Source organism: Thalia democratica, chromosome 2, assembly GCF_965202585.1.
Source record: "Thalia democratica chromosome 2, ktThaDemo2.hap1.1, whole genome shotgun sequence".
Classification (NCBI taxonomy): domain Eukaryota; kingdom Metazoa; phylum Chordata; class Thaliacea; order Salpida; family Salpidae; genus Thalia; species Thalia democratica.
Genome location: NC_139166.1, coordinates 55827205 through 55971383, shown reverse-complemented (window position 1 = coordinate 55971383; position 144179 = coordinate 55827205). Strand labels below are relative to the sequence as shown.

Genomic DNA, 144179 nt, shown 5'->3' with positions numbered 1-144179 from the left:
TTCGATTAGTTCTTAAGTGTTTGAAAATATAATTAAACTACAATTTATTAAAAGTAAAGTTTTTCTCAAAAAGCGATATGAAATATTTTTTTCCAATTTTGCTGTGTATATAAGTAAGGTTTGTTATTAATAAACTATTTTCAGTATAGTTTGTATCAAGTTTTACTCTTAGCTGTGTTTACATTTTTCAATAAAATTCTATGATATATTTTCTTTTCAAAGTTACTAGTCTATTTGAGCTACATTGTAAAAGGTATAATTGATAAAACCTAAAAAAAAATTCAACTATTTGAAAACATTTTTTGTATCTTACACTTTCGTTAATTTTCAGTTATATTCTATATAAGTACGTATAAGACTTTATTTGTTAAAGTAATACTAAAAGTTTTCTTCATTTGAAGTTACAGATTTTACAATCGTAGTACATTTGTTATTATAAAAGATCTTAGTATAAAATACAGTTCATATGAAATTTAATAACCTTTTAGTTTTAAAATATATGCACTAAATGTTGATATAAACTTAAAAAACTAACTTATTTATGACCTATGAGATAGTTATTCTTTTGTTTCAAAGGTTTTGTTCATTATTTTTTCGAAAGTTAATTTAACGTTTAATATTCATTTTTTAGATCAATCATGACATACACTTTGTGAAAATTTGCAGGAAATTGTCGGAATTTAAATTGTCAGAACTTGAATAGTTCGAGTTTAAATTGTCGAAGTTTGAATTAACTTATGTATTTATTTTATTTGTGCTATTTTTTTAATTTTCAAATAAAATTAAACAAAATTTTATACAAAGTTAACCAATTATGACATTTATCAAAATTTTAATACTGGAAAACTAGTTTTTTTTTATGGTTCAGACAGATAAAGCAGTTTTTTAAGCTTGATACACATATTTAAAAGCTCTTCACTATAAATTAAGTTAAAATTTTATTTTACATATTTAAATTAAGATGTTTTCAAAAACATAACAAATAAGATTTATATTCAAAAGCATTGATGATAGTATCTAACTTGTCTGCCTATATTAAACATTTTATTTAGTATTGTCATTGAAATTAAACACTTAATGTTTTTGTTCTCTTTAGGATTTATTTACGTCAAACAAAGCTCACGATTAAAACTCATAAACTAAGTTATGATTCTTTAGTTTGTTTATGATTCTGTTAGGAGTAGCTTGCTTTAGTTGTTAATTATTTTCCTTCTATAAATCTTAATTTCAAAACATATTTATTGTTATTCAAAATTTTTTTAAGGTTTATTTTTTAAACTTGTGGTTTTTATTACGATTGTAAAGAATAAAATGCTTTGTATTTGAAATAGATTTATGTGTTATTCTTTTCATTCATAACCAAGTTGAAGTGTGTTAATCCGTTAACACATAGAAACATATGTTGGTACAATAAAGGAAGATTACTGTACAATTTGTTTTTATTTTATATTGCGGTGAACTTGTTTCACTAGGATCTTTTGTTAACAAACACTTTATTTTCTATTTTGAATAGTTATTTGAAATCTATATATTTTCACTAAAGGTTTTAAGTCTAAAATCATGTTAAACCGAATTTAGAATTTTGTAGTAATTTTTCACAATTAAATGTTATTTTTAGTAGTTTACTAATAATAAGTATGTAAGTTTTGAATATATGGTATACTTCATGTTATTGATCGTAGAAATGTTTTGATATTTTTAAAATAAATTGAAATAGCAGTTTTTAACTAGTCAAAATTAACAGGTTTACATATAAATACAATAACTATTGATTTTAAACTGCTAAGATGTTAAATGATGTGTTACCTTTAAGCAGATGTGCAGTAGACCTAAAACATGTATATATTATATATGCTGAAGCTTTATAAAAACTTGTTTTAAAGATAAATGTTGTTAAAGGTCAAATTAATTATGGCAACCACCAAGTATCAAATATAAAACGATTTCAAAACTATTTCACGGACTCATTTTCTTAAATAATAAAACGTTTTTCGTCAATATCTTCTAATCCATCTTCTGCTTCACGTTATTCTTCTTCACTACTAGATGTAGGTAAATCAAGTAAACTTGATAATCCAGTTACTGAAATAGATTCTGAAGAAGTTTCGACTGGATTAGATGCTGTATTGAATGGCGTGTATCTCACATTCGCTATCACAACGGAGTCAGTGACACTTTCCGTATCAGATTCATCAAAAGTAGCTTGGGGTTGATCTTCTTCTAAGTTTAAACTTGCTAAATATCTATAACACATAGGATCATCGAACACCTTGATAATGTCTCCAAGACCATCGTTTATTATCTCGGCATCATGATTGGATGAAATTTAAAAAAGGTTGTGCAGAATTTCAGAAAATAATTTCGTTCTTTCATTAACAAACACCTCGTTATTAGTTATCAAGTTGTTATGTGCTTCCATACTAGTTTGGTTGCTAAAAGTAAGTATACTTTATTACTTGTAAAAATAGTGAACAAATTTAGTTATACAAAAGGTTTGTGGAAAAAAAAATCAATTCTAGACTTGCTTTCTAGACTTTTCAACAGCCATAAAGTTTTTGGTAAAACAATAAGGGTACAATGTAAGAATAATAAATATTCAATTATATATTTTTAAACTCTTTCCACGACTATATCAGTATAACCCAGTTTATAATAAGTATATTTAAGTATAATTTTGTGTTCCTTATATGTATTTTTTTTATTTTTCCAAAAAATTTGAAATCAATTCTACAAGTACGCAAGTAGTGTTTATAATCGTTCAGAAAGTTATCTAAGCACTTCATTGTTCATAATACGATTTTATGTTGTTACAAACTTTTTTAGTACTTAATAGTAGGTATAGTTTCTTACTTAAAATGAAGCTATTATAATATTTAAACTGAATTTAGATTAATTAGCAAAACGTTTACAAAAATCAATAAACTTACGCTGATCATTATTAATTTACATAGCCGGCACGTTTTTGGTCTTTCAGTTATTTACTTTAATTATACTCAAAAGGATTCATTAAAGAAACGAAATTTTATCAAAATAGATTTAAATAAGAATTGCATATGTTAATCATTTTTGTCTACTTCAAGCAAACATATAAACTAGTTATAATTATTTCAAAGTTTAAAACTAAAGATATCTTTAATTTATATTTTTAGCTTTTTTAAACTCGGTACTACTTTCGATATCAGTTAGCAAAATTGTAGCAATTGTAGAGTTACATCAAACAAACATTTAAACAAAATATAAGAATAATTGTCACTATATACTTTTCACAAATATAACTTAGTGTTGTACGAAATATACATGTGTTAAAGCTAACTGATATCTAGATACCAAAGTAAATAAGGTATTATTTTCTTAATCTGCGTATGTTTATAAAAACACTTATATTTTTGTTTACAGCACCGTTTTAGACTAAAAAAACTTTAAGGGATAATAAGAATTTATAAAAAAATTTAAACATGTTTTTTTAAAGTACTAAACAATTTATTAGTCTTTACTTAACAATTTAGTGTGTTTCCATACATAATCATTTAAGGTTCTTTGTAGACAAAAAAATGTTAGCCAAAAGTATGTACAATTTTAATAGGCCCTCCATATGTAACTAAATGTCATTTAATTTTTGAAAGTTAATAAAAGTGACTAAAACTATTAGCAATAAATTATTCAAATACCACTAAAACTAAAACTGCGGCCCTCAAAGGTTTTAAAACTTGAAATTTTGGCCCACGAGAACCAACTGCCTGCCGCTCCCTAATCTCATTAAAAGCAAATAACGTTAGAAATTTAATTCATTTTTTATAAGAGCTATTCAATTTGTTTATTGTACGACAAAAAAGTGCTCAATATGTTTAGTCTAAGGATCTGGTGTACAAAAATTGTATTTATAATTGTTTCAAGTATGTGGTGTATGACTCGATAACCGAAAGGTTTTTTGAAAACTAGGTCCTTAGTGCAGAGGTGCCAGAATGCTAGATTTGCTATGCCAAACGTTTGTTTGATTTAACAAAACGTTTGTTTGATTGGAACCTAGCAACTGTGCTTTACGGATATACTTAGAGTCTGGTCCAGGACATCAAAAGATATGTTGTGATAAATATGTTGAAGTTTCTATTATGTAATAAAAATTAAAAATATCAAAAAAAAACTTTAGAACACAGTTTTTCACAGTTATGTTTAACAACTGTTTTTTTTTAGACTTTAAAATCTTTGAAAGATACGCTTGCTCAATTTTAGTACACATTTTATTTTCCAAGATTTTCAACAAGGAAATATGGCCTCCTTCACCGTCGGGTCTTAATCCTATAGAGTTTTCGGTATTGTCTATGTTTAAATCTCTTCTGTTGCTAATCAAAGTATTGACGCTTTGTAAACTGAAAAGTTACAGAGTGCACCGCATACATCCCTTGTTAGTTTCAGAGAAGAAATCAAACTCCAAACCGGTAAGACGATAAGAAGAGACATGACATTAAAAAAACATTAAGTTCATTAATTATAGTTTTCAATAATTTTCATTTTATAAATAATAAATGTGGGCTTAAAAGTAGATTACTTTCGTATGTAGTTTATCGAAAATAATTTAAATCTTAGCTGTAGCTTTTAATTATATACCTTATAAAGCACTATTATTATATACTAGTTACATGTTCGTTTTAATAAATTTCTAAACAAAATTTTTTTTATAAAAACAAGCTGTTGTCATCTTTGAGTTTCATGGTTTCGTTGATTAGAGAAAAATTTTAGGTGTGCAAAAATTTTAAATATAACTTTAGTTTGAATACGAAAACGTAGGTGTAATTTAAAATAGTTTATTAAAGCCTGTAAAAATGATGGTCTTAGAATAAAAAATTTACTAGATAAAAAAAATTATTTTCTTTTTTTATTAAAATGCACAACTTGTATACTATTTTTGTATTTCCGCTAAAAAAATGTTAAAACTTTAATTTTATATATACTAAATTATAAAAATTGTTATACATATACTAAGCTAAAATTGTAAAAGAATGACTTAACTTTTTAATACAGAAAATTACAACGAAAAGAACTTAAAACTGAAGTATATTGTCTTGATTTTCATAAATTAAACTAGAAAGCGTTAAAAATATTCTGTTTACGTAAACGACAAAAATATCTAATTTTAGTATAGTTGTAAGAGCTTACACTAAAAATTCTACAGTGCAAATTATTTTAAATTGTGAAACAATTTAATACATCTTATATAATTAAAATAAACAATTCCACTTATGCAGATTGATAATAAAAAAAGTAAACACGGAAAATTATTTGAAGTTATTATAAGATAAAATTGAAGTTACAAATACAATCAAAATAAATTTATATAAACACCATATAAAATATCAATATTAACAAAAATTTTGTTAAGACTAGTCTGTTTTTGAAATAAATTCTCATTAAAAAAAATCTGAAAATATACAAATTCTTAATTATTAAGTTACAAATGATCGCAATAGAAATGATCGGATTAAAAGTTATAGGGAAAGAAATATAGGAAACTAATTAATAGTATATAGGAAATTAATTTTTCGTAAATTGCTTAAAGGATATACAACTCCATTTTTATTGTTGGAGTTTATTGTGCGAAGATGGACTCGGGCATTAAAACCTGAGCCGCTTAAATAATACACACGAAAAAAGAAACAGACAAATTACATTCAATGAAATTAAAAAAAAAATATATAACATAGTAAACAAAATTGCAAACAAATAGTCCTGTATGATCAAATATAACTAAGTATGCACAAAAAACAAAATAAATTTCCATATATAAACTTATGCATTGACTATAAAAAGATTACACATTAAAAAATATTATATATAACAATTTATAATCTGTAGGAGGAAGGCGTAGGGAAGGAAAAATTTATTTTAGTGATACTAATACTTTAAAATAAGTAAATAAAAATTACAACAAACCGTCATTATAATAAAATTTTAATCGATAGTCACTGTATTTACTGGTGTTTCAATTATTTAAATTTTTACTTGTAATTTTACTTTACACATATACCTTAGAAAAAAACAAAAGTATTGATTTAACAGTTTTATTTTCGACATAAACACAAATAAAACTTTAATACACTGTTTCAAATTTAATTAAATGTTTATGTATTTGATTAGTAAATAAGATATGTTTGTACAAATTTTTATTTAGTATTGCAGATAAACTTTTAAATTCTGATTAAATGTAAACGGTTTTCTGTTAAAAGTGTCGTGCATTACAATTTGGTATTTATTCTTTTCTATGTTTGAAAAATATTATTTGAACAATAAGGCTCGATTTCTAGTAGATTAAATTCGACAGCTGTTTACAAGGGTCGCATTTTATTAAAAAAAAATCTGTTCATATATAATATGCATTAAAATTACTTTAATAATACAATTAACCCTGTTTTTCTGAATTTTAATTTAAAATGTAGGCCAAAGTTTTCCGATCGCTTTGCTACATATGTTTTAAAATGTATTAACTGTTCTATGTCAATTTTTAATGTTTTTCTAATTGTGTAGACAAAAAATAAGTAGTTTTATATACATAACAAATTTTCACACGTACATATGAGTTCAATAGGCCACCCTGCAAAAAATTGTTTGGTAAGCTAAACAAAAAAACTCTTGAAACATTTTACTTAATAGTATTCAAAAACACGTTGTAGTTTTGGTAAATTTAACAAAGCATGCTTAAAATGAATCATTCTTTTTTATTAATCTACCGCCTAAAGGTTTGTTTTAACAAACAATTTTCTAGTGATTAGACGGGCCGTAATGCGTGTGTCAGGTCGTATATACAAGACGTAGAAGTCTGGCAAAGCATTTTTGAATAATAATATCATTTGCAACCATGTAGATGTTAGAAATAAACTTTAATTAAATTGTTGAACTTTTAATCTAACAAGTACATAGAATAAAACTTACAACTTTAATTAAGATTTAGGCTGTAAAAATTTAAGGTAAAAAGCTTATCCCTTTGTTTAGAGGCGGGCAACATACTGCCCGCGGGCCGGACTCGGTCTGCCAATGTTCACAAAACTAAGTGGAATACGGCCCGTTAATACAAGTTTTGAAACTTACACTAGATGTTCCTGGATTTGAAATGACAAAAAAAAGGTCTTAGGTACAACTTTCGGGAGATACTAAATAAAGTTAAAAAAATAATTGTATTTGCATTTCGCAGAATGAAATCAATAACAGTAGATTTGAAATGCTCTGGCTCGCCAAATACTTAATATTTTCAAATGTGGTCCGCCTACTAAAAGTGTTGCTTATATCTAGTTTACTTTAAAATAAAATACTATTTCAATACTGTATCGTTATTTAACAATAGAAAAAAATTATAAGTTAGGATTCAAAATAACTTGTAAAAGCTTAAAGTCTTACTGCCCTTTATAGTCTTAAGATACATGCAAAAAATTTAACTATCTATCTTTGCTAAAAAATGCACACTAAAATATATAATTTATAACTAAACTAAACAAACCAAACACATAAAGATGATAAAATTATTCTGAACTCAAAAAGTTTTAAGCAGAATATATAAACTAAAGAAGAAGTTTCTTACGAGTAAGAGTTTCTAAATTTAGTAGACAAAGATAGAAACAAAAACGATTAAGTAATTGAAAACAACATAAGTTACTGGTTTTAGTACTTTCAAATTAAAAAACACTTATAAATCTACATAAAATAACATTTTGACAAAACAAAAGGTGATAAACATTTAAAATTTTTGGCAAGATTACTGTTTTATCATTTAAAGTTAACCTTCAAAACTTTACGTATAACTTATTGATTGAAGGGTGACTTTTATATTATTTTATTTAAGAAATAACTTTTTTTTGTTAAATTTCATAACAATTAAAATCATAAAAATATTACAAAAATTTTGTTTATTATTGCACTATATTAAACATTTTCAGTTTTAGTAAACATTAAAACTGTCTTATACATTAAATTCAAAAGTAAAATATCTAAAATTAAGAAAAAACGTAAAAATCCGTATAAATTTTAACTTTATTACTTTACAAGCTTACAATAAATTTACAGCAAAATGAAAAATAATAATTTTTTTTTAATTGATCAAGTATTTTAAGAAAACTCGGGATCTCTATTCAGAATTTAAAAACTTTAAAGGAAAGTCTGAAATTTATTATCCAAGCTACTTAAGTATTTTAGTTTGATGTAAAAGAGAAAATTCATAAATATTTTAAAACTTGCGGTTTCAAGAACACTCTGGATCCCTAAATGCGTCGCCTCTGAACTCGTGACCCATCACCTGAAGAAGAAAAAGTACTGAAAAAACATGTTTATCATTATTAATATATTTCTAATTACCTGAAGAAGAAAAAATATTGAAAGAAAAACTTGCCTATCATTACCATTATATTTCTAGTTACCTGAAGAAGAAAAAATATTGAAAAAACTTGCTTATCATTACCAATATATTAATAACTACCTGAAGAAGAGCTTTTGCCGAAGTATCTCTCGTTTGTGAGTCCTCATCTTCCTGTATCAATTTGTTACTTTTGTTTGTTTTTTTGCGTTAACAATTAGATTGCAACTAGCTTATTGTTATAAAAGTTTTAATTATTTTTTAGTTCAAATACTAATAAATACAAACAGGTGGTTTTGCAGCGACTGTTTTTTATAGTCAAACACTTTAAATAGAATAAACTCTTTCATACATACATATATATTACATACTTTTTAAAACTAATCCTTTTGAAAACATGCTAACAAATTATCAATGTTCTTACAATATCTTAATTACGTTATAATATATACAGGGAATTTTTATACTTATACTACCAAAAAACTTTAACCTTACAACAACATATATTCATACTCTTTAGCTAACAATAACTGAACTTTTATAATTGAAAGTCATAACATTAAAAGTATCAAACAAACCTCGTCATCGGAATTTTTAGGGGCTTCCCCGACTCCCCAAACTTCCACCCGGTCCAACTTGAACTCATGGTTGCCATAAGAGAGTTGGGGCGAGCCGAAAGTGGTGTTTTTGGGTTTGGCCCAGCTGTGGCCCTGACCAAAGTTGTCGGACAAAAACAATCCGAAGTAGCCGTGTTGGCCACCCATGCCCTGATTTTTTTTTTGTAAATTGAGTTAAAAAAAACTGAGTTGAAAGTTACAAACTCTTACTGAGTCGTAGATATTGTTTTGTTGAAATTAAATTCCAATGTAAAATAAAATGAAAAAAAAAATTTAAAGATTTAAAATTACTTTTCATAATTTTAAAATAATACATGACAACTTAGTTTTTTTTTAACATGGTGATCTTTAAAAATCGTATAACTTTGTTTTTTTTTACACACAATTCAATAGTTAAATGCAAAGACGCACAGCAACGAAAATGTTTCCATGAAACACATTTAAGAAAAAAAAAAGAAAAATATATTGCACTTTTCTACTAACGAATCCGTTGGGCATGGTGGACTGGTTTATGTTCATGTATACAAAATGATCGTTGTAACTTTTGGCGTGCCAACAATCCATATTCGGTTTCAGCGTGAACAAAAATGAATTACCGTCTCCTGTTTAATATGACTGCAGTTGAAAAACAACCCGGAAGACAAAAACAGAAAAACGTTGATGCGTATAATTTATCAAGGTATTATTACTCAAGTTTATGTACACACAGGGTTGGCACTCGTTTTTTCAAAAATTTTTCCAGGTTTTCCAAATTTCTTCCAGGTTTTCAAAAGCACACATTTTTGGGTCTATTTATAGTTTAAAGTTAAGTTTTAAATAAGAAACTGTGTTTAATATTATAAAAACATTGAAAAGATATTGTAAAGTTACTTTAAATTTGTTTTTAATAGAAGAAATGTTTAATGATGAAAAATTTTATTTAATCATATGATATACTTTTGAAGTCAAATCGAAATTTTACTACTGACCATGTGAAAATTTTTAAAATTCCAGGTATTTTTTTTTTGTCTAAATTGTCAAATTCCAGTTTTTTCTAGGTTTCCAGGTAAAGTGGCAACCCTGGTACACATGTTAATTTCTTGCCAAAACAAATTTCTCTGACAAAGACTTAGGGAGTGTTTTAAATAATATATAAATTATCAAGTGTAGTAAAACACAAACCTTGCCAGATGGACTTGAACTGAAGGTTGGTGGACGCGTACCCGCCAAAAACATGACCATTTCTGTCCCTGACGACCACCAATAACGGCCCCTGGTCCACCATGGAAGTTGACATCTTCGTGAAGCTCTCACCATGCAGGTGACTTGAGAACAAGAGGCGCCAGGTGGGGTGGTCGTTACCTTCCATGTTGTACGCAAGGAAGGCCAGGTCGACTTGCGAGATAAGTGGAGCGAAGTTTGTGGGTTGGGATGTTTGGAGGTCGGTTTGCGGCAGAAGGTTGCTGATTATTTCCTAACGTATTTTATAAGGGATGAATTATATTTAACTGAAGTTAATAATAAAAATTCACTGATATGTTTGACAATAAATACTGAGGAAGACGCATAGACAATTTATTGATATTTATTTTAAGTGAAAAATAACTAATTTCCTCAAACTTAGTTGAAGTATTTAATATCTAAAAAACAGTTAAAACTAGGATTTCTAAGTAAAGTAAAATTGAAACAGATGCAATAAAGGAACCTATTTTTTCTATAACTTCATAAAACAAAAAAAACTCTTAACCCAACAAAATCTTGTTATTTTTATTATTGTAATATTCTTACTTGTTTCTCGATTTTTATCAAACTATAAGTGTTACAAAAAATATAAAATTAAAAACTTTTACAGTTAAAACTAAAAACGAAATGTGTTCATGTTTAAAAATAAAACCTTGTCTTTGTGAAAGAAAAGCATAGAAATGGATAAATGCACAACATGATAAAAGTATGGGAATTTTGTCAATAAATCGTCAATATCACACACAGATATACTGTCATTGGGAAGTTTGTTTAACTTTTCTTTGAAATATGTTGTGTTTTCGCTTTGTAAGATTGTATTTAAATCGTGTACACTCAATGCAGTCACCAAACCTTCTAAAAACTAAAAATTATCATTTACAATGAAACGAATTTAATTATTTGTAACAAGATGGAAACTACTTGTACAAAATATATGCAAGAAAAAAAAATTAAATAACTTAAAACTGACTTTATATTAATTTTATTTACAAACCTTCTTGAGATATATAAAGTTTTAAAATGGTAAAAGCAATTACTGTATTTAAATTACGTATAAAATAAAATACTTAACATATAAAACTTTACAGCCTGTCTTTTTGTATACTAATATAAGAACAAATTAAATAAATTCATACTATACTTAAACATACTTCTTTATCTCCAAAAAAATATAAGAAATAAGTATGTAAATAAAATATATAAACATATATATATTTAGATCAATAACAACAAAAAAACAAGGTATGAAATTTTAGATATAGAAGGTTTCTGTTTACAATTTTATAAAAAAAGTAAAATTTATATTCAGTTTTAACTATGGTTTTGAACTTACTGTTTCTATGTTATTCTTAAAGGGTTCTTGGTCACAATGTGAAAAAATATTAATGATAAATTTTGCACATCCATTTATACTGTCACACTTAGAAATTATTTCACTTATTGTTTTAATTATACATACACCATATGAAAGTTTGCAGTTTGAACTACTTTTTTCTTCGGCAAGTTTCAGTATGTAATGATAAAACAGTTCAGCACATTCTGGACCAAGACATTTGAAATGTTGCTGCAAAAATAGATTAATTCTTAAATGAAAGTTTTTTTTATTTAAAAGTAATATTATTTTAACTATCAGTAACATAAATAACTTTTTTATAGGTAAAATTTTTGATAACTTCTTATCGGTATCCACATCACAATTTAGATATTTAATTTAAGTTTTCCAGACTTTTTATTTTTTAATCATCATTTAATGTGCATTAAACTCACACAAAATCCTTAAGATCTTAAGTTCTAGCAAATAAACTTAAACATGTTTATGATTTTATACTTAAGTGTATTGTAATATAAAATTGCAGTATTCAACATTACTAGCTAATTTATGGATTTTTAAAGCTGTACATCCAAATAATTACTTTTTTAACATATTTCCACTGTTTTGATTTATAATGCAACTACAATAAAGCATGGTACGAGCATAAAGTTGATTTTATAGGCAAATTTATAAATTTTTCAAAAAACATAAAACTTTAATGTCTATTATTTTCCTTATCTTAAAAGCTATCTAAAAAATTTTTCTTTATCTTAGAGAACGCACCTTTGTCTTTAATTTAAGAAAAAAAAAAATTTGGTTTGGGGTTTGAATTATTTCATGGGGTCCCTCCAAAAATAAAGGGTTTTTTTTTTGTTTTTTCTATTAAAATTGCTTTATAACCAAAAATTTTTTTTTTTTTTTTTTTTGATTTCCCTTAGTTTGCATGTTATTTAAACTCTAATAGTTATTTTATAAATAATGTTAATATCTTTTACGATTTGGCCCCAAAACAAAATGATGTATATTACACTGTCATTTGCCTTGGCCATTTCCTAGATAAAAAATTGATAAAAGGAAAAAACAATTAATAAGAATGTGAATTATAACAAATGTAATTAAATTGTTATAGTTTAACTAAATTTGTTGTAATTTAGATTCTTATTAATTGTTTTTTTCCTTTTATCAATTTTTTATCTAGGAAATGGCCAAGGCAAATGATAGTGTAATATACATCATTTTGTTTTGGGGTCAAATCGTAAAAGATATTAACATTATTTATAAAATAACTATTTAAGAGTTTAAATAACATGCAAACTAAGGGAAATCAAAAAAAAAAAAAAAAAATATTTTTGGTTATAAAGCAATTTTAATAGAAAAAACAAAAAAAAAACCTTTATTTTTGGAGGGACCCCATGAAATAATTCAAACCCCAAACCAATTTTTTTTTTCTTAAATTAAAGACAAAGGTGCGTTCTCTAAGATAAAAAAAAAATTTTTTAGATAGCTTTTAAGATAAGGAAAATAATAGACATTAAAGTTTTATGTTTTTTGAAAAATTTATAAATTTGTCTATAAAATTAACTTTATGCTCGTAAGCATGGTTGCTAATTTTTAAAGAAAAATATTAAAATGGATATTCTAAAATAAGCCATTGGGAAAACTGTTAATAATAAGACCATGTCATTATAACTGCTTTAACATCTCTATTAACTTACTTTTTAAAATATTAACAGTTTTTAATTAAACCTATATACATTTCTGATTATCTTATGTGTATTACATTAAACCTTGTATTTTTAATCTTGTTTGAAAGAAAAAGATATCCAACCTAGTTATAATAACTATAGCAGTCAATGTAAAATTTTAATTCTATAATAACACTAACTTTTAATTTTGTTGTTAGTGTATCTTTTGTTAAATCATTTGACTCATCAACAAACAATATATTTTTCAAAGCGTTTTCTTTCTTTATGGGTAAATGTGTTACATTTTCGTCATTTACAGCAGTAGATTCAGACTGACCCATTCTACAAACTGAAACTGTGATAAAATATTACTTTTGTTTATTAGTCATGTAATTTCATTATCGGATTAGACCAAGTTGTAAAACTTAAACTTAATTTTTAAACATATATTAACTATAGAAATCTAATACTATATTTAGTAACTTAAATTAGTGCAATAAAAATCATGGCTTTCCCTAGCCCCTTATAGTTTAAATAAGCCTATAAAAATAATTTACCAAATCTATATCTAGTTTGTAGTTAAGAAATAAAAGACGTAGTTATGGCAGTAACTGATAAACAATGATTAATTTAATTTTTCAAAATTATTTTTTACAAAATGGTCAACCAATAAACTTTTATAAGGAGCCATTGGAATAACGTATTTTTTATGTGAAAATTGAACTTAAGTAAAATACTTACTTTAACTACATTAAATTATATGATATTTTAAAGTATATTAAAGACTAATAAAAATGATAAATTTAATTTTTCAAAATTATTTTTTACAAAATGGTCAACCAATAAACTTTTATAAGGAGCCATTGGAATAACGTATTTTTTATGTGAAAACTGAACTCAAGTATAATACTTACTTTAACTAAATTTAATTATATGATATTTTAAAGTATAATAAAGTTTTAAAGAAAACACTATAAAGAAAGGCTTCACTTAAAACATTTTATTCAATATAATCCAGTAATTTTTATAAAACAGTAATTTTTATGAAAAACTTTTTGAGAATTCAACATTAGCAAAACTATTTTAATTTTATAAAAAACTAAAAAAGTTTACTTTTATTCTTTGAAATATAACTTTGATTTATAGCTGATAAAATCAATAAGTAATTTTCTTATTTTCTACACTATAACATAGGTCATAGTTGAAAATTTATTTATATAATATTTTATGGCTTAATATAAAATACTCAGCAACATTTTTAACTTTTTCAAAGTTGTTTTCATCTAACCTTTTTTAATATTTTTCTTGAATAAGTTGTTGTCAGTTTTCTTTGAAAAAGTTTTATAGATAACAACTAGGAAATTTACAATAATCTAGAAAGTTTATTAAAACTAAAGTGCGTGAAATTACAACTAATAGTAAAACACAAGCATTGGAAAAATTTATAACTTTTTTTGTTAAAAACAATATGTCAAACAAAATATTTTAATTTTTTCTTAAATTACTTAGTATAACTTTAAAACTATTAAAAACGATTGAAAGCTAAAAGCATTATTTTCTAATCACAATATTTTCTACTAAAATTCCTTATACACTCAATCAAAATTCCAGTCTAAACACTGATGGTCCTGAACACGTTGAAACCATCCCCTGCTGTGCTAACCATCATCCCCTTGTACTCTGGATGCCAGTGAATCTCCTTGATCTGCTCTTGACCCTGGTGGACAAACAGCAACTGAGGCGGAACGTCAACATTCTCATCATCCTTTCCTCCTGACTCGTCCCTCTCAACACCCAGATCCCATATTGTGATCTGGTCGTCCTCCCCGGAGGCGGCAAAGACCCCGTCATCGTGAGGGCTCCACTCTATTGAAGTGATGGCCTTGGTGTGGTACTTGAAGGAGGCTATAGGTTCAGGGCTCTTGTTAACTTTTCTCAAGTCCCACACTTTGACAATACCGTCATCTCCGCCACTGAGAAGGTAGTACTCCTTTGTTTTGTGCCAGCTCATGACGTTGACGTCCGAGCTGTGAGCATCTGTTATCTTTATCTGCTCAGACTTGCGCACTTTCCTCGACCAGAACCTGATGGACTTGTCAACTGAGCAGGAGGCAAAAGACTTTTCATTGGAAGGGTGCCACAGGACCTCTTCCACAGAAGCCTTGTGCCCTTTGAAAGGTGTCTGGTCAACAACCCAGGAGCTTTCCTTGGGCTCCAACAGGAATATGTTGTTTTTGAAATCACCAGTCAGTAATGAACCAGTGCCCTTTGGCGACCAGTCCATGGCAAAACCCTCGGTCATGTACCCGTCAAACCTGAAGAGTGCAGGAGCCGTCTTCATCTTCTTGTCCTTGTTGTAGGACTTTATGGCTGAGGTGTGCTCCAACGCCTTGCACTGGTTCTTCATGTCCCAGATGTTGACGCAGCCCATTTCGGACCAGGTGGCCACCAGCTTCCTGCCGTTGCACTTTGTGTACCTCAGCCTGTTGATGCCTCCCTCGTGCTTCCTCATGGCCGTCTGCAACACCGGCATTTTCTCCTCGTCCTCCTCGTCTGAGCTCTCATCATCTTCGCTGTCAGCATCCTTCTCGTTCAAGTTGCTCAGTTTCATGGTGACTATGTGGGTGTTGCCAGTTTTGTCCACCTGGGTACCTCCAACAGCGTAAACACTGGCAGGGTAGCTGTCACTGCTGCCGCTTGGGATGATGTCAAAACTGAGGCAGGGGGAAGCCACCCCAAAGTGGTGGTATACCCTGTACACAGATTTGTCACACACTAACTGTTCTCCCTTCTCAAGCGGCTCCTCGTTCTGTGGCAGGTAGACTTTGGTTTCAACCTTTTCCTCGTCTTCATCACCTGCTTCGTAGATTTCCTCCTCTGACAAGTCTTCGTATTCTTCCTCACTGGCACTGTGCTCTTCTTTGTCAGACATTTTTATAAATATTATATTAACTAAAAAAGTTTTGAGTACAAGTTTTATACTCAAAAAAATGACAGATACTTTCTTGCATTTTTGTTGGAGTTTAGTAGAAAAATATTTCAGTATACACTTATTTACTACTGCTGCATATAAACTTAAGAGAATAAAAATGATAATATTATAACAGTTTCAAAATTGAAAAACAAATGTTTTTATGACCATGTAATAACTGTAGTAGAACAATTTTTGATACAGTTTTTTGTAGAGAATTTACTGCAAAAAAAGTAAAAGCTTTCTGCTTTATAATTAAATACATTCAAATTGTTGTCTACGCATGTGGTACCTGTATATAGTAGATTACTAGCAAATATTTGAGCACGCTAGATGTTTGATAAATTTTCATTATCAAAGCTACTTTTAATACTATAAAAACTTTTTAACTACCACATGTTTTGAATTGTTTAAAAGTTTTAAAAAATTCTAGTTCCAAATAAATTACTTTATTTACAAGACAAGGTACACCTTGATACAAAAACTTATTTAGCAAAAATAAAACCTAAAAAAAAGGTGCTTAAATGATACTTCAGGTTATAAAAATTAATATTCTTTTAAATAATATATAATAAAGAAATATAAATAAATTAATAAAATTTGGTTTAACAAATGTGCAGAACCAAATTTTGATAGTCATGATTGGTATATCGGCTTGATGTTTGTTAAAGAAGAAAAATGAGTCTTAAATTTTTTATTGGTTTTGTATTTTTCAAGTACGTTTTTTTCTGAAATTTGTTGAAATTAAACTATGTTTTTATTTTTGTTTTAAACAAAATGAACTTTTTGTGTTTTTTTTTTCTTTATCTCTTCACTATGTGTTTTTCAGTTTAAGTGGCCTAGGTGTTGAGGCCTGAGTCCATCATACTGACAATAAACTTACAATGACAATAAAAAAACAAGAGCATCTTGATAAACTACTTATTTTAAGCTGGATTTTTGCTAACAATGGTTGCTAATTTGCAAAGAAAAAAATGCTAAAAATTTTAATCTTACAAGTAGAAAAAAGTTTACATTTATACAATCAAATTTTACAAATAGATGAAAAAAATATGATGCTTGTAATGTACACTCTTTGCTTACATACAGTTGGTGCTTTAACATAAACTTTTATTTTAAGTTGATGAAACAAGCATTATTTATGAACACGTATTTAAAAGTTTTCCAAATGTTTAATAAGTCTCAAAACTTAAACCAAACTTTTGTTAGAGCCCTTCAAGTTCTGGGCATATAGAGATTTTTGGTCAGTACTTAGAACTTGTTATGACTGACATTAGCAATAATAGGTTTTGCCATGGTTGTCAAAGTTTTTTTATTGAAATATTTTCCAGTTTTCCTAAATTTCTTTTAGGTTTTTGAAGTACAAGTTCTTTTTGCCAATTTAAATATGAAATTAATATAATGCTAAAAAAAAATTATAAATAGAATAGAAATATCGAAAATATACTGTGACGTCTGAAATAATAAATAAAACTATAATTGATACAACAAAATTATTGTATAATGATAGATTTATTTAACTGATCAAAATTTTATCATTTTACACTTTTTTTCCAGGGTTTTCCAGTTTTTTTTGTCTAAATTGTCAAATTCCAGGTTTTTTTTGGTAAAACTAACCGCAAAAATTCTTAACACATTTTATTTCACTGAAACAATGTTTCATCTTGATTATGTCTTCCTGATGAGTCTTAGCAACAACAAAATCAACTGCAGAATGTTGCAATGGGCTGTGTAGTTCAATTAGTACATAAACAAACAACAAATATAAAGTAATAATTGTGTATGAAATTTACAGTCATTAAAGCAACCTTTTTATTTATGATTTTTTTATTTTAAGAAAGATTAGAATATCCTATTGAAAGTCTGATAAACACTTTTAAAGTTTGAGAACTATTTATACGGTTCCAATTTCACATCTTTCTTATTGTTTAAAGAAAATCTACAAGCATTTTATACTTCAAGAGCTATATATATATATATATATAGATAATATAATTAAACTTATCAAATGAACTGAATATTAAAAATCTTAGATGATTTGCAAATCTCACATGCAATAGCTGAAATTAAAATCAATTTAATAAATTAAAAATTATACATCAATTAAAACATTCAAGCCATTTTACAAGGTTTCCATATACTAAACTTTTCTTATATACTTTCTGTAGTAAAAACAAAATTATTGTACAAGTAGTTTTTTACACTACCTAGTTTATTTTTACATACGAAAAAGGAATGTCTTAAAATACAAATTTCAAAGAGCTTCTGAACAGCTTCTAAATATATCTAGTACAATACTAAGAGATAAAACAATTTACTTATTAATACAGAATACTAATTTCTTTACATTTACTTTAAATACATAAGTTGACAATGTAGTGTACATCTTAAAACAAAATTAGAGAGTGTATTTTCATAAATACAAACATTTTAATTAAAACTTCCACTAGAAAAATATCTTGAATACTTATTTTGTTCTGTAGTTTACACAAATAAAAATCATAAACACGCAATAAATTTTATTTTTAATGTACTCTACATAGTCCTTTATACAAAACAGTCAAAAAAGCATTTACTCAAGCTAATACTGTAAAAAAAAAATTCTTTATAAAGAAACAAAAAACCCAGCAATTTTCCTGGGTTTTTAACTTTCTAGAACACAATTCTACACCTATAGCAACCAAAGATCTTCTTTACAGTCTCATTTAAAATTCAAGCTGTCCAAGTTTTGTTCATCAATTTGTTGACTTTGAGCAGCTGACTCCAGCATAAACTCAAAACTATCAAGCCTTGGATCAACTTTTGGTTCAACATAATTTTTCGCTGATCTGTCATCATACTTAGTGATGCATTCAAAAACCTTATCAACTTTTTCTTTCCTGTCAAACCCAACTTTGATCGTGTGCGGTTTGGAGTCAAAAAAATCACAAGCTCTGGTTCCAATGACATCATCCTCATCGTCACTCTCATAGCTTTGCTGATTTTGAAACTTTGTTTGATTGTAGCTCAGCATAATGCACCCATTCTGGTCATTGCAAGCTTTGTAATATGACTGTATGTGCTTGTAGTGAAGTTGCAGGCCAAGAAAGTGCTGATTGACCCACACTAGTTTCTCTCTGCAAATGTAGACACAACCGGTTCCTTGAAGCTTTTCATCTATCAGCAAGTTGCATGGATGCTCACAAGTGTCAACCTCATTTGGGCTGGGATGCCTGACATTTTTCAACATAATTCTGGTAAAATTAAAAACTTGAGTCTTAAAACAAAAACTAGAATCAACTGCAAAGTAATATCTTGTAAAGTAATTATTAAATATCTCAGCAACATTTCAATATGAAGATCTGTTAGTTCTGAAATTAAACTAAAAACTTTCATTAAATACATTCAAAAAATCTAATAAAAAGACTATGAAGAAATAAAATTTGTATAACTAAACTGTTAAATTTACATTTAAGTTTCTGAGCTTGTTATTTTATATATAAAACTATTGCACATACCAATTACAAGGTTGCCAAAGCTTTTTTGTAAACTTCTTCCAGGGTTTCTGAATTTATTTCACGCTTTTAAAGAACAAGGTTTTTAGTCAATTTGTAGTATAAAATTAAACTTAAGTTATAAAAACTGTCTATTATTGTATAAAAGCATAGAAAAGATACTGTAAAGCTACTTTAAATGTGTTTTTATTGAAAAAAAAAAAACAATTATATGATAGACTTTTTGTATCTAATCAAAATTTTGTTACTTAACATGTAAAAAATGTATAAAATTTTAAGTATTTTCTGTTTTTTTTTGCCTAAATTGTCAAACTTCAGGTTTTTCCAGAATTCCAGTTTTTTTTTGCAACCTTGTAATTAGTTAAACTTAAATTTAACAAATTAATATTAAATGATAGGTGTATTATTTTTTCAATAAAACTTTACTTGCTTAAATTTAGAACCAATGAATTAATCAAAGCAATTATTTTCATCCAAATTTGCTGCGATTATAAAAACAAATATTCTATATGGTTTTCAAATATCTTAAATAAAATAATTAAGTTAGTTGTTTAGCATCAAGACTAAAGAAAAGTTAAAACATCTTAATTTCAGTAAAGTGTTGCTTATTTTTAAGAAGCTGTAACAGTTATTAATACTATGTGTTATAAAGTAAACAAAAGATTAAGGGCATAGGGGGGGGGGGGGGGGGTAAACATGTTAAAAATCCAAAATATTTTTTGAGATATAGCCGGTCAAAGTTGGAGCCAACAATAGGTTCCTTATGGGAGGCGCAAACTAAAACGGCAAAAATAGACTATTTTACTAAAAATCTATCTTTTCCTACCTCCTTGAGATAACTACCTCAAACTTTTAGGAAATGTTCCTTGATATATTTAGAAAATTCTGTTGGAAGGATTTTTGAAAAAAATTTAAAATAAAAAAATTATATAAAAAATAAACAAAAAAAACAGTTTTTTTTTTGTTTTTTTGTTATAAAATTTTTATTTTTTAATTTTTTAAAATTCTGTTTTGACAGAATTTTCTCAATACTGCAAGGAACATTTCCTGAAAATTTGAGGTACTTGTCTCAAAAAACGTAGGAGGAGATAGATTTTTAGTGATTTCTAGTTATTTGCCGTTTTAGTTTGCGCCTCCCATAAGGATCCTGTTGTTGGCTCCGACTTTGACTGGCTATATCTCAAAAAATATTTTGAAATTTTTAAATCTGTAAAAAGCATCTTGTAGCTTAGTAAAAACTATATAAAATAAGATCAAAAACCAAAAAACGTGTTTACCCCCCTATGCCCTTAACTATTTTTTGTCTGTCTATTAACTTGTAACTTAGTTCTGCAATACAAACATTAAAAAGCTTACTAAGATAAAAAATATCAAATACTTAACTTTTTACTAACTGTAAGTTTATATAAAACAAAAATCAAAAAATTTAAAAGTTAGTTTTACACATGGTTTCTACTAAAATTTCAATAAAAAAGGTTTGAATTCAAAAATCCTTTTTTTCTTTTTTTAATAACTTTTTTTCACTAGAACAGTGGTTATCGAAGTGAGCACAAAATATTTTTTGGGGTACACAAAATTTGTTTAAGGGTGCATGAAAAATCATTCTAAAATTAAAAACTTACACTAGAAATTTTGAAGTTCTTGAATTGCAAAATAAAAGTTTAAAAGGTTTTTAAGGCTAATTTTGAAACTTTCACTAGATATTCTTGATATAAAGGACATTGGGGTGCAAAGATTTTTCATTTTGCAATTTGGGGTGTACAGATTTTTATTAGGTGGAAAACCACTGCACTAGAAGGCCCTGATTTTTTTAGAAAGCATGTATTTTATGAATTTATTATCATTATCATTTTTAAGACTTAAGGCTACAGGAAAAGTAAAAGATTTTTTGTTTCACTTTTTACAACTATGCTTCCAGTTGCTTTATGCTGCTTTTTAAATTCAAATGAACTTGCGAAAAAGGCAATTCAAGTTTTAGAGTTTTGTAGGTTCCTAATGAAAGGTGCAATCTAAAACAATAAAAAAGACTGTTCACAATAGACCTATCTCATCCTACACTTTTTGAGAACATTTTAAAAGTTGTTAAAAATATTAATGAAAAATTTTATTTATTAATAATTTAGTAATAGTAAAACTTTTATCTTATTTCTATTTTTCAATACATCTATCTAAATGTTGCATTAGACATTTATTACAAATTTGTGGTCTAACTAAATCTCTATCTCAAAAAATGAAGGAAAAAAAGGTTTTTAGTGATTTTTTAAATTTCTGAGAAAATGACCTAGTAGAACTTGCGTCTATACGTTTGTATTGGAAACTTTTTATAAAAACTACAATATCTCAAAAGTTATATAAATTTTTATAATTCTATAAAAACTGCCTTATAGTTTGTAATTTAACCTTTCATATAAGATCAAATGTTATTTTTAGTAAAAAAATATTTTGAATCCCCCCTATGCCCTTAACATGGTAAAATTGCTAAAAATTCCAGTTTTTTTTCAAAATTTCTCAAATTCCAGATATTTTCAGGTTTCAAGGTTTTTTGGCAACCCTTTAGTACTTAAAATGAGTTTCATAAAAATAAAACTTAAAATAATTTGTAGTTCTTTATGGTAAATAACAGCTATTTCTTATGTAATATAAATTTTGTTAATTGAAAATAAAAACCTTGTACCAGGTTTGTTTTCACTTTATTTTTCAAGTTCCAAGTTTTCAGTTAAATGGCTTATTAAAATAAAAAACATCATTGTTAAGAAAAATGGAACATCTGATAATCATATAAAATAACTTGATAATTAAGAAAATATGCAAATATATTTTTAGTATTTAAAAAAAAAAAAACTTTCGCAAAATAAATTAAAATTTGCTTGAATTTTCATTCATTATAAAAACTTCAAACTTTGTAGAGTGGATTAAAAAGTTTTCATCAGTTGAAAACATACCATTTCAAAACACAAATCAGAAGTATGCTTAAATACAACCAAAAACACTAACAAAAAAAATTATATTAGAAAATTTAGAACTATTCTGTAAAAATCTTATGTTAATTCATAGATAAATATATTTTTGAGAAAATTTTCAAAAGTAAAAAAAGCACTGGTTTAGATGTTTGATTTTAAACTAAAGTATAGACGCTAACTATTTCTAAACTAATTACTTAAATCATAGATATATTAAGTTCAACTTATGATGATGCTATTATTGACCTCTAGACCCAAATATCTATTTTAATCCTAATTCTAATACAGACACCCTTAACTTTTTTTTAATCAAAAAATGTGTTTAAAGAAATATAAATGTATTAAAAAATCACTTTGTACAAAACAAAATACTTTTTGAGTACCAAACACAATAAGTTAAAACCTGTTGTTTATATGTTAGTACAGAAACCAATTGCTTTAAAGAAAATATCTTTAATTTTATAGCTTTACTGGGTTAACTATTTTGAGGCAAAAATCCACCCTGAGTGACTAAAAACTAGCCTAAGATTATAAGAAAATAAAAAAACTACTTAAACGAAATAAAAACATTTAAAATACTTTAAACAAAAGTTAAATATTTATGAAAATATAAAAAAATACTTTTTAAGATACAACTTTTATAAAAAAATTAAGACAAAATACTTGTCAAAGGTTTAGTTAAAAAAGATAAAAAAAGTGAACGCTCACAACTAAGGTCAATGTATTGGTGTGGAGAAAGACCTTTCGGTCATTGAGCTGGTAAAATATCCAAGGTAGCCTGAGTCTGCAACAAAATTCAAAAATGCCAGTATTAGTCTGATTTATTTTCAAGTTTAAACCAGATGCTTATTTTACAAATAAAACATTTTCTGATTTTAACTTTTTAAATATTTAGTATTCACACTTTTACAAAGCATGATTTTAATTCTATTTGCCAGGTTCAGCAGTTGCCTATAATCTAGCTAATAGGAGGCTTGAAATAGAGCCATATTGTACTCAACCAAAAATCACCTAGTATAATTAACAAATTTACACTATCTTATCACGGACAAAAACTTAGTTTAGTTAGGACTAGATAAATTCTTAGATACATTTCTTAAAAATTAAAAAAAAAATCGAAAGTAGTAAAAACTTACTAAAACATCTGAACTCAACTATAAAACTAGATAATTTCAAAATAACTATTAGTCCAACTGCCTTTTACTAATTTTACTGAACTCAATCTAAATAATAATAAAAAAAAACTGATACTAGTTAGCACAAAGTAAGTGTAATTGAAATAAAAGGAGTAAAAAATACTTTTACTGTAGATACATATTTCTTGAAGTTTAATAAACCAGTGTATTAAATAAATAATAAAAAATATTTTTATTTAACTTCGTAAAGGCTTTATAGTTTTTTTTACAACTTCAATTCCTAAACAAGATATAAAACTTTATTTAAATAGTGTAGTACGACCATATAATTAAAAGGTTTTTCGTACACTACGCTTATGAACCAGTTTTTTTTTGAGCGCTATTTTGTTAAAAAAATTAAATTAGTAATCAATATGTTGGTTTTTTAAATCTCAAGACTAAGTGTTGGTAACATTTTATTTAGATAATTTATTCCAATTCTGTAAATTAAAAATTTTTTTTTTTGAAAGTAATATAAAACTTAAATACTATATAAGATAACAAAAAGAATAAAATAAAATTTGTTTTCTAAATTCCTAATAATTTTCATCACATCGAATCTAAATATATTTTCGGAAATAATTTATAAATCTAATCTAGTGGGGAAACTTAAGATTTTTTTTTGACTTAAAAACTTTAACTCATAGCAATTTCTTTATTATTTGTTTCTTTAAGTATATTTAATACAGAATTTTGAAGCTTAGTGTTAATGCTAAATTATTAAATGTTTTTCTTTAATTAGGGTTTATTAATTTGGTACTAGAACCCATAGAAAAAAAATTCTTGTCTTAATTCAAAGTAACATGATTCAAAAAATAAACACAATTTTACATTTTTATATGATATTTAGTGAATAAACTTAACCGCTCTTAACTGGTCTTAACTTAGACATAACTTTAATTTTTTCATTCAATCCAGCGATTTTTTTATAAGTTCTTAAAAAAATAAGTAACAACGTTTTTTAAAGATTTTTTAAAGATTTTCAAAAATTTATAAAACCGAGACTCGACAAAAACTTCTGAATTTTAAATTAAAATACATTATATACGACCTTCTGGAAATAACACTCTTTTTTAAGAAGTTGTAAATAAATGTAAGTAAATAATCAGCAAGGAGTTATAGCTCATTGCAATCTTGTATATTTCAAACTGACAAATCATAATTAGTAGCTGTTACTTTGTTTGCTTTGAATGCAGAGTATTGCTCGTTCATGCATATAAATTATCCACCAAAGTTTGAATATTCTAGTTTTTATTTAAAGGATTTAGATTGGTTAAATGTGCTAAGAAGGAATAACATATAAGTAGACCTAAAATAGTAATATTTTGTCATGTTATTATAATCTTACACCAGATAATTAAAAAAAAAATTGCCTTGTACTAGCTGATTAAATGATGCAAAATAAGTTTTATCAACAAAATAAAGTGGTTTCAAAATATTAGAAAAATCTCCAACAACAAACGTATTAACTGTATATATATATATTATTATGTTCATTAAAAGCAAATTAAAATTTTAAATATTCAAAGCAAAAAATTATAGTATAACTTACTAATTTAATACTATTGACACCTTCTAGTCCATAATGCTTAGATAGAAATTTTCAAGGATAGTTCTGTTTTTAAAGTTTAAACCTTATGTTTAACTAAGTTAATGCATCTACAGAGTTCCCACTTTACTTGATAACTTTTTTCCTTTTTAGAAAAAAATGCTTAATTTCTTTGGTGTTTTTCCTAGAGCTGGACCAGTTTTCAAAGTAGATACATTTTTAAGAACTACTTACGTAGTAAAAATAAGGTTCTTTAAAAGCATTAAACCTTTAAAAGCATTCAAAAGCATAACTTTTGTCCTAATAATTGACCAGTTTTAATTCTGATCTACCTGCATTAAGATTGAAAGATTTTAAAGCAATTTTGTTCATTGTGGTTTTATTCATAGTAAATACTGCAAACTACTATAATATTCATAAAGTTTGTGATTAAACTAAAGTTAGACAAAGAAAGTTTAAGAATGATAGCTGAAAAACTGTAAAAGATAGATTTTAACAAAACAGTCTTTTTTTTTTGCCTTTATAACTTTTCCATTCCACTAAGTACTGGTTAAATCTTTAACTTTGTACCTTTATATCACAAAGACCACAAAGACTAATTTGAATGTAAAAAAACAGTGAAAAGCAACTATAAGCTGAGTGTTTTTTAGATTAAGATCATATACAAAAAAATATTAGATATTTATTGCAAAAAAAAAAAAAAAGATTTTGTTTTGTCTTAAATTCAAAAATGAATCTGATTCAAGCAGGGTCTCAACTAAGATTTAGCTGAATTCTAATCCAGTTAGTTTAAAAGTTTAACAGTCATTTTTTGGTAGAAACAAACTCTACACATAAAAATATTGAATATGTAGATAGCAAAAGCCCTTTGTAAAGACACAAGTAAATTATCATGCATAAAAAGGGATCCATAATCCACTTTAGGACGTTTAATTGAAAAGCGTCAGTAAACCGTTTATCAATATCACATTTAAGCTGTTCCAGATGAGATATAAATACTTCTACTTCACCTTAACTTATTTGAAGTTTTAAGTTTTTCAAAATTGCAAAGTGTGAAAACTGATTATTTTTGAATTTTTTTCCATTCAGTTCAAGTTGGTTTCTGAAACTGGTTATCTTACTTTTACAAGATTTAATTTTTTACCTTGTAAAGTTTTGTTCAGATTGTTTATCTTACCATATAAGTCTGACATGTAAGCAATGTCTATTTTTCTTTTAACAAGATTGTATGCCAATACCTTATCCTTTTCAGAAAAAAAATCAAAAACTGAATTAAAAACAGCCAAAAACCTTCTTAACAGTTTTCTTTTGATAACCATCTCACTTCTGTATACATTATCAGCTTATCAAAAACCTCATAATTGTCATTGCACAGCTGTTTAAACAGACAACTTTGTAAAGCATGCTTTTTATTTTGATGACAGCTTTTATCATCTTAAAGTTTAATAAGTCATTTAAACAGACGCTCAAACTTTTTGCAACTAAATGTTTGCAATGTATATCTCAATGAATAGTAAGTATAACAAGGTTTAACTCGTTGTAATGTGTGATTAATTCACGATACTTTCCTATCATAGACGAAAACCATTTTTTCCAATTGTTATAAGATGTTTTGGAGGTATTTTACTTACTTAAAAATATTTTTTAATTATTAAATCACAAACCTTCCTGTGCTATGCGTTTTCATTAGTTGGGAGAACGCTAGTTTTTTGTATGTTGTATCATCAACTATTAAACGCACGCAAACAAGAAAAAAACAATTATTTTCCTGTAAAGTGGACTTGTCAAACTGCATCAAAAAAAATTATTGCATATTTTTGAACTAACTTTTGTTCAACACATTCTGACATTTCATTTATATATCTTTTCACAGTGTTGTTGCTTAAAGGAATAGAACGTAAAACATTACTGGTGTTTTTATAATGAATGAATTTTTCTAAAACTGTTTTTAAGACAGAAATAAACGTTTTTTTTCCTTATGGTGTGAGGTAGTCCTTGTTTAGCTACTATGAGAGACAGATAATAAGAAGCTAATTGTCCATCTTTAATACTTTGTGTAGATTTCTTGAACATGTTTGTGATTTTACACTGTTTTGTTTTCTCATCTCAACGTTTTCTGAAAAACTCCACTTTCTTACCTACATCTTTGGAATGAAATCTATACTTTACGTAAACAAAATGGACTTGTTTTGTTAAAGTTTTACCTCAGGGTCAAATATTTAATGGTAAGTTAAAATTGGTAAAATAACAAGATAAAATGTAGAAATTTAATGACTGCCCATAATTATAAAATCGCCCTCCATTTGCCCCCTTACTAGTTATCGCCCCCCCCCTTTCCCCCCTTTCCCCCCTTTACTAAAATTCTGCCCACTTTGGGAAACCCTGTGCTAGACTTTTAAATAATCTAGTTGGTCTATAATTAAACTAATAAAATTATTAAATTTTTTTATTAGTTTTTGAGATAAAGACATTTTTGTAAAAAGTTTCCAATACAAGCGTATGGACTGCAAATTTTTTATCGTCAATTTTTTATGAAGTTGTATATTTCACTAAAAATCTATTTCCTCCTTCATTTTGAGCTAGGGAGCTCAAATTTTCAGGAAACATTTGTTTTATAATTTAAGGGCATAGGAGTAAATCACTTTTTTCACAATTTGATCTTATTTTTTAGAGTTTTAATAAGCTACAAGATACTTTTTAAAGATTAGATAAATTCAAAATAATTGTTATATATAGCAGTTCAAAGTTGGAGGCAGCAATAGGTTCCTTATTGCAGGTGCAACCTAAAACTGCAATAATCTAAAAATCCATCTTCTCCTACGATTTTTGAGATAAATACCTCATATTTTCAGGAAATGTTCCTTGCAATAAATAGAAAAATTCTGTCTAAAGCAGTTTTAAAAAAGTTTAAAAATAAAAATTTATAAAAAAAATAAACAAAAAAAAATTGTTTTTTTTTTCATTTTTTGTCATCAAATATTTTTTTTTTTAATTTTGTTCAGTCAGAATTTTATAAATATTGCAAGGAACTTTTCCTGAAAGTTTTATGCAGTTATCTCAAAAAACAAAAGAGGAGATAGATGTTAAGTGATTTCTAGTTATTCACAGTTTTAGTTTGCACCTCCCATAAGAAACCTGTTGTAGTCTGTGAATTTGACCTGCTGTATCTCAAAAAGTATATTAAATTTTTGAAATATGTAAAAAGCAACGTGTAGCTTAGTTGAAACTTAATTAAAAAAGACTAAAACCATTTAAAAGGTGATCTACCCCACCCAATGTCAAAAAAAAGACTTTTTATGTTTGGTTTTTCAAAATATTGAAAAATAGAATTTTTAGATTAAAAAAAACAAAATAAACAGGTGGTTTTTTTAAAATGAAATTGTTATTATTCAAAATAAAAAAAACTGTGCAATAAATAAATTAAATACTAGTAAGGGACTTACTGTAAAAATTTTAAGTATATTGTTTAAAAATTAAGGAGGAAATAAATTTTAAGTGAAATAGTTTTATTTGTGTTGTTAGTTTGCACCTTCCATTAGGAACCTATTGAGGTCACCGACTTTGATCACTTATATCTTGTAATTTACTTTGAAGTTGTTAAGGGGTTGAATCTGTCTGACACCTCAGATTAAATTCTACAAAATAAGATCAACTTGTAAAAATCAAGGTGGACCCCCTATACACCAGGTCCTTTAATACTTTTACCTAAAAATATCAAACAATTTTATTATAGTTCATGAAAATTAATGTTAAAATATACACATTAACACACTAAGTATATGCACTGTATTTGTTACTATTATATAATCAGCTAACATAAAATAATAGTATATTAAATTATAATAAAGAAATGAGCTAAATAATTTAATTAATTTTTATATTAAAATCCATTTCTTTCATGAAAATAATATGGAGTAAAAAACTGGCATTTATAAACACACTTTTAGAAATTAAGTTTGAACTTTAGAAAGTTTAGCAAACAAGTTTAAAACAGTAACAAAACATTTAATGGTTGGTATAATTAAAAATATAAGTTTTATTAAAATCTGGTTTGTTTGAACTAGACATTTTAATTGAAAGATGCAGGTTGAAATAAATTTGGTTCCAATGAAGAATACTTTTGTTGATGTCAATTTCTTCTGTTCACAAATGTGTGTGAACCCAATTGGAACGAGTAGTTTAACTACAATCTTTTTTCAAATTGAATGACTCTGAATTTATTTTAAATTATGAACAAAACTTGTCAATGCTTTCAGCTTTGAATTTTTATTGAGTGTTTTGTCAAAATCATTTCAATCAGTTCTAACTACAAAGCATCAAGTGGATGGCCCAATATCAAGTTGAGCACTTGGTTTTTTGAACTCATTAAAAAGTGTAAATATAAATTTGGTGTACTTTTTTGTTGACATTACTGTTTGTGCTATAGTTGTAGGTGTTGCAACATGTGTGAAGTTGTTTTAATTTAGATGGCTAGAAAACTGTCTCAGCATTGTTCTAAATGCCTTTACTTCAGAGTACATTTCATGAGCAAAATAATATTTTCTAAAAATCTTAAAATGGGCCATCTATTAGCTAAATTAAGTTATCTTTATCGTTCTCAAAAAGTAAAACATGAATGAAATACACAACAATAAGACATAAGCAGATACAACATATTGATAAATGAAATTCATTCTGATTCACATTTATTTTTCTCCTATAGTTTCAAAAAGTTCTGCTACTAATCTCTTCTTTAGTCTTTTGTTGATAGAAGAACAATATTAACCTAAAAACAAAAAAGATTGTTTTTAGCGGTTTTTCTTGCCCATTATGTTTCCAAAGTCAATCATAATACCACTAGTCATGGTACAGATGTTCCATCTTCCTAATTGGTCTCTTTTTCGGTTTTTGTTTGTCAGATTTCAATATTACGTTTTGCTATTACAGCTTTTTCTATGCACCCATGTGGATGGTAAATTGTGGGGAACAACACCTTATTAGCTGAAGCTTAGCTCAAAACAGATGGCAATTGGACTTTCCTTCAACAAGAACCTAATACACCCATCTTTTTAAAGTGGTCACTGTTGAGTTCTACTTTCTTTGCAAAAGTGACCTCTCCAAACACAAAACAATTAAGTTGATATTCCACTTGTTGTTATGAAGCAGTGTCTCATTCTCCACAAATAAAAATGACTTACTGGAACAGCTGAGGTTCATGTCATTGTTGCAGGAGCTGCAGGAATAACACTTAATATAGTGTCAAACTTCCGATGCAGGTCCAACTACAGCTTTTTGATCAGAGTTTTACAAAAGGCTTGAAGTACATGCCTAATAAGTTCTCTATACCCAGTGTTCAATACTTTTTCTTGTCTGATTTTTTTTCATGGTTTACCTTCAAAGCCTTAGCTTAACAAAAAGTATCCTCAAGTCACTGTAAATTGACACAGGTTTTACAAAGTTTGTTTTTTAGGGCAGTGTTGCTAAATCAGCTTTTCTCTAGTACAGGATTTCCATAAACTTAAGATAACTCAAGCTAATTTGAGATTTTTGAAAAAGACTGCCCAACTTGGGCTAGTTTAAACTTTAAAAATAAACTCAGACTAGTTAGATAATTTTTCCTAAATCTTAGACTAGTTTATGTTGATTTTAAATCTTTTATTTTGTTAAAAACATTATTTTAATGAGTTCCTTTTTTAAATTTTGTCATAAACTCAGTTCAATTCAGAGTAAATTATGCAGTAAAAGAGTGAAACCCTCTAATAGTTGGTACTTATTTAATTTATCTCTTCAAACTAATTACCATAATGCAAAACCTAAAAGTAATTTGGTATGTTGAGTTGCAATAAATTTTTGTCATTTAAAAATAATTGCCAAGCTTGTTGTTTTTGATCATATTTTTTTCCGGATTCAACTAGACTACAGCAGAAATAACTAGTAAGAACCGTTGCAATTTTCTAGAAACATTGTTTTTTTTTTGTGATTTAGACCTTTTTATCAATGAAATTAAATACTATTACTGCATGTTTCATGTATAAACCCTGACTGCATAAAAACTCCTTTGTATATTATTGTTTAAGGCCATGGGGGGGGGGGGGGGGGGTAGGCCATGTTTTTTACAAGTTGATCTTATTTTATAGAGTTTTTACTAAGTTTCAAGTTGCTTTTTACCGTTTTTAAAAATTCGAATTAGTTTTTGAGATATGACCGGCCAAAGTCGGGCCGCCAGGTTCCTTATGGGGAAGGAAAAACTAAAACGGCGAAAAAAGACTAATGCATTCAAAATCTATCTCCTCCTTCATTTTTTAAGCAGTCTTCTTCAAACTTTCATAGTCTATCCTTTATACAACAACAAAAAAACGTTATTTGTGACTTTAAAAAATTTCAAGTAAAAATACCTTTTTTTTGAAAAAAAAAAAATTTTCCATAAAAAATCACTTTTTTTTTTTTTTTTGTCATAAAATTTTTATTTTTAAAATTATTAAAATTCACAAATAACGTTTCTTTCTCATAATGTAAGGAACATTTCCTGAAAATTTGAAGAAGATTGCTTGAAAAATGAAGGAGAAGATAGATTTTAAAGCCCGTTTTTAAAAACTCGAGAAAAACGGCTTTAAAGTTACCCTTTATATAACCGGTCATAAAAAAAAAAGTTACTTAATATTTTTAAAATCTAAAAAAAGCATCTGAAAGATTATGAAATTTACTATAATATAAGTCTATATGTTATTTTTGGTCAAAAAATGGCTTCTACCCCCCCTATGGCCTTAATATATGCATTGTATAGTTATTTATTTTCTTCTACAACTAACCTCTACTACTTTGTCACTTTGTCTCTTTAGCAAACCAACATTGTTTTCTGTTATAGTGTACAACTATCCTTGATAACAAATCAAAAAAAAGTATAAGTTACTCATTGATATTCCTAAACTTATCATAAAATGAGTTAATTAATCCTTATTGAAAATTCCATATCATTATAGACTTTAACTGGGGACTTACCATGTTAACTATTAATGAAAAGTAAAGTAGGGGAAATTGAAATAAATTGCATTTAACTATTTATTGGCAAATAGAAAATTTAAATAGTTGTAATATAGAAAATAAAACCTCACTGTTTGTGCAAAACCAAGTTTTTTGTCTTATCCATTATCTATGAATTCTAGTGACAAGTTTTTACCTTAAATTTTGTTTGTCTATTAATCTATTATTGTGTACTTATTGCTAATATAGAACATTATGCTTTAAAATATCTTAACAAAAAGTAGAGAGTATTCTGTTTTCATTACAAATATTGTAAACATATTTTGAACAATTATTGATTTTTACAGAATGTAGATGTAAAAATTTGTTATTTCAACACTGCTGTAAACAACTATAGTACTAGTCAAGACTGCAGTCATGAAAAAAAAAGTTAAACTGTTAGGTGTATTAAGGGCATAGGGGGGAGGGGGGGGGGGGTAAACACCCTTTTTTGGTTTTTGATCTTATTTTATATAGTTTTTACTAAGCTACAAGATGCTTTTTACAGATTTAAAATGTTCATAATAATTTTGAGATATAGCCGGTCAAAGTCGGAGCCAACAATAGGTTCCTTATGGGAGGCGCAAACTAAAACGACAAATAACTAGAAATACCTAAAATATATCTCCTCTTACATTTTTTGAGATAACTACCTCAAATTTTCAGGAAATGTTCCTTGCAGTATTTAAAAAATTCTGTCTGAACAAAATTTTAAAAAATAAAAAAATTAAAATTTTATATAAAAAATAAACAAAAAAAAAACTATATTTTTTGTTTATTTTTTATATAAAATTTTAATTTTTTTTTTTAATTCCTTCCAACAGAATTTTCTAAATATATCAGCGAACATTTCCTGAAGTTTGAGGTAATTATCTCAAAAAACGTAGGAAAAGATAGATTTTTAGTGAAATAGTCTATTTTTGCCTTTAGTTTGCGCCTCCCATAAGGATCCTATTGGTTGGCTCCGACTTTGACCTGTTTTATCTAAAAAATTATTTTGAATTTTTTAAATCTGTAAAAAGCATCTTGTAGCTTAGTAAAAACTATATAAAATAAGATCAAAAACCAAAAAAGGGTGTTTACCCCCCCTCCCTATGCCCTTAAATTTAAAGAATGGTTATTTCAAAGTTATAAGGCACTTTTGTACTGTTTTTATAACTATTTTATTGTGGTCAGTCTTATATGTAATTTTACATATTTTTTTAAAATCATTATTCTATTTAAATTAAAACATATAATTAGAAAAACTGTATAAATGATATAAGATACATTAACAAGTAATAAGTATTACCAATGAAATATTTTTGTTATGATTTTTTTTACTGAACTGAAATATTTATTTTTTTTAATTTTAGGTTTTGTAGAACTGCTGTAGATTTTATTTTTATTTGTGTTACTATCTCTTAACACTTGCTGTCAAAGTGATTCGTATTTCTTTTAAGAAATTTTTTTTTAATGCTAAAATAGTTTTTGCAGTTTTTATAGTACTTCTTTATTTGTTTTTGACAAGTTGATGTAAATATTTTCACATGTATATACTTAAACTTACAGCAGTAGCATTTAAAATAAAACTTGTATAAAGAAACTATATTACGTTTATATAATATAAAATAGTTCAATATTAAGATTAAAGAAATCATTTTCGAAGAAAAATAGAATAATTTTGTTGATAAACTATCATATGATTAAAAATATTTTTTATACTTGCTCTTGCTCAGATACTTAATTTTTTCTATGCATGTTCTAAAAACTTACTGATATATCTTGAAAAAGAATTTCTCTGACTGTACTTCATAATAGTTGTGTTTGTTTTAATGTTTTTACAATTATATAATATTTCAAGCAACAGTGTAATTTTATTTTTTTTTAGTTTAAATATTTAACAAAGCATTTATGCTATGTGTTCAAATCACTAAAAAAAACAATTAGTATTACCACAAATTAGAATTGACACAATTTATCTTTGCTAAATAAGAAGAATTAAAAGTTTTGTACTATAAGTTATATTCAAAAGCAATGTTAAACTATATCAGAGGTTCTTGTGATAAAGTTTTAGCTCAGAATTTAATGACAAAGTAATAAAATAATTGGAATGCTTGCAAAGGTGCTTCTATATTGTATTAAGCAAAAAAGTTTAACCTAGCTTAATGTATTTTTGGTGAATTGTTTTAATATGTAACATAACCATTCAGCATTGCCACACACTCGGGATATTTTGAAATTTTTGAAAATCTTAGGCTGACTCAGGATAGTTTTGTTTTTTATAAAGTACTCAATGTAATTTAATTTTCTTTAACTCAAAAGATATATTTTTCTAGATCTTGATAAGATTTAGTTGGCCCAGTTTTAATATTTTGTTATTACAAATTACCAGTTTTGTTAATAAAACTTGTTTTTTATTGATTTTAAAATGCTTATTTGCTTTTTTAGCCTTGTGACTAGCTCTTCACTACTCAATATAACATTTTAATTTTTTTTACTATGAAATTAGTATTTGTCATGATTTTAATTTATGTTAAACAGAAGTAGCTTAGATATAAAAAAAATTACTATGCATTATATTTTTTTTTAACTTTCTAATTTTAGCTGTTTTTGAAGTTTGGTTAGAACATTTTTTAGAAGAAAAATGAACATGATGTATGATAGTTTGCGCTAAAGGCAAAACAATTTTTTTTCTAATTTAAAAAAATCAAAATGACTTCTGATACTGTCTATCAAGACAGTTTTTGGTCACTCAGGGCTATTTTTTATAAAAGAGTGACAATCTTGACATTTACAAAGTTTTAAAAGCTGTGCAGAAAGATTAAAATTATTCAATTTTGTATGTAGGTTTATTATTTTTTTTGTCGAAATTTGATTTGTATAGACATAAACATACCAATATATGATAATAAATGACTTTTATGAAAAAATCTTAATAGAAAAGTTAAAAGTTTTCAAAAAAATCATTTTCTTTCGTTTTACCATTGCTATTCTTACAGTTTTCTTTTTTTTAGAAGTATGAGTTTCATCATTACTTATGACATATAAAGTTATAAAAGAAAAATATTTAATAGAGACTATATTGGTATTGAAACTGTTGACTATTAAGTTTAATTTCAAAAGAATTTCAGAAACTAATTACTGAGTCTTTCTAATTTAAATTACTCAAGACTGATTTTTTTTAATGCTCAGTCTGAAAATCATGTACTAGTCGAATTGAAAACTTCAAATCATAAACAATTTAAAAAAAGCTACAGTATAAATTGTTACTAGTAAATAATTAAGTTGTTTTTATATTTGCCTTTAGTTATTTAATGTTTTATAGTTTATATCAGAGTTTCCCAAACTTTTTTTCATAAGGCCCCCTTTAGAGAAATTAAAAAAGCTATAACCCCTCCAACAAGATTTCCTCAAAAAATTACCATTAAAAGTGCATAAAAACTTCTTTTTTTGCTCTTCATTATCAACTCTAGATTATCTAGTGTAAGTTTCAATTTATGACTTCGTGGACCCAAAGGGGGCCACTTGGCCTAGTTTGAGAAACCCTGGTTTATGTTATTAAAAAATCTCAATTTTTAGTTGGAAACATTATATGTGATGATGTGTATAGTTATCTTTGTTTAAGAATTAATTGAATAAATACTTTAAATTGCTACGTCATGATTTGTTTTTCTCTGTTTTCAATGTGCTTGCAAAAATGTGTTTTAGTTCTCAAAGTTTAGTTTGCTTAAGTTAATTGATAATGAGAGTTATACTCATGAAAGCGTTTTAAACTTTTGATGTGTTATAAGATTTGTGAATTTTTCTCGAAGAATCATTCGATTATTTATCCATTTGATGCCAGTGAAAAAATATCACTAAACAACTTTTACTGAGTATTTGACAGATTTAGAAGTTATATTTTATATATAAAGCTTGTCTCAATGATGTCTTGTAAATTTAAGTAATATACAACTCAATCAATTTTGATTGTTTTAAAAAGAAACTGTAAGCAATTTATGGAAAAATTATTATAACACTTAATATTTAGTATATAACAATCAATTTTTTTTTAATTAACTCTTTTCATTATACAGTATAAAGCAGTGGTCGGCACGCTACTTCAAATCCGTGAACCCTAAATCACAAAATTAAAATTCTGTGCACCCCTATTTGCATTCTTTAGCGCCGCTAGTGTTTAAGAATATGTAAACACTTGTAATCGTTTTTTTTTTACTAATAATTCGGTAATACCTAGTTAATTTTTACACGCTAACTTTTAATTTACCAGTTTACCCTATCCATTTCTAGGCTAAGGAATTTTTACATAATGTAACATAATAGAACTAGGAGAGTACAAAAATGGTCTTTTTATTAACAACAAAATGGTCAATTAGATATCAAGGTTGTCTTAAATGTAGAAAGATAAAAAGAAAAACTTCAATTTAGTTTCGAAGCAAAAAAAAAATTATGTACCCCAAAATAAGTTTCATGCACCCCAAAAGTCTCGTGCACCCTAAAAGAAATTTCATGTACACTAGTGTGCACCAGTTTACAGCGTGCCGACCACTGGTATAAAGTATCATAGTTAAACATATTGTTTTAAAAAGTAACTACTGTTTTATTTAAATTGTAATTTATATTATTTAAATTGAATCTAAAGATTATTTGACACTTTAAATTTTATTCTTAGATAAACATTTAAAATAACATTTACTCGGTTGTCTCATTGATCGAAACTAATTAAGTCTGTTAACCTTTTGATACTTTCAAAATAGTGTATTGATTAGTGAGCTAAGTATAAATGTATATGTATTGTCTATATATATACAAAATTTTGATAAAAATATTTTCAAGTTTTATTTAGTTTACTATTATTTGCTTTTAATTTCAAACAATTAAGCAGATTGCTTGGTATAGTTATATTTTTCTAAAGATATCCGCTTTAAAGGTTGTTTAGTAAAGTTTTCAAGTTCTATTTTTTCTCTTTTTTAAACGTATGCAGAAGTTTGTTTGAGTACAATTAGCTTATTGAAGCCCCAAGTTATTGCAACTTATGTTTTTAAACATAATTTCAAGCGACTCCTGTTCAAATTATTAAAACATTTAATCATCCTTGATCTTAACAGGTAATTTCAAACCGTCTTTGCTTAAAAAACTCAAACGTAAATGGAAAGCGAGAATGGCAATGAAATTACCAACAAAAGCACAGCAAATACTAACACTTCTACAACGACCGCACCCTTAAATTCCACCGCCATCTCCGTTTCTCAGCAGCCTTTCAACTCCACCGCTCAGTCCAGCAACTGCAGGACTCCCAACTCAAAATTCTCTATCCTCACTTCAACATACCACGAAACGCCCGAGAACGCCATTAAGAACCCGTTTGACGGCGACCCAAAAACCTTCATCAACAGGCTGAAAAGCTCCTGGTTAAGCCCCGGCGTTTTTGAAAACATCCCCGAAAGCGATAACGAGGATTCGGGGGATTTCGAGTGGGGAATCGAGCACATCGCCCTGATCAACCCGGTCGACATTGACGACTCTGCTGTATTGAACCAGCAGTCCGGGCTTAAGCTGTCCGAGGCGGAAGAGACCGCGGCCCAGAACTCCATCCAAAAATTCTTTGAAACTTGCGTGCTGCCCAGTCCCAGCCCCTTGAAGGGCAACAGAAAAATGATGGCCATTTTCAGCCCGTCCGTTTCTGCAGCAAAGTTCAAAAACAAAAAGAATGTTGAAAAAACGCTGAAAACGTCAAAGACCATCGGCAACATTAAAGTTATGCCCGTGCAGAAGCTGGGCACCGTAAAGAAGCCGGTTAACAGAAAGAGCGTTGCAAGCCAAACCGACCTCCGCTTCCCGTTAGATTTGGACGTGGAGAGAATTTTCGCCGAGTACATGACCAACAGCTCCGCCCAAGAGTCGCAGAACATGAGCTTGGGCGGAACGAGCAGCGCCAACACGTCGCTCAGAAGACGCCTCTTCCAAGATGACCAAGACGTCAACTCGTCGCAGGGATCACTCGACAGTGACGTAACAAACCGGATGGACAGTGACGTCGCATACCAAGTGCTCAACGTCACCACGCCTTCCAAGTACGGCGAGTCGCCGATTTTCCTGAAGAGCTCCGGAGAGAGGGACCATTTGGGGACGCCGATAAAGTTTTCCACGGAGGACGTCAACGAAGACTCTTCCCCGCTGAACACGCCTCCCAACCGTTCAAAGTCCAACTTCAAGTTGAAGTTCGAGTTGTCGTCGCCGGGACTCTCGCCCATCGGCAAACCGAAATGAGTAAAAATATTTTTAGGTTATTATTGCATAAACGTCTGAGTTGTTTCTCTGTTTGAATGTTTGTTTACGTTGTTAGAAAACTGAGTTTTTAATGAGTCATTGATTTATTCTTAAATTTGAAGTATATATTTTTTTTAAATAAATTATATTTAATTGAATATTTTATAAATATTTTGTTCAATGTTTACAGGTATTTGGTTTCGGTCTTAAAATGTTTATTACTATTTTCTTAGCTTATAAAACAATTTTAATTACATGTCTCTAAATAAATTTTAAAATAAATACTTATTGATTTCGAAATAAATGAAAAATAAGCTGACTTTTTTTTATGAAGTTTGAGAATGAAGTATGTGGCTTTTTTAATGTTTTTATTATTTTTATATTAAGATGTACTAGTATAGTATAAGCGATGTTTATTAAGTTTTATTTACACAATTATGTTTTCAAAACTTTTTTTAATAGGTTGTTTTTAAAAAACATAGTATACATCATCTACATTCCTTATAGAAAATTTTGTTATTAATTGATATTTTGTGTTACATAAGAAATAAACTGTTTACTTGGTTTAATATGTTTGTATAAGATTGCTTGTAATATAATCGATTGATTATGGTTTATAAGTGAGATATCTGTTATTTTAAATAGAAGAATTTTTTGGCTAGGTTCACTGAAAAGTGTTTGCTAAAATTTTGACGATCAAGTTAATTAAAGTAAATACTTTTAAAATTATTATAAATTTAACTTACTTGATATATTTTTGATTAAATTAATTGGATCATCAGACTACAAACTTTCAATAGACTGATACCCGGACTTCATTTTTATTGAAACTCGTCAGTTCTCAACCAATAACCTGCAGTTTATTCAATCTACAAACGGTTTTCATGTTTGGTCGATGATCGAATCGGTATGATAAAACATTTATAATAACTTAAGGTTTTCTCGCAACACTAAAGTCCAGGTTTTGGCTCTGAAGACGTTCGCCAATGTTTGCTTTAATTTACTTCCGGAATAGTAAATATTATAGTTAATTTTTTGTTTAAAATTACAGTTTATTAATCCTTTTGATTTAAGTAAAATAATATAAAGTTATGCATTTTTTAGGAACTGTAATGTAAGTGATTAATGGTTGTAATCATATTAAAAGTTTATTTTAACTAATGGTTTTAAATACAATATTCTAAGCAAATAAGTTCGTTAATCGAAACTATATATATAAATATAAAAAACTAAACAATATAAAAAAGACAACTTACTAAGTACTTTTTTAGAACTTACAACGTTTCTTTAGACTGATTGTTACAGATTTATATTTTGAGAGTTAAATAAATAATTACTAGAGAGCTACACACTTAAGGAGCATATATAAAAACAATTAAAACAAAAGTTTTATTGAGTTATATGCTTTACAAATGTTTCTCGCTTACGCAATGGTCACAAGCAATTACCAAGCTAAAAGTATATATAGTGTTTATCCATTCTTACTTATTAGTTTATTTCCTGTATGCGTTATTTTCAACTTAGATATAATATTTTTTTCTAGTAACTTTAAATTAACTTTATAATAAGTTTCGTTAGTGATCATAACTACATAAAGCTGGCAATATGAAATAACCCAAAGTAATATTTATTCGAATTATAACTACAAATAAAGCACAGTGTAAGCCTTTATTGTCATAAAGAAACTAAACTTACAAAATTAATTTATCTTTTGAAAAAACTTTATTTAAAACTAATTAAATGTTTGTATTTTAGTTTATTGGATTGAAACATTTATCTAAAAGTAATAAGTACTTAATTCTGTTTAGCATTGGTAAAATTTAAACTATGGTAAAAACATACAGTGATTAAAAAACCGTTGCTTCATTTAAAATCAAACGATAACATATCTTTACAAAGTGATTAATCTTTTTTTTACATAATATATTGAACTACTGTATTCTAAAAAAATTAACTTTACTATTTATTAAAAAAAAACTTTTGTTATGTTGCAAAAAGATAACTAAGTAATTTTTTTTGTTGAGTTGCAGCGTATTTTTGGTTACTATCAAACTAAAAGACTAAAGCTTTTAATTTGTAAATCAGAATGTTTTTATTAATAAATTGAAATTATTACCAGTTTGAAAACTTTCTTTGTTCTTGCAATCAACAACGTATCTTAAAAACAACGTTTCCTTAGTAATTGAAAACGGAAATATCCCGCAGACAAGCATGACTGTGGAGGCAGATCTTCAGTGATCTCGCCCAACTACGTACAAAGAAGATGTACTGAACGAAGTGACGTTTTGGTGTGCCAGTGGATCGGCACGGGGAAACGGGCGGAGGTGGGAACCGTCGGAGGAGGATCACTTATGAGTTGGAATTTGGCGAAATTTTAATGTGGGTTTAAAAGCAGCTGCGACTTAAACTAAAATGAAAAGCTATTATTTTGAAATTTTTGTAATAAACAGATAAGTAAAAAACAAAAGAATGTATTCATTATTTAATTTGCTAATGAATGATCCTTTAACTATATTTTAATGAACAGTGCTATTAACAGTGTAGTATTTAGCAACATGTTGGTTTTAAATTTTGTAGGCATGTCAAACTACAACTTGCAAAAAAAAAACTCTAGTGAACAGACTATTTCAAAGTATACTTTAAACAGTTAAGTCATACTTACTTTTTTGATCATCTATTATTAATTTAAAAACAACAAATAAAGCGGGTAATGTTTTTAACTTGCAAGATTAATCAGAGTTTTTCTCCATTTAAATTTGTCTTTCCTAAAAATCAAACTATCAATTTAGGTTTAGAAACTTTAAAAAGTTTTCAACTTCTTGGACAAACTAATCAAAAATTGTGAATACGAAAAAAAAAATTTTTACTTAAATTAAATAAAAATGATAGTTTATTGTTCATATAATATAATATCGTTTGAGACTACAAAAATTTCTGGAAAAGTCTCAACATTTACTTAATTATACTTGTTGTGACTACTTTTAATATAAAAATAGTAAGTCTAGTGTTGTTATTTTTCCCATTAAATATTCGTGAAGATCTAAATGTGGAAAACTAAAAAATTTGCAATCGATAACTTTTTAAATTATTTATTTATCACAAAAAATGAGCTACTCAATTTAAGTGTGTAATATTAAAGCCGCAACATTGGGTTTTGTTTTCTCGTAGTAGCTGTACAGAGAATTTGTTAGTTAAAAGAAAGTTACATTAACACAGTTAAACTTTAAAATGTTTTTAATAAGTATCATAAAAAGTATGTATAAGGTTTGATTTGCTTTTATATAGCTTGAGTAAAAGTTTATTAACAAAAAAAAAAATCAAATTTGGTATGAACAATCTTGTATGTGTTAAAAAGTTGTTTTAGTTTCAAGTTTTTACCTCTACTTGTAGTAAATAACTTTATAATAGCGCAAAAGCTTTCTACCTTGTTTAATTAAAATATGTAGTTTTCGTCTGCACTGTTTATATTGGTGCTGACTTTGCTGTCTTTTATTGCAATATAGTATGTAGTCATCTAAAATCATCTTAAAAATTTTACCTAAATGTTATTAAAAACATTTTTACATAAAATTCTAACACTTACATATTGGTTCTTATACAAAATTTGCTTGTCACGTTTAGATGTACAACATATAGTACATTTTTTTAAATTAAAAATATTCACTTACTCAAAGCAATATGACCTACTTCACTGTTAAACGTCAATTTAATTACGCTTTCAATATTTGGTTTCTTTTATTCGTCAATGTAAAGTATTTGTTTAAAAATTAGTAGACTTGAGTCGTTCATGCTTGACAGAAATATTCTTTCGTTTGCCAACAAACTGTAGTTTTCATAATATTTCACTGCGAATTTCCAAGGGAAACACAAGTTTTGTATTCAAAAAACGCAGATTCCAGTAGCTCATTCATTGCCTGCTTTGCTTTTTTGTTAATATTAGCAAGTTATAGTGGTTTGAACCTGAAAGCTGTAGGAACTTCTGTGTCGAAGTCTGTGTTTTCGAAGGCATTTGTAATAAATAAGTTAATGTTATTACAAATTATCAACTTTAAAATTATCGAGACAAAAGTTATAATACACGTTTTCAAGTTCGTTGTGAATGATGTTTAAATTTTCTAATACTTTCATTGACGAAATAAAATTACTTGTACTTTCAGCCTTGCTACGTTTTTTAATTATAGTTTTCTTTTTTATTATGATGATGTAAAGTTAAAAATTACAAGACTACGATTAATAGATAAGAATATTGAAATAAACAGTTTTACTTAGTATGACCTTATGCTACTAGCAGGCATAAAACCATTTTTTAAACTTGTTTTTCTATAGTAAACCTTAAAATGGAGTTATTATTATTCAAAAACGTTCGAAATTTATTTTAAGAATGCTTGATAAGTTTACAAAAAGACACAAGACTATTTTTGAAAACAACCCAGTTTTCAACATAAGATGATAACTGCTTTTCAGCTATCATGTAATATCTACTATAACTTTAACATTTTACAAACAACAAAAACATCGGCGAAAGTCTGCAGAGCAGAAGCCTGGACTCTCGCATGCCGTGAGACAAAGCTCAAGTTTAAAAAAAGGGTTGATCATACCAATTCGATCATCAGACCACAAGCCAATGGTTTCTTCATGCTTGCATGTATAAATCGTTTGTAGATTGACGACTTCAAGTTCTTCGGTTTAGGCTGACTGATGAGTCCTAATCAGGACGAAACCGGTCTCAGTCTACCGAGGGCTTATGGTCTGATGATCAAATTGATATAATCAATCCTTTTGTTAAACTTAAATATTTTATGCATAAATGAATTTGTGACATTCGATTTTAAAAATTTATCAAACAATAATATAGTTTATTGTAAAATAATTTACAATCACAAATTATCTATAACATTTTAAGTCATATAGTAAGACTAGAACTGAGTCTTTTTCTAAATTAAATTTTAAACTGATAAAAAATCTAAAAGTTCTGTACTTCAATTCTGTTGTAGTGAAACCTCTGTGTCTTATTTCCTATAACACTTTTATTGATAGTATTATTATTATTAATGTGCACTGATGGCCTTCTAGTTACTGGCTTAGTATCATAGTTGTATCAAGGTTAAGGATGGCACATAGGTTGGATCAATTTTATTTACAGTCGTTTGACTAAAATAGCCTCAATTTAAGACAATGCATTGTAAAGCAGCAATAGTTTAAAAAGCGATTGTATTTGCTACGATTTTTTACACTACTACAACCATGCATCTAGTCTTCACTAAAAAGTTTAAGCTTAAGAATCCTTTGATTTTTGTCAACTTTATTACAACGGCTCTGCTTTAAAAACAAACTTATATTTAGCCACAAAATTACAGACAAATGCTGCTTCGGTTTCGATTAATTTCATAACTGAAAAAAGCCTATTCATAGTTTAAAACAGTATTTATTTGAACTTTAAAACACAGTTCAGCAGCGTCGCAATTAGCTATTGTTTTTGCATGAGTAGCTGTGATAAATGTTAAAATGTCTTTATATGAGATCATCACGCAAATTAAGTTTTAGAACCGATTGATTTAAGATAGTTATGTTTAAAACTGATCTGGTTTGAATAGAAAATTAACAACATGATATATTTATTTGAATTTTAAGTAAATATTTTATAAACTAATATTAGTTTACAGAAACTTTAAATGTGGAAATTCCGCCGCAAAGTATTTAGTACTTTAAGCACTGTTGTTTTTTATCTACATTTTATGTAAGTCTGAGTTATCTTTTTATTCTAAAAATTTAAACACAATTGTTGTATCTGTTATTCATTAAGATGACTACAAAGTAGTTAAGTACATATCCGAAAGTCTAGGAGATTTAATTGAAAAATAATAAAAAGCAAAGTTTTTAATTTTGCTCTTTAACGCATATGAGATAATTTTTTGAAACTTAGAACAAGTTACAGAAATAAATAAAGTATTTTAATTTTTATATCATAAATAAAACATTTCTAACTTCAATGCAGGAGTTACTCAGTTACAAAAGTAAACATTACAGGTCATAAACGTATATAATTTGAGTATTAAGCTGTTTTCACTCTCACCTATAAACTTTAAATTACTTTCACAACACCTTTGCTGACAGTCACAGCAAAAGACGTCATTTTAAATATTCTACTTAAGATCAAAGCACAATTCAGGTTTTCTCAAGGAATATAAAATGTATGCTGCAGGTTAATTACTCAAAATTACATAAACAGCACTTGTAACAGATGAAAGTGATAAAATAATCCATAATTCCAAAACTCAGTAAACAAATATTACTCCCTCGAGAAATGATTTTACTTAAGCTAAGGTTTTTCTTAAATTTTATTACCGTACATTTAAGATTAAAATATTTCTTTTTTTGTAACTACCTTAAATAGCAACTATTGAAGAACTTAAAATAATTAGCAGTTGGTAGTAACAAAGTTTTCAGTTTAAACCAGTCTTCTGGCTACAATAATTTAGAATCCAATTTTTCTGTAATTTTAAAAGTTGTTTGTTGATATGGATTATGGGAATCTAATAGAAATTTGCAAAGGTATAAACAGACAATATACTAATATTTAGTGTATTATATTTAATGTATAATATTTCACAGCATTTTGGCTGTGTAATGGGATTTTTCAACCGTTTTTACCTCAAGGAGCAGATACGAATTGTACAAATACGTTTCAATATCCTAAAAAATGGTTTAAATGATTTTTTACCTACAAATACTTTTCACTCACTTACACCAGCAGATATAGTCTATCCCTACTTATTTACCAACTTCCTAACTTTTATCTATTAATTTCATTCATATGATTTCTTTCGGGTTGTCGCTATATGCTTGTTCATACACTTTTATGTTTGACAAACAAAGAACATAAATTTATAAAAACTTTATTTGTACAAAATATACTACGACATTTCACAACTAACTAACTTTTGAAAACAACGGCAAAATTTAAAGAATGTATGTGAAAGATAAAATTCTGAGTATAAAAAATTATAAAAAAGGTGAAATCATTTATTACCATTATTGTTCTATAAAAAGACTCAAACAACCAAATAAACTTTTAAACAGAAAGTTACAAAACTACTCCCTTTCAAAAAAATCTCACAATTTATCTTAAGCATCAACAAATGTAACAAAATGTTAGAAATTTCCGTAAATACCACTATTCGAGTACAAAAAGCAGTTACTATGACGTCACGATCACATCTGCTTCTTGCTGGCGACTTCCCCTTCACCCTGCTGCATCTTCCTCTTGTGCGGAGGGGTCACCAAACTTTTTCTACCCGCTTTGCTGGCATCCAACTCCTGGTTCTCCTTCTCAATCAGCGATATCAGCGTGTTGCACCTCCTTTGAAGCTCCTGTTGGAAATGTTTACTTGATTATTAATTGGTTTAACATTTTTTTATTTTCTTTCTAAATTCAAACTTTTATCATGGATATTCTGATAGCTCCTCTGGAAATATTATTAATAAAATTAATGGAATTATAATTGTGAAAATTAAAAATTGTTTTTTCATTGGTTATCTGCGTTTACTCGACCTTCGTTTTAATATTTAAAAGCAGCTGAATTTTAGTTTTTTACAGATATAAACTAAAGACAACTTATATTATTTTCATTTCGCATCAAAAGTAAAACAATTAGTGTGCAAATGCATGGAAAATAAAATAATTTGTGTCTAATAACTTTCTTGTTATTATTTCCTTGATTTTCTTTTCAATGTAAGCAAAAACTAAACCCTTTTAAATGGGTTTTCTAATAAATTGACAAAAATAATATGCTTGTTTGTAGCAAAGGACAAGAACTTTTTTTATGAAAAATTGTAAAAACATGTGTGCTAACAATAAATACTGAAAAACATGTTTGATTTCAGCTAAAGTTTTGAATCTATAAAACTTCTTACTTTTAATTTAAATAAAAGTAATGTTATTAAAACTCATTATATTCTACAACGTCATTTTTAACTTCATTAACAACACTAACATAATAACTAAATTTACCAACAGCAAAAGCTTAAATCATTTCATCTCAGATAAAAGCAAATATAATTTTATAATATGAAATCCCTAATAACTCTACTTCATGTGTCAAACCTTTTCTTTATAAACTGTTCTTTATTCTTTTCTTACTTTTTAACTCTCAAATTAATCATGTGCTATTTTTCAAAATTCAAAAAAACAATTCAATAAAAAAATCAATTAAGTTAATGTTAATACTCTTTTATACTAGGGGTGGGCAATGTGCGGCCCGCGAGCATGTAAATCTGGTCCGCTAAATCAAATTTTGAAGCTTAGATATTCTAGGATTTTAAATGAAGAAAAAAAAAACTCTAAGGTAAAAGTCTTAAGTGAGATTTGGAATTACACCAGATATAGTAAAAAAGGTCACAGAATAAGCATTGTGTCAAAATTAAGTAAATTAATTTAGATAGTAAATAAATTTTTGTGAAATGTTAGAAATTGAAATGATTTGGCCTACCAAGGACTGTTTTTTTTTTACTTGTTATCTAAAATCAACACAAAACGAACAATTAAAATACCACTGCACGTCCGATATGTTTAATATCCAGCAATATAACTCAACATGACTTTTTCGAGTATGAGGTGTTTCAAACAAAGCCTTAAAATATATAAAAAGTATAAAAACATTGTTAAGCTTTATTTCCAATGATGATCGTTGCCAGACTAATTGCAGTTTTCATTCTGTTCGATTTTTCTTCGTGCCACCGATACGTCGGAGTACCAAGACTTTCCGCACCGGGTCGAGATACTGCCTAGGCACTGACAGGGAAGACGAAGATCCGAGGTTCACCGCGAGCGGGACGCCGGTCAGCAACAACAGGGTGCTGACCGCCGCGCACAACGAGAATGAAGAAGGTGATAGAGCGGCTGTGGGAAGGGTGACATCAGCCGACGTCCCCTCCCGAGGGCTTCACAACGACAACGAGCCACTGGAGGATACACGACAGCTTCGACATAGATAAAATGTTGAATTCGACGGGTACGACTTTGAAGCCATTGACATCGCGGTGTCCCAGCTGAGAAGGCCTCTGATGAATGGCATTTTTCATACCGGCGAAACTTCCTCGACAAAATGAAAGAATCGAAGACCTCACCGACGTGAGATTTGCAGGATACGGCAACAACGATCATGGAGAAGATCATGTTCTAACGGAGGGAAGATCAGTGAAGCTGCCCGCTTTCTACCTGCGGTTTGATGTACATGGAAAGTGATTACGCGGCGAAAAACCATCCTAGGGAAGTGGCGAGAAAGTTTGGAAAAAGGTTTTGACGAACGCGATTCCATTCACCCGCGGGACACGTGGCAGAAAAAATTTACGAGCTTTTTAAGGAAGAAAAGGAAGAATACGGGTCCAAGGAATATCACGAAAGAACAGGAGTCGGGGCGTAACTGCTTGGTACTTCGGGGAAGGTGACTCCGGTTGCGAGCTCTTCAAGCTGAGAGACAATACGGCGTCGACTAGCGACTACAACTATTCGCATTGTCAGCAGTCCACCAGGCCGCTGGACTGGGTGAAGGTCTCCCAGCACGTCAAGTGGATAAAAGACAAAAATGGACTTGGAGGCTGCAGGTGAGCAACGGCAGAATGGAAACTGCTTAGCTCGCGTTTCTTTTCGTAAAACACAACAAAGTAGTTCACGCGATAATAAATGGGTAAAAACTAACTTATGAACTGATGTTTTCAGCCCTAGCTTTAATAACTTATTTCTATTTCTTCTATTGGAATACAGTTTTATTAAATAAAAAAAACAAACAACTTGTTGTCAAACAGCAGCAAGTAAATTTAACGATAGGACTGTTTAGTAATGAAAATAAAATTGTCATCTATAAAACAACTTATAACTTTTCTCCCATTACTCATACAAAACAAACTCACCAGCGAAGTCCTGGACTTGAGGAACCAGTCGAACCTGAACTGCGGCGCCTTCCTCACCCGGCTCCTCAGCTCGTCGTACACGTTCTCCTTGTCCAAGCCCAGCTTGTTGAGCATGCACACCAGGAACCGGTCCTCCTCCTCCGTGTAGTTCTTGCCCTTGTTCGTGCCGTACTGCACGCGCAGCTGGTGGAACGGCGCCCTGTACCTGGCCACCTGGCGGATGAATTTGTTTGTTTGACAATTAGCTTTTTTTGTTGAACATTTGTTATGCAAAATATCGAAGTCGGTGGGACGGCGTCCTGTATCTGGCCACGTGATGGGTGAATTTGTTTGTTTAGTATACAAATCTAATTTGATTGATATTAAAATTAATAAATATTTCATGCAAAAAATTGAAACAGGATGTAACAATTATAGACTTTTAAATATTTTTCCGCATTTAATTTGTTTGTTAAAAAACTCAAAAAACATTTATTCGCACGTTTAATAATTAATTCTATTAGTCTTAAAAACAAGCGAGTCCCAGCTCTTCAAGTTTCCTTTTTCACAATCAAACACAGCTTATTTAACACTTCCACCAACCTTGGCATCCAACGCCTTCCTGACGGCGACCTTCCTCAGTATCTTCGCCTCCCCCTTCTCGATCTGCGACATGATCCTCTCGATGTCTTGCAGCTCACGGCACCTCTCCCAGAACACGCACGAGTACTCCACCACCTCTTCCGGCGTTTTCCCTTCGATCTGTTGAAATTGTTTCTTCATCAACGGCTGTTTGTTTAGTAGCTACTCAAGGTGGCACGTTTTGAACGGTAAAATGGAAAGTTTTGTGTTGAAAAATATTTTCAGGTTTGGATCAAACTAAATGTTTAGTTTAAGAATTTTAGAATTTTAATATAGTACGGTTCATTCAACGAGGTTTCATTCTGATTTTATTGCTAACTGCATGTCGTTGTTATCTGAGTGTTAAAAAAAAACTTCACTTCTCAGCGGTTTAAAAAATTTAACGAATGTTTTTTAACTTTGAATAAATCATTTAGGCTTAAATTTGTTTTAGTCGAAGGTTTTTTTTTTCGATCTGTAAAGTAGAGGTTTAATAAAATATATTCGGGTTGAATATTTTCAACTCAATACTTAATTGATAAACCTTTCATTAAGGACACAACTACTTAAAAGCTAAATGATTAAATAAAAGTGAGTTTGTTAGAACTTAAGTATCAGATCGCCTCACCAGGGTTTCTATCTTCGTTCTGAGTGTTGAAAAAAGTATATTTGAAAAAAGTAGATTTCTTATCTCAGTTTAAAAATTAATGAACGCTTGTTTATTTTTTACTAATGGCAGTATGTTTTGAAAGGTTTCGATAATTATTGATCAAAAGTGTTGTACTGGAACTAAGTACATTGGTAAATGTTAAAAAAAAAGATTTCAGTACCTTTAAATTAAATGAGTAGTTGTTTAAACTAAGGCACTACTTTGTAAATGTAGTTTAACGATTTAGTAAAAAGTGATTTAAGTTTAGAAATTATTTTTATCGTTGTGCTAATCACTGTCTTTTCAATAAAAGCACAATATTGTTCCTGAAAATTAAAATATGTGTTACATTATTATTTGTAACAGAACTTTTTTTGTAGTAATCTTGATTAAAACTTTACTGCAAAAATTTTTCATTGATATATTTTTATTGACTAAAAGCACATGCATTACAATCTAATTTAATTTAAAATTGGGTAAATAAATAAAGTTGTTGTATAAAGCAAACATATTCACTTAAACGAGCTAGCTTTAAAGCTTTTAAATAACTTAATGCACTTTAAAATTCGAAATTTTTAAACAAATATGTTTAACCTCATTTGATATCAACTTTATTTCATCTCTTCCGTATTTTTCGTTTGCTTTCACAAACGCATTGAAGTCACGCTTGTTCCAATTTGTTAAACCCTGTAAAATAATTAATTGGTAAATCTTTGCTTGATTTTTAGGTTTTGGATGTTTTTAAATTTATTTTTAGTTTTCTGTTGAGTGAAAATATGTATTTAAAGAATTTTTTCAATATTTAATTAATATAAAATAAAGCTAAACATCTACAAAAAAAAGTAACGATTTACAAGTAGATGGTTTTGAAAAAACAATTTAACTAAACTGTTTCAACACAAAACCTACACATGTCATAAATAATAATTAAGCAAAAAAAAAATTTTTTTGTAACAATGTCTAATGCTTAAAAACATCATGCAATTATCTGCGGCCGCAATAAAAAGTTACTCGAGAAGCCGCCCACAGACTCAGACCTCTGTAACTGCAAAAACAAAAAAAACAACATCAGGTTAACAATAAATGAAAAGTGTGATATACGAATCAACCGTTTCATCGGAGAACATATACTGGCTCAACACTAAAACCTTTCAAGAACAGATCTTACGAGCGTAGAAGACCTTTCTCCAAACCTAACAAGAAGAGACCCTCTAGCTCAGGGTTTCCTAAACTATTTCTCAAGTGGCCCCTTTGAAGAAATTAAAAAAACTATGACTCTCTTCAACAATATTAATCAAACTACCATTAAAAACACCTGAGACCTTTTTTTTTTGCTCTTTATCATCAACTCCAGAATATCTAGTGTAAGTTTCAAATTGCTCCCCTAATGGCTCATTTACCGCTCATGCTCCCTTTGTTGCTGGTGGACCCCTGAACTCTGTCATGGCCACAAGAAAAAACCCTGCTCTAGCTGTACACAACTTACTAACTATTTACGAAAAGGAATCCAAATCATAAGATTTACATATTCTAAAGCTTAATTGAAAGAGATATACTCTAAAGCTTTCCATTTATAAAACAGTTGTTTAATTTGTAGAAACTAACATTGAATTAGTTTTTTCTCAATTAAAATTACTTAAGTTAATGTGTACTACCCAACTTAATTTGTCAAAATATTAATGCTAACCCATGTTTTATTTTTATTTCATCGCTCGGTTTTTAGTTTTTCAGATTTTTATTGTACCTGATGAGCAGCGAAACGTCAAGATACAAATAAAGTGAAACAACAAAACTAGTGTCTGATACTTAAAATAAATACTTTAGCTTCTTTTTTCAAAGAATTTTTATACAGCTTCGTACAATTATATTTTACTTAATAATTAAAATAATTGCTGGTAAAAGTTTTATTTCTACTTTGATAAGTTATTCCTCAATTAAAACAAATTAATTTACAAAGTGAGTTAATAAATATGCTATTTACAAATTTTATTTTACTTTAAGATATTTCTCAACATCTTTGTTTAAGAAACATACATTCAACTTTTTTTTAATTATACAAATGTTAAAATCTTATTTAAGAAAATCTTTATCACCAATATAAAAAAAAATATTTTCTAATACTATTAAAAAATGTTATTATGACGTCACACACTTTCTGCAGCAGCTGCTCTTTCTCCTGAACTTCTTCTTCCGTCAGCGGCTGAGCCTCATCAATCTTCTTCTGTTTTTCCTCCCAATCTTCCTCGTTTTGTGGCACCTATGACGTCATAATAATTATTTACATTTTATCCAGTTATATTTTCTAAAAATATTAACTTAATAAAATTTTAAAAATTACTTACTTTAACGAAATAAATGAACGCGTATTTAACTAACTTGGTGAACACATTCCAATAAAAAAATTATTTATTAAAACTTAATGATGACAATATTTCTTACCTGATACTTGATAGTTTGCCTGAAGTACAATATTTCTTTGTCGAGAATTGCGAAAAGTTCCGGCGGGTAAAATTGAAAATCTTGAACTGCTGGCTGCTTCGGTGGTCTTGGAGCCTTAAATGATTTATCTTGCTTTGGAGTACAAATAAAAAATGATTTCAAACATTGGAGTCCATATTAGTTAATGAATAATTATTTTCATGAAGATCTTAAAATAAAAATTAAAGACTTTTCTAACACTGTTATCCTTCTACTACTCCTTGGTTCTGTTGATCAAAACTTAACAAAAAAATAAATTTGTATGACAATTTTTAACAACTACCTTGGACACTTTAGGTTCGTTCGTCCTCATGGCCTCTCTGTAATACTGATCAACAGCATAGTTCGCTTTCCTTTCTCTCTTCGGAGGCTCGATCCACGAAAGCATACCCTGTATGGCGTCGTAGCAGTTTATTCAAAAGTTTAATAACAACTTGATCGCTTTTGTTCTATTTAACTTGAATATTTATTTTATCAAAAAAGTTTAAAAGTACGTTCTGAAGTTAAATTTAGTAAAAAACAAGACAAGGTAGGGCAAATAGCATCTGGTGCATGGAAAAATCTTTTGACACTGTGAAATATACTGCTTCAAAGTTATTCTATGTGTATATTTAAAAACGAACGGCAGTTGTAATGTTATTACTGCCTCAAAATACATTATAAACTCGTTGGAATGAGTACACCTGATTTGTTATATAATAAGTATTGTTTGATAATTATGTAAAATAAAAACACACGTCTTTATTTTTGGATTTCCAATCTTTTCCTTCAAAATTGTACACAGAGTAAGGCTCGTGATCCAAGGAGAAAGTCTTCAATTTATCTTCACCCAAACTCGACATTTTTTCTTGCAATTCCGCCGTCTGTAATTTTTAAATTAAATAATTAGGAAAAGTCTTAATTATATATATATGAGATGATTTACAAGTATAAAGTTTTGTTTTCAATGTCTTATTTCCAATAAGAGCTTAAGTATAACTTTTAATGTATTTTTTACTTTAGATAAAATTCGTTACTTAGCAAAAGTAATACAAGTTCAGCTCTTTTAAGATAAAAATTTAAACAAGACAGAATTTGATAAACTTGTTTATTTGAGTTGCTTAATTGTTTGAACACCAGAAAAATTATTTAAGTTGCTTAGTTTTTTTTAAATAAGTAATCAATAAAAACCTGACTAATAACTGGAATATATTTTTTTAATATTAATATGAAATATATGATTTCAAATAAGTTACAAAAATTTCATGCTGCTAATACTTTAGATCTATATTGTTTAGGTGATTTTTCAACCAGTTAATTTAATCAATACAAAATTTACTATCTTCAACAAAAACAGTTCTCAACTTTTTCCTTACTAAACCGGTTACCAACGTTGATAAACTTCTTGTTCGCAAATATAAAAACAAACTTTCTGCTCTCCCTGCCTGAGTATCTCGTCGATGTCGTCGTCGGTGATTTCGGACTCCTTCGACGCGAACACGTGGTTCGCCCCGTGACGGATCATCTGCAGCATGTCGTCCTTCGACAGCTTGTTCTGGTTGTCCATCAGCCTGCCTGCGTGTGACGTCATAACACAGATTTATTGATGGTGTTATTAACATGTGAAACAATTACTGTGACAGTTAAATATTATTGCACTTTTTACTACTTTAGCCCAAGTATTACTCGCGCGAGACTTTTAATAATATTAGATTGAAAGACTTCAATCTCTAAGCTAGTGTTGATAAAACATAACAAGTTTATAAATAGATTAATTATTTTTTTTACATTTAATAGTATACTAATCTGAACTCTTCATTGGTAAAAATGCTATTTTTATGTAGTTCGATCAATTAAAAACTAGTGCGATTATATTTGTCTAAACACTACGCAATAATTTGACGTCTTTATGTACAAAAACACTATTTTGTACGACAAAACAATAGTAATGTATTAATCTTAAAAATTTGTATGAACCGATACCTTGCTGAATGACGATGTTGTCGAGCTGAAGCTTCATCTCCGCCCTCTCGATGATCCTCTCCTCCACCGTGTTCTCCGTGATCATCCTGAACACCTTCACCTGCTTCTTCTGCCCTATCCTGTGCGCCCTGTCCTGTTATGTGACGCAACTGCTCAGTTGACTTTTTCAGTAAAAAATTATATACAAAAACTGCTCAAAAATTCCTGTTGTTCAAATTTGCTGATAATTTTGTTACAACCAGCATTGATTGTGAAAAGTTTTAAGTAATACTTGAAAACAGGAGGACAGAACCAATATCATCGATGTGTTATAACTTTCGTATAATTTTGTTAGAAGTAGTTTGATAGAGAAAATTTGTATAAATAAGTTGAAAAAAAAAGCAGCAATATGCTAAATACACTTTTTTAAATTAAAAACTAAAACTTTGAGCTCTGGTCTGTTATACAATTGTTTACTTTTAATATCAACGTTTTATATCTACTTTTTTGATACTTTTGGGTAAAACTTGTTAATTAGTAGTTTGAAAGTGAATTTTTTTTTTATAACAAATTGCTCTAAAAAGAAAAATGTATTTGTTTTTTAAATTGACACATTATACTAAAGCTAAACTAAAGACTTAATAAATAAAAAACAACTAAGCTAAAATTTTTGTTTCAGGTAATAAATTAAGAGACAAGTCTGATATACTTTTAAAGTTCTAATTTTTTAGAAATTTTCTGTTAATCAATATTAACAGATTTACGACTGCAACGTAGCAGAAGTTTTAGCTATATTTTAAGTACACATTATTCTACTTTTAGTATTTTGCTCTCTTTTCTAACAAAACAAAATCAAACTACAAACCATGGCCTGCATACAATTTTTCTAATTCAAAGTCGATACTTAAAAGCAGGTAGCTTCGTTTTAATTAAACTTTCAGCGAGTTATTATCAACGTTGAACTTAACAATAAACAATCAAATTACCATGGCCTGCATATCGACTTGGGGGTTCCAGTCGCTGTCGTACAACACAACAATGTTGGCAGTCATCAGGTTGATGCCGAGACCTCCGGCCCTCGTCGACAGAAGAAACACGAACTTGTCGCTGTCTGCTCAATTTGTTTGTTGAACTTTTTATTTTTATTACAAAGTTGTTACAGCAAGTAAGTTAATTGCAAGTAAGTTAAAAGAAAATATAGAGCAAAGAAAGTCGATGAATTTAGATAACTTGTTTTGTCTACTGGTGATTCAAAGTTTCATGGATGTGGTGTAAGTCTTAAACTAATATTTAAAAGTTTAATAACGTTAATTTAAGTTGATTTTAATGTAGACCTTATCTGATTAAACTTGGTTTCACTTTTTATGTGTTTCACTTAATATTTGTGCATAAAAAAATAAATGAAAATTCAAATTCAACTGAGCAGTCACGGAAGTATAAAATGAGCTGTTGCAATAACAAACTCATGTTAGCCATACATCAATAAGAACAGTGAACAAAATTTGATTTTTAATGGCAAATTATAAACTCATGTCAGTCATATGGTAACACAATACGAACTACATACATACAGTTGGTCACAACAAATTATCGTACTTGGCGCGTTGAACTCGTTGATTTGTCTCTGCCTATCCTCGTGCTTGGTCTGACCGTCCAATCTGCAGTGGTTGTACCCTCTGTACATGCAATAATCCTCCAATATGTCCAACAGCCGGGTCATCTGACTGAATATCAGCACCCTGTCGCCTGTTGTTGAAAACAATAAACACATGAAAAGCACTTACACTTAGATTCCAAAATAAACTATATACTATTTTACTTGAAATAACTATACAAAAAAAGGTTTTCGATACTTGGATGTAACGACTAGAAGTACCCTACTTATATGCTTTTTAAATGGTTAATTGCAATCTATTACAACAAAAAAAACCATCTGCTATATTTGTTTACTAGATCAGGCTTGCCACTCTTTGAGGCAAAACAGCCCGAATGATAAAAACTTGCCTGAAATACATCAAGGCTAAATCGGCCTGAGGTAATTAATAAAACTGAAAAAAAAACTTATATGAGCCATAATCTGAAAATAATTACTTTTAATCAAGTTTAAATACCTATAATTACCAAAATAACAACAACAGGACCTAATATTGTTAAGATTTTCAAAAACAAAACTCTTTAAGCAAAAAAAAACAGCCTGTAAATAAGGAGATTTATCCAAAGGAGCATGAAATTCCAGAAAAAAAATCAAAGTAGCTTGAGTTTTTCTCAATGAGTGCCACAACCCTATTTCACAAACACTTACTTTCACACAAAACACTCCAACAAAACAAACCGTTTTCCTGCAGCTTGGGCAGCAGCTTGTCGAGCACCGTCAGCTTGCCGCTGTTGAGTATCAAGTGCTCGCCGGTGGTGTACGGGGGACCGGGTTCCGCTCCGTCGAACAGGTACGGGTGGTTGCAGTTCTTCCTCAGCTGCATCAGCAGGTTCAGCAGCCTGACGCGGTTGGTCTTCCCCGCCGCGTTGATGATGTCGATGTCCTTCATTAGGATCTTAGTGTACCTTTGATATTTGTGTGTGTTTTAGTAAGGAAAGTCTTTATGGAAATAGTTTAGATGTGGTATTTTTGTTTAAAATTCTGATACATAAGGAATGGTTATCATCGTTATAAGTATACAATGATGATCTTCGTGTACCTTAAGCTGTTGTGTGTTGGTTTAAAAAATCTATTTGTTCAGAAGCTTTATGAAAACAGACATTTAACATTTTTAGAAACTTATGGTTGACATTACACAGGGTTGCCACTCGTTTTTTCAAATTTTTTTCCAGGTTTTCCAAATTTCTTCCAGGTTTTTAAAAGTACACATTTTTGGGTTTATTTTTAGTTTTAAGTTTATTATCTATATAAGAAACTGTATTAAATAGTGTAAAAACATAGAAAAGATACTGTGAAGTTACTTTAATTGTGTTTTTTAATAAATTAAATTTTGATGATTACAAAAAAATCTTATCTGTATGATAGATTTTTTGTGTCAAATCGAAATTTTACTACTGATAATGTTAAAACTATTAAAAATATCAGGTTTTTCCAGGTTTTATGATCAAATTTCTAGGTTTTTCCATGTCTTTTTCAAAATTTCTCAAATTCCAGGTTTTTTCAGGTTATTTTTGCCTAAATTGTCGAATTCCAGGTTTTTCAAGGTTTTTCCAGGTTTCCAGGTAAAGTGGCAACCCTGCATTACAGTTTAAAACAATATATTCGATGATAACAAGCAGTAGCTTTTTTACGACCAAATTCATAAAGTAAAAAATGACAATATAGGTTAATACGTCATTTATAAATTTTAATTAAGTTTGATTCAACAAGGTAAATCCATATACCTTATTTTAGAAAATATAATATTTAAAAATTTCATAATAGTTTTAAAATTAGTAGGATAAACAAGCAGGCCTAACTTTAATATCTTTAATAATCTAACACATTATAATAACTGACCATTCTCTCTGCATTTTGCTCAAGCCAGTGTAAATTTTAGTTTCCTTCTTGGGCAGGAGCGAGTGTTCGACGTCCGCCTTCAGCCTTCTCAGCAGGAACGGTCTCAACACCTACAAGGTTTACAACTTTGAATCAATTTCAAACATTGTTGAAAGTGTGTTTGTTAATGAAATAATTTAAAAATCAAACAAAAGACTATGTAAAATTTAATGTATGAAGCAAACTTTAAAGTTTATTAGAAAAAAAAATCACTTACTACTTAATTATTTACTTATTTCAGCACTATATTCAAAATCTTGCTTGCCAACTTAAAACTTTAAATGTACTTTATAATTATTTAAAGAAAAACTTACATTGTGCAGTCTTGTTACAAGCTGCTCATCTTGCAGTTTTGATGTGTCAAACCACGAATCGAAATCCTGTTGAGATTATATTATAAAATTCAATACAATTCACTAATGGTGAGCTAAATAAAAGCTTATTAGCCTCAAGTGTCATTTATGTAAGTCTTTTCTGGTAGAAACTGTTTTAAATAGTTAGGTTTTGTGTTTTTAAGAGTTTGCAAACTAACTTAATAAATAAACATTGAAAAAAATATCTTTGACACCCTAAAATAAAATTTTATTCACTTGGAATAACTTTAGTAAAAACAAATATTTTGAAAGCGTTATACAACAGCAATACAAATGTGAACGTTCATACTTCCGACGAGCTGAACACGTCGGGCAGCAGGTAGTTGAGGAGGGCCCACAGCTCGTGCAGGTTGTTCTGCAGGGGAGTCCCCGTCAGCAGGAGCCTGTTCTTCGACGAGAGTTCGCGCAGGATTTTCGACAGCTGTGAGTTTTCGAAAGCTTGTAAGTTTGAAAGAAAGATTTAGTTGTTACATGCGCAAGTAATTTCAGTTAGCCTAATGCTAGTGCATCGGCTTTAAACATACGTTTAGAGTTTTCTACTTACTACAATTATGTCTTGATGAGCAACTAATTTGACTAGTTAGTAAATTATATAAAAATAATACAAGTTTTAATTCAAAAAAAAATGTTTAAAGGAAAACAAAAAACAAATTAATGCTTATTTTGAAGATCTATATTGGCATCAAAGACGAACAATGACAGTTGTTTTTTTGTCTACAAAAAACGTTTTTTGTTAAATTCAAATAACCTTGGACTTTTCGTTTTTGATGCGGTGAGCTTCGTCGATGACGATGAACTTCCACTTGAACTTTTTGAAGGCGGCCTTCTCGATGATTATGCACTCGAACGAGGTGATGCACACGTCCCAATCCCCCGGCATCATCTCATTTGCTATTATGTCAGCCTGTTGATTGGTTGAAAAAGTTACAAAATGAGAAAGCTGCACTGAAAATCACTCCTTGATTAATCTAAAAGAAACGCTCAGTACTAACAAAACTAGAAATAGTCTTGAAAAAGCAAAAGTATAACTATTTTTAAATAAATTAAAAACTGTAGAAAAAAACAGTAATATATCATTATTCTCCCTGTGATAAAAGTGTAATAATTGTAATTCGACTTATAGAAAAAAGCATAACTTACTGTATAATCAAATAAACATTTTGTGCTAAAAAGCTTTAAAAAACATTAGTCCGAAAAAAAACTGAAGCAATAACTGTCAACAAAAATATTTCTTTATCATACATTCTAAAAAAGCTCCTATATTATACACGGGGAGCAATCAACCAACCCTCTGGTCCTTGGTACCAATCAGGACGCACAACTTCACGCTGGGACACCACTTGTTGAACTCCATCCTCCAATTGCTAATGGTCGATTTGGGCACGAGGACCACGTGCGGACCAGGCTTGTTCTTGTAGTGCTTCATGAAACCCAACAGGGAAATGGTCTGAAGGGTTTTACCCAGACCCTAGAAACAACTTGTTGTGAGTGTTTATGTTTATAATAGAGGTTTTATTAGCAAACTGAAATTTAAAAATCTTGCAACACTTTGATATCAAACTAATTAAAAGCTTTATTTTCTATACTTTTTATATATAATATATTAATGTATTTTAAGCTTAGTAAAACTTTACTATATGATAACTTTTTTATTCGAAATTTTCGTCATTTAAAGAATAAGCTACTTGAAGAAGTAATAAATATGTATTGAATGACAGAAGTAGATACATATTTTACAGTTAGAGCAAAACTATACATTTATTCACACTATGGCAGAATATCAACTATTATAAACTTTGGCAAAAATTTCTAGACAACTTTACTTAATCTATAATGATCCACTTACTATATTGAAAACTATGTTTAAAAACAACAACTCAACTTTTACAACTTAACATTTCAATTTTTGACTAATGATCAGAACTTGATAAAATTAAAATATTTTACATGATACACAAACAAAATAAATAAAGACAAAACAAACCATTTCATCAGCAAGAATACCACTTAGCCCGTTCTCGTACAAAGAAATCATCCAGTTCAATCCACGGATCTGTTTAAATTAGATATAAGTCTTTTAACAGTAGGTACTTCAACATAATTAAGCACACCCTTTTGTTACAAAGCAAATGTTTAATAAAATAAATCGAACGAATGTTTTGCCTGCAAACAGTCTTTATCACCTGCTGAACTCTTTTTTATTCAATGAATGACAATCTCAAGTAATCACAGTTTTTAACACTTATAGAGGTAAAAAAAAATATGTCAAGATTAAAACTAACTTATGTCTTAAAATAATGTTTTTACAGTGAAACATCGTAGATTGCACGAAAAGCAGTTGTTAAAGTCTTGATAATCTAACTATATAAATATAGTAATCAACCTGGTAATCCCTCATGGTTCCAAACTTGATGTAGTGGGGAGATTTTTCGAACCTGATCGTCTGACCTGCCGTCTTCTGAGCGTCATTTATCAGCTCTTCGTCCTCATCTCTCTCCGTCCTTCTGTGCCTCGTGCTGTAATGATAAATAAACATTATGAACACTAATTACTACTATTTGTGCCATAATATTACAAGCAGCAGCAAATATATATTTGCTATTTCATTATTTACAAAGTCATGCTAAATAAATAGTATTAGTGAGTTGCCACAACTTAAGTTTTTGTAATTTCAAAAAATCCTTATGGTGTGGATTGCTATACTACAATTTTTTTTGTTAAGTATTGATTAATTAAATACAGAAAAGTATTAAATTTAAAAAAGATAGATTTGTTTAATAAATCTTCATTTGTAACGGCTCTGCTTTGAAAACAAATTTAATATAATCAAAAACTTGATTCTAAAATGAAAACTACTTTAACAACCAGAACCAAGAAAAATATTTTTTGTTATTATACTTCTAACAAAAAAAAGTAATTTTAACCAGGTAAAGTGGCACTATTTAAAGTTGTTTTTTTTCAAAACATTGCAGTTTGCTTAAAGTTTGTAGTATTTTTAAGAGTGCAGTAGTTTAAACTACAACGTTAACATTCAAGAATAATCAGGCAATCTTACTTAGAACATTTCATAACAATAACAAAATTATATTAAACTAACTTAAAAATTAGTTTTACATTACCTTAGAAACATCAAAATTAAAAATCAAAGAACACTTGATATCTAAGACTTACTCTTTAGCATTGCTGTCAGTGGCTTTGCTTGATTCACCTTTCTTAGCATCTTTTTGCTTGATCTTGAGTGGAGATCCGCTTGACCCTTTGTTCCTAGTCGTGTCAATGGAATTGGTGAAGAGCTCCGTCTGCTTCAACAGAAAATCAAACCTCTTGCCTACATCAGTTTCCTACAAAACAAACACGATAAACAAGAGACAATAGTAAAAATGAGCCATTTATACTTCTTCAACATTTAGTATTTTTTTGAAACTAACATTTCAACAAGTAACAATATTTTTGAATAAATTGTAAGTATTTTTTAATTGTTGTCTTTGGATGTTCACTAAGGACTTAAAATTGTTAAATTTAATACTTTTGAAAGCACAAACACTACTTATATGAAACATGTAAGCTCTTCAGTTCAGTGTAGTTAACACCACGGTTGATAATACAAACATTGAATGACTGGTTATATTCTATTAACATAAAAGCTAAATTTATAATTACCTCTGGTTCTTCGTTTTGAGGAGTCTCAGGTCTGGTGCCACTGTCAGCATCAGAACCATTGTGTTCAGTACCCTAATAATTTTACGCAACTTATAAAATTCACCATGTAGATACTAAAACATTGTACTTCAAAATGTATGCATTATTGATGCCTACTGAAATTTGCTTACATTCTTAAAACCTTTTTGTTTGAGAAAGTTTATGTAAAGGAAAAAAAATTAAAGTTTAAGCCCTGAAATAAACTGCTTAAGTTCTTTTAATTATAAATCAATACATGAAATTTAGGCAGCAGAAATAAAATGTTCTTTCTTGGCAAGGTACAAACTATTATTTCAAAATGGTTTCCTGATTATAAAATAAAATGTATAGCTATACTTAAATTTATTAGATTACTTAATTAAAAACAAAAACAAAGCTATTTTATATATTTTTCCAAGATTACTTTTGTGAACAATGAATAGTCTACCTAACTAAGTGCATTACTTTAATTTATTATAATTATTTCAAAAATATAATACAACTGTCCAAAAATATATAACAATAATGATATTATTGAAAACTATAGTCACAATCTTGTTTTTTAAATTAGTTTCTAAAAAAATGTTATTTAAAGAAATAAGCAAACAACAACATTTTTTATTTTAAACTTTTAAAGAGGCAATTTTTGAAAATATTTATAGCTTTAGCTATAAAATAATATGTTTTAAATCACTTATTTATTTAAATATTAACTCACTGATACAGAAGAAATTTCATCTACAGTGCTTCCTTCAATATCAGACATAATTGCTTTATAAATGTAATTTGAAAAACAATCTGAAAATACAAACACTCTGTTCTATTTTACTAATACTATGCAAAAACATGTACAAGAAATTTACACCATTAACTAATTTATCTAAAGACTATAGAACGAACAGGGACAGGTAAAATATACACAAAGACATTTTTGTACGAAGGGTCATTTTTGCACGAGAGTTAAAGAAAATATATAAAACCAATAGTAAAAAAACAAAGAAAAAATTAAAAAATGAATTGATAAAAAACTAAAAAAAAGTTAACGAACGTGGGTAAAGGTTAGGGGTAACAGTGATAGTGAAAATTTATAAAAAAAAGGCTATTAAAAAAATAACAATTAAATTAATAAAAAACCAAAAAAAAGTTACCAACCAAGGGTAAGGTTTAATAGTAACAGTGATAGTAAAAAATAAAAAAATTAATTAAAAAAAACTTAAATTTAAAAATAAAAAATTTAATTAAAAAATTAAACAAGTTTAAAAGTCCCTTTGTGCAAAAAAAAATCTTTTTTGCAAAAGTTTCTTGATGCAAAAGTTTCCCTTTGTGCATATTTGACACCTACCCGGAAGAAAGTAGTTCATTTTTAAAGTTAATTTTAATTTTACAGTAATAACCAAGCCACCAATAGTTCTTAAATTTTTAAAAACTCATAGTATTTTTTGAGATATAAGAGTTCAAAGATTCTATCAAGTTGTTATCAAAAAACAGAAATTAAACATATAAAGAGATATATTTGTCTTGAATCATTTTTTCAAGAGCTTTTGAGCAATCATTTTTAAACTTACTTATTCTAAACTATTCAAAAAATTGAACAAGTTGTAGACACAAACAAAAAAATATTTGACTAAGTATAGTTTTTTTTTGATGTTATTTTAATTATAATTTTTTTATTGGTTATAGTAATGCAAAGAACACTTCCCAAATAAAAGTTGATTGCTTTAAAAACTTAAAAGGATTTTTTTTTTGGAAAACTACATAAATTCTAATACAATATTTTGCAAAAAAAAAATCTTTTAAAATTTAGAATTAAATACTTTTTACAAAACTGATTACAAGTAAAAAATGTACAAGAATTTTAATCTTCAACAAAAATCATTTTATAGCATGTACTTGTTAAAGAATATGGGCTAATGTATCTAATATTAGACCCCCCTATGACCTTAACATATAACTAGTAAATTTAAAAATATACTTGGAAAAAAAATTAAATTTTTAAACGCAGCACATGTAAAACAAAAACAAAATTAGTACTTCAATATCAACTTCTGAGTAAAAATATATAGTGTAAATTTAAGATTCAAATAACTTGAAAGGATAAGGGGAAAATGTTCTACAACATATGACATTTTTTGTGATAACTTTCTAATATAAAGTTGTTATCACCTTAATGTACAAAAAGACTACTACTTTTTGTATTTATTAAGTTATTTGTCTGTATTAAACATACCATTACTTGGTTGTTGAACTAAACCAAAAGTTTAAATGACTTCAGTGACATTTTCATCAAGTGTAGGTTAGCATGTATATATTTGGTCAAAATTTCAACGAAATATATCACACAATGTAAAACAGTTTGGGACATTTCCACATTAAAAAACTAAAGTTATTTTAACAAAACAATATTTAAACTTAAACAAATATAACTGTTGTTTTATGTATCAGTAAATGAGATTTTGTGTTTTGATATTATTTATTTTTATTTGATATGTCAAACCTTACAGTTGAACTTTAAAATAGACTTATAAACTTTATTTTTATAAGCTGTAATACACCATTGCATTGTTATATTTAATGATAATATGGGGCTGTCAAAATATTTCTTTTAAGCTCCAAGTTAGAAAGAGTTCACAAAATGTTAAATCTTTAAAATGGTTGACAAGGATAATGTAGATGATTTTTCAAGTTAAGCTTCATGAAATTTATAGATAATTTAAAGATTATTTTATTTCAAGCATACTTCAGAAATTTTTATGCATATTAAATTTGTTATAATTAAAATTTTTTGTAATCATTCTTTTGTTCAGGGATATGGTAGTAGCTAACAAATTAGAACTTTCTTTTTGGGTAGTATAATGTAGTTTAAAGAGTTCATGAAAACTTAAGCCAGTAAATTTTAAAACTAGCTATAAATATAAAACACTTCTCACCAAAAACTAATTTAATATATGAATATTAACAGTTTAAACTAATATGCTTTAATTAAAATGTTTAAACATAACTTACTCATTTTCGAAAAAAGTTTATTAATTAATTTTGTTTAGCTCTCTTCAGAATAATATTGCTAAAAACTATTAATATTATAGAGTAATTTTAGTTATATACAGTGAATTTGAAAAGTCTAGCTAAAAATAGTTACGTCATTAAGTATAAAAGTCTGTTTAGAAAAAGTTTGAAAAATAGAATTTCAAAACAGACTTTTATACTTTATGACATAACTATTTTTAGCTAGACTTTTCAAATTCACTGTATATAACTAAAATTACTCTATAATATTAATAGTTTTTAGCAATATTATTCTGAAGAGAGCTAAACAAAAATATTTAATAAACTTTTATTGAAAATGAGTGAGTTATGTTTAAACTTTTTAATTAAAACCAGTACCAAAACCAAACTAATATGCTTTAATGTTATTATTTTTCAATTGTTTTTTGAAAAGTTTTACAAGAAAGTATGCACATTTATATTTTTAAAAACTTTTATACTTAATCAAAAAATATGAACTTTTATCATATAGTATTGTATTTATCTATTAAAAATAGTATGGCAAAAAGTAAAAAGAAAAAATCCAGTGTTTCCCTGTGATTTTTATTCAAGTAGAATTCTTCCAAGCTTTTGCACATTCTTCGAAAACATTAAAAGCAAAACTTTTAAATTTAAACACTAATAAGATAGGTTTTAAGAACTAAACATACATAATTAAGAGTAAGTTTATATATATAGATATATATATATTAATTTATGTAATCTTTATACATCAGTATCAAATTAAATAACTTTTTTTTAATAACTTGATCCATTAACAAACAAAATAATCAAAAATGTAGACCTCACAAGAATGAAACTAATTTGAGTATCATAAAATAGCTTTGTAAAATTTTTTTTTTTTAATAAAACTGTTTGTTTATTATTATGAATGTTAAAATAAGCACCATAATATAATATTTTATTTAACAACATTTTTATAGCTAGGTAATGGATCACCTAAATGTTAAAATAAACACTGCAAATTTAAAAATAATTGAATTGTATAACCTAAGTTAAGTAAAAGTTAACACAACAGTAAAATCTGAGTCAACTTTACCTACTTTAGATTAAAAAAACTAACTCAGGTTTTTTTTGTGTTTCAGAAAAAAAAAATTGGCTGATTTTTTTTTAATTTCATACTATACTGATTGTGATTACTTATCACAGATAACTAGCTTGAATTTGTCATATTTTTTCTATTATAAGGGCTGACACTCTTAAAAGAAAAAAATCAACCTGAATTATATTGAACACTTATCCTGCTATCATAAGAAATTTTTTTAAACGTAGCTTAAAACTCTAATATCTAAAAAGGTTATAACAATAACAAAATGTTCTTTTCGTAAAAATTAATCACTTTTTAAGAAAAATAACTTAGTGTTTATTATGCCTGTTATTTATGAAAAATAGAATTGGAGAAAAAATGTGCGAAAGAAAAAATATTAAACTAGTCTGAGTTACTTAAATAAGCTAAAAAATTTCAAACTAGCTTCTGTTGGCTTATCTCCATAGTTTTCATAAATTTCAAAAAAACAAATTCATGAGTTATATGACAATCCTGAATTATGCACCTTTAAAACAATTCATTTCTAACTAGGTTTAAATAAATTGTATTGAAATCCAATCAACCATAGTGTTTAAAACATTTTTTATAAAAATTAACATACCATTTAAACTAAAGCCAAGTTAAAGAGTTTTTCAGCAGTATTACAAATGTATACAAATTTTAAAAAAATGAATTACAAAGTTGTTTATAAATAAATTTAAAAACTATATTTAAAACTTAGCTAAATTTTATGTAAATTAAATGTAAAATATGCATTGGTATCCTTAGAGGCAAAAAAGTCAGCTTTTGAGACTTAAAACTACTAGCCTGAAGTACTATCCTGATTTTTAAAAAATTTGAAAAATATTATTATTAACCAAAAACTAAAAAGAAATACTTAAATTAAGCTTGAATATTTAAAATTACTAAAACAATAACAAAGTGACTAGAAAAAAGTTTAAAAACTAGCCTTAATTTTAGATAAAATTTCTGAACTATTTTAAGTTTTGAAAAAAGAAAACCAGAGTCAGCATGAGTTTTTCAAAACAAAATCCAATGAGCTTGAGTTTGCCTGAGGTTTTCAAATGTTTTAAACTAACCTTGTATGTGCTAACCTGTAAACCTTTTTTTAATATTGTTGAAAGTGCTGAAGTAGAGTTTAATGTGCTATTTTACTGGTTGCATACTGGCAATTATTTTAGATGAGTTTTTTTGAAGCTTGAAAATTGATACTTTATAATTTAATGCATATTTGATTATTAATTACTAAATGAGACAAAAGAAAGTTTTTGAAGACAATACAACTTTTTTGTTTCAAAGTGGACAAATTTTATATAAGTTGGTGAATTTGCTTAACTTTAACGGTTGATACAATAAAACATAATGTAAAAAGAGTCTTTTTTTATTTACAAAACTTTATTTTCAACATAAATAAAATATTTTCAAACTATTACAAAAAAAAATAAATCAAGAGTTTTAAGTTTGCTTATTTTAATAAAAGAATTTTTTTAAATAAAAACACTCTAGCAAAAAAAATCAAAAAGCTACTACCTTAAGCCTGATAAATTTTGCTTCGATAGTACTATTCAAACTTAAGAGTTCAAATGACAAAATCTTATGCTAAATTAATATTTAGTTTTTGGAAAAATTTAAAATTACATATTTTAAACTAAACTTAGGTTTTATTAACATATCTTTTCTCCTGAGAAGCATGAATAAAATTTTATGATAATATTTTTGGTTTACTTTGAATTTATGTTAAGAAATACTATTTTTTAATTTAGATTGTTTAAAAACAATCAATCATCAAAATTTATTTCAAAATATATAATTTGACTTAACAATTTTACTATAGCAAGCTGCAAGGCCACCCATTTCAAATATTAATTTCAATTAACTATATAAATATCAATATACATGCATAATTAAACTCAAAAACAACAAGTTTTGATAATTGTATCAACTAATTGTTTTAAGGTTTAAATACAAAACTATTCTGATTCAAAAAACAAAAAACCTAGCCTGAATTTCTCAAATAAAAAAGTTAAATGAGTCTAAGCTGGTTTGATATTTCTGAAATATTTATAAAATTCAAACTATATGGGGTTAGTTTGAGTTTTTCAAACCTTTTAAACTAGCCTTAGTATAAAACAACTCTGTAACTTTTTCAATATTTTCAATTTCAAAACTTTGAAATTGTAATGTAAAATAAAACATATTTGTTATGCTTAATTTTTGTTTTACCTAAACATTAAAATTCAGGACTTCATATTTAATGACAAAAAATATCAAAAATATAATAATTTTCACTTTGTAGATGATTTTTAAGAACAAAAAATCTAAGTGGATGCTACATTTTTTAACCATATAAGATTGGAAACATTTGTAAAGGTTTTTTTTTCTTTTAGAAGTTTTAATATCCAAAGGATATTTTTTTCAACAATATTAATATAATAATGAAAGTCAGTGTATCCATTGTCATTGGTCTGAGAGTCATAATATTTAAAAAATTGCAGGAAAGTTTTTGGAACGAAAATAAAGTTTTTCAGCTTAGGTAATTGTTAAATGTATCTTTTGTTTTTTTTTTTGTAAATAGCAGGGACTTCTTAGGGAGCTAATGATATTTAGAGACTAGTGTAATAATTAAATTATTAAAAAAGAAAATAATATGAGCACATAGAGTAAAAAAGCCATGATTTTGTAAAGTTTACAAAAACAAATACTTTTTATTATACAGGAAAAAGCTAATTTTAGCCATAAACAATTTAAGCATTTAACATATACAATTTTTTTGTTCAAAAAAGTAACTCTTTAGCTATTTAAATTTGTTAGATTATATATATATATAAATCACATGCAGTGCGCAATTAAATTATCATAATTTAAATGGGTTTAATTTGAATTTCCTTAAAAATCAAATTCAACAATCCTATTCAACAATCCTTTGATTTTTAAAGCAAGACAAGGTAATCTTAAATCTATCAGTTCTAAAACTTATGTCTTATATTTTTGTTCCTAGGTGCACAATGATCTAAATTTAAAAGTAATAACTTAAATCAACAGATTTTTAAAAACTCAAATTGTTACGATTTTTCTCGGTGCTTCAGTATTTCAGTATGTATTTAAACCAAAAACATTTCAAACAATAATTCCTGCACATTTGAAAAAATGCAGTTAATTTTTCAAATCTAAATCTGTGCCGATCATATGTTTGTTATTTGGCTGTACTTTTGGTGATTGAATATACATTTATTTTAAGAACATATAATTGAGGCTTTTTCGTACTTTTCAGCCCGAACTTTTTGCAAGACTGGGTACATGGTAATACAAAAGTAAAACCACTAACTTTTACAACCTATATACTTACTAAATTTCAAATCGTAGGAGACTTTTAAATGTTAGTGCAAATTTTACAACCACGCTAAGTAAGTTTTTTTAAATTTTTATTTTGGTTTAAGTTCTATATTTACCTTATTTTTTAATACTCACCCAAACGCGAACTTTAAGATTAACCCATGTTCCAATACTAACAATAAAAGTTTTACCAAACAAAAAAAATGCATGTTTATGAAGCAGACAAATGGTTTGCCACTAGTTGTACTACAAATTCGGCTAAAACTTTTTAGCCTCTCCAAATTACGGCAAGTGTGGTTTGCATTGCTCAGTTGCATAACTTAAGGTCTAATTTGCCATGCGGATGTAATTAATCCAGTTTTCTCCGATTGTATACTAATCAAAGTAAATGATTTATATATAACATAATGGAGTTCAAAAATTAAGGTTGAAATTAATTAAATTAATTTAACAGCTACACAGACATGGACAACGTAAAATCACAACGTAAAGCTGCGCACTTATTCTTAAAAACAAAGAGTTAGACTTATTTTTATTTTTTTAAAACAACCTCTCTATAATATCATTAATAATATAATACATTTTTGGGTTTAAAAATGATAATAAAAATTAAAGAGACTAGAATAGACCAATTGTTATTGAAAATGATTACGTACAAACTTTTATATGTTTTGAAAAGAGCGAAATTCGTTTTAAAACTTAATATACTTTTTTCATACAATGTACGCTTTTTTGTTTTGGTTTAAAGTAACTCATCCGTTTTAAGGAGTTTCGTTCTTACGAGTACTGAATTTAAAAAAAAAATCACACATGCCCGTGAATATAAGTAAATATAAACAGTTTAGTAGACAATAACGAATAACTTTGTTTATTAAAACTGTACTATATAGTGCTTATAAATACGGCGACCTTTGAGTTTTCTGCTAAAAACAATTTTCATACTTGGCAAATACTACAAAAACTTCGTGTACAAAACTTTAAATGCTTTGAAGAAACTTCCATGCTGGCACCACTTGATTTTATGAAGATCACCCCAATGCAAAATGTATGAGATTCAAAAAAATGCATCCTTAAGAGTTCTTAGCTGGAACTTTTTTCTCATGCGGCAATTATTACAAAAACACATTGTGCAAAAGTTAAAGACGATTTAAAGAAAGTTTTATGGAGACACTTCTTGATTTAAAAAAAAAACTGGAAGTTTAAAAAAATACAAAAAAGATAGAAACTACATAAAGTTAAGAAGTGCCTCCGTAAAACTTTCTTTAAGTTGTCTTAACTTTTGCACAATGTGTTTTTGTAATAATTGCCGCATGAGAAAAAAGTTCCAGCTAAGAACTCTTTTGGTTGCATTTTTTGAATCTCATACATTTTGCATTGGGGTGATCTTCATAAAATCAAGTGGTGCCAGCGTGGAAGTTTGTTCAAAGCATTTAAAGTTTTTTACACAAATTTTTTGTAATATTTGCCAAGTATGAAAACTTTATAGCAGAAAACTTAAAGGTGACATATTTATAAGCACCCTACAGTACTAACATGTTTTCTTAATATAACTATTAATAAAAGCTATTGGTGATTTAAAAATGTACAGTTCACTTATTGTTACATAATAAAACAATAAGTTTTTAAATCATAAGTATTTGTTTTTACCATATTTTTTGTGAGGACAGTATAAGATCCAATTGCACTAAGATTTCCAGGTGTATATATTAACATAAACTAATTTAAACAATATTTATGGTTTTAGGTGTCAAATCAGTAATTTACACAATGCACAATTATGTATAGAAACTGTTTTAATGTACATACAAGCTTTAGTAAGGTGAAAAATATGTTTGAGTTTTGTTATGTCTGTTTCTATTAGAAAAATTAATTATAACATGAAATAAAATTTTTACACTATTATTGAATAGTAAGACACTCAAAACATAAAAAAAGTGTTGTTTTATGATATTTTTTAAAAGTTTCGTTTAGTGTGCACAAAATCTATTTTACAGCAATTTACAGTTCCATGATTTTTGAAAAGGTATCATAAGATTTTAAACTGAAACTTATCTATATAACCAGGTAAAGTAGAAATAAAGTTTGTATGTTGAATATAATGTTTAAATTAGTCCAGGACACAGACAATTTTTTGTTTGTGATTTTTCTACCGCATCAATAATTTAAAAAATCAAATGATTGTTTAAAACATATACATGTAAAGAAAGAAGTTTTATTTTTTTAAAGTCATGTTTTTTGGCTCTGATTTTTTATAATAAACTAAACTTTGCATCTTGGCTATACATTTTTAATTTATGGTGTTGTTTGTAAAAATAATTTATTTATTTATAAAATAATTTTTTGAGTTTGTTGAACAACAAAAAAGACAAAATATTTGGTCCTGAAATCTGGTGCACGAAGAACCCTTTGGTTATCGAGTCGCACACCCCTTGGGTACTTTTTAACGTCTTATCTAGGACTTGATTATCAAATTACATACTATATACTTCCGTTGTAATACTATATTATTCAAGTTTTTTTAAGAAACAGAACAGTAAAATATATTAAAAAATTAAACTCAATTTTAAATATCTGTTCATAGAAAAAAAATCTTTTTCTAACCTCATTTTTAAATTTATCTATTTCAACAGAGTAACTGTACTAGATATCTAGTCTTGACCAAATTTAGTTTTAAGTATAGTTAAAGTATTAACAATTACTAAAAAACTATTCAATGTTAGGTTAGACATTACTCTTTTGTTAAAGTTACACTACCTACAATTTTTTTTTTATATACTAGTCTGTTTAGTTTACTGTACTAACAATTTTAGTAGACTTTAGTATAGTTGAATTGAATATAATACTTTTGTATAAGCCCATAAATGTTACTTACTTAAATCTTTATTTCAAAGACTTTAAACTTACTCGTTTAAGTAAATTTTATAATTCAAAAAACATATTTTGTAACTAAGACTTCAGACATCAAAGAAAAAGACTATTGACAATAAATAAAAGTACAGAAAACACATTTATTTATTATAACTTTTTTCTACACGGTAGATAGCAGAAATGCAGGAAAACGATAAACAAATAGTTCTGAATATTAATTTATCGTTAAATTTTTCACTTTAATTTTCGTGTTAGACTGTTTGTGTAGCTATTTTCCCAAAAAAACTTAGCAATTTTGCTTTATAACTTTTAAAAATAGAAATCAATTTATTTTTTTTAATAACTGAAAAACAAAAAAACTACTACAAATTTTTTTTACGTTAAAAAGATTATAGTGTTAAAGTTTGTTTAAGCTTAGCAAATGCTTGTCATAAATAAAAACTCACTGTAGATGTATACTCAAGCATGTTGTATTATTATTTTTTTTTAATAAAAAGTGCTTAGTAAGCCTCCTTAGCGTAACTATTAAGATAATTAATGTAAATTAAATATCAGAAAGTGAAAATGATTTTATTTAAGTCCAATCCCGTCATGTATTCCGTTTCAGATAGTTAGTTTTTAAATATTTTTGTTTATGCTTTTTTTTTGTAATTCTAAACTAAAATGAATGCATTTAAGTATGCTTTATAATTAACAAAAACTAATAAAAAATAGAATAAATTGTATTACAGCTGTTAATAAGGCTGTTTTGATTTAAGATGTTAATATTTTTTTAATATGCTTGAAATTAACTGAAAAAATAGTGTAAGTAACATTAATTAATTTTTCGCTACAGCATTTAATACAGCCTAAGATAAAACTTAAATTCGGAAAAATTGAAAAAAGTTTTTATTTATAAAGCATTTGAATAAATAATTGTAAAAAATCTTGTACAGATTAAAAGTTTTTTGTCTTGATTATAAATGAAAACGTACAAATTTTCAAAACTAAAGACATTTTAAAACTCTAATAGCATTCCTGGTTTTTTAACACAAGCTCAACTAAAATAATCGTTACACAAGAAAGTAAACTTAATTTCTTTAAACTTTTCCAAATTAAAGTTTAATTTTTTTTTAATGCTTGAAGTTACGCTTTTCTTACTATCTACTGAAAGTTTAATCTCAATAGTTGTGCAAAAACTATGTCAGTCTTACTTAGTGTTATGATACGGCATAAATTTGATTTAACTTGTTTCAATTTCGTTTTCCTATTTTATAGAACTTATATACTTTTGTTTAAATTTATTTGTTTTTGCTTTATTTTGGCAAGGTTATTAATTGTTTTTTTAGCGACTTATTTTGAATTTTTTTTTATAAAAAGGTAAAATAGTTACAATTGGTTAAACAAATAATTAAATTTTTAGCTGGTATGAACAAAAAAAAACTTGAAATAATAAATAATTACCCTAAAAGTTATCATAACTATAAACAACAAAAGTTTTGAACAAATATCTTATGGTTTTCCTCACAGTTTTTTTCTGCTATTGTTTTTTGAAAGTTGTTTTATAGATTAAACTTGTAAAGTTGCATAAAAAAACTTCGTTTTAAAACTTTATTTACTATATTTTTACCTGTAATTGAAATTACTAGAATTTACTCAACAGTTTTTTTTTCACAAACCTTGATATAATGCTCAGTATTTTGGCCTACTAAAGAATACTTTTAAAAGCTAAAATATTTTTAACAACTTGAAAGTACTTTATAGTTTTAAACACATGGTTTAAAAAGTTCTTTAAACTAATGTAAAATAAAATTTAAGACCTTAAAAAAATAGATAAATTAAACCTATATCAAAGTTTTAAACTTAATTGCTTTTTTATTGGCACAATTTAAAAACCAATTCATCATGTGATATAGTATCATACTTGGAAAGTATAAAATGAAAAGAAATATATATACCTTTTATACCTCATCAGCTTTTATTATTGTAGCAGAAAGGTTTGGTGAGTGTTAGCAACTTGTAATCCAAAAAATATCTATTTTTAGTTTCATCTATTTTTTTCTCGTTTGAATCTTTTTAAACTAACAGTACTGAAAAAATTAGAGAACAGCAGTTTAAGTTTAGTTTTACGTTTTGTTGTTTTAAATATTCCAAAGTGAGTTTGGTGTATGTAATTTTGTTTTAAAAATACTTGAAAGTGTTTTGATTATTACAATTTTGTTTAGATAATATAGCATTGATTTCAAAATATAATTGATTTACAAAAATGAAACTCATTTCCCAAAGTTTATTTATCATTTAACAAAAATCATTTAACGAAAGTTTGATGCACACGTTTTATATACATAAGTAAAAAACCATTTTGAATTAAGATAAGTTCGGGATATTAGTTTTATGTATATCATGTCCTTTTTAAATTTATTTTACACTTTCACAAGGACTTATTTAATATGAGAAACGAGCATAATTAATTACTTAATTATAATATTTTTGTTTATTTCTATAAACCAGGTCAATTAAGAACTTAGTGAGAAACTAAAAGAACAAACTTATTAAATTTACTTAATAGTTTTTTAACCGCTAAAAAACTTATAATTAAAAAAAAATACAATAGCCTAAATTTTTCTAAAAAAAAAAGATTGGTTTGAAATTAGTTTATTATCAAAATAAACACACCTCAACTAAAATGTTGGCTATGATTTAGTTGTGCTTTCTAATGTTAAACAAAAACGTTAAAAAATATTTGTTTTAGTTTACCTTACTATGGTATAAAAAAAGTTGAGGCTTTATTAAAACTCAATATAACAAGTCAGTGTTTATTTTAACGATATTTCCGGTAAAATAAAATATTTATATGCACGAAAAATAACTTTAAAAATAAACTTATTTTGTTAACTAGCAGAGCACTTATTTTACATAATTATTCAAGAAATTTAAAATTAATAACTGTATAATCTAAAAAAATTAATCAAATGTTTGATAAGATTTTATCTGAAACAAAATATTGGTTTTAAATTTTCCTAAACTTCTAGGTACATAATACGAAAAATGCCTTCAAATAGCCTATCAATACAGATAAATACTTAATTAAACATATAACTGTTTTAATCACCTAAACCAAGTTAAAAAAATTTTTTTATTAGAAATAAATTTGTCTTATGACAAACTTTGAAATGCGTGTATAGTTTTATTATATTCTACATAAAGACTTATGAATCATATGGTTAAAACCAAAATGTTATTCTAAGTTATTACTTTAGCTTTTAATTACATTGTTAACAAGATTATAATTTTGTCATACAAAAGTTTTGACAAAAAGTTGTTTTTAAATTAAAGCGAAAAATGTTTGAAATTATAATTCATAAATATTTTTTTTATTTTTAGCTTTAAACAAGATGTTACCACAAAAAGTACATAAACGTCAAAGTGTGCTATTAAAACTTACGATATACTTTTTATACGAGACTGATAGGTCTTCTTTAATCTGAATGTTTTTCTCAACACTAGGTCTTTGACCAAAATTTTAGTGTTGTTTTCGGTAAATAGATTAAATTGGTTTAACTTGTTATTTTTAAAAGAAAATAACTTAAACTATATATATTAAACAAAAATAATTTAAAAAATTAACAAAACTAAAAATTTAACTAAAACTATTAACTGTATAAACATTTAAAATCAAAGATGGATAGAAAAAACAAAAAGTTTTTTTTTAGATAACTTGTGTAAACTTAATTATTTTTTGTCTTCAGTATTTATTTTGTACTTTAATCTATTTATTTTTCTAACGAAAATAACAACTTAGGTTTAATGTTTAAAATTTAAGATTTACATCACCAAACTTTTATAAAAAATTTCAACAAAATTTAAAAAAATGTTTCTTTTTGAATCTAATAAAAAGTTTTCTGCATGTGCTTCTAAATTTTAAGTAAGTAGATAAAACTTTAAATTACTATACTCTTGAAGTGTATAATTTCAGGAGTTTTTGTTGACAAAAATTATAACTATTTACAAAAGTGTTTTTGTTGATTATAATTTACTACTTATATATATTTGCTATCTATCTCACATTTTTAAATTAAGCTTTATTACTATTTAGTTACCACCCAATAGCTTATTTTATTCATTAAATCAGTTGCGTATACGTGGAATATATAAAGCTTTTCATTCATAAGTATTTAGTAATTATTTAATATTTATGCTTATTATTTATACCAGATATGAAGTATTTTAAACTTATGAGTTTTCAAATCTAATTAAAATTTTTAATATCAAAAAAAAAAAAAGCCTTTTTTTATGCATTGCTTATGTACTAAAAAATTTTAAAACTACTTCATTAATTCTAATTTAGAAAATATACCTTTTTCTAAAAACTTCAAAATATGAGAACTAAGAGCAGTTTTTTTTTTATTTGTTCTAATATTACAAAATCTCAATTACTTTCTTGTGTTTGCATTAATGTATCTATTTGAATTACAGCTTTTTAAGGAATTTGATTTTAGTTATATTTTACAACTCTTCCAAATGCCAGTGATCTTGAAAGAAGGAGAACCATCACAAGTAATTAATTTCATTTTATTTTAATTAAAAAAAAAACAGAAATACTCTAGAACACATTTTTCAATATTGAGGTATTTATTTAAATATTTAAAAGTATTATTTTTAATTAATACATTTAAGTGTTCTTAGGTACTGTTGTGCTCTAGAACATACTTAATAAAATTGAAAAGTTGTATACATTAGTTGGTTTTCATTTGTATTAATCAAAATAACTGACTCTAAAATTGTCAACTTTTTTCTAACAAACGTTTTTTTAACAACTTAGTTTATCTTTAAAGCATTATGTAAGCTTTTCTACTGAAATCTATAACTTGTTATTCTTGAAGAACTATAAATTGTGTGAGCTCCACAACACTTGGAGTTTTTGGTACGTGCCCTTACGAGGTACTGATTGGCTGAAATACATGCGAAAGATAGTAGATGGTGTTGACAACTTGGCCAAATACCATTACACGACAAATGCTGTTTTGAAACCGAGCCGGCTACCAGAAAGTAAAACCTACTACTTTCTGTTCAAAAAAGTAAGTTAATTTGTAGCGAAGTAAGATCACTTATAGTGTTTATAGTTGTGTTATTAATTGTCCATAAAGCTAACAGCTTTGTTAGGGTGTAAATTTCTAACTACTTATAATAGAACTAATACATTTTTACACTAAAAGTTTGTTTAAAAAAAAACTTTATAAGTTTAGAAACACCGTTATAAAATATTTTTTTTCTAATGAAAACTTTATACATTATGATTTTACTCAAATTGAATGAAGTTCAGGGTATTTTTTTAATGTAAGATAAAAGTTTTTCAAAAACCTTATTTAAATCTAACTTGATCGTTTTAATTTTAGGGATTAATTCCAGACTCTTACGATCGTGCTAATATTAACGGAGGAAAGTTAAGTATTTGTGGAATTCACTCCATAGAGATTGATAAGGTTTGGGAGCAATGTCTTGACGAGGTTGTAAGAGCTCCATGTCCCAATGTAAATGGAGTGATGCTATTGGTTAGTTGAGATTTAAGTTATGCAATATAGTTTTAGTTTCATTTTAAGAATATTTAGTACTTTATAGATTATAAATTTCATAATTGAACTAATAAGTTAGTAACTTTATTCATTGTTAAGAAACTAAATCAAGTAGGTTCAGTTTATGAACCATTGAAGGTTAACTTAGTCTTAATTTAAAATTTCAAAATAGATAAGTTCATAATGATAAATTTGAGAAATATTTCAATTTGTTTTATACTTATTTAATTTTAAACTAACAGAATACCTTTAAGCAGAAACTATTTGTAAATATTCTTTGTAAGCATAAAAATGTTTTTCCGATTTTGTAAAATCTCCTAAACAAAACACAAAATCTTGAAAGAAAATAAGTAATTATAAACCATTATATGTACAAATAAACTTACGAAATAATATAATCGATTAACTTAAAATACAGAAAACCTGCAAGTACTATTACTGTGTACAAGTATGGCTGGACAGTTGTGGTAACAAAGAAGTTATTGGCAGATGGAAAAATTTCCTCGGCGGCTTTACTACGAAGAGTGTTCTGTTGAAAAAGCATAAAAAATAAAATTTTACTTAAAAAAAAATATAAAAATTCTGATCGTTTACATATTACAGTTATAAAAAATTTCTGAATTAATCATTAAAAGTTGAAATCGTTTTTATATATTTACTTATAATTTAAGATTTTTATTTGATTGCTTATAGGCTAGAGCAAGAAAAAAAACTTTAATACATCATGTTTTAGTATTAGAATTGTTTTGATGGTACAGTTATTTTATTTCTTTAACCTCTTACTTGTGACTTTTTATAAATTGCATGAATGAATGAAATGAAAACATCATATAATTTATTGTTACTGTATAAGTGCAAGTTTTTTAGTTCGGTATCTGTTAAAAAAAGCTAAGTAACGATTCAGTGTTTGAGAAACTAAAAAAAAACAGAAGTACACTAAAAATAAAAATAATAATAAATTCTGTTGAAAAATAGTATCATTAACTCAAGATAAGTCGACAACAAGGCTTACACTAGTTTAAAATTTGAACAACTTTACTCTTCGAATGTTTTCGAAGAACTTGGTCAAGTTAAAGTTTTAAAGCTTCAAACAAATCTTCAGAATACATAATAGTTTCATTTGTTTCGTAGTTTTTGCTATAAAACTTAAAATGTATTCATCTTGTATTAAAAAATTATAGTTGTAACTTATTTATTAAAAAAAAACGAAATAACTAGTAGAAAAGGTCTCTAACGTTTTACAGGCCATACTTGAACTTTAATACTTATCTAAGTTTTAGTTATTTACAAGTATAACGTTATTATCAAAAATTTGTCTGTCAAATGTTATTTTAAACATAATCAACTTTTATAGTCCTTGTTAACTACTTCACTTTCCTCTAATCTTCGCTGAGTTAAATAAACTGTAGCTTCAGTTAGATTAGAATATAATAAGCAGAAACTATTTGTAAAAAGTTATTAAGCTTAGCATGCTTTCTTCTTTAAAAGCTAATGACACATAGAAATATTTTTCGATCTTGTAAAAACTCATAACACAACATCTTAAAAGAATTTTATCAATTATAAACCATTATATGTTTAAAAAAGCTAACAAAATAATATAATCTATTAACTTAAAATACAGAAAACCTGCAAGTACTATTACATTATACAAGTATGGCTGGACAGTTGTGGTAACAAAGAAGTTGTTGGCAGATGGAAAAACTTCCTCGCCGGTTTTACTACGAAGAGTGTTATGTTGAAAAAGCATAAAAATTAAATTGTCTTCTTCTTTATAAATTTCATATTAACAATTCTGATCGTTTACATATTACAGTTATAAAAATTTCTGAATTACTCATTTAAAGTTGAAATCGTATTTAAGGTACATTTCGTTATAATTTAAGAAGCATTTTTCTATTTGTTTGCTCATAGGCTAAACCAAGAAAAGAAAAACTTATATATCATGTTTTAATGTTAAAATTATTTTAATGGTTACAGTTTTTTTTGATAACCTCTTATATGTATTCTTTTATAAATTGCATAAATTTGTTTGCTGTATTTTAGTAGTATAGAAAAAGTTAAGAAAAAATAAATTAAAAGCAAGATGTTGAAAGAAGTTTTAGAGAGCGGCAGGATAATTTTATTAAAAGGTACTCTGAAGAATGATTTTTTTATCTTATTACACACTAAATTAAGACATTAAAAACTTTTTATTTTAAATTGTTCAAAAGCTTCGAAAAAAATTATAAACAGTTAGTTATTTAATTAAAATTTTGAAAATAATTATAATTTAAAACAATTTTCGGTTTTTCTGGTGTGTTTATAACTTTTTATATCATAAGAAATAATTAATTTCTACCCCTCTTAATAAGTTAAGGGAAGTTGTTCTTAATTTTTTTTTTTAAATTAATAAAAGCTCTATACATTTTAATTTTTTCTGAAATTGTTTTACTTGAAATAAAAATGTGTTAGTCAGTAAAAAAGTTTGTATAATTTTACTGCAATCATTAATTAATTCTAGTTACACAATGTTCTAATTACCTTAGGGAATACTTTTTCTTCATTTTCAATGTGTTTTTTTTAAATATTATCTCATTTACTTAGTTTTTTTATTTCATTTATAACGTCTATTTTGTATTGTATGTAAATATGTTTTTGCCTTGACATACAACCTTTTCATGAAAAAAACCTTCAAAAAAGATCCCCTACAAAGTCCTAATATTTACATTAAAAAAATCACAGTATAAAATGATAATTTTTGTACAGAATAACCTTATTTTATTTTTCCTTATTGTTATGGATATATAAAAATATATATTTAACAGAACACTAATATTAGTGCTTACCTATGTTTAATTTAATTTTTATCTATAAAGTATTGATGGTTAGTCATATTTTAATTTTATTTTAGTTCATCGCTCTGTATTTTAGTTTTACAACTTTTGTTTGTGTCTGATGAATTGCTCTGCAGGGAAACGGCGTAACGCAATAAAAGTTAAACAACAAATTAGTGTTAACTAATTTTTGATTGTTTACATTAAAAAAACTTACATGTAGCTAAAAATAACTATGAATTTTTTTTTTTACTTGGTTAGATTTTATGGTTTTTGTTTATTTCACTGATTTTCATACTCAGCTTTTCACTGCCTAGAAAATAATCATCATTAAAATATGGATGCCTATCATTTCTCTAGTATATTTAAAAACTGGATGTATAAAACATATTTAAACGACCAAGCAAAAAAAAATAGTTACACGAAGTTTAGCAAGAATAAGGCGTTTTAAATGGAGAACTTTAACTTGGTGGTCAATAAAGGAACTTAGAAGATTATTTGATAACAAATCTTGCATGTTTCTAAGTTTCTTAATATAAGTGTAAGTTTAAAAGAACTTCTAAAAAACGACAGTGTATTAACCAAAACGGTTTTTCTTTGTGTACCGCAGTCCTTGTTGCCATCACTGCTGATTGTGTTTGCAGTGACTCTTAGAAAAACTGGCAACCAACCGGAGGTTGAAGGTTGTTTTGTGTCAGCTCAATTTAAATTTCGGATAATTGAATTACCAGTTTGTACACAAAAAATGAGAAAGAGCTCGTCAGCGTGATCAAAACTAGTTGCCAGTTTTACTTTGAAAGCAAAAACAACAATGTAGAGTAAAAACTTTATTTCAATATCTGTTTTAAGCGTTAGTTTTTTATTTGGTTTTAAGAGCATTAATTTAGTTTTTTAGGCAGTTTACCTTAAATATCTATCTGTTGTCCCCAAATTTTAAAATGTTAGACTATATTTTATTTTAAAAATCAATTAATTTGTTTTATCTTTTTGACTTATATTTACCGATGTTTTCTATGAAATTAAAACATGTTAGTAAAACAAGTGTTGGTACTTCAAAATAGCTTGAAGTTCTATTAAAACGGTTCTTTATAACTATGGTTAGAGTGAGCTTCTGAAAAAAAGGTTAAATATCACTCTCATTAATTTAAATTTATAAGGTTTTCGTAATAGTTGTAAATATCAGCAATACAAGGTATTTCAACAACAACTCTATTATTACTGTTTTTTTGCATATTTTTTAACAAACTTTTTGTTTAACATAGTTTTTTTATTGATCACTAAAGTTATTTAAAATATCTGCAACCCGCAAGGATACTTTTTTTTATAAATTGCGGCCTTCGACTTATAAAAGACTGCCCACTTCTGTGTTAGATTGAAATGAGGAAAAAAAAGCTAATTATATAACTCGGTGAAAAAGTATTTTACGTTAAACAGTTTAATATTATGATTTTCTACACAATATTTTAAGAGTGACATGCTATACATTTTACCTTACATGGCTTAGCAACGATTATAAAAAAAATCATAAATAATTATTTTGCAAAAGACTGAGAACTAATTCGAATTAAACATTTCCAACTATTTTTCTTTGCACTTTATCTGTATTATTTAATAGCATTTATAAACTAAAATACTAAAATAAAATAAATTTATTGGAACTCAAAAAGAAAACAAAGTAAAACATTGCAAATAAATTCAAAACAAAATTAAAATAAACTTTAGAAACTATTCAAATAAAAACAATGAAGACAATTACAACAATGCAGCTTTTTAAATAAATTCAAAAGTTTCAAAATAACTACCAGCATATAAAGTATGTTTATCAAATATAACTGAAAATATATCTAAATTCATTGAATTAAAAGTAAAATTGAATTACTAGGTTTATTGATAATAGGAATAAGTAGCAAACGAAGTTAAATTTAATAATGTAAAATTTAAAAGTAAAATTTAGTCTCTAAAATATTCAGCCAAAAACGAGCAGTGATAAGCCATTCAAACACATTTCTCCTCTACGCTTTCTGAGTTTCCTTGCAGGGTATTCCCTTCAACTGCCACGACAGCAGCTGGTCCTCGTTTAGAAAGGACTTCTTCTGCTTCGAGTCCTGCTGCCCCGTCGTGATGTCCAGCTGCAGCTGCTGGTCCGACTCGTCCTTCTCCCCGTCCACCACCTTCACGTGCACCTGGCACCCCCTCTTCAGGAAGCCCTGCTCCTGCGCGTGCGCCAGCAGCGTGATCACCCTCCGGTCCACCTCGTACTTCAGAGACCTGCCGCCGTAGTGCACGTTGTAGCCCTTCGCCAGCAGCGACGTCACCTCCGGGTCCTGCCACGTGAAGGCGATGTTGTGCTTCTTCTTGGCGTGCACCGCCCACATCTTCAGCTCCTTCTCGACCAGCTGTAGAAGTTCCGGGTAGGAAAAGGGCAGGAAGTAGACGAACTCGTTGATGCGGCCGAGGAACTCGTCGCGGCCAAAGTGGCGCCTTAAAATGGGACGAACCACCTCTTCCTGGAAGGTCCTGGACACTTTGGTCAGCCCCTGGCTCTCGTCTTTTTCGTTGTTTTGCGAGTCCATGGAATTCAAGTTGTTGGTGGTCAGGTTCCTCAGCTTCTGCCCGTACTCGGCGATCTGGCTGGCGGCCAAGTTGGAGGTCATTATGAACACCGCGTCCTTGCAGTCTATCGTCTCGCCCTTGCCGTCGGTCAGCCTGCCCTCGTCGAACAGCTGCAACAGAACGGTCAAAACATCCGGGTGCGCCTTGTCAACTTCGTCGAACAGCACGATTGATGAAGGCTTCTCTCTCAACTTCTTGGTCAGCTGGCCGCCCTGGTCGTGGCCGACGTAGCCGGGCGGCGACCCGATCAACTTGGCCACCTCGTGCTTCTCCTGGTACTCGGACATGTCCAACCTTATGAAGGCCTTCTTGTCGCCTTTGAACAGGTAGGAGGCCAGCTGCTTGGCCAATTCAGTCTTGCCGATGCCGGACGAGCCTAAAAACAGGAACACCAGAGGGTGCGATTCGTTGAACCATCCGTTTTGCTTTCTCCTGATGGCGGCCGACACCGACAGGACGGCGCACTCCTGCCCGATGATGTTCTCCTTCAGCTGCTGCTCCAGCGGGAAGTTGGCTCTCTCCTGCGCCTCCTTTTCCTGCTTCAGCGCCACCGCCTTCTCCTTGGCCGCCTTCAGTATCTTCAGCAAGCTGGTCTGCTCCGGGTTGGCGTACGCTTCCGGGAAGTGGCCGGAGAAGTTCTTGTTCAGCGGATCCGCTCCCTTGTCCAGCAGCAGCTGCACGCACTTCTCCGATCCGTTGAGAACGGCGTAGTGCAGCGCCGTGTAGCCCCTGAAGTCCTTGCGCGGGTTGAGCATGTCGCTGAACTCGTGCTCCCTCAGTATCTGTATCTCGGTTCGGGAAAGTCCCGGGTTGGTCAGCTTCGACGCGTAGTAGTTGTCCTGCGCGTTCGGGTCCGCCCCCGCTTCCAAAAGTGATTTTATTATTTCCACGTCGCCGCGAACCGCAGCCGCCATCATCGGCGTCCATCCGAACACGTGCCTGTTTGTGATTGGATACTATTACATTGTTTAAAGTAAAATACGAACCTGTTGTATCATACTTTACAACTAACCGTTCAATGTTATAATATCTATTAAAGTATTATATACATATACAGTCTATTGTAAAAGTAGAAAATTTATAGTTAATGACAAAGGCGACGCGTGGTATTTTAATAGGGGGTGCGGAAAAATTCATCCATTAAAAAAACCTATAAAAATGTGTCTTAAGCTGTGAGCACTTCGTCTTATTAACTTCTTTGCTCGGTTTTGGTAAGCTGCGCTTGTTGCCTCGCTTGTAGCTCCACCCGCTAGCGTAGCCTGCTAACTTGATTGCTTATATACGCGCGCGCCTACTAGCTCATGCCGCTAACACTATATCTTTACCTTCTAGCTGGTATGATTTAATTTTCTCGTTGCTGCTATTTTGCCTGCTCCTGCGCGTTTGCTCGCTTACAAATTTCAACTTTATTGCTTTTTGTTGATAGTTTGTTTACATGCAGTGCATTTTGAATGTGTAGTGTTTGAAAACATTTTCAGATTGTGCAAATAATTCACTTATGTTCAGCATTAAGCTATTCAAAAAAAAAAGTATTGAAAATTTGTATATGTTTAAGATGCAGCTGACATAGATTGAGCTTGCAGCTCACAGCATTACGAAAATCTCAAATATAAAAATTTTACAAAAAATATTAGCAGGAAAATTTGCGAGGGTCAGTTATAGTTTAGCTATATTTTTTGTACAACTTCTTGACTGCATAAATTTCTAGTTTTTTAAGCTAATATAATAAATTTTATATCATTCAGTTCCTTAACTTTAAAATAGTGTTGTTTTAATTTAGTTTGGAGTGGTACAGCTGTAGCATGACTCTTGAAGCAGCGTCTTTAAAAGCTTAAACTTTAAAACTGAAACTTTTTGTACCTTTTATTATGATTTTTTGTTAGGTGGACCAACAACTCTAGCGTTCCCCCCTGTTTAATGATGTAAATCAAAAATTAAAATAACAAAACTCTAGATCAGAGTGGATTATGCCATAAAAAAATGTGTGCTTTATGGTCAATCAGTTTTATTTTGCAGTTATTAACCGCTGACTAATATTTTTAAATTAAAAACATAATAAAGAACGTTCGTCTTTAATAAGATAACCATAATTATCCAAGCAACAAATGAATAGCCCAAGAAAACGTAGTTATATCTAAGAAAACAGTGTTTTTAACATAAATAAGACGGTTTCCTTAAGAGGCGATCTGGGTGATTTTAACATCTTACTACCATATACATATTAAATTGGCAAAAAAAGGAAGCAGTGTTGATTGGAATTTTTTTTTGGAACAATGTGATCAAAATGCAAGTTTACTGAATGAATTTCATTTTATGAGGTAAAGCATAAAAACGAAAAATAGTAAAATTTGCTGCGGCAAACATTAGTAATATTAATATTATAGCAAAATTATTTTACATATTATCATAAAAGAAATACTAAATTATTTATAACTACAACAATTTACAATAAGCCTTAATTCTAAATATAATACTTTTAAAACTAATATTTCTTGACTTAAATATGTTTTTTTATTAAAAAAAAAGATATATCACCAAGTTGAAATTAAAAGTTATTTACTATTGTAATTCGTTAAGTAAAACTAAATCTAAAACTATTCAAAGTTTAAAAAAATGTTATAACAATTTATAACCAAAGTAGTTTTTAATTTATTAATTTTTTTGCTACAAAATTGCTACTAAATCTTTCTGTTCATGCCATGTATAACCAGTATTGAAAAATAGCTGTTGTATAACTTATTTACAATACTAAAAGTGTCTGCCTTTATAATGGTATCTAAAGTGTCTTGACAATATTTTAAAAATCACCAGCTTCTTAAATTCCTAAATTATTAAGATTTCAAATAGATTTCCAAACTTATAAAAATTATAGGTCCTTTAAAACAGTAAAAAAAACATATTATTTTAGTTTTTTTAAATACATCTTTCAGATTTAATTTATAGTTATCAAAATTTTCAGAGACTAAAAAATTAAATTTATATGTCTTAGAAAGAGAAAATAATTTTCAAAGACATATTTTGTATGGTATTATCTAATATGGTTAATATATTTTCTACTTCTAAGACATATAAATTTAATTTCTTTGACTCTGAAAATTTAACATATAACGATATATATATATATATATGTCATAAATTAATTAATCAACTTAATATGATTGATTATTAGAAAATACTATCATAAAGTTTTAAGAGAAACCAACTATTAAGTTTATTTAAAGCTGCTATAAATTGAAAACAAACAAATGATGAATTTGATTTAAAAGTTTTAGACAAAGCTACATCAAAAAAAAATATATATATTTCAAATAAAGTTGTCAGTAATTTTATAGTAATATGCGAGAGGTTACTTTACTAGAATTTATTTTCTCCGTTTTTTTTATTAGCACTTCAACCTCTTCATCTAATGAAGATATGGTTTCCTTCATCTGGTCTGCATTCCACTTCAGTATACACATTAACTTGTTACATAAAATACTAAACTAACTGGTTAGTTATGAAGATCTCAATTATTTACTTAAACAAAAAACACTTTGATTCTAAAATTATGCTAGATACACTTTTGTGTATATATCACAGTTTCACTATGGAAGTGTCCTTGCTACAGATCATCAATACTAAAAAGCTTACAAAATCTGCTTGTTCAATATGTTAATAGAAAATGTTTGCAGTTTTATAAAGGATATTTTACTAATTTATACCAGATGAAGGCATTGGAAATAAAATTAAAAATTTTGTAAATTTCTAGGAAAATTTTGGGATTTTTTTCTGACTTTAAAGGACTTTTAATTAATTTTTACCATTTGAAGGCTTTGGAAAACAAGGAACTTTGTAAATTTAAACTGACAAAATCTGGCTTTTTTTTTAATTTTATCAAATTTCCTGACTTTTCCTGACTTTTTTTCAAAACCCCCCATTTTTCCAGACTTTTGTCATTTTTTAAAATTTTTCCTGATTTCCTGACTTTTCCTGACCGAGTGGCAACCCTGTTTAAGGTCTTTTATAAAATTTATGGTTTTTAGTTTTGAGAACAATACTTTTGCCTATCTATAAATTAAGAAAGGTATATTTAAAATTTGATAAAATATATTGTTGTTTTATAATCATTTAAAGTACTTTATGTTTATTCAATTTATTAGTAATAATCTTTGTTATATTAAAATATATTGATGTTTTGTACTTTTTAAATACGCTTATGCCTATAAAGTATAAGCTTAAGCAACATGATATAACTCAAATTGTTAGACATCCATGTTTTTTTAAAAAACAATTTTTGATAATATTAGTATGCATTAGCCAAGTTAAATATCGATTACTTTAAAAAACTACAACTAAAATAGAAAAATGTAAATTTAACCTTTATTAAAGAATAGTGTAGTTTTATCTTTTAAGATTACAACAAAAGCTCTCAACTTATAATTAAAGAGAATAACATCACTTCAAACTTTTAAATTTTATTACCTAAGCAATGTTTCACTCATTTAAACATTTTAAATGAGATCTTCAGTTGATTAATTATATCTTAATCAAGTAGATGTAGAGTAAAACAACTATCATTAAAACATTTAATTAATAGTTAACAACTATTGTTAGACAATCTAACTAGATAACAAAAAAAATACAGTTAATATTAAAGACTTCATATAAAAGACCTCCCATAAAGCAAATATTAATAAAAACACAACAAAAAAGAATATATAGCTCATCTAATTTGATTGTATCTATTTCTACTGCCAAACTGAAAGAAAGCTTGTAATGTTGTACCATATTTTTATACTGATATTAAGTTACATTTTAATATATTTTAATAACTATTTCAATAAGTTATAGTCCATACATTTGTAGTTTAAAACTTTTGCTAATAATATGCTATATTGATACAATACATCAGTAAAAAAATTTTTAGATGTTATAAAAATACTTAGACTAAATATTTTTTGTATACATTAAGGTTGATACAAGCTCAAGTTTATCAAATTCAAATTTAGAAAATTAATTTGTTTATTTAGATATTATAAAATTTCAAAGGTAATATCAAACTGCGCGTGCATAATTTTTATGATTAAATAATAAGTTTATTTAATTTAGCATTATTAAAATTTCTTATACCAATTTGTGGTTAAAAAACAATAAAATTAATTTATTTTTCAAATTAAATTTATAATTGAAAAATCTACAAGTGCAATATTATTTTGGCATATAGCAAAAATATCGAAACTAAATCAACTACATCTCATTTAAAAACTAGAAAAATATATGTCCTGAGAATATAAAAAAAAAACATAATCTCCAGTCAGCCTGAGTTTAAAAATAAAATGTTCAGTATTCTGACTTATCTTGAGATATTCAAAAATTTAAAGTATCTTCAGTGATTGGCAACCCTGGATTAAGCTAAATAAATCACACCTGCACTTGTTCAGGAGATCGGAAGACCTTTCAGCCTGCAGATGAGCCTTGATGGTGTTGACCTGCCTCGCTTTGATCATTCTGAACAGCTTGTTGCAAGATTCGTCGCACTCAGCTCCAGAAATTCCGTACTTGTTGTTGCACTTCCTCACATCGTCTTTGCAATAGGCAAGTGGGATGGCAAACAGCGGCAGCATGTACTTGGCATATGAGTGAGATTTGTTGTTGCTGTCATTCTTGTGGTGATAATGATTAGAGGCAGTTTGAACCTGTTTGAATTAATAGAAGTTTGTTCAGCAAGTAAAATGTTTTTTATAGTTTTAAATATTCTATGACCTATAAATTTTACAACTTGAAAGTGCAAATTTATGATTCTCAACAGAGCTTTGGAAAAAAATCCTCAGTTGTAAACTTAAATTTAAGAATTACTTTTCAATTTCAAGCTTTGAAAAAGGTTAGATTTAATTTAAAGTTAAAATCATGTCATTTTTAACACAAAAAGTTACCAAAAAAACTAAAAAAAAAACTATTTATACATTGCAAAATAAAATTTTATATTAAAAACTGCAGAAACTTAAGGCAAACTAATAACTAATTAAAAAAATTATGTAAAATACAAATAAATTTAGTATTTTTACCAGAAAACAAATTTCACATTTCTAATAAAATAAAAGTGAAATTTAATTTGTTAGTAGAAGTGTTTGTTACAAAGTTACTTTAACACAAAAATAATTTCTATATAGAAAAAATTGCTATTAGTTAGAACTCTTTAAAAAGCAATATGCTTATACAAAACTTAGCCTTTATTTACTAGCTAGTTTCTTAATAGTTTAACTTAAGTTTTACAAACTTTAAAACTAAAAATATACCAGCTTTATATTTAAATAGACTTAATTTAAATGATGAGAATTTTTTTTATGCATATGATATATTTTTTGAGTCAAATAGAATTTTTTTACTGAACATTTAACTTTTAATAGCAGGGTTGCCACTTTACCTTGGAACCTGGAATTTTAACAATTATCACAGGTATTTTTCAAAATTTCTCAAAATTCAGGTTTTTTTTTGCCTAAATTGTCAAATTCCAGGTTCCAAGGTAAAGTGGCAACCCTGCTATTAAAAGTTACCACTGCAAAAAAGCAAAAAAAAAGAAAAACAACTGCTGTGTTTTTCTTAAAATTTTAAATGATTGAGCTTTTCCAAACATTTCATGTGGTGGGAACCTTGCTCATACAACAAATCAAAAACATATATTAAACTAAGCTAGCTTGAACTAAATAAAAATAAAATAAGTTGGATTACTAGATTTATTACTAAAAAAAAACTAACAATGTTTCTTATAACAAGGGCAATTAAAGGGCAAAGCCTGGACTTACACGTGCAGTGAGGTAAGCTCAAGTTAAGGGCATATGGGGATGAATTGCCTTTTTCACAATTTAGTCTTATTTTATTGAGTTTTAACTAAGCTACAAGTTGTTTTTTACAGATTTTTAAAACTCAAAATATTTTTTGATTAATAGCCGATCGAAGTTGAAGACTACAATAGGTTCCTTATAGGGGGCACAAACTAAAACAGCAAATAACTAGAAATCACTAAAATTTTATCTCCTCCTACGTTTTTTGAAATAAACACCTCAAAATTTTCGGAAATGTTCCTTGCAATATTTAGAAAATTCTATAAGAACAAAATTTAAAAAAACAATTTTTTATGACAAAAAAACAATTTTTTTTTTCAATATTTCAAATTATGTTTCAACAGAATTTTCTGAAAGTTTGAGGTAGTTATGTCAAAAAACTTATTAGTGATAGATTTTTAGTGAAATAGTCTTTATTTGCTATTTTAGTTTGCGCCTTCCATAAAGAACCTATTGTTGCTTTTGACTTTTACCTGCTATATCTCAAAAATTGTTTTGAACTTTGAAAATCTGTTAAAAGTATTTCGTAGCTTAGTTAAAACTCTATTATATAAGACCAAATTGTGAAAAAACTGATCTAATCCATGACTCTCCTATGCCCTAAATAACTATTGAAATACTTGAAGCATAAACTTAATTATTTTTGAAAACAAGAAACCAAGCTTTACACAACTATATAAAAAAAATTATCAGTTATTACTTGAACTATTCTTATCTCCTAATCACTAAGAAAAATAAATTTCTGCTTGACTACCTTTTTAGCCCACTATGCCCAAGAATTTGTCAAAATGTAATTTCTTAATAAAATAAAAAATAACCTTCATAGATCCACCATGGTTGTTAGAAAGCAATCTTGTTGAAGCAGCACTGGTTAATCTATTCAATGCAACCCTTTTTGAATAAAGAAAGTGAATTTGTTTAAAGCTTCTAACAAAAGCCATCTTTGGCCTGGTTGTAAACTTAGGTATTAATTTAGTAAACTAAACCTAAAAAAAAATCTTATGTTTTGCTCTACTAAGCTTTATAAACATTTTCAATGAAGTAATTGCATAATAACTAAGGTAAAGTTTTTAAGAAAATTAAAGCATGGATTTTAATAAAAATATAAATAAACAAACAAGTATTTTATAATACTTTTGCATTGATAGTGACTAAACTAAATGTCAAAACAAAATTAGTTGAGAGTATTTCTTTATGAGCTCACAGGGTGAAAGAAGTGAGTAGAATTATAATTCAAAACACTTAATGAACTGTTTTTTTTATTTAAACTTTTAATAATAGTGTTACTATACTAAATAACAAAATAATTATACTTGCTATAAATAATAGTATATGTAATATAAAACTGGTCTACCAAAAACTGAAGTTCACTTTTAATTATGATTTTTTGAATCTTGTTTAAGAAATTGTGAATTAATATCCTGATAATATAAAATAGGGTGGCCCCTGGTTTTTGAGAAATTTTTTCCAGGTTTTCTAAACTTTTCCCTGCTTTTGAAAGTACACGTTTTTGGATCTATTTTTAGTTTAAAAATAAGTTTGAGGTTTAAAACTTTGCTAAGTAGTATAACAACATTTAAAAGATACTGTAGAGCTATTCTAAATATATTTTGTAATAAAATAAAGTTCCAATGATGACAAAAAAAAATTATTTATATGATAGATTTTTAGTGTCAAATCAAAGTTTTACTACTTCATGTTAAAAATGTTTAAAATTCAAGGCTTTTTAGTGATTTTTGTTCAATATTCAAGATTTTCTAAAATTTCTCAAATTCTAGATTTTTCCGGAATAAGTGGCCACCCTGATAAAAATATAACATATGATGATATATAATAATAGAATATCCAGAGTTAACATGATTTACCCTGAGTCAAACTCAGATTTCAAAATATCATCAGCTATCCTGAGTGTGTGGCAACCCTGTTTAATATTTTATGAAATTATAAATACGTCTAAACCTTCAAAATGTATAGTTTGATAAAAAATATAAATCAAAACTAAATTATTTTCTGTGTAATTACTTTTCAGCTTTTCACTGTGCTTGATTTTTTTTAAATATGTTGATAATCACTGTTTTCAATCTACACTGTAGATCAGTCTACACCGGGGTGCTTATAACAGGGTTGCCACTCTTTGAGCCAAAAAATCTTCCCTGAGTGACCAAAAATTTCCCTGAGTAACCTTAAATTTCCCTGAGTTTCCCTGAGTATTTTTCAAATCTTAAAAAAAAAAATTTCTTATCTAACATAAATTATTAAAACCTCATTCTCATTTTTCTTCTTTAATAACAAAAGGAAGGTTGTATGTGTATGCTTCTGCATTAAATTTATGAAAAAAACTGTTTTCAAAAACTCAATCTTAAAAGATTTAAACCAATTAAAAATTAAAAACTAAATTTTTGCACAACTTTGTGTGAACTTGTTAGTTAACTTTCTACATAAAAAAATAAAGTTTAATTTGTTTGACATTTTAATTGACAAAATTTAATTAAACTATAATAATAATTTCACATGAAGAACTCACTTAAATGCATTCATAATAACTTCATTATGACCTGTATGTCTTTCCTAGCAACTGTTCTGAATGCAGTAAATAAAACTTAAAAGCTTAACATTATTGTAAAAAACCTGCAAAAAGAAAGTTTAAAGAAATAGCTAAAGAAATATCTCATATCAAAGTACAACTTAATACCTAACAACTGATACAAAATAATCTAAAATTAATTTTTTTTTTATGTCTTTTAGATGTTCATACACAATCTATTTTAAATAACTGAAAACATAATTTTGATTTTAAAACAATTTCACCTAATAAAAAAATCTTAATACTGTTTTTTTAAGTATGCAATTTCTAAATCAATAGTTTTAATTTTATTTTCAAGTTTATTTGCGTTGTCCTTAGCAGCTATTCCTCTTGCTAATAATTCTTTCATTGCTTCTAAATCAGACTGTTTGTTGGCATCTGCAGTATATTTGTCATAGTCTTCATTCAAACATTTAAGTTGCTTTGTAAGTTTACTTTTTTGTTCTCCTAATTTGCTCAAAGCATCACCTTTATTTGGAACATCTTTAGCAAAGCGCTGTTGCTCAAGATATGCCAAATATTGGGCCCTAGAAGATTTTACAAATTTTAACAATTCAGAACTTAGTTCAACTGTGCTTGGTTCTAGACTATTTGCATATAGATGATCTTTAATCATTCTTAGGGACCTTATTGTCATCTCTCCCATATTAGTTGATATTACTTCCTTATTTAAGCTAAAGCCCCGTTCAACACTTGCCTGGCCAATAGTACAACTAATAGTACAACATAGTGTTTTTTAAACTACATAAGTAACTAAAAATAAAAAGTTATTAGAACTTTTCAATGAATAGTTAACAACAACTTTCATTTCTCTAAACTGTTTGATTTTACTTAAGTAAATATAAATTTAAAACTTAAAAAAACTACAATATTAATACTAAGAATATTGAAGAACTAGCCGTAAGGCTAAAAAAACTCTAAATAACCACTTAAATAATAAAAATTACTACTTTTGAACATAATATTGAAACTGGATTAACTAAACCTCATTCTAGATCTAGAAAAAAATTTCCCTGAGATTTTAAAAAACTTCCCTGAAATTTAGGGAAAAATCAAAACTTCCCTGAGTTTCCCTGAGTTTAAAGAAAAATGCCAAAATTCCCTGAGTTTCCCTGAGATTTTCTACAGTTTGAAAATTCCCTGAGATTCCCTGAGTTCCCTGAGTGTGTGGCAACCCTGTTATAAGTTTGGCAACCTTTGAGGTTTTAGCTGGAAATTTTTGTACACTTGGGAAATGCCACAAAAACACCCTGGGCAAAATATTAGCTGAATTGAAAAAGTTTTTATAGAGACTACTTTATATTTTCTGAAAACCACCTTAGTGCAAACTGTATGAAACCCAAAAACTTTAACCTTTGAGTATTTAGGTAAAATTTTCTTTTATATGTGGCCAAATTATGTACACAAAAACACATTTTACACAATTCAAAGAAAGTTTTATGCTGACAACTCTTGATTTTATGTAATTTTTATCACTTTTTGTAAGCTTTCTTGAATTTTAAGTTTTTTGTTAACCTTAAGGATAGTAATTGTATCTTAAAAGTGTTTCCGTCAAAGAAAACATCTGCAAAAGTCTTCACCTAAGCCTAGACTTTGATGTGTTGAGAGACAAGCTCAAGTTAACATAAACATTTGATCCAATTTGATCACTAAACCTTGTTCTTAACTAAACATGTAAGCCAGCTGCAACCAAGAAGCGACCAAAAAACTTGCAAATGTCAATCTACAAACGATTTATTGTGTTTTACAATGAAGCAACTGTTTACTGGTATTTATCAAGGACCTCAGCTTTGTTTTTTGCTATGCAAAGAGTTGACTTAAATTAACTGTTTTATAGTAATTAAATTAATAAAAAAAAAAAAAATGTTTTGTATTTAATCAAAAATTATAATTTTACATGTAAAATTGTTCAAAAAAAGCCATACAAGCCTCAAATCAAGTTTAAAATTTACTGTTTCAATAGTTTTTCACTGAAAATTTTAGTATAAGTTCAGATTAAAAATTGCAGAATTCTACACAGCTTGACAATGGTTACAGTTTACAATTTAGATGTTTAATTTAGTTATTTAGATAATAGTTTACAAATGCAAGTTTACATTTATTAGAAGCTATAACAATTAAAGACTTCCATGTTGTTACATTTTGTTACTAGCAATTTTGAAAATAAAAGAAACAAACAGCATACCCGTGCGGTTACAAATTCTTAGCTTTCTGTTTACTGAATTCACTGAACTTAATTGTAGTAGTAAAAATGTTTGCTGTAACAGTTATGGTTTTTACGATAAACTTAACGACAAAGTAAACGAGCAAAAAATTTAAGAATTCTTTATATTTGAAATTGTGGTATTTTTGCTAGAGATAAAAAAATTCTAATCAAAACTTATTAAAATGGTATAAAATCGTAATAAAAGAAATTAAACTAAAATTTGTCCTTTTTTTAGAAACTAATACATTTACTACTGTTTTTTATCATGATTTTTTTTTTTTTTATTCATAAAACTTTAATTTTAGCAGAAATTTTGAGGAAATAGATTTTAAATGAACCAAAACCCATAAATTTGTTCATCTAAGTGCTATATTACATCGTAACGTAAACGCCTACACTACACCTACACTTTATTTTATTGTTCAAATATTTCATCTCAAGTAAGTTAAAACAACAATTATTAAAAAAATTAGAATTTTTTCAAGGATGCTAGTGAAAGTTAAAAAAAAAATGACATGAGGTAAAATATAAAAAATGACCAAAGGCTAGGTTTAAGGGTAGTAGTGATTGTGATACTATTAAAAGGTAAAATACAAAACTGACCAAGGGCTAGGGTTAAGAGTAGTAGTAGATAGTAGTGAATAGTGATAGCTAAAAAAATAACTAAAAACTAAAAAAAACTATTAAAAGGTAAAATACAAAACTGACCAAGGGCTAGGGTTTGGGGTCGTGAGTGATAATAAAAAAAAATTGAATAAAATTGATAACATAATAAAATTGCTGTCGTAGAGTAAAGGCTAGCAGTAATAGTGACAGTAAAAAAAAAGTTTTAACCGAGTCTTTTTGTAATGTGACGGTGTTTCCCCTAATATTTGCAGAGTCATCAAAATAAAATGAAAAATTTCATTTTAAAAAATAATATTTTGTTATTAAAAAAGTATTTTTGATAACTTTTTAATAAGTTTAGGTAAGGTGGGTTAGGAATAAGGGTATAAAAAAAAGCTTTTGAAAGTTTTGCTGATTCTGCAAACATTAAGGGAAGTACTGTCACATTAAACCCGGATCGTGACCCTTCGTGAAAAGTTATTCTTTCGTGAGTTTTTGACACCTATCCCTTCAAAAAAATTAGCTTAAAATTAATTTAAATCTTAATTAAATCTTGTGTACATTTTATCTACATTTACAATACTTTAACAAATTTTTTAATTTTTAAATATCAATAAATAGAACCTTAAATTACATTCTATATAAATGAGTTTAAAATTTTCATATTTTATAAATTTGTTTAGTAAAAACATTAAACAATGTACTTTTTTTTTCTTTAACTTGTTTAACTTTAAAGCATAAAACTTATTCCTAATAAGCTTTATAACTTGTTTTTTTAACAACTATTACTTTTATGTTTTATAATTTATCAATGCTTCTGTAAATTTAAATAGTGTATTTAAAGATAGTTAAACAGTTAAAAGTTTTATATGCTATAACAATGTGTTTTTGAGTAAAGCTTACGCACTTGTTTTGTATAACTTTCATTGATAAAACAATTAATATACAAATATGTACATAAATTAAAAAAAAACTTTCGAAAGGTCTACTGTTTATGCTAAAATTTTTTATAGAGAATGGTCGCTAAGACCAAACTTAAACAATAAGATTTTTTTTCTTTAAACAAGTAGTAAATTTATTATTTATATTCACATACACTTTAATAAAATTAATATTTAGCTTAAGTAATTTCGTACAACGTTCTTTGTTTAGTTTATCGAACTAATGACGCTTGCTTAGCTGTATTTGTATGTATAACAAAAGAGATTTATATTAAATTGTTTACAGCTTAAATATAAAAGCAATAACTTAGTTTTACTTCTATTATGTGTTTGATATTTAAAACATTTTTAGTTCGGTTTTTAGTGCCATAATCTAATCCATCTTCATTTGGTATATCTAAATTATATGCGAAATACAATTGTCAAACTATCTAAAATAAGTTTATACTATAAGAAAACAAATTAAGATATATATATATAAAAAGACAATTAATGGTTTTTAATTCTAATGCTTGAGTTGTTATTATAACTTTTTTTAGTAAAGTTAGTTGAAAGAATTCATTGAGTTGTTTGAAAGAATCACAACTTTAAATAAAAATTATGAAGTTAAAATTAAAGATATTTTCTGTTAATCTAAGTTTCACCAAAAAATATATTTTTAGTAACAAATTAGTAGTTTAATAAGGAACACCAACACCTATTATAATGATGAAGTATAGCTATTGCAGAGGTTAAGTACAAATTTTCTCGTTAAATATTATTTTCTCTTTTTTTCTACTAAATGTATGACCGTGAAAACCACGGATATAATGTAAGTTAGTTGTAGCCTCCCTACTAGTCATCGCCCCCTGACTGAATAAAACCGCCCACTTCAGGAAACTCTGGGTTATAATAAAAAGTATGCAGTAGTAAGCTGCAAAGATCTTTTATTAATTTAATATAACTTTTGTTTGAATTGGAAACTTATAAAAATAGCAACTTTGTCCGAAATAGTTATGTAACTATATAAAAAATAAGGTTTATTACGTATATCTCAAATATTAAATTGTTACTTAGATTCTTTTACGTACAACAAACTGAAAAACTTACACTTAAATAATAATGACAAGTTCTATGATATTTTAATTTTATCTAATCATTTATAAAAAGATACAAGTAAGAGGTTGTTAGTAACGTAATTGCTCCAACAAATGGTGTCATTTTAAGAGTATGATATATATAGAATTTAATTTTGACTATAGCAGTTTGATTTATAAACACTTATAAAACTATAAACAAAATGTACCTTAAAAACGATTTTTACTTTTCATGATTAGTTCTGTAATTAACTGTAAAATGTAAATGATCATGATTTTTGATTAAAAATTTATAACGCAGGGAAATTTTATTTTTATGCTTTTTCAACAGAACACTCTTCGTAGTAAAACTGCCGAGGAAATTTTTCCACCTGCCAACAACTTCTTTATTACCACAACTGTCCAGCCATACTTGTATACTGTAATAGTACTTGCAGGTTTTCTGTATTGGAAATTAGTAGTTTAAATACAAATGTAAGCTTAAACATTAATTATTTTATAGTGCAAAAATATTTTCATTCAAAATTTTAAGTAATGTTCTTAAGAAATTTCACGACATCGAAATAAACATGTAAAAAGTTTCAAAGAAGAAAGTATTTAAAAACTTTAAAAAAAATTTCTTTATTCAAGGGAGGTACCACAATGGTTTGGAACAAGTCGAAATATGTAGAAAAATAGCATTATAACCATTTTGTTTTGTAATTTAGACAGTTTAGTAAACACAATTAAATTTCAAAGCTCTATAAACCGAACTTACCTGATTAATCTATATCACCAACACAACGTTCCCCAAAGCGCATATAATTCTTATAAGTTTATAATTTATAATTAAACTAACTAATTTTAATAACATAAATGTTATGCAAACTAACCAATAGTGCCACTCCATTTACATTGGGACATGGAGCTCTTACAACCTCGTCAAGACATTGCTCCCAAACGTTATCAATCTCTATGGAGTGAATTCCACGAATACTCAACTTTCCTCCGTTAATATTAGCACGATCGCAGGAGTCTGGAACTATTCCCTAAAAGGTTCAGGGATGAAGTTAGATTTAGTTAAGGTTTTGCAAAAAGTTTTTTTCATTAGAATATACATTTAAATATTTTCGATTAGAGTGATGAAAATTGTAATGGATATAGTTATTTATGAAATTTTAGGTTTAGCTTTAATTTAAAAAATTTAAATGGTTCTTTTGTAAAAATTGTTTAATATTTTTTAAACGATGTTTCCAAACAGATCAAAAATGACACTAGCTTGTTTTGAAAAACCGTAAACATAAAGATGATCTTACTGCGCTTTAACTATTTAAAACTTACTTTTTTAAACATAAAGTAGTAAGTTTTACTTTCTGGTAACCGGCTCGGTTTCAAAACAACATTTGTCGTGTAATGATATTTGGCCAAATTATCAACTTTATCTACTATCTTTCGCATGTATTTCAGCCAATCAGAATCTCGAAGGGGCACATACCAAAAACTCCAAGTATTATGGAGCTCACACAAATGATAGTTCTGTTAAGATATTAAAAATAATTTTTGTCATAATTAACAAAAGTTAAGAAAAATTTTTAAAGATTACAAAAACACTTTATTAAAGTTGGCTTAATAATTTTAATAACAATTATTTTTTAACAGAACTGCTTTGCTTAAAATCTGTAAAATTATTACAATTAAAATAGTCTCTAAAAAAAAATTAAGTTCTTCAGCCCAAAAATATTCAAGAACACCTAAAGTTTTTTGTTAAATAATGTTAATGTTCTAGAATGATTGAATATAACAAATATAGTTTTTAAATACTTTAATTATTTTTAAACTCATAATAAAAACAACACTAACTACTTGAAGATTTGCTGCCTTGTTTTTGTGTTTCTTTAAGAATAGCAATGTTAACTTTTGTTAAAATAGTGTTTGAATGCTCATCAAAAAAAAACGTTGAAATATATGATTAACAATTTTAACGTCAACTACTTTATTCAGTAGATATGATTAGAACAAAATCTATTTAATTAAACAAAACTTGAAAAAAAAAATTATTAAAGATAGTTGAGCACAAAAGTATTGAAGAATACTTGTAATTTTTTTCTTAAATTATGTTAATGTTTTAGTTTAGTGAAATAAAACAAATTTTATTTCTAAAAAGTTTTGAAGTTTTTAAACTCGAAATAAAACCAAAAGTATTACTTGAAAAACTTCTGCTTTGTTGTTGAACATAATTGGTATTTTGTAGAGTTGTAAAATGCAATTGAAATGAAATTTCTAAAAAAGCTGTAATTTAAGAACATATAAGATGTAAAAATAAGTAAGTAATTGATGTGTTGTTATATTAAAACAACAAGATTTCTCTTAGTTTTAATTTTGTGAATCTTACAAAAAAAATAATGAGGAAATTTTAAATGTCATTAATACATGTCGTTTAAGCAAATACTTAAGAAAACATCTTTTTTTTTAAGTATTCAAAATGTTTGTTGTAGTAGATAAGACTTTTAATTTTAACATTGTACATTTAAAAACTTTATTAAACACTTATGAATGATCAACTTTGTAAATTTAGAGAACATAAAATTTAATAATATATCTTGAATAAAAATATTTATTGAATAAAAATTAATAAAAATAGCTATTATTGGTACATAAGTAATCATTAAGCTATCTTAGCTACGCAACTAAAACAGCATTTATTATTAATACTAGATTATAATCAAAATAAACGCTTTTATAATTAATTATAAATTTTGTGAATAAATACTGTCATATTTATCCACTTTAAGAATATAGCTGTTTATTTAAACGATAAAAAAGACGCTCAAAATATTTGGTCCAATGACTTAGTACACGAAGAATCTTTCTAATATCGATTCGTACACCACCGTTTGGAGTTTTGTGTACTTGTTTAACCTTTACAAGAATTAGCTGAAAATGTGCAAATAGCTTAAATTCAAAAATTTTTTAGACTCTATTCAAGTATTTTTTTGAAAGTTTCGTAATTTTTTTATACCTTCAATATTTCACACTAAAACTAGAGTTTTACAATGATTTAAATAAAAATATAATATTAAAGTGCTAAAATACTTGTAGTAAAAAGTTTTAAATAAACACTTTTACAATTTTTTATTTTTATAAATTTTTTTTTTATTAATAATAATTATAACTAATTTTATAACTATTGCATAAATCAACGCTCAAATATATGGTCAATGAACTTTGTTTGAAAATAATTGGTTATTTTCATACAAATTTTTGTTTGAACTTAAAATAGAAAAACAAATTTGATTTAAATTTTAATGCTTTTTATTACTTTTATTGAATAGTTTTTCATTTGCGGTTTAAATCATATTAAACACCAAAATATATTTAGAAGTTAAACTTGTAACTTGTAAGTAGTTTATGGTTTCAATCATATGATATTAAAAACTTTTTGTAGGGTGTAATAAAACTATATACGCATTTAAAACTTAGTCATAACACAAGTTCTTATTAAAATTTGTTAGGTGATTAAAATACCGATTAGTTTAATTAGTACATCTGTTTTATTCAGTTGCTTTAAAGAACTGCTTTAATATTTAAGACAACAAAAAAGCGAACTTTAGTTTCCGATAAAAACTTATTAAATGATTGATTAATCATTCTAACTAAATAAGTTTTAAACTTAAAACTCTTGAACAATTGTGTAAAACAAGTTATTTAATAGCTAACAAGGTACGTATAACTTTGAACTTTTTAAAATAAAATATCACTTTACCAGACTAAACAATTAATCGCTAAAGTGAACAATTGATATTTTCAAATTGAATTTGTTTAAAGTTTAAACATTTCTTTAAACAGTAACATAGTTAGGTAGACTGAAAAGAAATGGAAACAGTTTTTTTGTGGTTTTTGTTGATAACTTAGAAATGCAATTAAAACATAACTGACAACTAAGTTGAGAAATAGTTGTCCTGGACATGACGTTAAACTGTTCTGGTGTATGACTCGATAACTGAAAGGTTTTTCCGTGCACCAGGTCCTTGGACCAAACTTTTGAGCGTTTTTTGTCGTTTAATAAACTATATGTTATCTTAGTTATAATTGACTTAAAAACCAACCGTGCTTAAAAAGTTGTGATATTGTACTATTTTTTCAAACATTAGCTTTTTAAGTAGTTTTAAAATTAAAAAAGCAAGTTTACTAAAGTAGATATAAAACAAATTCACTATGTTTGCTATTAACAAAATAAACTTAGTCTATAAACATCAAAATTAATTACTATAATAAAAAACAACTATGTACATACTAAATAAACTGTTATGAATGTTTACAATATTTAAGCAGACATAGTTAAAACAATAGTTAAGCATATACATATAAATTGATACTCCAAACTTGTTTAATTCAAAATATTTCTTTAATTTGTGTATATAAAGTGCATGCATTAAATTTTAGATAAAACATATTTTTATGGCAAACATTTATAGAAAAGAGTTTTTATTTTTTGTAAGTTATTTTATTTTTAATTCAAAGCTGTACTAAGTAAACAAAAACTGTACTAATCTAATCAACTTAAAAAAAATTTAAGTTAAAACTTCTACCACAAAGTTCAATTATGATTTCTAAAAAATTTAAATGTAAACTAAATACAAAGCTTTGCTTTTTTTTATTATAAAACTATTTTTAGATAAGTAAACGTAAAACAAAGGTATAATATTGTTGCTAACACATACCAAAATATTTTTTGACAACAAAAAAAGTTAATGAAGTAAAAAATATTTTATCATACTTTCTTAGAACACAACAATATCACATGATAAAACACTTTTGAGAATATGCCAATTAAAAAGCAATTAAATAGGAAAAGTTTAATATAGGTTTAGTTTAATTATTGTTTTATGTCTGAATATTTATTTTATTTAAGTTTAAATTTTATAGAGCTATTTAGTTGTAGTATATATATTAAACGATTTATCGCTAAACTTAAAATTAAAAAAAAACCTTATTGCGTAAAGCTTTTTATTTTTTGTACCAAATAATAGTATTTAAGTTGCTTTTAATTATAAGAAAAAATTTTAGTAAATTTTACTATACTTAAATAAATCAAAGTACTAGATTTTCTACTGTTGTTAGTTAGTATATAAATACATTCAAAATGTAGACTCTTGAGTATTTAGTAGGAAACGATTTTTCTAATAAATTTTAGAAATAGATAAATATTTGTTTAAAAATAAAGTTAAAAACATTAATTTTTTTATAAAAAAAAAAGCTCGCCTCTTTATGTAGTCTTATGAAACTTAAAAAATATTTAAAATTATGTGATTAAAATAATAAAAAGCTTTTAACTTGTTAAAAATATATCAGCTTCTTTGTAATCTTTAGTGGACTTAAAATATTAAGCTTCGTTTAAAGGATTGTGTTATTTAATGGGAAATCTGTTGAAAAGGGTATTCTAGCAGTTTGAGTTATAGGTATATAAAAATTTCAAAACGAAGTATTTTGATACAACTTTACAAGTTAATCTATAAAAAAACTACGATTGAAAAAAATTGTGATAAAAACAATGGGAAACTTGTTTAAAGCTTTTATAAATTACAGATCTTAGAATTTTTATACTTATCATAATTTTTTACAGCAAAAATTTGCTTATTTCAATCTTTTTAATATTTTCTTTTGTTAACACCTGCTAAAAACTTTTTCAATTTTTTGACCAAGTAAAGTTAATCTACCGTTATACAATAAAAATTCAAAAATATTAAAATCAATTAGATTCGAGAAATAGATTATAAAAGTTTTTAAATTAGATTGATATTTACAATAAGAATGTTCTTAGTTTTATAGAATTTTAATATTCTTGTAAATATTGCTTAACAGAGTTTATTAAAGTTCACTTCAATATTAAAAATCTAAGTTTAGAAAACTACAATCTCTATTGTAATTTTAATGAAAAAACTATAACTATTGATTATCATTTAGCTGTAAAAGTTATATTTAGTTAGTTTTGTAGATAGCTTTTAAAAGGAATACCTATCACTGAGTTTTAAAACACTGTTTAACGTTTAACAGCAATTCAATCGATATAAAACTTTTAATAATAATTTTTGTTTTACTTTGCATAAATATTTTAAACAACAAATTACTCCAATAAGTTTCCTGTTTCAGTCTGATAAGACTTCCAAAGTAATAGTTTTAGTTTGAAGCTTATCTTCAGCGATTTAAAATGAGTTAGGTCTAGAAGTATATTCGTCGTAAGTATACTGCAGTTATGTTAAGTGTACAACTAAGGAAATAAATCCGTGAAATTTTTTTTTGTTGATAAAAAGTATTTAAGATACAACTGATCTACAAAAAACAGTCTTACTTTATAAAAACTTTTAAATTAAAACTTTCTACCGACATAAAAAAAGTAAAAGTTTAAAGTAGTTCGAAAAATTACCTGATGTAATTAAGACCATAACCTTTAAGATATTTGTCACATAATTATAAGAACAACAATTATTTTCAAACTAAAACAAAACATAGTTATCTAAATTACAAAAGATAAAAAACTTGTTACTGACTTAAGTTATTTTAAAAACACAATTAGTTAATAAATATTAGAAGCAAAAAGTACTAAATGCTAACTAAATCCAATATATTTATAAACTTTACCAAGTAATAACAGTCTGCCCGTTAACATCTAGTGTAAAAAGTAAAACTTAAACGTTTTTCAATTACGCTATTAGCTGATTTAACTGATTATTTTATTACTAAAGATTTAAATATTTAGATGATAAAAAATGGTGTGTAATAGCTCATAAGAGACTTTATAAGCATGTGGTGTACGACTCGATAACCGAAAAGTTCCTTTGTACACCAGGTCCTTGTACTAAACTTTATGAGCGCTTTTTTATTGTTCAATAAACAATATTAATTTAACTTAAAAATAAAACACTTTAAGTATTTAGTTTTCTATATTTTACGCAATTATTTAAACTAAGTACAATGATTAAAGTATTTAAATTATCAACAATAATGCATATATATATATGTAAAGGTAGTGAAACATTTCGAATTGAAACTGCCTAGGTAGAAATGTATACAAACAAATATACTTAGCATAAGTATAACAATCACGTTAAAAAAAATAAGCTCAGTAAATAAGATAATTATAATATTGATTGCTGCGTCGCTCAAATTTTTCTAATCATGTAAATCAAAGATCTTTGAGGTTTTAAAAATGTTTAACATAATACTTAATGATTTTTTCTAGGTTTTTAATTTTACAATTTGTAAAATACAAGATTTTTCGTCACTTTTTAGTGAAAATTTAAAGGGGTTATAATGAAAAATTGTTGAAACTTCTTTATTTCTTACTTTAAACAGTAAGCATATCAAATCAGCAGCTTTAGTAATAGTTACAGTATATTAGCTTTAATCAGATTTGAAAAATATTTCTTGACTTAATTCTATTAAACGAATATCTGCAAAAATTTAGTCGGAGCTTTTGTAAAAAATAGTTTTAGAACCTTTAAAGTTTGAATAAAATTTATATCTTCTAACAAACATATGTTTAGTCAAACGGGGACATAATATAAAGATATCGTTTTCTAATTAAAACACTTTAAAAAAATTGTCGTGTGATCTAATGGCAAACGTCTCTCGTTAATTTTCTCAAAAATCAACATTTAATTATCAGTAAAAAAAAAATTATCTTAAAACTGCTTTTGGAAGATTTAATAAATTTCTGAACAAAACTACTAACTAAAATACCTTTTAGCTGATGAAGTTTAAAAACGGGTTAGTAAAGATTTTAATGGGAAAATATTTATCTAATATTTATATTGTAAAATTGTTTTAAACACTCTTTTCATCTTTTTGTTTTTCACCTTATCACGGATACTTTTAATTTACTTAGTTTGATAATTTTTACTGTAACTTTTGTTGTATTGAAAAAATTAATGGTAAATATTATTCACAAAATATAACTATTTTTTAAACTCAAGTAAGAACCCTAACGTTGTAAATCAGTACTTAGTTTCATAACTTACATTGATAATTAAAATCTGTCAGATTTAAAACAACTTTATTATAATTTACAAACTCAATGTCATTATTATTTTTCAATTCTAAGATATTCTACCATGTTTTTTAAACTTCTTAAGATATAGAAAATAAATATTAATCAATGTAAAAATAAATAATATAATTCTTTGAAAATGCTTACAATTTCAAAGACTTTTTCTTTAATTTTCAATTTGTTTACTACCCAGTTAAAACTAAAAAAAATTAAGTCACAATGCGCTCGTTTTTGAGACTTTTGTTACACTTTAAATGTTTTTGTGTACATATATTATATTATAAATATATTGTTTATACCTCTGCATTGCAAGTTGATATTACGTTATAGAATGTCAAACTATCTTAATTACCTAACAACTAAATTCTCATTCAGGTAATTTGAAGTACAACTTTGTTATTTTAAATACTTTTTATTACGTGAAAAACAATTCTTCCAGCCTTATTAGATTAAAAATGAGCCAATATTTATAAGGCAAAAGATAAACACATAAAAAAGATTTTTTTTTTTTTCAAAGTACAACTTAATTTTTTGAAGGTCAGCAAAATGCTTTTCTTACAACAGAAAAATAACAAAAATATTTAAGCGCAATAAATTGTGTCACAGTAACAAATACAAGCACAGTGTAAATTCACAGTAAAATTTGTTCATAGTGATTTAGGCTTGCTTGGCGATGATTGGGTAGTTTTTGGCGGGCGGTTGGATATTTGGCGGTCTTTCTGGAGCCACGTTTAAGTACTGACCTCTCAGCTTTAAGTTTTTATTGATCTGCTCGAACAATTATTAATCAACTGTACTAAATAAGGCAAAATAAGCACAAATTTTAAATAATTAATGTTTGAAAATTAAATGAGTAATAAAAATAAATGCAAGCATATAAGTTACAAAGACCAAAACAAATGTACAAAAAATTAAAAATAACTGTTTAAAATATAAATTACTTAAATTAATCAATAAGTATAATACTAGATGTCAAAAACTTTTATTTGTTTTTATGCGCCTTACTTTAGTCTAAAATGATTAAGTTCAAAAAAAAAACTAATAACCTAAACCAAACAAAAACCTGAATATTTAATATTTTTGACAAAAAATAAACATGTAAAATGGATATCAAAAACTTATATTTGTCAAATGATTTTTTCTTCTTGATATCGTCTGCAATGCTTAATTAAAAAAAAACTCTGAATACTGAGTGAGAGCTTGTGATAAGATGACCCTCTGATAGATTTTACCAAAAAAAAAAACATACCAGATCTTAAGTAAAAAAAAAATTTTAAATGAAAGTACTACTATTACCTTTATTTTCTCTTTACCTCAATCCAAAATGCTAACTTCAAGTAAATTCAGAATTTAAACGTCATTTAAAAATGAAAAACCAAAAAAATACCTGAATAAAAAAAAAATTAACATGTAAAATTAAATTCCAAAATTAATATTTTTAAACAATAGTTCTATTACCTTTATACTTACTTTAGTCTATAATGCTTAATCTCTAGTAAATTCATAATTCATACCTGCATACTCACAAACAAACGAATAAACCAACGATACCTGAATATTGGGTCTCAACTGCGAGGAGATGCTCCTCTGAGTGATGCCGAACCTCTCCGGGTAATCCTGCCGCTCCGGCTTCCTGTAGGTGATCCTGTTGAGCGTGTCCCCGCAGATGTGCTCCTTCCATATGTTCTCGTTGTCGTCCCACTCTCGCTTCTTCGCCTCGTGCAGGCCCCAATTCGTCGGCATCCCTGATTGGTTTGTTATTCAGTCATTATTAACTGTTGCAACTTTGTTATTAAGTTATTAAACATTAAAAAAAATATGTACCGTTGTTGAGAAGGAACAAAGAATAAGTTGGTATGATTTATTGTTGCAAGTAAACTTTATAAAAGAATTAAAAAAAGCCTTTTAAAAGTGAAGGAATAAGTTGGTATGATTTATTGTCGTAAGGAAAACTTTTTGAAAAAATTAGGAAAAGCGATTCTTTTTTTTCCAGATATAAATTACAAACTTTTTAACTGCTTGTATTTTCACAAAAAGAGTGTCACTTTAGAACGGACGACATTTGTCATCACTTTTGCTCCAGGATTTACAAGCTAAGTGATTGGATTAAGGGTTTGGGGACTAAAGTTAAATGTAAAAAATTATTTTATGATGTTTTGGGGTTATAGGTTTGTGGTAGTCGCTGTAAAACTAAGAGATTTAACAGTCAAGTATTTCATATTGATCCTTTCAAAAGTAACTTAAGTGTTACAATTTGTATATATGTTTTACTTACTTTATTTATAAAAATTAATAAATAAAAAACTAAACTTGGTAATATACTCAAACTTAATACTTTTTATGGTTAAAAAAAATAGTCAAAAAACTTTTTACCACGATGATATAAATAATATTTTAAGTCAAAAACCGAACTTAAATGTATTTAATTATTTTTAAAAGCATATAAGGTTGTTAAAACACTTTTAAAATAAATGCTACACCAACAAATAATTTATTAAACTTTCCTCAACTTTTAACAGTAAAAAAAAGCTTTTTTGTATTCTACTTTGCAGTTTTTACTTATAATAATACTACACAATATTTTCTAACAAAAATAACGATTATTAATTTCCACCACTATATTTAAGGTTTACAAGTCTCAAAACTTACACATAGTTTAACCCTGATATTTGGATGCACGGCTATTCAAATTCGACAGCTAAAATTCTTAAAAAAATGTTAAAAAGGTCGCATCTCAAAAAGTAATATATATTTAAATGAATAATTGAATGAATAGAAAGAGCAGTTGAAACTTTATTAATTATCCATGGTTTTTTTATTTTGAAAAATCTAAATGTTTTTTGAGTCATAGCTTAAATAAGTAATTAAATATTGTAATTTTAAAAATTGTTTTTTTTTCATTGTTTATACTCATAATCTTATTAATTAAATCTACAACGTTTTTTATCAATAAAAAAAAACTTTTTGAGATATAACTTTTTGAACATAAATTTAAGAACTTTAATTGTCATGTAACCCAAATAATCAGAATAATAACGATTTATCTTATTTGGGAAACCCTGGTTCAAAATACCAATGATTGGGTTCCGGGAAACTTCTGGGGACCAGCACATTTGTAAGCATTGTACCTCCTCAGCGGAAGTAAAAATAAATACAGGGTTCGTACGCGAAATTTTTTCATTTAACCTGACTGAGACCAATTTAGCCTGACATTTTTTCAATGTAAGGAAAATCCCCTTTAGAAGTCATTTTAGGTATTGGGGGGTCTTGATTAGTACTATTGTAGTCTCCGACTTCAACCAGCTTTATCTCAAAAACATTTTGAGCTTAAAAAATCTGCAAAAAGCAACTCATAGCTTAGTGACAACTCAATAAAATAAGACTAAATTGTGAAAAAAGTGATTAACCCCCCCTATGTCCTTAACATAACAAATTCAGTGACAAGTTTTAAGAGAAGTGTTAAATCTAATCTATTACTGGTGTAAAAATTTAGTATATATTACTAAACACAATTGTTCAATTTATTTAAGCACTAAGTAAAAACTTTATAACCAGAAGATTTATATTAAAACGACGTGCATTGTCGTATTTTCTTAAAATTAAAAATGAAACGCTTACACGAGTATTAAAATTCAAACAGACAGCTAAGTTGTTGAACTAAACTGTAATGTTTAAACAGTATTGTTTAATGAATTTTCATAATTATGACGTATATAATCTACTAAAAACAAAATAATGAAGAATCTTAAAAGTAATTTAGAGATTCAACAAAAGGTTTTAAGCATTTATTTTTACAAATACTGATTGATTTTGTCTTTAATAACTAAATCTTTATTTAGTAATAAATTCACATCTCAATTTGATGTTGAAAAGATTTCTCAATTTTTAATCAAAAATTTTCAAGCATTTGAACTGAGATTCTCAAACTTTTAAATAAAAAAACTGATTTAGCCTGACGTTTTTCAACTTTTTTCAAAAAAAAAAGATTTAGCCTGACGCGCACGAACCCTGTAAATAAAAATAATAATAGAACAGACAAAACTACCAATGATTGGGTTCTGGGAAACTTCTGGGTCCCAGCCCATCTTGTGGGTGTTGTACCTCCTGAGCGGAGGAAGCTTGTTCCTGCCAACCCTCTCCCTCCTGTTGTAGTGCTCGTCGTAGTTCGTTATCTTCATGTTGTCGTATCTGTGATTTGTTTTTGTATCTTGTGAATCCTTAAGCAATGCAAGTCGTTGAAGCATTGACATATATCATTAGCTAAACTGACTTTATAAACTACAAGATAAAACATTTTAAAAATGACAAACCACTGTCATAGAAGCGTTCGGAGTGTTATTCAGAGTTTTATATATTTTTATCAAGCTACCAGAAATTTGTTACAACTAAACAAATTAAAAGTAATATTTAAGACGTAAGGTTTAAAAATTATGGTTTAACTTTTACAAAATTATTTAAAAAAAAAGTGATTAAAAAACTAGTTTGCTAAAAATCCATTTTTCACAAAAACTACTAAAAATTTACCTAAAAATAAAATTAATTTGAAACATTAATAATAAATAAAATTGAAAAGTATAAATTAAAGAATATCTAGTTTGAACGTAATGTCTCTAAACATTCCAAAAGCAGCTTTAAAAAATATAATATAGTAAGTTAAAAACATAAAGCATTCTTCAAAAACCTTTTAAATTAAAAAGATACTAAGAAAATAAAATCTTAACAATAAAATTTTAAAACCAATCTTAAAATTGCTTACTAACAAAACTTTTATATTATATCTATAAAGTTTTAGAATTTAATATAAGAGACAATACTTGTTGTTGAAACAAAAATATACTCACCTTTTTTTATATATCATATAATATTAGTCTTTAATATTTTTTGACATTTTTACAAAATGAAAAAAACTGAGTAATGTAAAACTTTAGCTAAATAAACTTGGTTTTAATTAAATAGAAAACATATTAATTAAAGAAAATATATAAGACTATTTAAATTTTACACTTGTTTGAGTTTGTTTTTGATAAAAAATGATTAGATAATATTTCAAAGTATGTTTAAATAAAGTATAACGACATTTTTTGTTATTTTAAACGTGTGTTGGAACCTAGAACTGCAGAATTTAAACAAAAAAAAATTAAGACATAAAACTTTAACTCAAAAGATATCAGCTCTAATCTAAAACTAAAAATCTTCAAACCACAAAGACACTACAAATTACTACCTTGAATGAACTACAAACATGTACAAGTATGACAGTGAGTTTATATATATAAACTATGGTGTGCGAACAACTAACGCGTCCCCGTGATGCCTGGTGAGAAGCTGTTCGGGCCTTCCCTCCCTGGCTATGGCGTGCTCCCTTCTCGGGTACTTGTCAGCCACAAAGTCCGGGTATCCATGGTAGTCGCTTCTGTGCGTGCTTGTATGTTTGTAGTTCGTTCGTGTGAACTGTATTGAGGTATTAGATAAACCAAAAGTTGCATGAAACTATATTTCGATATGTGTTTTTCGCATAGGTCATAAAGTATTTTGAGAAAAAAAAAAAAAAACTATTGAAGTTGGATATTAGATGAATTTTCTATGAACAAGAACGTTAGATGAATATTACGATTAGCTATGTAGAAATAAACTTTAAATTTGTACTTTGATATAAGTTTTTAAATACTTTGAATGGGAGTTTATAGTTTTGTTAAAACTTAAATAAAAACAGTGTAGTATAAGAAGGACTTTTTTCTAAGTCTTTAGATCACATTTAATAAAGTAAGGGTAAAAAAAATTAGTTCTTATTCAAAGATTTGGGTCCTAACTTTACAGAAAAAAAAAATATTTATAACACATTTCTACAAACTTGTAAATTTTTATTTGTAAAACTGATGTATACCAATTTTTTTTATATCAATTCATGCTACTATAACAAAATTCTGAGTTGTAACCAATTGCTGGACTGCTTCTACATATTTAACTGTATGGAGGTGAACAAAAAAAATATTTTTTTATTTAAGTTTAACAAAAAAACTTAGAATTACAACTTAAAAAGTTTTTTTAATTTATCAAAATAAAAAATAAAAGACTATATATAAATAAGTATTCTCATTTGAAAAGTTTAAAATCACGCAGATAAATACAAGTTAATAAATGAGCGTTGATTTCAAATTTACGAAGTTTAACTATATACAAATTTGATAAAGTATTAGTTTTGTAATTTTTGATATAATGTTTTAGAATTCAGAAAGTTCAGAAATAATTAAAAAATTTAGAAAAAAAAAATCCTAAACTAATCAAACATGTTTTTTAAGAGACTAAAGTAAAAACTAGTCTAATATCTATTAAGTTATAAAAAATTTTACCAGATTTTGAATTAAAAATATATCTATAAGGCATATAAAACTTTTAGTCAGCTTCAAGCTATTTTTTAAATGTAGCACAAAGTTATTTTAAAAAAGCAAAAAACTTTCCTTGGTATTTTAAATATTGCAATGATTTCTGAACTTTCTGAATTCTAAAACACTATAACAAAAAAGTTGCCTTTCAATACACTTGTATCTTAAACTTTCATGCAGCTAAGTACATCTCAAAAGTTAAACATAAATTTATGTTTAAATAATGTTTTAAATTACTAAACATAATTTTAGGTTATGTTTAGTACATTTTAAATTATTCTTTATAGTAAAATATATTAGTATGAAAAAAATTATATTCTTTTAATGCCATATAAAATAAAAAAATTTAAACTTGAATTAGAACCACTTAGTTAAAAAAAAAGACTTTTATAAAACTTACTGGACTTTAAAAATTATATTTATTAAAAACTAAACAGTAAGTATGAATAGTTCAAACAAATAAATAAAATAATAACTAAAAAAAATACATCTTAAGACCTTTTTATGGCCTTATAAAACTAACTAACAAATGTTAATTTAAAACTAAAAAACTCAGTTACAAAAAAAAAGCAATTAACCAACCCTTCTTCTCTCTTCGTACCAATTGCCAACCAGCACTTGATTTCTGAAGTCCTTCTCCACTCTCCAACCGGGCATGCCCCACTTCTTGGGGTCATCATGGGTCCCTCCGCCCTGCTTGTTCATGCTACCCCACATTGAAGCGACCATTTAAAAAAGTTACTTAAAGCTTTTCTCTGTGAAAAAATTTCCATGTTAATTATCAAATTGTGTAAAATTATGAATTAATATTTTTTTTCATTATGACTAGATGTTTGTAAAAATTAGCAGTATTTAAATTTTTTATTACTACATTTATTGTTTAAAAATAAAACAATATATAAATATATACTTAAGTTATGTAAAAATGTTCGCGTTTGTAAACTCTTTATGTCATTAACAAAGTTGAAATTAAAAGTATCTACATAACTTTTCCACTGCATTTATTCTTTGCAAGTCTAACAGTATGAAAATATATATTTATTTTAAATATACCTAATAAATACTTCTATTACTATATATAGTTAAAGTAATAAATGCACAATTTTTTGTCTAATGTATGTTGACAAACTAGTTGCTTACAAGTTGGTTGTATTTTGTAGTTTTTGAGATATAAGCCACCAAAGTTGGTGAGCTAACTAGGTTAATTATAAAGTTACAAACTACAAAAACAAAACTAAAAAAATAGTCTTAAACTTATTTTCACCTTTATCTTATAATAATTTTTCTTTGAACTTTTGAAGTTTATTTAAAAAACTCTTATAACAAGTAGGAATGTTTATATATTTTAGAATTAGCTACTACCTGTAAAAGGTCTTTGTCTTAGATTACAAAATAAAAAGAAGAAACTGTTATGAGAAAATTATTTTTATAAAATATTCTTTTTGAGCTCCACCAATTTAGATTAGATAGTATAAATGTTTCTATAATTTCCAGACTGTAGATTTAGTTACCTTTTAAAACACCTAGTGTAGAAAATGTAAGTTGCAGCTGCCTGTATTGGCTAGCACCAACAACTGTCTAGTTGTACATTACTTTCTAAAAGGATTAACATTGAACAAATTACTTAATAAAAGAAAGTTATATTTTCATCAACAGCTGGTTTTGATCAAAGTCACTTTATGTTAAAAATCTATAGTGACACTCTAAATCTAATCATTCAATTTTTTTTAATCCTTTAAAAATTGCAATATTCAAAATATATTCTTAGATGAACAGTGTCTCAGAAACAACAAAAAATACATATACAAACTATGTCAGTTTAGGTCTTATGCAATTAAGAATTTAAACTTTCATCTAAAGAAAGTCTTGCAAAAGTTACCTTGCAATTTCTGTACCAAAACATTCTTAACATGTTGATCAATACTAAAACGCAAGTGTGTGTGTGTGCAAGCCAAACAACTGAACTGTCAAGAAACATGATTTTGAACATTAATGAAATGCTGACAACTGAAACAAATAATTAGTGAAAAAATATGATTCATGGACAAAACTTGGACTGTACTTCCATGAAAATTATTTTACTTTAAAACTCAAGATACTTTGATTTAAAACTGATAAGCTTATAATTAGTATACTTTTTGATTAAAAAAAATTATCATAAACTAAAGTTTGTATATATAATTAAATATTTGGTTTAGCACTAGGCAAAAACAAGTATTTTTAAAAGTATATTTTTGTAAATTTGAATATTTACAATTTTATGTTTGAGTGAACCCTGCATTAACAATTGTTAAGGGCATAGGGAGGTCCACCTTAATTTTTACAAGTTGATCTTATTTTGTAGAGTTTTACTTGTGCTATCACACACTTTCAACTGCTTATAAAATTTAAGAGTAACTTTTAAAAAAAAGCAATCAAAGTCGGTGTGCTCAATAGGTTCCTAATAGAAGGCGAAAATTAAAAACAGGAAAAAAGACTATTTCACTAAAAATGTATCTTCTCCTTCATTTTTTAACCAACCTCCTTTAAAATTTCATTGAAATTCTATTAATTATATTTAAATCGATTGAATGCAGTATTTTTTTATTTTGAAAAATAAAAAATATATAAAATCACTACTTTTTATTTGTTAATTTAAATTTTTTTATATTTTTAAAATTGCAACATTCAAAGACTTTTAAACTATTAAAAGTAGATTTCCGAAAAAACTTGAGGTCTCTAGCTCATAAAATTAAGAAGAAGATAGATTTTTAGTAAATTTTTAAATTTCCAAGAAAATTGACAATGAAAAAATTTTGATCCACACAGTTGTATAGAAATTTTTTCAGAAACATATCTCTAATTTCATGTTATATAAAAACTTACTTATAGCTTATACTTTTTTATAAAACCTATGTTAAATTTGGTAAAAAATAAATTTGACCTCCCATACGCCCTTAAGTATGTACATGTAAGCTACATAAAATAACATCTGAAACTTAAAGGTACTTGTTGACAACTAAACAGCATAGGAAGGTCCAGCTTACATTTTACCAGTTGATGTTTTCACTAGTTTTGCATAGTTTAATCTTAGCTATTAAAAATTTTTACTATTTGCCAAAATCTAAATTAATTTCGAGATGTAAGCACTTAAAGTACATGAGTTCAATAGAGTTTTAATGATAGGTGCAAAAAACACTTATCTTACTTTAAAGGTACTTAACTTTTTCATTGTCAATTTTCTTAAATATAAAAAAATTCATTAAAAAAGTATGATAGTGTTGCCACTCCCTGAGTCAGCCTGAGTTTTTTTTCAAATCCTTAAAAAAACTGCTTCTTGCGCAAACTACTATTACCTTATGTTCATTTTTATTCTCAATAATTAAAAGGACAGTTGTATGTGTATGCTTTTGCACTATATGATCATTAAAATTATGAGAAATACTGTTTTCAAAGATTAAAGAACACTAGTTTATACTAATGTTTGAGTTTTTTACTGAAACAAGTATTTATAAGTTATAATAAACAATGTCAAAAATTTATGAATTAAGAAAGTATAAAACTATATAATTTTACTATACTATTAAATAATTAAAATTAGAACTTATACTGATACTTTTTAATGTCTATAGTTAAACATTTTCATCTCTTTACTGTTTGTTTTAAATATAAGCTCAAATCATGATAAATATTAATTTCAGATTTTAAACAAAAACTAAAATGCTATTTCTAAGAATAGTGAGGAACTAGCCGCAAGACTAAAAACTTTTAAACAAGCATTTCAAAACCAACAAAAGTCATGTTCTTGAACAAAATTAGTGTATATAAACAACAAAATATTGAAATTGGATCAAGTAAATATCATTTTACATCTAAATAAAATATGTCCTAAAATTAAAAAAAATATTAAATCTATACTGAGGTTTTTAGAAAAAATTAAAACTGCACTGAGTCATCCGTAGTTTAAAAAAAAGTCAAAATATCCTTAGTCTCCTAAAGATTTTCTAGAATTTCAAAATATCACGAACTCCCTAAGTGTGTGGCAACCCTGACTATCTTCTCATATAATTTTTGTTCAATTTTATTTAAAAGTTTACAGTCAGTCTGTTTCTAATATTCTGATGTTTTTAAAGTAAGAATGTTTTTGTTTTTATGAACTATATTTAAAAAGCAACTTAATGTTTTTATTTCTAAAGTTTTATTTTTAGATAAGTTCAAACTTTAATATTCAAGATCATTCAAACTATTTCTAGATAATATTTTTTGAAAAATTGTTGGTCTACAGTCTATACCCTTAAAAACAAAAAAAGGAAGATAGTTTTTAGAATAATTTTAATTTCCCAAAAACTGATAATGAAAAATTTGTATTCTATATATTGTATTGGACCTTTTTATAAAACAGTTATGTCTCAAAAATTAATCTAAAATTTTATTTGGTTTAAAAACTGAATCATAGTTTATACTTAAAGCTTCCATACAAGAGCCTTTTTTTAAACTGAGCACTTTCTATGCCCTTAATCATAGTTAAGGGCATAGGATGATGGAGGTCCAATGTATTTTTTACTAAAAACAACATTGCTTATATATGAAAGCTTTAGGTACAAACTACAAGCCAGTTTTTATAGAATTAATAAATCTTATAAAGTTTTGAGATATCATAACTTTTGTAAAAAGTTTCTGACACAAACGTATAGTGAGCAAATTTTTGGGATCAATTTTCTTGGAAACTAAAAAAATTACTAAAAATCTATCTTCTCCTTAACTTTTTGAGCTAGAGACCTCAAACTTTCGGAAAGCAGTTTTTTATAGTTTAAAAGTTTTTATGTTGGAATTTTACAAACATTGAATAATGAAAATTTAATATAAAAAAATTCAAAAAACACAGGTGGTTTTTTTTAATAAAAAATTATTTTTTTAAATTAAAAAAAAATCTTCATTAAGTCTTTTTTAAGTTTAATAATGGGCCTTCTGTGAGAATTTGGAGAGGGTTGGTTAAAAATGAAGGCGAAGACAGACTTTTATTGAAATGTCTTGAATTTTTAATTTCATTCTTTAATTGAAATTGAAAATTTATTTTATTGTGTTTGCTTTGAACCTATTGAGGTCACTGACTTTAATATCATCTGTATTTGTTACTTTGATATTATCTTATATCTCAAAAATAGGATTAAAAATGTCTGATAGCTCAGATAAAAATTTATAAAACAAGATCAACTTGTAAAAATTAAGGTGGAAAACCCCTTAATAGCTAAATCCTCTTTAAAAAGGTTGCATAAAAATATCATAATTAAAAAAAACATAACAAAAAATTATTGCCAACATTTTCAAAAAATAAATAAATCCACTATTTAAATTAAAAAAAAAAAATAATAAAGAAACTATACTAAAATGTATTTATAATAAAAACTAATTTTAAGATTTTTTTTACAATGTGCAAGTTATATTTGCAGGGTTGCTACTGGTTTTTAAATTTTATTGTAAATGTTTCCATGTTTTTAAAAGTATATGTTTTTGGGTCCATTTTTAGTTTTAAATTAAGTTTAAGGTAAAAAATGTGTTAAATAGTATAAAAACATTGTAAAGATACTGTTAATATAATTTAAACGTGTTTTTTAATAATAAAAGTTTTAATTAAAAAAAAATTCTATATGATAATTATACAAAAATATAAATCTAAGTGTCTGTTAACAAAGATCCAGCCAAAACAAATTCACTGAAATATATAATTACAACAATTTAAATAGTATTCTTTCTTTATAACACATATGAAAATCAAGAAACTAGATTTTGATTTTCATAGTTCCATTGAAGTATTACAGAAACATGCGTTAGTGTAATAAAGGAAAAATACTGTGCAATTTTTTATTATTATTGATATGATAGATTTTTAGTGTTAAAGCAAAATTTTAAAATTGCAGGTTTTTCTAGGCCTTTTAGTGATTTTTGTTCAAAATTGCAGGTTTTTCCAGTTTTTTTTTATTTCCCAAATTCTAGGTTTTTTAGCCTAAATTGTCAAACTCCAGGTTTTCCTGGATTCTAGGTTTTGTGGCAACCCTGTATTTGTATCATTATTCATAGTTATATTACTTAAAGTTTTTATACTGGTAGGTAATGTGAAAACTGTTTATAAAGTGGGTGTTATTCACTATTATTTGAAACTGATATGTTGTATTTAAAATGAATCAAATCAAGTAAAAACTATAAACCAAATATTTTGAATAAGTAAAACAATGATATTTGGAAATAAAACATTGGAAATAAAAACATTTTTGTTCATTAGAATGTTTATTTTAAATACACATATATTTTTCAAGTATAGTAAAGAAGTATGCAACTTGATGACCAAGAGGTGTTATAGGTATCCAGGTCCTTGAAGTAAAAAATTTTGAGCAATTTTTTGTTTTTGTTCAATAAATCACTAAGTTAGCACTACTCTTAACGAAAAGTATATAAAGTTTAAATGGGTATGGAAAATAAAAACAATCAAAATACTACTTGATAAAAAAAGTTAGTGTTTTTTGTAAAAAACTTATTTTTACAAGTAAAAATTTGAACTTTTATTTGAAATTAATTTATCAGAGGTTGCCATTCTTTAAGCAATAAAGCCTGTCTGAGTGTCCAAAAACTAGCTGGAGTCTTTCATAAAATTAAAAAAAAAGAGTACAAAGAGCCAAAACTGACAAAAACTACAATTTAATAGGCTTAAATATTTCAAAAATATTTTTATTAACAAAAGGACTTTAATTCTAAAAAATATACTTTTCAATAGAAATTAGTATACTTTTAAGTCATAAAGCCTGACCTGAATGGATCTCTTATCAAAAGATAGTTGACCATAACGTTCGTGTGACAAAGTCACACAAAGTATGGAGATGAAAATTCTACTCTTAGTAATGACGACCTAAATCTTTCCATTAAAATTTTTTAAGGCAATCTGTTGAGTAATTATGACGTCACACCAAAATCAGAATTCGTGCGCAAAATTTTTTTCATTTAGCGTGACTGAGACCAATTTAGCCTGACATTTTTTTTAAAGTAAGAAAAATCCCCTTTAAAATATTTTGAGCTTTAAAAAAATGTAAAAGCAACTCATAGCTTAGTTACAACTCAATAAAAAAAGACTAAATTAGGAAAAGGGTGATTGACCCCCCTATGCCTTTAACATAACAAATTCAGTGATAAGTTGTAAAATAAATGTTTTATTTGATCTATTACTAGTGTAAAAATTTAATATACATTACTAAACACAATTGTTCAATTTAATTAAGCACTAAGTAAAAACATTATAAACAGAAGATTTATAATAAAATAACGTGCATTGTTGTGTTTTATTAAAATTAAAATGAAGCCCTTACAGCAGTATTAAAGTAAGCAAAATTTTTTTATTATAGTATTTTGACTAATACTTAAAATTGATAAATAGTTATAAATTCTAAACTCTAAATAAATAAAGTGATTGTTGATATCATATCAGATTTAAAAAGCTTACACTTAATTAAAAAAAAAAACCTTTAATAATCTTGAATTCTTAATTATTTGTTCTTGTACAGAAAAATGAATTGTACCTAAAATTTGTACTCCCACAAAACTTAGTACTTATATCTTAAAGCTAAGTTTTAGTGTTGTGAATATCTCTAATAACTTAAAACAAACAGTAAAATATATGAACAAACTGCTAAGAGTTTTAATCTAAAAATTATTTGGTATAAAGCCTTAAAATTGGAAATTAAAATAGTTCAACCAACTAAGCTTTGAAAAACATAGCTGGTGTAAACAAATTCAAACACACAGCTAAGTTGTTGAACTAAACTGTTATGTTTAAACTGTATTTTTTTATGAATTTTGATAATTATGACGTATATAATCTACTCAAAACAAAATATTGAAGATTCTAATTTTTTTTTAAAGATTCAACAAAAGGTTTTAAGAATTTATTTTAAATACCGACTGATTTTATCTTTAATAACTAAATCTTTATTTAGAAATAAATTCACATCTCAATCTGATCTTAAAAAGATTTCTTTTTTTATTTATCAATAATTGTCAAGCATTTGAAATGAGAAAAACTGAGATTCTTAAATTTTTAAACTAAAAATCTTCGTTTTTATTTATCAATAATTGTCAAGCATTTGAAATGAGAAAAACTGAGATTCTTAAATTTTTAAACTAAAAAACTGATTTAGCCTGATGTTTTTCAACTTTTTTCAAAAAAACTGACTTAGCCTGACTTAGACTGATTTAGCCTGACGCGCAGAAACTCTGCAAAATTGTGTTTTAAGCAGATTCAAGTTTGTGTGACAAAGTTACTGCATGTATGGAAATGAAAATTTGTACACGTACTAATAACAACCTAAATCTTTCCATTAAAATTTTTTAAGGCAATTTGTTCAGTAATTATGACGTCACAGCAAAATTGTGTTTTAAGCTTTTAATTATTGAATGAAGTTGGTGTGACAAAGTTACTGCATGTATGGAGATGAAAATGTGTACACTTACTAATAACAACCTAAATCTTTCCATTAAAATTTTTTAAGGCGATCCGTTGAGTAATTATGACGTCACACCAAAATTATTCAGAACTATCCTTTATTTATCCTCTAACTATCCCTTGATAAGATGTGCATCCTGACCTGATTTTTAGGTAACAATCAATACTAATCTTGCTTATCAAAAACAGTTCAACAAGCATGAGTCAGACTGAATTATTCAACAGTAAATACAAATTTTAAGCACTTTATTTATAATATACATAAAACATCAAACTCGAATTAAATTGGGGATAAAACAATTTAAATTATAAATTAATTTATCTCCTAAGTTATATGCATGGTTGCCACTGATCAAGCTGAGAAAAATTTCCTGACTTTTTCCTGACTTTTTTCCAAAATTTTCCTGACTTTTCTAAATCAAACTCTTAGATTAAACTTATTCTAAAATGCATAATCTAACACTTGAAACTATATAAAGCTTTCAATCTAATTTTAATACAGGTTAAAAACAACAGTTTTTTTGCTAAACTCTATCATCAAACTTCCAGTACATCACTTAAACCATCTGTGTATGATTGATGTTTCTAATGAACAGCTCTATCAGAAAATGCTTGTATTATTACCTTATAAACACAGCTTGTCTGAAAAAAGACACAATTTTTTAGTATTTCCTAGCATAAATTTATCTAGATAAACAAATAACATATAAGGAACTTTTACAATTAAAACCTTGAATTAATAACTAACTTTTACAACTAAAATCTTAAAGCAACAACAAATTATTACAGTTGAAACCTTAAAACTAATCTATATATCTGTTGTATAAAATATTTCCTCTTATCATTTAGTATAAAATTTGTAAGAAATAAATATACTTTTATTTACTTTAAGACTTAAGTTACTCTACAAAAAATACAAACAATAAGAAAACTTAATCTTGGCATATACCTCTCTTATAACTTAATTTATAAATTTAAAGAACTTTGAAAAAATTATGAAGAGGTTAAGTTAAATAAAATACTAACCTAACTGAAATAGTTATAAAGAACTCAATTATTTACTTAAACAAAAACCACTTTGATTCTAAAATTATGCTAGATAAACTTTTGTGTATATATCACAGTTTCACTATGAAAGTGTCCTTGCTACAGATCATCAATACTAAAAAGCTTACAACATCTGCTTGTTCAAGTAGGGTACTTGTTCAATATGTTAACAAAAAATTTTTGCAGTTTTATAAAGGATATTTACTAATTTATACCAGATGAAGGCATTGGAAATAAAATTAAATATTTTTGTAAATTTCTAGGAAAATTTTGGAATTTTTATCTGACTTTAAAGGACTTCTAATTAATTTTTACAATTTGAAGGCTTTGGAAAACAAGGAATTTTGTAATTTTGAACTGACAAAATCTGACTTTTTTTTTAAATTTTATCAAATTTCCTGACTTTTTTTCAAAACCCCCCATTTTTTAATGACTTTTGACATTTTTTTGAATTTTTCCTGACTTTTCCTGACCGAGTGGCAACCCTGTATATGTTTGTTCTTTTTAAGTTCATGATTTTAAAGCAGAATGTATATCTTTACATGTAAATGCAAGCTTTAATTGAGGTTTTTTTAGTTTACAAAAGCTGTTATGCAGTATCTTATTAGTAAATAACAATCAATGTTCCAAAATTGCTGTGTTTTGTGTCATTGAAAACTACTAAGTTAATTTAAGTAAAATAAATCTTAGTATGTTGCTTGTAACCTTTTTACTTATTTTTTTATAATAGCATGTTTGATGGTTGTTATGATGAGTTTTAATTCAAATATGGTGTTTTCACAAGTATTAGCTTGTGGGTAAAAGTTTATATATACTAAAAAAGCTTATTATCTAAAGCAGTGGTCGGTAGTCGGTACGGCAGGCATTTTGTAGTCGTGGGCCAAACTTCAAAAAAAAAATCTTTGCCGGCCTTAGTGGTAGTTTTCATTTAAAATCTTAAAATAGCCTATGCAAGAATTAAGTTTCCCTTTAATTTTACACTTTTAGCTAAGATCTTTTTTTATGGTATTTCGATTTTTTTTATTTGTGGCCCGCAGGTTATACCTATCATGGGCTGCATCACCTTTAAAACATAAACATATTTGCGGGCAACACATTTACTCTTCGTTTGCCGCAGTTTTCTGACCCCTTGATCTAAAAGAAACTAAGTTGTTACTCATACGTGAAAACAAACTTTTGTAATAGAACGACAGCAAACTTTGTATATAAATAAATATATGCCTAAAATAATAATTTTCAAGTTGATTTCTGTAGTCTAAACCTACAAAACCAAAAACATTTAGAGTTATTTAATACTATTTCATACTGTTTAATTTAAAATTTATACAAATACACCACTCTAAATCAAAATTATTTATTTACTTATAGTAGTAATAAACTTATTCTTGAATTTAAGTTTAACAAGCTCGTTATAGAATAGAAGAGCATAAAAAATTTTACTTTGATTTTAATAGTAGTGTCTAAAATTAATAATAGGTAACAAAAGTTAATTGTAATTTATAAATTACCTTCGCAGACTAAGTTTTTTTTTTCTTTATGTGTATCTGATTTTGTTAAAACACAATTTAGACAATTTTAACTTGTTTTAAGGTAAAAATTTTGTTGTTTTTTATCTAAATATTTTAAGTAATAGAAAAAAGATCGTGATAGATAAATGCTGTTCTAAAGTAAAACTTTAGATCAAGTGAAAAATTTTTCAAACACTTAATCTAAAAACTGTAAATACTTTATTTAATTTTAAAAATTTTATACAGAGCTTTGAATTAATTTAAAACATAATACTTAATTTATATTAACAAAAACGAGTAAGATAATAATACGTATTTATAAAATTTTTAGATACTACCATAACTGCAAAATGAATTATTTCCAGATATTGTGGCATATTTTCCTTTTCCTTTAAAAGCAAAGCCGTTGTATACATAGCGCAATTAAATATAGTTATTTAAAACGTCTACTTTTTCGACCTAAATTTGTATAAACTAGACGCTTTATTATACAAGTATGGACTATAGGTATATATTGTTTATTGAACGACAAAAAAAAGCGCTGAAAATATTTTTTCCTAAGACTTGGTGCACGAAAAAACCTTTCGGTTATCGAGTCGCACACCATGGATACCTTTTAATGTGTTGTATAGATGCTATATATGTATAGAGGCTATAACCTTTTCATCATCTATAAAAATATCTTAACAAATTTCAGACTACTTTAAGTACAACTATTTAACTAATTGGTAGATGTTGTTTTAAAACAGTTGTTTAGTATTAGTTTTTGTAAACGTACTTAGGATTAATTTCCACTAGAAGGTAATGAAAAATAAAAAATACCAAGTTTACAGCGATTATAGTGTTAGATTAAATAACTATGATTGTCAGTGTAAAGTTGTAATGTTTTACATGGTGTGTGTTCTTTTATACCTTATAAAAACTTTAACACTTGACTTTACTTTAAAAAATCACTTTAATATGCAATTAAACTTATTAACAATAACTGGTTATAAAAATTTTTTCTAAAAAAAAGAATGAAGTTCATTATTTAACTTTGTGTCGTTTATTTTAAAAACCGAGTTGCAGCCGTGTAACTTCAGCTTTAACATCCATGTTTCAGCCACGTTCCTCACCATCATCAGCAGTTCCTCACCATCATCTTGCTGCTCTTCACCGACCGGTAGAAAAGAGAGTTCCAGAAGAAATAATCAGGGGGATAAGTGAGGGAGTTCGGACCGTCCAGGTACTCGCCGTTGACGCTCTGCAGGGCGCAACTCTTGTACCAGTTGCCCCCCTTGTGCATCTCGGCGCAATTTATCACCCTGTTCTCGTCGTTGTCGCGGTCCCTGGTGGAAAATTCGGCCCCATTGTGGTACACCAAGTCGTTTTCTATTATTAAAGTATGTTTTTGAAAAGTACTTTTAAACTATTTTTTAACCAAACAATCCAATAAAACGTGTTGAAGGTATATTTAAGTGCAAAAACTTTTAAAAAAAATTTTCTTTTATCTAAAACTTCATTAAAAAACTTGTTTGAATATTTTCAAGGTCATTTTAAAATGTTTTTTTGGTTAACATTTTATAAAAAACGTGTTTCAAATGTATCCCAGATCAAATACTTTTTTTTTTAGGTTATTTGAAAACCTAATATTCCGTTAGATTTTATTCTTATTTATTAAGGTCATTTTAAAACTATTTTTAAACTTAATACTCCGTCAAGGTCCTCGTGGGGTTCCACTGTCAGCCTGTAGTTTTCAACTGTCAGCCTGTAGTTTTGTGTCGAGTCTTCAACTTTGAAGGTGCTGCAAAAAAAAAAACAATGTTAAAAGTTATAACTAGTTGAAACTATTGCAAGTTCAGACGTTTACCACAAGTTCAGCTAAATCAATTTTCACCGCAGAACGGATTATCAAACTGCGATTCTTGTCGAAATAAAAACTAATAATGTAGTGCTATAATAATAATAATAATAATACTTGTTTAAAGTGTTATAATAACATATTAATAATGTGTGTGTAATAAAAAAGTGACGTTAAATAACTAAATTAATATATTAAAAACTTTTCAACTCACGTCCATTCGGCGTTTTTTGGGTCTATGTCCTCATTATCAAATTTATGATATTCTATGTCAACCCGAAGCACGCACTTTGAATTCACCGTCAGCTTGCTGAGAATTTTCAGGCCTAAAATATTGCTTAAATGTTTTGATCAACTTATAAATTCTTTGGTAGTTGCTATAACTTGTTTTTTTATTCTTATTTAAATAATTGAACAAGTAAAAATTAAAATTCTGAGTTGCCAGTAAACTTATTATTTATATTAAATGTAAGTCATATAACCAATCATATCAAAATTTTTAAGAACAGTACTCAAAGGTTAATTTTACAGGCTATTTTACAAAAAAAAAGTGTTAAATATTATGTTTTATCATACCAAGCCAGTGTTCTTTTTCAAAATTTCCAAAACCATTTTCGTAATCATTCCAATTTCGGTTAAAGTCTACAGAACCATCAAGTCGTCTCTGAAACACCTAAAAAAACATTTGTTTACGTCATTTAAGTTGAAATGTTTATAATTTTTTTTACTTAATATATGCGAATGTTGAACTCTATACAACTCTTACTCTGTATATAAACCTAAACTTTTTTTTTATTTTATGCTATACGGCTTTAAATATATACTTGAAATGCTTAATTTTTTCTTAATACCGATGCAACTAGGAATTATTAAGCTACTTTACCCAAATGAAGGTGGTCCGTAACAACATTTTTACAACAGTTTATAAATGGCATATGTTAGCAGTGCGTATATACTTCATTGAGTTTATTTGTTGCGATAGCAGCTGAAGCACAGCAAAACTTCAAATTTTTATGTTCACTCCTCCCAAGCTCCCTATTGGTCGTTTTCGGTTAGTACTAGTTTGTAGTACATGTATGAATGTAAAGGAAAGTAGTTGGTTAGTATTGTATATTTCAAGGCAGGGTTCCCATATTTCCGGAAATAAAAAGCTCTGAACACTTAATAAAGGTTGTTTGTTTTAAATTAAAATATAACGTTCGAATAAACATGTGGCGATAATCTCATAGAAATATGGCAACTACGCTTAAATGTCACTTGATCAACTAACTGTCCAGCCACCACCGTCCGTCTCCATATCGCAATAGACATCGACACTTTCGCCCAACAAATCGATCTGGTGCTTTCCCGTCTTCAAGCTCGGGTTGTTGTGCAAAAGCAACTCGCAGTATTTACAGTCCACGCATTCTTCAATGTTGGAAACTTTAAAATAAATAAATAAATTTTTTGATAATACCAAGTTTATTTGTGTTGATTTTAAAACATGATTGAAATTATCCTCGACATGTATACTGATGAGTTTATTTTGAAATTTACTAGTTTTTAAACTTTTTTATTCTATAATCTTAGTTTATGGTTAAAAGTTATTTATTGGTGATTTTAAATTATTCTGTACAACTAGAAAAAAAAGCAGAAGTTATAGATATTGTTTTTTTTAGAGTTATAGTTTAAATCAAACCACAGAATAGAAACCTTCAATTAACTAAAGATATCAGAATACTTTAGAATAAGTGGAAATTTGAAACGTCTACTAAACTTGATACACCGAATTAAAATTGCAAAATTGAAAATAAATTAACTTAAACGTTTCTCTTGAGTAAAAAATGGAAGAAATCCTTACAAGTGTTTTTTAAACAAATTAAAAAATATTATAATTAAGATTGAAATTACCTAAAAATTTATTTTCTAAAGCCTTTTTTCATGATAAAGTAAAGCAGTGGTCGGCACGCTATTTCGAATCCGTGAACCCTAAATCACAAAATTAAAATTCTGCGCACCCCAATTCGCATTCTTTGGCGCCACTAGTGTTTACTAAAATATGTAAACACTTTTAATCGTTTTTTTACTAATAATTCGGTAACTTCCGAATTTACTAATAATTCGGTAATTTTTACACGCTAACTTTAAATTTACCAGTTTACCCTATCCATTTTAATAAACTTTTGATATCGATGATCTAATTTTTACAACAACCAGAGTTTTAGTATTTCGAATTTAACAAGTAAGTTTGACACTATTACATGTTAACCACTTTTTGAGTCAGAAAGTAAACCTGAGTGACTAAAGACCTGACTTAGTACAAAAGCTAACCTTAAAGAGTGGTATATATAAGTAAAAAACTAATCTAAATTACAATAAAATTAGACATTTATAGATCTTGAATTATTTAAATATCAATAATTAATTACAAATTAAAAAATTTCAAGTAAAGCAACAGTTGAAGATTTTTAAAAGATATCAAAATAAACCCAAGATTTTTAATAAATTTATAATTAGTCTCAGTCAAGCTGAGTTTTTGTAAATATATTAAAACTAGCTTCAGTTGGTCTAGGTTTTTCATGATTTAAAACTAGACTTAATTATTCTTAGAGAGCTAAGTATGTGACAGCCCTGATGTTATTGACCCTTCCTATACTTTAATTTTATCATAAGTAAAACATAATTGAATTTTTTTGTCAAATATTAGTTGATTAAGCGGATTAATATAGTGAATTTTAATGTAGTATAACGCTTTTTAAAAATAAGAGTTAATAAAGTTAAACAGTAATAGAATACTAACCGTTTCATTTTGTTTCAAGAATCTATAAGATTTGCTTACTTCGGTTTTTCTTTTGGCGGCTAAGGGTGGAAGATTTTTTACATGAGGTAACAGAAAAGAACTAGGAGAGTTCAAAAATGGTCGTTTTATTAACAAAAAAATGGTCAATTATCAAGGTTGAATATGTCTTAAGTGTAGAAAGATTAAAAAAAAACTTCAATTTAGTTTCTGCGTGAAAAAAAAAATTCATGTACCCCAAAATAAGTTTCATGCACCCCAAAAGTCTGGTGCACCCTAAAAGAAATTTCATGTACACTAGTGTGCACCAGTGTACACCGTGCCGAACACTGAAGTAAAGCATAGAAACAAAGTTTAATCGAGTATAAACAAATATAATTCTACAATTAAATTAAACATGGTAGAGTTGTTTTACTGCAAAAGATAATTCAACTGATTGAAAGAAACATGAAACACGAAAAAGATTATAAATATTTTACAACCTCGACAACTAGCATCTTTTATTAGATTTCTATTAGAAAATTTAGTAAAAAAATATACAATTAATTAAGCTTTGATCAAAGTTTAAATAATGTTGAAGTATAATACACATATAAACCCCTTTATGGGAAAAGTTTGTTTATTAATTGAACTTCTTATCTATAGTTTCATTATTTATTTATAACAAAATTCTGGTATTGTTAGTTTACTCATCATTATTCTTAACAAAACAAACTAAAAAAAAAAATAGCTGAAAAAAAACGGCAACAAGTTTAAAAAGTCGGCTTTCTGAAACTTATCTATTTTTTACACTGTAATGATTTAAACAAAACTAATATATTTAATAGTTACACTGTTCTTGTAGAATCTTGTTAAACTAAACAAACCGGTACCATTCGTAGCAGTCTTTCCAAAAACTCCAGCGGCTGCCATAGAGCCCAAAACTACTGCTAACAAAATAACTGCGGCGGCAACTGCTCCGCCAATTTTAAAAGCCAAGCTCGTTTTTTTATTTTTGCCTTCCTCACTACTGTAATATCCTTCGCCGGAATCCGACATTGTTTATTCACCAGAGGCAATCGAACTTTATTTTTTCTGCTCTGATAGCTTTCATTTCGGCATTTTAATTTTAGTTTACGTTCAGTTTTGTGTAACTTGGTTTGATGTTAAAATTGTAATACAAGTTTCCTAATATTATTTTGTGACGTCGAACCAATTTGCATAATGATAATAAGACTTTGATACTTATTATAATTCAATTTTCATATTCATTTTCTTATAAAGTACTAAATTAATTACATTTAACAAACTTTATGCTTATGAATTAACTTTTCTGTAGCATAGTGGTGGGCAACGGTTTTAGTCGGCGGGCTAGATGAGGAAAAATTTAGTCCTTTGCGGACCGGAGCATTGAGCATTTCATTTTCATTTAATTGACACAAGTTACTCAATTACACAATTCATTTCGACAAAATAAAGTTCTATGTGATTTTTTTTTACTATTACATTTAATGTAAGTTTTAAATCTGCTGTGAAATGTATCCAAGACATTTTTTGCTGTTTATTTCAAATCCCAGAACATCTAGTTTTAAAAATTGGTTTAGCGGGCCAGGTTTATCCTTTCCTTGTTTAACCTTTCGGGCCGTACGTTTTTCAAACCTACTGTAGCAGCATACTTTTTTTAAATCTAAATGCAGCGGTTCATTTCTTTAATTATTAACAGCTTCTAAACGTATAACCTTTTTTGGACTAAGTTAAAATTGATGTTTGTGAATAATTGTTACAAGTGTTAGCTGTTGAAAAAGTTATAAGGTGTTGCAGTAAATTTAAAAAATGGATTAACATTATTATTTCTTTAGTAAAACGTTACTTTTTATTTCTTACTATTACCTTGATAATCGCACAATATATAGTTTTCTTTTACCTTATACGCCTTTCAACAAAAAATACTAAAACTGCATAATTACTTAAGAAATTTAAAAAGTTTGACGTTTTTGATGTTGTAATGGTCGATTATGGTTAAATTCAAATAAAATCTTTGTACATATTTAAATCTATCTATTATCAAACGATGTTGAACAAGCTAAAATTAGAGCGAGTAATTAATTTCTAAATACAATGCTTTATAAGTTTTTTGAAATCTGTGAGCTACTAGTCTTTTAAGTTCTTGAATTTTTTATATATTATGTTGTAATCTTATGCTTTTTTATGACAACTTAATATGTGGTTAAGGCTGCGAGTTTTTTGTGAACTTTTCTCTTAGCTAACTAATATTTTTCAAAAATGTTCCCAGAAGAAATACATGAGCTAAAAATGTTTTATTTTTTTATATTGCACATATTTTACAGTTTAACTAAACTTAAGCACAGAAAACAAAAAGATTAAAATATATTAAAAAACTTGAACAAACTAGTAATATTATCAAACTAAACAACTTTGTTCGTTATTTCCTTTAACATAAAAATCTACAGTAAGATTACGTAGGTATGTATCTGTTATATTTTATTTTGTATAGCGAGACTACAATAATTTAAAACGTTTTTTTTTCGATTTTTTTAAAAGTAAATTTCAACAAAAGTTGATAATGAGTATAATTATGTAATTTGTGTTAAGATGTAATCGCTATGTGAAAGTTCTTAGAAATATTTATTATAAATATTCAAGATTGGAAAACGGTTGTTGTTTATAATAAGTAATAAGTATTATAAGTAAAATATTTCAACACAGAACATAACCAAGGACTAATGAGTTTGAAAAAAAATATATATTTAGGATATGAAAAAGTTTTGTTTCTAATTTTGTAATCAAAAAAATAACCTGAATTATTTATAGTAAAGCAAAGTAAAAGTATTAGTTTTTGCAAAAGAAACTTTGTTGAAGTTTGTCTAAAATAAAGCTATATGTTTAAGTTTCTGAAAAAGTAGAAAGAAGATAGAATTTTTATTTTTGAGAGTACTTTAATTTCAACATGCTGTTTTTAACTAAAAATTACTTGTAAAATCTTATCAGAGAAATTAAAACGTATATTAATTTTAATATTTGCAGTTGTCAGTATACTTAAAATTTCAGTTGAAACAAGTCATTATTTATCGTGATTTTATAGTAAATTAGCACTATCTTGATGGTTTAAAAAACATCAAAGAAAAACTAACTTATATTTATTACAATCGAATAAGCACAAAAGTAAACGATTTACTAATAAATAAACTTATAAAGATGGAAATTAACAAAACTAGTATCTGAACGGAATGATATAAAAAGTCTTTTTGATCGTTTGAGATCTAGTGTTTCATGAAACCTGAAATGTTTAATTTAATTATTATTTAATAAAGCTAATCATGTATTATATTATTTTCAATAAAAAATAAAAAACTGTCATATGTACTTAAATCAAACCAAAATTAGTATAGTAGTTTTAAATTCTTCTCTTTCATTTAAAAACAAAAGTTTTTTGATAAAACACTTTAGACTATTAGTTATATTTTGATTTATTTTTCTATGTTGCTTAAAAAATATTTTGCAAGCATTTATTTAACATCGTTCTTATTTTTATAAACCATTCTTGAAAATTTTTAACTTGTTGTGAAAAGAAAATATACTTAAAATAGTTATTTGCAACTAAAACTTATAAAATATAAATAACTTGCTCTTTAATCAAAGCTATCAATAATCTAATTCAAAAAACTTTAAACACTTTAAAGCTTTTTAATTGCATTTTTATTATTAAGTTTACAAAAATGCTTTCATTTTTAGAGTTATAAAACGTATAAGTTGTAAAATTTTTAGCGTATAAAAATAAAAGAAATAAAAGCAATAAAACATATCACATGCTAAAGTTTTATTGAATACCAGTGTAAAATAATATTTATATTTCTAAAAAGTCATATGACAAAGTGTTTTTAAAGCTGATGTACTAAATATACTTTATAATAGTTAAAGATTAAGCAACTTCTATTGTTTAGCGTTTTTTATACATAATTATTATATCTATGTACATAAAAGAAACCTCAAAGTTAAATTTTACTGTTATTACTTGGTTTTATTCAAGTTAGGTTGAAACACTTACTAAGATTTAGATTTACTTGACTAGTTTGATATATTTTTCCTTCGGTCTAATTAGTTCCTTCTAAATCGGTTTTGCACTATAAAATTAGTTTAGTTTTTTAAATGTTGAAAAGTTAAATTTAAGTTATGTTTTTTATATAAAAAAATAATGTACTACACGTTTTTGTTATAAGATTGATTGTTTACTTTTTTTAAACTTACTAAATACAAACAGTAAAATACTAATACAATTATTTTTAAATTAAATAAAAAAAAAGTTGTCAACAAATCTACATAGTGCTTTAAGCTTTATAAATTTTCTGAATTTTTATACCTTTTCACCTGAACCAAACTTATTTAAATATTTTAAAAGACCGTTTTTAAATGTTTGTATAAAAATATAGTTTTTTATAAACATATTTTGTTATTATACTTTATTTTGTTATTGCGTTATTGTGTATTCAAATAGCTTGAAAGAATGACCTTAAATTACCTTCACAGAAAATTTATTACATTTTTATTTTTTATAATATTTAAACAACTTTGGAACTATGCTTTGTAGCTTATCTTCATATACACCTGTTTACTACAAAGCTTTATCTTTTTTGTTACTTTTAAGACTAAACGATAAGTTTTCTGAGAATATAGATAAATAAAACACTTTAAATTTTGGTTTACATTGTGGCAAAATAAACTCTACGTTCTCTAAATATCGAAACTAACTGTATTATGTGTTACTGTAGCTTTGAAAATGCTTACAATGTTTATTTTTTTTGTATAATATTAAACATAAGTGTGTGTTAAAAAATTCTTATGTTTTAGATTGATATTTTTAAAAACTAATAAGTAACCTTACATTACACATAATTAATCTCTATAAATGCTGAAATATTACAAAATTATTTAGATATAAATTTCCAAATGTAAGCCAACTTTGGTTGGTTTTTTAAACAATATATACTGGTATACCATTGTTGCAATATTTACACTAGCTAGTACCTAACACATATTATAGCAAACGAATTTTTGGCACAGCAACATTAGCGTTCTTGCAAGCTGTACAGGTACGTACAATCAAACGCGTTTTAAATTGGCAAAGTTTAAGTAATTAAATAGAACTATCAAAAGCTTACCGGTGAACCGCATCTTTTTGTGAGACTGTCAGCAATGCAAGAAATACAAATCATCACCACAAAATTTAACCCAGCAAAAACTGCAGTTGCAACGCAAATGTTGTACTTTTCAATATCATTAGATATAGAAGCCTGTATTTATTTATCTATTTAATAGGGGTAGAAGTCTAATATGCACGAAAGGACACTTTTGCACGAAGGTTTCAATATACACGAAGACGCTTTTTCAAGAAGACACTTTCGCACGAAGGGAAATTTTTTCACGGCGTTAATTTTGCACGAGGGGTCACTTTTGCATAAGTATACTTTTGCACGAGAGGTAAAAAATTTTATTTTTTTTGTTTGATTTTAAATATTTGTTTTTTATTTCTATCACTATTACCCTTGACCCTCACCCTCGGTCGATATTTTTTGTTGTTTTTTAATTTATCTTTATTATTTTTTTACTTTGTTGTTTTTTTTTCATAATTAACTTTTATTAATTTTTTTTTAATCACTGTTACCTCTAACCCTTACCCTCGGTCGGTATTTTTTTTCAAATTATTAATTAATCTTTTTTTTTTTTCTTGTTATTTTTAAGCTTGTTTTCAATTTATTTTTATATTTTACTTTCGTGCAACAATGACCCTTCGTGCATAAGTGTCTTTGTGCATATTTGACCGTTCCTGTTTTTATTTATTAAATAGTGCTATTTATTATATACAAGTTTTTAAAAAGCTGCTAAAATAAAGTTTAAAGATAATTAAATTGCATTTTATTTAGTTTAATAAAGAAACAAAGTTAAGTGAAAGTGTAACAAAACTTTGCATAAACATTTAATCAACAATGTTTTGATCAATTTTTATTTTTATTTTTACGTTTGTGTGTTACAAAACACCAACGCTGTAAGTCTAACTATTTATGAAATAAGTAGTTTATTGAATAACATTAGAAGTTTAAAGTTTTTCATCTAAACTTTAAATTGCATAAAAAAAACAATACCAAACAAGTTTTTTTACCGTTAAAATGGTTATTTACGTTTTAATGCAAATCTTAATAAAAAAAGTTTACATTCATGTTTTGTTTAAACTATCTTTTATATTAAACTTATAAGCATTAACAAAGCTACTAACGGCATTCATAGAACTAATTCCCATAAGAATGATCATGCAAACTTCACTAAAATACCCCAGTGCCTTTAGGAAGCGCGCCTGAAAAATAAAAACGGTATTTATTAATAGAAGAAAGCTACTGTTTAAAAAAGAATGAGTTTTAAGTAAGCTTTACTAATATTAGCAACAAACTAGTTAAATATTTTTTCAAACAACATACAACAGTTAAACTTACTTTAGCCAGTGTCAAATTTCTAAGTACAGCAAATACTACGTAGTACGCGATGGCCACCCCCTAAAAACAAAGTGTACAAAATGTTTTTATGCTAAAACTTTCTAATCATCACGTTTAATATTAAGTACTGTGAGAAGTTTTGATTGTAAGCATCTTTATTTAAATGCAACTTATAACGTAAGTTGTAAGAGCAAAAAAAGCTTATTTTTAAAATTGATTTTTGTTTGTAAAACATACTAGTAGTTTAAATTTTTTTTAAGAAAACTGTGTTTTAAACGTATTTTGTAATAAAAATATTAGTTTTAAAAGTACAAACTTATCAATTAACGTGTTTTGTTGTATTTATGCAATTTGAACTTACAACGATCGCATATATAACTCCTTGTCTACAAACTAAAAGATAGTTGTCACAATCCTTATTAGGTACTGTATAGGATAAATATCTACATTCCGGAGTAACGTTCATCATCATATCCAGCCCGTACAAGATTGTGGAAAATACTAGCAAGGCACACTGAAAAAAAAAAGAATAAACCGTTAATTTCAGATTTCAAAAATTTTTGTAAAGTAAATAGTTTTTATAAATTTTTGTTTTTATATTATTATTGTTGTTCGTTTAAAGTCTATGTTAAAAAAATTAATTAAAATAAAAACTATATTTATTTATAGAACAAACTTATCTGACACACATATTTTTATTTCTTTTTATTTTAAGTATTATGGTAGTTGTTCTTATAAAATTAATTTTTCTTACTTACTACCAATAGTCTCAGACTAATTTTCTCATTGTTTTGATACACATCTTTGTGACAATTAATAGTGCTTTTCTGGTTACTTCTCATGCGCTGAAATTCGTCAAACAAGATAAAAAAATCATTGAACCAGTTTTAACTAGTGCATGAACTATTTTCCATTTGTACTACAACATTTTTAGAAAAATATAATATTAAGCAAAACTGTTTTGTAATAAAAGTTTAAGCTTTTGCGCCGCGTCTTACTCTAAACAAAAAATTATACAAAACCTTATACTTTTCAATAAAAACATTCATAATTAAACTTTTATTAACACTTAATAGTTAAAAAAAATTACTTCATTAACTTACTTTTTCCAAGTACATGTAAGTGGAATAAGCTGTCAGAAGCACAAAGTTCAAGAAGGCAAAGCTTCCGGCTGCTGCATAAATTCTTAGTTGCGACATTGTTCCCTCCTTTATGACGTAGTATTACATCATCATAAAATATTTTAACCAAAAAAGATTAAAAGCAGACTAAACTATAACTTGTGTGATATGAAAGTTTACTTGTACGTTAAATAGGTAAAAACTGATTCAATAATAGAAACAAAATGGTTAAGACTAATTTTAAACTGCCTGTTATCAATAAGTAAAGTTTAATAGTATATTTTAATACCAACACTTTTTATTAAATTTTGAAGAAAAGTGTATGGTTGTTATAGAAGAAAAAAAACAGTGCCTTAGTAGCTTGTTAATTTTATATATTTATTTAACTTTTTGTTAAGGAATACACGATGCAAGAGTAGTAAAGTTCTACCTAAAGTATGAACTTAGGACTAAAAAATAAAAGTATAACTTATATAAAAGTTAATATTTCAAAATCACATGCTCAAGCGTTTTCAAAGTTCAATTACATCAGTAAGTGCTCTAAAAAAATGTTTTAAAACTTTGGTAGAAACTTCAACCACAACTAAGACAAAAATTACCCATCCATCAGAAGAAAAGTAATACATATTATAAACCGTTCCTTCGACTATCATCATTATCAACATACAAATCATGCTGAACTTACACATGCAAGTTAGACAGCATTTATCATAATGACTCTCCTGTTTTTATTATATACATGAGTTGAAACATTGAACACAAAAAACTTTTTCTTGGTGTTTATTTTTATTTTTTAAATAATGAATTTGAGTTTTTAGTGACATTATTGAGAGCAATTTTTTATCTGTTTATAAATAAACACAGCTTGTGTGCAAAACTTTAGTTAAAATTCTTAAGTTGATATATAAGGTTTTTAGTAAATTTGTTTGTAGGCTAAGACAAAACTAATTTTCATTAAGCACCAATTCTTCAGTTTACAAAACAAAGATATAAACAACCTTTTTTAGGCTTGCAACAATTCCTCTCACACCAGTATACATTGGCTGTTTGTGTTTTAATAAATTAAACAAAACAAGAAAATAGTACTTTTGAAAACAAAGGTTTATATCAAAAAAAATGCTAAACTTTAATAACGATTTTAAGAATATAACTTGTAATTGCTTTGTAATAAAAACTTTCGAAAGGTTACAAAAATGTCAGTTTTTATAGTGTTGTAGTTACTCCAGCTTTGGTAATTAGAGCAAAAAAATATGTTGTTTTGTGGTTTTTTATTACTATACAAGTTTAGTCGTTGTTGATAGAACATGTTAGTCCCTTTATATTTAAATAGTAATATTAAAAAAGTACTATAAACTTTATATTTTTAATAGTTAAGAAATAGTTAAAAGAGATTTATTGTATTTTAGTTAGTTTTACTAACAGCAGCTAAAAGCAAAAAATTCCATCCTTTGTAACACCAAATGCCCTGGCATACATTTGTAGAAAGTCTAACAATTTCCAGTAAAAAAATTGCAATGTTAACAGCATTGATGGCAAACTGTAAAATATATAAGCGGTTTTTAAAACTAATTTAAAATTCGTTATTTAGTATACATTACGTCAGAAAAGTTTTCCACAAAAGCTTTTTTTTTAAATAAAGTATGTTTTATAATAAAAAAATTACTATGCAATTTGAAATCCAGGGCTAAAATTAATTTAGGCTTTTAAAGTTCTTCAAATCAAATACATAACTTAGTATAAACAAGAAGAAAAGTAAACTTTTATTTTTAGACTGGTCTAAGCGATTTAAAAACTTTAGATATATAGGTATGATTTAGAATAGATATTTTAAATTAAAAATGTTTAAAGGTAATTATTCTGTAGACATACAAAGTTATCATTTGTGTTATCATCTATGTTAAAAATTGTAACTTTAGTTAATACTTTATTTATATTGTACTGTAAAAAAAGAAAGAGATCCTAAAAATTTGTTTGTACTTAAATTACTAAAACTTTCGTTTTGGTATTTTGATAAAATGTTTTAACTTTTTTTAAGTTTTATTTATAAGTTTAATCAAAAAAAAAGTACTTTTGCTCATCAATCAATAAAATATAAATAAGGGTACTAGACTTTTTTTAAAGATAAGAGTGAAACTTATCACACATTTTAAATTTTATTATAAAAAAATCAATCTATATTTTTATATAAAAAAACTAAAATAATGACAAAAAAAGTTAAGATAAGTATATGTGAAAGTCACCAAACTTCTTAAAATTTGTTCAAAATAAAAAATACTGGTTAATAAAGCTATAAAGTACACAAAACTTACTGTTACATATTTAGTCTCCCTTTTTCTTTCCTTATCATCCAAATCGATGTTTACAACCATTGCAAAAAAACTTTCTCTACTTTTATCGTTTAAATCTTAAAATAATCGATTTTCTTATAATAGTAAAGTTCAATAATTTATACTCTTACTAAATCAAACAAAAAATAAAAAAATTTGTTTTTTAGACTTTTCTTAAAAAACAAAATACTTACAAGTTTTCGGTATGATTGTCACTTTTTTTTTACTTTATACTCTATATTCAACTCCAAACAACAAAATAACACAGGTAAAACTTAGAAGATAACTTTAAACATTAGTTGCATACATTTATTTTGAATACAGTCATTACTTTTTTTCTACACGCTGGTAGTGTAAAAATTTTACGTTAGTTTTATAACGAAACGCTTTAAATTTTTATAACTATTAAAGAATATTATCATTAACCTTAAGAAAATTTACGATATACAACAGTATTTTTACTCTTCTTCAAACTTATTTAACAAAATTATTTTTGTTTATGTTCTCGCCTTTTAGATTTCTAGAACTGTGAATCTTTTTTTTTAACATTTACTATTTTTCTACACATTAAAAGTAAGCTTATTGCTTAAATACATTATAATTTTGAATACAATATATTTCTAAATATGTCTAGGAATGAAAACTTTTGAAAACCCTATAGGTGTCGGAACAAATTGAAATTAATTCAAGTAAGTTAAAAATTTATTTTTTTGTGTGTAATGTTATAAATTTTTTAAATAAAATCAAATAAAAAGCACAAAGCTACTTTAGTTTTTAGCCTATTTTGTAACTTTTTAGTAAAATACATTTTTAAGTAGAATATTTTAAAATAAGAAACAACCAGACTGAAACATATTTAGTAAAATATGATATTTCTATTTTATTAGTTTAGTTTTATTTTATCAACATACAGACGTAAGTATAAAAAAATCGTTTAAAGTATATACAGATATAAAATTTCTTAGTTAAAGAAAAAATAAAAAGTTTTTTTATTGTTTGTTGTAGCAAAAAACTTAATTTTTTTCGATAGAAGTTTTAAGAAAGTTATTGATTATTACATATATAACTGTGGTAGAATAATATATATCTAAAACACAACTATGAAATAATAAAGCTATTCAAAGGTTCGTAGTTAGAAATCTAAGCAACTGTAAGTCAAAATAAAAAAGCCCACTGTTAAGTGTCACACAAAATAGAAAGTAGCTTTTTACTATTTTGTGAGAAACTTGTAAGCGAGATTAATTTATTTTATTTTTATCACTTTTATTAGCCACAAAAGACAAAAGAGAATTTAGTGTCTTTTTTTTCTGAGTAATTGCAATCAAAACACATGGTCTAAGTGATAACTTGAAATATTTTCAAAATTTTCCGTTGTAGTTTGAGCTGAACTGTCAATAAAATTATGTTTTTTTATTTTCTTTACAACTTCTATAAAATTGTTACATTTCTTTGATTTGTCAATTTTTTTATTATTTATTCATCAATATTGTATCTAAAAAAGTATTAAGAATTGATATTTAGTTTCTAAAATGTATTCTACAACGTGTATTTGAAATATTTTTTTTTCATATAGTTTATAAAATTATAACTCTTACAAAATAATGAACGTAACAATGCATTGAAAATTTTCATTACTTGAGCTAAATTTATATTAATGCATTATTTCGAAGTAAATTAAGTTTGTAAACATTCATAAATGGCTTGCAAATTGTTATACAATGTTAACTAAAATAAAATATCTCAAAAAATAAAGTGCTTTAATAAATTTGTAGAAAAAAAAAGTTTAAATGAACAAATGTAACACAAACTATTACTACTTGTTTATCCCGTGCTTATCATTAGTCAAATTAAAACCATGAAACTTAAAAAGTTTTTAAATTCTTTTTAAGACCGTTTAAAGCTATTGAAAAAGGTTTTGTTTTTAAATAGGCTGTTTTAAAAAAGATTTATTTTAATTTAAGTAAGGAATAAAACTTAAAAGTGTTGTTTTTTTCAATGTTTAGTCTCTATTTCGTTTGCTTAAAACTAATCGAAAAATTTTACACAACCGTAGGTAGAAATTTAAACATATTTTTGCTCAAATAAACTTGTCAAATGTTTGTACGCCAGTTTGTTTTTTATTTTAACAACTCTCTTGTTTTTTATTTTTAGAAAAAAAACATTTCATTTCTTGGTTTGAACAAATCGAAAAAGTTTAACAGTTTATTTCCACAAAGGGTTATTTATATGGCAGTTGCACTCTTTAAGCCTTAATCACTAACGTTAGGCAAAATAAGAAAATAAAAGTAAATTATGGGAAAAAATGTTTATCGTATACTTAAAAAACTAAAATATGCTCTGAATATTAGATAACTTTAACTTAATTTAAAAAAAAGTGTATTTGATAAGTTTATGTTTGACATAACAGTTGTCTTTAAAAACTAAAATTTTAAATTAAAATTTCAAGCTGTATAACAAATCGTTTTTTGGTTATAAAAAAATTCTTATATTAAGCATTTTCGAGAACAAAACAGAAATCAAAAAGCTGTTAAACTTTTTACTAAAACTGTAAGTTGTAGGCTAAATAAAAAGTTTACCTAAACTTAGAAAATTAAGCCCGTGAATTATTTTATTTTAAACTGCATTATGCTCAATTTAATTTAATTCTTTACTTTTATCTATAACTTTACGATCCTTTGAGTTAACGTTAGAAACTAATTCAAGATATTTTGATATTCTTTCAAAAAATTTGATAAAAATAGATTAAAGTCACTAAAATAAAACAACGTATTGTGAGCAAACAATATTGTTTAAAAATACAAATTTATATAATGACTATAATAAAGTTTAAAGCTATAACTATCTAAAAGACAAGTATAGTTATAACATTTTTGATAATTGAACAATAAATTTATATGAATTCAAACTTTTAGTATACTTTTTTCGAAGAATTGTATTTCTACCTATCTACAAAAAAGTTAAAATTTAAAATCAGGAACTATAAAGATATTTTAACATCATTTTATTTTTCATTTAAATTTGAATGTGTTACAATGATTGTAAATCTATCAAAACGTGGTGATCAACGTCTTTAAAAAAAAGTTTTAGCTGCTTTATAAGTTAAACGAGCTAAACTAACGACAACTATTCTTGTTTACAAAAACACTTAAAGTAATTAAATTTATTCAAATTTTTGGTATTTTGTTTTCAATTTGGATTTTGATACAATGGATGAAAAAAAAAGTTTGTTACTTAATTAATTCATTCCTCTAGTTAAAATTGGTTTTAAGTAGTTATTTATTTAATACTGTACGTATAAATTTTCTTCAAAAAAAAATATTTGTAAACTGTTTAGTTTTAATTTAAAGTTAAGCTTGGAATAAAAAGTAATACTTTACAAAATTACAAAAATATTAGTTTGGTAAAACTATAGTAACATAAATTACTAAATACGAATTGGTTTTTGAATGATAATATGCATTAACTTTTTTTGTAGTAAAAACCATTTTTTATTGTTTAATGACTTATATACAGTGAAATATATTTTGATTTGCACAAATTATAAATATCATTGCTAAAAGAAAACTTCTAAGTAAAGTTACTTTGGTGCGTAAAAATATTGACTAAGGTCAGGTAGAATACATTAATACATGAATGTTTTTTTAAATGTTTTAAGTATATTTTGTACTTCGTGTTAAACATTTAGTGTTTAAAAAAAAGTTTTTTAAGAATTTTCAGAAATTTTACCAAATTTCTGTGTAATTTATTGTTTCAACTTTAAAATAAGTTTATATTTAAAGCTTAAAGTCAATCATATATACTAACTATAATCATTTGAACTAGTTTTAAAGTTTTGAAGTTTATGGCTAAAGACCAAAGTAGCATTACATAAAAAAAAAGTTAAACAAAGTATGTTTGGTTTTTAGCATTTCATAAAAACTGTTTGTATTTTTAAAGTAGCTCCTTTCTTAACGATGTTATACTTAATTATTTTCGAGACAAAAATTAATTAAAATAACTTTAGTTTTTATAATAAACGGCCATAAAGTGTCAAAAATATCAAGTTTCATTTTTCAAATTTTTAAAATAGTAATTACACTAAAAGCACATGACCTTCTTATAACTTTAAATATTTTCAAAAATTTCCGTTATAAAATAAGGATAAAACTAACATCAATTATAAATTGTTTAACTTGTTTAACAAAAGTATATACTTGGTTTTACTTAAATATAAACCAATATCTTACTTTCTCAAATAGTTTGTAACTTTATTTGTACATAACAATCAAAATTCAAAGGTCTTGTGTAGAAGAAAAATTATACATAAGTCACTTACTTTGAAACTTTAAAAATGTTATTTAACAGTCTTGTTTAGCTCTCTTCAGAACAAGGTTTGCTTGAACCTGAATCTACTATACATCTAGTTTTCAGCACAACTAGTATAGTTTTTTATGGATGGACGATTATTCACCTTTGTGATTTTCTTAGTCATTAGAAAAATAACTGTTTACGTTTTTTTGTTACAAGCGTTGAAAAATAATTCAACAAACGTATTATATTTTATATTTGAAGCTAACAAACATTAATATAAGTGAACTTTTTCTTGTGCTTATATTTCCATTAAATGTTTCTATAAAAGTTTACTTTACTTCCGTTAAAATATAATTTGTACTTTAACCCTCAAACTTAAAAAACAATTATCCAAAGGGTTGATATACGTCAAGTTTACTTAGCAATTAGTAAAAATATTTAAGCTTTTTAAGTTTTTTGTAGTTTACCCCGTTTAAATTTTTACTTTGGTTTCTCTATTAAAAAGCTTGTATCTATAATATTAAAATAGACTTTATTTTAAACTATATTTAAAATATAAATTTTACTATGTTAATGGTAATAATTTTTTTCGATACAATAAATGTTCTAAGCAAAATAATATTTAACAACAGTTATAGTCATTAAAGCTACTATATTAAAGTTTTTTAAACATTTAAGGCTTTGTGTATTCTATCCCAACTATTAAATAAAGCTTATATATCTTGTTTAAAAAATTTAAATACCATAAAGCCTAATTTCAACAAACATTCACATATAAAACTTGCAGTTTAACCTATCTAACATTTAACCAGATTGTTGGTCTACACAGCCAATAAATCGTGTAATAAAAAGATGTCCAACACCCAAACTATCTTCTAATTAAATAGTCAGTTACCCAGCTACTCGTAAAATAGGAAGTGTTGCCATTTACTATCACTTAAACGGATTCGAAATTAAAAACGGGTACAATAAGTCTGTATTATAAAGTATTTTGTCTTTTGTTGATGTTTCAAAGAAATTAATTAAATAACTATAGTAAATATTTTAGATATACGTTCTAAAAAGATAGACTTTTAATTAGTTCTATAGAGGTTCAAAATACAATTAATTGCTGTTTTTATTTGCTTAACCATTTCACTTTGTTTTAGAGCTAGACAAAATTAAATACTTTTTTTTTTAACTTAACTGTAGTGTTTATTCAAGTCGTTATGTTATTTATTAAAATATTAATTCTAAACAAATTTGTCAGACAAAAAAATGTTTTTTTTTTAAATCACAGTTGTGATATAAACTATCGATGGTTAGCCTCGCGAATACTGTAATGTAAGCCTGTTGAGAGCAAAAGCATTTTTAAAACATAAATTAACAATTTGTTTTTAAAGCTTTTAAACACTTTTGGCATTTTCACTGAGGAAAACATTTATGATTTTCTAGAATTTAGTTACAATTTAAGCAGTTTAAAATCTTTTTTTCTTAAATAGTTAATACTTTAGTATTTTTATTAACTATTTTTGTTATCTAAAATTACTTTAACATTTTATATCTTTGTGTTTCTTTTTTAAAGTGGTTTTTAATGGTTTAGGAGATAATTTAGTTTTTACTACGATGCTAATTCTAAGTTGCATTGATGGTTAAGATTTTTTGTTTGACATTCGTAGTGTTCTTTTATCATTATAACTCGTTACTTAACTTGTTACAATTTCAAACATTTAATAATTACTATCACTACTAGTTAAGAAACTGTTCATTTTTATTTCTGTATTTTTTTTAATTTTGAAAGAATATTTATGTTTTTATACTTAACTTCAAATACTTCTTTATAAGTATAATTTTCAAGCTATGATTTCTACTAAGTAGTAATACAAAAATAAAACATTTGAGTTTAAACTTGCAATTAATCAATGTAATTTTTTTTTGACTATATTATTTATTTTAATATAATTTAGACTTTCGTTAGTATTTAAAGATTGTGTATATCAGTTAGCTTTTTAGTGTCATTTTCATTGCGATGATACTTATGCTTTCATCTTAAAGCTAAGAAATATACATTAAACTTTTTAGTTTTTCATGTGCTATGCCCTTTCTTTAAAAATTTAGTGTTTTCTCATAAATACACAATAAGTAAATAAAGCTTTGTAGTTTGTAGTTACAAACTTAGCAAGTATTATAGTTAAGATAAAATAAAAAAATTATTATGTCTAAAAAACCATTTAAACTAAATCAACTTTTTTACAATGCACAAACATAAACTTGAGTATTTTTCTTTAACTATTAAGGAACTTTTAGAGTAATTATAAGTTTGATTTTTGAAATGTTTATCTAAACAGTCTGAAGTTTATTTGAGATGAAAGCTGATTATAAGTCTCCTGAATAAAGTCTTAGTAAGTAAACAGTCACAAAAACGTTAATAAGCAAAGTCAAACATCTTCAAAACAGTTAGAATTAACAAACAATCGCTCCTAGCCATGGTCAAGCTTGATTTTTTGCCAATATTTTACGTGGACAACAAGTGGGAGGTCATGCTGTCAAGGAAGTTTGATGTCGAGCTTGGTGAAGACGAGGTGTTCATGGATAACAACGGCAATCCGAAGCTGGACGATCACCTCAGAGGACTGCATGGAGACGGGTTGCAGGGACTCGGGAGCTTGAGGTACGAGGGTCCGAAGTTGTACGTT

General features: G+C 26.7%; 8 protein-coding genes across 10 annotated transcripts; 1 reads left to right on the top strand and 7 right to left on the bottom strand.

Annotated features, from left to right (window-relative positions):
* Window positions 1-6176: 6176 nt before the first annotated feature.
* Window positions 6177-14593, bottom strand: LOC145849582 (MTOR-associated protein MEAK7-like). 3 transcript variants are annotated; one of them, XM_082954543.1, is made up of 10 exons: window positions 14459-14593; window positions 13371-13525; window positions 11507-11737; window positions 10826-11035; window positions 10114-10405; window positions 9436-9554; window positions 8914-9102; window positions 8459-8509; window positions 8217-8278; window positions 6177-6586 (listed from the first exon to the last, which is right to left on the bottom strand). In XM_082954543.1, exons 2-9 carry the CDS (start codon window positions 13509-13511, stop codon window positions 8225-8227), a joined length of 1287 nt encoding a protein of 428 aa, XP_082810669.1. In that variant the 5' UTR covers window positions 13512-13525; window positions 14459-14593; the 3' UTR covers window positions 6177-6586; window positions 8217-8224. The 3 variants fall into 3 exon arrangements, with proteins under 3 accessions (XP_082810669.1, XP_082810668.1, XP_082810671.1); XM_082954542.1 differs by lacking the exon at window positions 6177-6586 and having other exon boundaries at window positions 8043-8278; XM_082954545.1 differs by lacking the exons at window positions 6177-6586; window positions 13371-13525; window positions 14459-14593 and having other exon boundaries at window positions 8043-8278; window positions 10826-11028; window positions 11507-11630.
* Window positions 14594-14666: 73 nt separating this feature from the next.
* LOC145849581 (glutamate-rich WD repeat-containing protein 1-like) lies at window positions 14667-16118 on the bottom strand. Its single transcript, XM_082954541.1, has one exon. It carries the CDS (start codon window positions 16100-16102, stop codon window positions 14783-14785), a length of 1320 nt encoding a protein of 439 aa, XP_082810667.1. The 5' UTR covers window positions 16103-16118; the 3' UTR covers window positions 14667-14782.
* A 29339-nt stretch (window positions 16119-45457) lies between these two features.
* On the bottom strand, window positions 45458-62525 carry LOC145829728 (SWI/SNF-related matrix-associated actin-dependent regulator of chromatin subfamily A member 1-like). The gene is made up of 23 exons (XM_082937596.1): window positions 62450-62525; window positions 61714-61785; window positions 61225-61394; window positions 60437-60569; window positions 60038-60106; window positions 59342-59521; window positions 58802-58957; window positions 58343-58474; window positions 57994-58059; window positions 57641-57750; window positions 56480-56706; window positions 55744-55893; window positions 55134-55258; window positions 54169-54301; window positions 53615-53760; window positions 52944-53069; window positions 52490-52597; window positions 52168-52281; window positions 51881-51985; window positions 50323-50415; window positions 49062-49220; window positions 48480-48692; window positions 45458-45941 (listed from the first exon to the last, which is right to left on the bottom strand). Exons 1-23 carry the CDS (start codon window positions 62495-62497, stop codon window positions 45783-45785), a joined length of 2994 nt encoding a protein of 997 aa, XP_082793722.1. The 5' UTR covers window positions 62498-62525; the 3' UTR covers window positions 45458-45782.
* Window positions 62526-76522: 13997 nt separating this feature from the next.
* Window positions 76523-79333, top strand: LOC145828763 (uncharacterized). The gene is made up of 4 exons (XM_082936513.1): window positions 76523-76558; window positions 76885-77079; window positions 77398-77553; window positions 79199-79333. Exons 1-4 carry the CDS (start codon window positions 76523-76525, stop codon window positions 79331-79333), a joined length of 522 nt encoding a protein of 173 aa, XP_082792639.1.
* Window positions 79334-82024: 2691 nt separating this feature from the next.
* On the bottom strand, window positions 82025-90806 carry LOC145829729 (mitochondrial disaggregase-like). The gene is made up of 3 exons (XM_082937597.1): window positions 90643-90806; window positions 88410-88678; window positions 82025-83942 (listed from the first exon to the last, which is right to left on the bottom strand). Exons 1-3 carry the CDS (start codon window positions 90763-90765, stop codon window positions 82403-82405), a joined length of 1932 nt encoding a protein of 643 aa, XP_082793723.1. The 5' UTR covers window positions 90766-90806; the 3' UTR covers window positions 82025-82402.
* Window positions 90807-96995: 6189 nt separating this feature from the next.
* On the bottom strand, window positions 96996-98674 carry LOC145828762 (uncharacterized). The gene is made up of 4 exons (XM_082936512.1): window positions 98558-98674; window positions 98110-98265; window positions 97589-97679; window positions 96996-97042 (listed from the first exon to the last, which is right to left on the bottom strand). Exons 1-4 carry the CDS (start codon window positions 98672-98674, stop codon window positions 96996-96998), a joined length of 411 nt encoding a protein of 136 aa, XP_082792638.1.
* Window positions 98675-105775: 7101 nt separating this feature from the next.
* On the bottom strand, window positions 105776-112393 carry LOC145829546 (cilia- and flagella-associated protein 107-like). The gene is made up of 5 exons (XM_082937384.1): window positions 112229-112393; window positions 110563-110714; window positions 109309-109451; window positions 106815-107008; window positions 105776-106031 (listed from the first exon to the last, which is right to left on the bottom strand). Exons 1-5 carry the CDS (start codon window positions 112373-112375, stop codon window positions 105921-105923), a joined length of 747 nt encoding a protein of 248 aa, XP_082793510.1. The 5' UTR covers window positions 112376-112393; the 3' UTR covers window positions 105776-105920.
* Window positions 112394-123788: 11395 nt separating this feature from the next.
* Window positions 123789-128322, bottom strand: LOC145828761 (microfibril-associated glycoprotein 4-like). The gene is made up of 6 exons (XM_082936511.1): window positions 128151-128322; window positions 125779-125930; window positions 125085-125181; window positions 124723-124834; window positions 124354-124451; window positions 123789-124039 (listed from the first exon to the last, which is right to left on the bottom strand). Exons 1-6 carry the CDS (start codon window positions 128320-128322, stop codon window positions 123789-123791), a joined length of 882 nt encoding a protein of 293 aa, XP_082792637.1.
* Window positions 128323-144179: the final 15857 nt, after the last annotated feature.

Bases quoted from the DNA above. Each gene is read 5' to 3' on its own strand.
- LOC145829546 (XM_082937384.1), bottom strand. From the start codon at position 112,375: ATGGTCGCTTCAATGTGGGGTAGCATGAACAAGCAGGGCGGAGGGACC. The intron at 109,452-110,562 runs GTTAGTTGTTCG...AACAAATCACAG, and splicing joins ACCAGGCATCACGGGGACGC to ATACGACAACATGAAGATAA. The intron at 107,009-109,308 runs GTAGTTTTGTCT...CAAACCAATCAG, and splicing joins TTCCCAGAACCCAATCATTG to GGATGCCGACGAATTGGGGC.
- LOC145829728 (XM_082937596.1), bottom strand. From the start codon at position 62,497: ATGTCTGATATTGAAGGAAGCACTGTAGATGAAATTTCTTCTGTATCA. The intron at 60,570-61,224 runs GTAAGTCTTAGA...TTATCATTACAG, and splicing joins ACTGACAGCAATGCTAAAGA to CACGAGGCACAGAAGGACGG. The intron at 55,259-55,743 runs GTACGATAATTT...CAAATTGAGCAG, and splicing joins CAACGAGTTCAACGCGCCAA to ACAGCGACAAGTTCGTGTTT.
- LOC145828761 (XM_082936511.1), bottom strand. From the start codon at position 128,322: ATGTCGGATTCCGGCGAAGGATATTACAGTAGTGAGGAAGGCAAAAAT. The intron at 125,931-128,150 runs GTTTGTTTAGTT...TTTATTTTAAAG, and splicing joins GACTGCTACGAATGGTACCG to TTTCCAACATTGAAGAATGC. The intron at 124,835-125,084 runs GTATGATAAAAC...GCAATATTTTAG, and splicing joins TGAAAAAGAACACTGGCTTG to GCCTGAAAATTCTCAGCAAG.
- LOC145849581 (XM_082954541.1), bottom strand. From the start codon at position 16,102: ATGTCTGACAAAGAAGAGCACAGTGCCAGTGAGGAAGAATACGAAGAC.
- LOC145828763 (XM_082936513.1), top strand. From the start codon at position 76,523: ATGCCAGTGATCTTGAAAGAAGGAGAACCATCACAA. The intron at 76,559-76,884 runs GTAATTAATTTC...TTATTCTTGAAG, and splicing joins AAGAAGGAGAACCATCACAA to AACTATAAATTGTGTGAGCT. The intron at 77,554-79,198 runs GTTAGTTGAGAT...CTTAAAATACAG, and splicing joins TAAATGGAGTGATGCTATTG to AAAACCTGCAAGTACTATTA.
- LOC145849582 (XM_082954543.1), bottom strand. From the start codon at position 13,511: ATGGGTCAGTCTGAATCTACTGCTGTAAATGACGAAAATGTAACACAT. The intron at 11,036-11,506 runs GTAAGTTCAAAA...GATAATTTTTAG, and splicing joins TTAAGAATAACATAGAAACA to TTTTTAGAAGGTTTGGTGAC. The intron at 9,555-10,113 runs GTTTGTGTTTTA...CATATTAAACAG, and splicing joins GTTCAAGTCCATCTGGCAAG to GAGACGGTAATTCATTTTTG.
- LOC145829729 (XM_082937597.1), bottom strand. From the start codon at position 90,765: ATGGCTTTTGTTAGAAGCTTTAAACAAATTCACTTTCTTTATTCAAAA. The intron at 88,679-90,642 runs GTTATTTTTTAT...TAATTCAAACAG, and splicing joins ACCATGGTGGATCTATGAAG to GTTCAAACTGCCTCTAATCA. The intron at 83,943-88,409 runs GTGTGATTTATT...AATCACAAACAG, and splicing joins GATCTCCTGAACAAGTGCAG to GCACGTGTTCGGATGGACGC.
- LOC145828762 (XM_082936512.1), bottom strand. From the start codon at position 98,674: ATGCGAAAGATAGTAGATAAAGTTGATAATTTGGCCAAATATCATTAC. The intron at 97,680-98,109 runs GTTAGTTTGCAT...TTTCCAATACAG, and splicing joins TAAATGGAGTGGCACTATTG to AAAACCTGCAAGTACTATTA. The intron at 97,043-97,588 runs GTTTTACTACGA...ATTATAACCCAG, and splicing joins GTGGAAAAATTTCCTCGGCA to AGTTTCCTGAAGTGGGCGGT.